The sequence below is a fragment of the Coffea arabica genome, chromosome 8e, assembly GCF_036785885.1.
Source record: "Coffea arabica cultivar ET-39 chromosome 8e, Coffea Arabica ET-39 HiFi, whole genome shotgun sequence".
NCBI lineage: Eukaryota > Viridiplantae > Streptophyta > Magnoliopsida > Gentianales > Rubiaceae > Coffea > Coffea arabica.
In genome coordinates, this window is record NC_092324.1 from 5,693,404 (window position 1) to 5,835,550 (window position 142,147).

At 35.2% G+C, this 142,147-nt stretch overlaps 12 protein-coding genes, 4 long non-coding RNA genes and 2 other non-coding genes across 30 annotated transcripts; 6 read left to right on the top strand and 12 right to left on the bottom strand.

The window, feature by feature from the left end:
• The first annotated feature begins 4,044 nt into the window (after positions 1-4,044).
• Positions 4,045-4,239, top strand: LOC113705140 (U2 spliceosomal RNA). The gene has a single exon (XR_003451789.1). It is a non-coding gene; the product is annotated as a U2 spliceosomal RNA (small nuclear RNA).
• Positions 4,240-6,016: 1,777 nt separating this feature from the next.
• LOC113704443 (hypothetical protein At1g04090) lies at positions 6,017-8,305 on the top strand. The gene is made up of 2 exons (XM_072062024.1): positions 6,017-6,235; positions 6,341-8,305. Exons 1-2 carry the CDS (start codon positions 6,070-6,072, stop codon positions 7,921-7,923), a joined length of 1,749 nt encoding a protein of 582 aa, XP_071918125.1. The 5' UTR covers positions 6,017-6,069; the 3' UTR covers positions 7,924-8,305.
• A 2,998-nt stretch (positions 8,306-11,303) lies between these two features.
• On the bottom strand, positions 11,304-15,832 carry LOC140012935 (uncharacterized). Its single transcript, XR_011819900.1, has 3 exons — positions 15,530-15,832; positions 12,091-15,438; positions 11,304-11,636 (listed from the first exon to the last, which is right to left on the bottom strand). It is a non-coding gene; the product is annotated as an uncharacterized lncRNA (long non-coding RNA).
• Positions 12,397-17,569, top strand: LOC113703233 (uncharacterized). The gene is made up of 5 exons (XM_027224533.2): positions 12,397-12,664; positions 14,433-14,563; positions 15,828-15,950; positions 16,083-16,210; positions 17,099-17,569. Exons 1-5 carry the CDS (start codon positions 12,397-12,399, stop codon positions 17,409-17,411), a joined length of 963 nt encoding a protein of 320 aa, XP_027080334.1. The 3' UTR covers positions 17,412-17,569.
• A 1,680-nt stretch (positions 17,570-19,249) lies between these two features.
• On the bottom strand, positions 19,250-20,434 carry LOC140012934 (uncharacterized). The gene is made up of 2 exons (XR_011819899.1): positions 20,219-20,434; positions 19,250-20,102 (listed from the first exon to the last, which is right to left on the bottom strand). It is a non-coding gene; the product is annotated as an uncharacterized lncRNA (long non-coding RNA).
• A 1,595-nt stretch (positions 20,435-22,029) lies between these two features.
• Positions 22,030-25,332, bottom strand: LOC113703604 (uncharacterized). 2 transcript variants are annotated; one of them, XM_027225029.2, is made up of 6 exons: positions 25,181-25,332; positions 24,576-24,644; positions 24,334-24,483; positions 24,003-24,076; positions 23,782-23,919; positions 22,030-22,183 (listed from the first exon to the last, which is right to left on the bottom strand). In XM_027225029.2, exons 2-5 carry the CDS (start codon positions 24,621-24,623, stop codon positions 23,784-23,786), a joined length of 408 nt encoding a protein of 135 aa, XP_027080830.1. In that variant the 5' UTR covers positions 24,624-24,644; positions 25,181-25,332; the 3' UTR covers positions 22,030-22,183; positions 23,782-23,783. The 2 variants fall into 2 exon arrangements, with proteins under 2 accessions (XP_027080830.1, XP_027080828.1); XM_027225027.2 differs by lacking the exon at positions 22,030-22,183 and adding an exon at positions 22,265-23,563.
• A 1,069-nt stretch (positions 25,333-26,401) lies between these two features.
• On the bottom strand, positions 26,402-34,782 carry LOC113702902 (protein CYCLOPS). Of its 8 annotated transcripts, XM_072061651.1 has the most exons (13): positions 34,604-34,780; positions 34,476-34,529; positions 33,051-34,219; positions 31,997-32,052; positions 31,237-31,374; positions 30,785-30,833; positions 30,648-30,700; positions 29,548-30,242; positions 29,209-29,252; positions 29,063-29,108; positions 27,851-27,899; positions 27,617-27,745; positions 26,402-26,856 (listed from the first exon to the last, which is right to left on the bottom strand). In XM_072061651.1, the coding sequence occupies exons 3-13, from the start codon at positions 33,240-33,242 to the stop codon at positions 26,733-26,735; spliced, it is 1,575 nt and encodes a 524-aa protein (XP_071917752.1). In that variant the 5' UTR covers positions 33,243-34,219; positions 34,476-34,529; positions 34,604-34,780; the 3' UTR covers positions 26,402-26,732. The 8 variants fall into 8 exon arrangements, with proteins under 8 accessions (XP_071917752.1, XP_027079870.1, XP_071917751.1 ...); XM_027224069.2 differs by lacking the exon at positions 34,476-34,529; XM_072061650.1 differs by lacking the exon at positions 34,476-34,529 and having other exon boundaries at positions 34,574-34,780.
• A 4,056-nt stretch (positions 34,783-38,838) lies between these two features.
• Positions 38,839-41,673, bottom strand: LOC113703502 (uncharacterized). Its single transcript, XM_027224882.2, has 2 exons — positions 41,574-41,673; positions 38,839-40,993 (listed from the first exon to the last, which is right to left on the bottom strand). Exons 1-2 carry the CDS (start codon positions 41,632-41,634, stop codon positions 39,042-39,044), a joined length of 2,013 nt encoding a protein of 670 aa, XP_027080683.1. The 5' UTR covers positions 41,635-41,673; the 3' UTR covers positions 38,839-39,041.
• Positions 41,674-43,582: 1,909 nt separating this feature from the next.
• On the bottom strand, positions 43,583-49,478 carry LOC113705063 (ATP-dependent Clp protease proteolytic subunit 4, chloroplastic). Of its 2 annotated transcripts, none has more exons than XM_027226937.2 (3): positions 48,799-49,474; positions 45,903-46,405; positions 43,583-43,942 (listed from the first exon to the last, which is right to left on the bottom strand). In XM_027226937.2, exons 1-2 carry the CDS (start codon positions 49,248-49,250, stop codon positions 45,919-45,921), a joined length of 939 nt encoding a protein of 312 aa, XP_027082738.1. In that variant the 5' UTR covers positions 49,251-49,474; the 3' UTR covers positions 43,583-43,942; positions 45,903-45,918. The 2 variants fall into 2 exon arrangements, with proteins under 2 accessions (XP_027082738.1, XP_027082739.1); XM_027226938.2 differs by having other exon boundaries at positions 43,867-45,651; positions 48,799-49,478.
• A 4,085-nt stretch (positions 49,479-53,563) lies between these two features.
• LOC113703703 (uncharacterized) lies at positions 53,564-54,926 on the top strand. The gene is made up of 2 exons (XR_003451512.2): positions 53,564-54,089; positions 54,450-54,926. It is a non-coding gene; the product is annotated as an uncharacterized lncRNA (long non-coding RNA).
• On the top strand, positions 53,854-54,031 carry LOC113705136 (small nucleolar RNA snoR143). Its single transcript, XR_003451785.1, has one exon. It is a non-coding gene; the product is annotated as a small nucleolar RNA snoR143 (small nucleolar RNA).
• Positions 54,927-55,629: 703 nt separating the features above from the next.
• Positions 55,630-58,769, bottom strand: LOC113703702 (uncharacterized). 3 transcript variants are annotated; one of them, XM_027225154.2, is made up of 2 exons: positions 58,509-58,769; positions 55,630-56,517 (listed from the first exon to the last, which is right to left on the bottom strand). In XM_027225154.2, the coding sequence occupies exons 1-2, from the start codon at positions 58,673-58,675 to the stop codon at positions 55,911-55,913; spliced, it is 774 nt and encodes a 257-aa protein (XP_027080955.1). In that variant the 5' UTR covers positions 58,676-58,769; the 3' UTR covers positions 55,630-55,910. The 3 variants fall into 3 exon arrangements, with proteins under 3 accessions (XP_027080955.1, XP_027080954.1, XP_071917334.1); XM_027225153.2 differs by having other exon boundaries at positions 55,630-56,698; positions 58,509-58,763; XM_072061233.1 differs by having other exon boundaries at positions 55,630-56,522; positions 58,509-58,645.
• Positions 58,770-61,796: 3,027 nt separating this feature from the next.
• Positions 61,797-67,612, top strand: LOC113703034 (anamorsin homolog). The gene is made up of 8 exons (XM_027224245.2): positions 61,797-61,936; positions 63,109-63,253; positions 64,267-64,427; positions 64,551-64,631; positions 64,812-64,971; positions 65,076-65,206; positions 66,333-66,407; positions 67,319-67,612. The coding sequence occupies exons 1-8, from the start codon at positions 61,934-61,936 to the stop codon at positions 67,355-67,357; spliced, it is 795 nt and encodes a 264-aa protein (XP_027080046.1). The 5' UTR covers positions 61,797-61,933; the 3' UTR covers positions 67,358-67,612.
• A 1,883-nt stretch (positions 67,613-69,495) lies between these two features.
• LOC113703507 (uncharacterized) lies at positions 69,496-71,756 on the bottom strand. Its single transcript, XM_027224886.2, has 2 exons — positions 70,903-71,756; positions 69,496-70,736 (listed from the first exon to the last, which is right to left on the bottom strand). Exons 1-2 carry the CDS (start codon positions 71,658-71,660, stop codon positions 69,641-69,643), a joined length of 1,854 nt encoding a protein of 617 aa, XP_027080687.2. The 5' UTR covers positions 71,661-71,756; the 3' UTR covers positions 69,496-69,640.
• Positions 71,757-82,199: 10,443 nt separating this feature from the next.
• On the bottom strand, positions 82,200-85,484 carry LOC113703924 (putative disease resistance protein At4g19050). Its single transcript, XM_072060899.1, has 4 exons — positions 84,653-85,484; positions 84,211-84,535; positions 83,477-84,084; positions 82,200-83,389 (listed from the first exon to the last, which is right to left on the bottom strand). Exons 1-4 carry the CDS (start codon positions 85,482-85,484, stop codon positions 82,365-82,367), a joined length of 2,790 nt encoding a protein of 929 aa, XP_071917000.1. The 3' UTR covers positions 82,200-82,364.
• An 8,861-nt stretch (positions 85,485-94,345) lies between these two features.
• Positions 94,346-96,601, bottom strand: LOC113703925 (uncharacterized). The gene is made up of 2 exons (XM_027225448.2): positions 95,687-96,601; positions 94,346-95,519 (listed from the first exon to the last, which is right to left on the bottom strand). Exons 1-2 carry the CDS (start codon positions 96,463-96,465, stop codon positions 94,442-94,444), a joined length of 1,857 nt encoding a protein of 618 aa, XP_027081249.2. The 5' UTR covers positions 96,466-96,601; the 3' UTR covers positions 94,346-94,441.
• A 6,119-nt stretch (positions 96,602-102,720) lies between these two features.
• LOC113703927 (putative disease resistance protein At4g19050) lies at positions 102,721-109,548 on the bottom strand. 2 transcript variants are annotated; one of them, XM_072061950.1, is made up of 2 exons: positions 108,285-109,548; positions 102,721-107,115 (listed from the first exon to the last, which is right to left on the bottom strand). In XM_072061950.1, exon 2 carries the CDS (start codon positions 107,097-107,099, stop codon positions 102,939-102,941), a length of 4,161 nt encoding a protein of 1,386 aa, XP_071918051.1. In that variant the 5' UTR covers positions 107,100-107,115; positions 108,285-109,548; the 3' UTR covers positions 102,721-102,938. The 2 variants fall into 2 exon arrangements, with proteins under 2 accessions (XP_071918051.1, XP_071918052.1); XM_072061951.1 differs by lacking the exon at positions 108,285-109,548 and having other exon boundaries at positions 102,721-106,334; positions 106,541-106,716.
• Positions 109,549-122,357: 12,809 nt separating this feature from the next.
• LOC113702965 (uncharacterized) lies at positions 122,358-124,563 on the bottom strand. The gene is made up of 2 exons (XR_011820086.1): positions 124,269-124,563; positions 122,358-123,423 (listed from the first exon to the last, which is right to left on the bottom strand). It is a non-coding gene; the product is annotated as an uncharacterized lncRNA (long non-coding RNA).
• Positions 124,564-142,147: the final 17,584 nt, after the last annotated feature.

Below are 142,147 nucleotides of genomic sequence, written 5' to 3' on the forward strand. Positions count from 1 at the left end.
GCTCCATTTGATTTTCATCATTCTATCTTAATGTTGTTTACCTACAAAAAATTACTGTAAATCACGACATTCCTTAACGATATATACAAATATGAGAATTTCTAAAATCAAGAAAGTGAATCATCTTTTACTTTTTTTCCATCGTTTAAGTCACATATCGCTTAATATATGAATTTTTTTAAAATACTTACTTTGATGCATGTCGTTTAGTACTCCCTCCGTCCCAAAATAAGGGACGTTTTTTGGGATTCTAACTTATTATGCATAGTTTAATCAATTTGAATGTGAGACATTTTTTTCCAATTGTGCCCCTTTGACCGATATCAAATCTTAATTGTTGTCTATGGTGATGTGAAAAGAATCTGTGGGTCCATGTAAAATGTAAGCTCTTTTTCATGCTGTTGCCAAGCACGGGCCTATTTATGGCCATCAAAATTTTTGGTGCTGTCCACGCACCTTTTTTTGGATGTCTATTTATTGCTTTTGTGGGTTCCATCATACTTGTTTTTTATTTTATCAATGTCTCTTTTGAGGCTACAAATGGAATGTTAGAGAAAAAAATTGTAGTGTGACTCAAATTTTGGGACATGAAAAAAGGTGAACTATGACAATAACAATGGGACAGTTAGTAGCTAGCAAGAGGTGAGAGATGAAGTAACAGAGACCTTCAACCTTGATCCCTAATTAGCTTGAGGTTAACAATTACACGCCAAGATTTTAGTTCTTTGTCCCATATTACAGTGTCATTACATTCGATGCTCGTCATTTTCTTCAAGACGTGGGAATACTCAGTCAATAATTGAATAAAAATATAGAAAAAAGGCAGCACGGAATAGCAGCCACATATATATATATTTTTTTTGTCAAAATTGAACAAGAATAATTCTAACCTTAAATCCACAGTAATACCAAAAGCCGGTAACTTCTGGTACCATTGAGGAGACTATAACTACACTCACACAGTAATAGCAGCCACATATGGGTACTTTCTTTTTCTTATGGCTCTTAAACATGATCCTTTCATAGATAACGACATTCTTAATTGAAAAAAGAAAAAATTATTGTTATTGCTTATATATGCATCGAAGAGGTCAATCATTTAATATTTATTCCATATTTATAGGCAGAATAATTGATATTTTTTTCATAACAAATACTTATGGGATGGGGCTAAATCCACGTTACCTCAATCTAAATCCACACCCCTAGCATTAAGATGACAATAAAGTCCTTAGGAGATTTATAGAAACTTTTTTCAATACAAAGCTTTTTTTCATATAGCAAGAGATGTTTAAAAAACTAATCACAAATTTTAATTAATCAAAATTGTTTGATACCATCATCTTAGTTATTGATCCGGTGTTTTCTAGAATTATACTTAAATCAACTTTGAAGTACAATGCACCAAAAAGGTAAAAATATTTTTTCTTAACACAATTAAAAAAAAAAATCTCTCATCTCCTTTTACATGATAAAAAGAGATAAAAACATTTTCTTCACCAACTAAGGGAAAAAAAATAAATGCCATCAAAGTGAATTAAAAAAATATTAGAAATTTTAAGATCATTCATAATGGTGTAATTTTAATGCAAATTGGTATCATCTATTTTCACCAAAAAAGACTATTTTTTGATGGAAAAAGTTTCTCCCTATAAATCCTACGGGTTTTTGGGTCAATTTAGTTATAAGTGTATGGATTTAGATTGTGGAGGTGTGGATTTAACCCCACCCATACTTATGTTTGAGTGTTTGTCATTGCACTCTTTTTAGCATTGTGCATAATTAACAACAATCCCCCATATTTCTTGGACAAGCACAGGAATACGATACTCAAAATTGTAAGTGAGAAATTAATTAATTTCACTTAACATGAGTCCCATTTAATTATCCCTTAATATGTGTGGAAAATTTTAAGTGACAAACTTTCACTTGTTCTCCAAAATCTTGGACAACCTTAGTAATACAATACTAAATTTCTCTTTACATCTCTTTTCTTGCTCCCATTCTTACGTAGACACCACATAATCACATCCTAATTGATGCATGTATGCTACTAGAATTTTGTCCGTGCATATATTGCACGAGATAACAATTTAATGGAAATGGGTGATATTATTTTAGTTGCATTTGAGATGTCAATGTATTTTAAAGTATTATGATCAAATGGAGAAATTTTTAAAAATTAAGTAAACAAGTAATTGAAGTGAATATTAATTATCTATTATTGTATAAATTTATTTTACAATGATAAGCAAAGAGGTAATTGTTGTAAATTTAACGACCCCAAACCGAAAAGCGTTTGGTAATTTCATAATATTAAAATATTATATTCAATAAGTCTCATCAAGGCTATAAAATTGTACCCCTAATTCAACCGTTTATCTAGCTCATTTTCTTCAATTTGTTTGATGGTCAATAGCAAATTATATGACGAATCAATATTGGTTATCAATTATCTCCATTTGGCTACTTAATTTCTTCTTTTTTTTTTAGTGAATCGTAATAACTGAAATTAACGAATTTGACCAACCTAACGGTGTTTGGTTACTTATTGCTTTGGTATTAAATGTTAGATCCCAAGTATTTTGACCATAAAGAGGAAAAAGTTGTAAACATAAGTTACAATTTCAAGGCTTACGATACAATGTTGTCATAGAACTTTGTGATGGTCCTTTTAACTTCTTATATGTTCAATGGCTGTACCAAAAGAATTTACAATCACCATTTTATCTCAAATATATTACATTACAAAAAGTATTATAATGTTACTTCAAATAATCTCCTTTCCAACAAAAACATACATATTCCATTATACCAAAAGAATTTTCAATCACCATTTTACCTCAATTATATCATATCAGAAAAAGTATTACAATGGGTCTGTTTGGATTAAGAGGTTTTCAAAAAAAATTTCAAATTTTGGGTCCGTTTGATAACATAAAAAAGTGCTGAAACTGAATCTTTTCAGACATTCAGATATTTTGAGTGTTTGATAAATGAAAATCTATATGCTGAATTTGTTAAGTAGTGCTGAACTTGTGTGTATTTTTTTCAGTACAAGAATTCTAACTGAATGCTTAATTCTGATAAGAATCAATAAAATTACTTCAACTATCTTATCTTATCTACCAAATATATTCTTATTTGTTAATTATACTCAAAATTTTTATCTAATTAAACAACCTGATATTCTCTATCTAATGGTTTTCTATTTCTCTTTTCTCCCTTTTTAATGACTTTCACATCTTCTCCTTACTCCTCATATAATATATTTTATATTTTATATTAATTTGATTTAGAAATAAATATTGTCATTTTCATACCTAACAATTTTAAACTAATTAAATCATAGGTTCTATTTCTTTTTTAAATGAAAAGACATAAGGGCAAAATTGTTAAGTTAAACTTATTAAGCATTCAGTTATAAATATTTATCAAATAGTATAAATAGGTTTAGCATTAAAATTCAGATATTCATATATTTCTTTTCAGTGCTTAAAATTCAGCAAATTAATTATTGTAATATTCAGATTTCAGAATTCAGACTTCAGAATTCAGATTCAGTTTATCAAACGGAATCTTTGTTTTGCTTGTATCATACACATAATTTCCAACCACTTTTTTATTTCATATACATCACATTAAATAAATATTTCAAATAATCTTCAATCCAAACAAACCCATACTTCAAATAATTTTTTCAAATAATCTCCTTTCCAAGCACAAACATACATATTCCATCGTTTAAAAGCGGTATAAAATTTGCCGCATCCTCGGCAGTAGAATCCCAAAAACTTGAGCCTCAATAGAAGATTTTACAATTAATTGCGAAGTAAATCAAACAAATCAAAATGCAAAATTTATACTCGTGAGGAATTTTGGAGTCACGGGACCAATAGGAAGCCATTTAATCTCTTCCCCTTTAAAGCACCGCCAAAAACTTGAGGAGTGTGGATGCAACGTTTTTAATCCCACATCGGCCAACGAGAGGAAGAGTCGGCAATTGCGAGGCTATAAATAATGTAACCCAATACAAAGAAAAGCATACCTTTCTCGGCCTTTTGGCTAAGATCAAGTGTAGTATCTGTTCTTATCAGTTTATATCTGATACGTGGGCCATCGGCCCACACGATATTAACTCAATTTTTTAAAGGGGAGAGCCCAGTTCGGTAGCTTGCTACCGGGGTTCTCGAGCGTCGCCTTGGCGTTGCACTAAAGCCTGGGCCTGGCGTACCCTACCAAGTCTAGTTCAAAACTTGTTTGCGAAGAAGCCCAGCCTAGTGGGCTTGTTTTTGCAACTACAAAATTTAGTTAATCATTTGCAACATTGGAAGGGAAGGTTGCTCCACATTCATCTCAAATTTTGGATATGGTACCCATTTTTTTCCGTTTCAAACTATTTTTTGATATAAGGAAGTAAGAATTCTCTATAAATATATTTGAGTCCTTTAACGTGAAATTTTTTATGGTACCGATAAATATTGCATAAATATATTGTCGGATTTTGTTGTGGCCAATGCTTTGGCTAATTGTTTTGTTGGCTATGCTTTTGCTAATTGTTCTACCCTTAATTGGGCGCATAATACATAATTGTTCAACAAGTTTAAACATATAAATTTTGTATCATTCTATTCAAATTACTTGGGGAGTGCCAAATGCTGCCTTTGATAAGTGCTGTGGACTAATTAGCCATTGGCACTGATCTTATTGCCCCAGCAAAGGAGATGAAATAGGGAAACGTGGGTGAAGAAGTCGGCTCCATTTGATTTTAAGAATTTGCACACAAAGGGAATAACAAGATAGTGTTAATGTTGTTTACCTACAAAAAGTAACTGTAAATCACGACATTCCTCAACGATATATACAAATATGAAATCTTTAAAATCAAGAAAATCTATTATCTTTTAGTTTATTTCTGTCGCTCAAATCATACATCGGTTAATATATGATTTTCCTTAAAATACTTCCTTTGACGCATGTCATTTAGTATATAATATTTCCATGGGTTAGTAGCTAGTAGCTAGCAAGAGGTGAGACATGAAGTAACAGAGACCTTCAACCTTGATCCCTAATTAGCTTGAGGTTAACAATTACACGCCAAGATTTTAGTTCTTTGTCCTATATTTCATCGTGTCATTACTTTCGATGCTCGTCATTTTCTTGAAGACGTGGGAGTAGTTTGGCGTTTCATGTCCTATTGATTATGTTAAATTCTCCACGGAATGTTCTTATTACTGACAAAAACCATGGAAATATCCCCCGAAGATGTTACGCTATCTGTGTCTCATCTGATTAATATTAATTTCTTGAGAAGAAGGCATGTCTGGTTCAAGAATCAAGGGTTGCTAATTACTCGAGCCATGCATCAAACTAAAAGCATATGGTTTGAGCCTTGTGTTTCTTGTCGATCCTTTGAGGGAAGAATATAATTTGTTGTTTGCTACCAGATTCTTACAATCAAGAAGTAGCTAATCTAATTATCTGAGTAACCTATGAAAAAGACTTCTAGCCAAATATGATTAACCATCTATTGGTCACTTATAGTAGCTTGATTCTCACAAGAAAACTTCAAGGACGTCACGAAAATGCAACATCACCAACAGTACTTTAGCATCCTTTCATCAAGTCCTAAAGATGTTTAACTTTTTAAATTGATGTATAAAAGTACTCATTGCTCTTTCTTTCCTCAATTTGTTTTTGTATTGCTCATGAATTGAGCACAAGGGAATCAATTTGGCATATCTCATCCTTCTGGCTCTAAAAGTTTCAAAAATCCTGTCCATTTACTTGCATAAGTAGTTAATTCTGGTGCAAGTTTTTGCTAAAAATGTGAGTTAGAAGAACCAGAACAAAGAATAAACAAATAACAAAATCATGAGTAAGAAGAAAAAGCAGAAAACATTACACTTAAATAGCTTGCAACACTAGGTTATAAGAAACCTTGTGATTGGACCAAAAGATCATAACTTGCACGAGAGTATAAATTCATTTCTTGGTGTGTAGATTTTGTGGAGTGAACTTTGTCTTATATATCAACTTTCTAATGAATTGGCTCCCCATGTTTGCAACATGCATTTTCATTGTCAAGTTTTCGTAATCTTAATTTGTTTTGTAAGCTCTAGTCTTCTGTGCATTCTTCTTGGTCCTCCATTTACCAGACCCGCAATGAAAGAAAGCAATTTGCCAGTACTTTCCACATTTGAATTTCCCTTTCCATTACCAACATGGCCTCCTGGTTAATATCATTCCTTATTCTACCTTAAAATTATTGGATGATATCTTAAGTCATTTCTAACTCATAACCATTGTTGATTTTTCCTTTTTTTGGTGCATAAAATAGGTGGTAGCTTCGCTAGAGGATATATGGACCTAGGAGGACTTCATGTGTACCAAATTACAACTTTCAAGAAAATATGGGCAGTGTACCATGGTGGACTGAAGGACCTTGGAGCTACATTTTACGAGCCTTCAGAAATACCAGAGGGATTTTTCATGCTTGGAAGCTATAGCCAACCTAATGATCAACCTCTTTTCGGCTCATTACTTGTCGGAAAAGATGTCGCTAACGGCACCGGTCAGCCGGAAACTCTAAAAAGCCCTATCGATTACACACTAGTCTGGAGCAGTGAGCTGTCCAAAATCAGGCAAAGTGGCCCTGGTTACATTTGGTATCCAATTCCTCCTGATGGTTATGAAGCTGTAGGTTATGTTGTTACTAGCGCATCAGAGAAGCCTTCCCTGGATAAAATCCGATGTGTTCGGTCTGATTTCACTCATGACTGTGATATTGAGAAATGGATTTGGGGTGAAAGTTCATCAATTAGTGCTGATGGATTCAGTGCATATAGTCTAAGACCAAGTGCTAGAGGGACCCTGGATCAAGGTGTACCTGTTGGTTCATTCATATTCATGAAAAATTGGGATGCAGATGCACTCACATCTGTATCTTGCTTGAAAAACAACAATTTCTCCTTGTTTTCCATTGAATCCACGCCCAATCTAAGGCAAATTCATGCACTATTTCAGACATATGCTCCATTGATATACTTTCATCCCCAAGAAACTTACCTTCCCTCTTCAGTAAATTGGTTTTTTTCCAATGGAGCGTTACTATACACAAAGGGACAAGAATCAACCCCTAGTCCAATCAAATCCCAAGGTGAAAATCTTCCACAAGGTGGTTTAGATGATGGAAGATATTGGCTGGACCTTCCTGCTGATGAAACGTCAAAAGAGAAACTCAAGAGAGGCAATTTTCCAGGCTCTAAGGCATATCTTCATGTGAAATCAATGTTTGGTGGAACATATAGTGACATAGTTATTTGGATTTTCTGCCCATTCAATGGACCTGGGATGCTTAAATTTGGACCTATTGATATTTCACTAAGCAAACTTGGAGAACATGTTGGTGACTGGGAGCACATGACTCTAAGAATCAGCAATTTTAATGGAATGCTGCAAAAAGTTTTTTTCTCCCAACACAGTTCTGGAACATGGATTGATGCATCAATTCTTGAATTTCAAAATGGAAGTAACAAATTTGTGGCCTATTCATCTTTGCATGGCCATGCATTTTATTCAAAGCCAGGTTTGGATTTACAAGGTGCTGCTGGATTTGGAATAAGGAATGATATGGCTAAAAGCAACTTAATTTTGAACACTGGAGATAGGTATGTGATAGTTTCAGCTGATTATCTTAGTCCACCAATTGTGAAGCCACCATGGCTGTACTATGCTAGAGAATGGGGACCAAGAGTGACATACAACCTTGGTCTTTTAGTGAAATTTGTGGAAAATATTTTGATAGGAGTATACAAATCAATTTTTCAAAGTTTGGTTAATTTATTTCCAAATGAACTTTTTGGAGAAGAAGGTCCCATTGGCCCCAAGATGAAAAGGAATTGGAAGAAAGATGAACTTTGAGTTAGATGGCAAAGTGGTAGAAATCTCACTTGGTTCAAGTAAATTCTCAATTGCATCTATGGAGAAAAGAAAGAAACGAATTCAATTGTACAGTCAAAAGACTTCTTTTTTTTTTGGCCCCTTAGATTTTTAGGTCTTTCAGTTTTTTTTTTCATTTATTTAAAGTTTGTTTTGGATGACATACTTAAAAAATTAGTTTTGAAACTCTTAGGGTTGCAAGATGTATATTGCTAGACTTACCACTTATGTCTATACCTTTGTACAGATTTTATTTCGATCAATTTGAATGGAGTACATTCCTAATTTGATCCAATCTCCTTTGGAATACAGATTGTTACAATTAAAGGACTTTATTGACCCCAAGAAACCTTGCTTGTTAGAACATTGAGTTTTTCTTTGGAAAAAATACACTTTCTATCCTCATTGTTTGGGAGTTGGATCAATTAGGTCCCTTATTGTGTCAGCAGAAACACATTTAGTCCGGTAACTTTTGTTTGTTGACCAATTAGGGACAATTGATGCTTAATCACTCCATTTGGATTGAAATTAATGTCTAATCACTTAATTTGGATGGAATAAAATGTGGGGGGAGGGGAGTGGGATAAAATTCATGAGACTCGACCTATTTCAATTTCCTTCTAATTCTTTATAGCCAATCATTTGGCACATTTATCCTTTTTTTTCAAATTTTAATGAATTTTGTGTAATAAATTTTGAGATTCTAATGAATTTTGCCTCTACCAATTCTTTTCACTAATGATACGTCCCCTAGCGTACTTTATTCTATCCAAATTTAGTGATTAAAATGTCAATTTTAGCCCAAATTGAATGATTAAAATATTAGAAGAGGGTTGAATTGAGTGATACGGTAGAAGCGACTGTACGTAGAACGTTTTTTATTCAAAACCTCCTATTTACACAACAAAAAATCTAAAATTCAAAAAAAAAAAGAATGATTAAATGTCAATTATTTCTAATTGATCAAAAAATCAAAACTTTAGGGACTAAATATGTTTTCATTGAAATTACCGGGACTGAATTGATCCCACCCCCAAGCACTGGGGCTGAAAAGTGGACATTTTCCAATCTCTTTTGGGTTGAGACAAAAACCGGATATAAACACTCAAGACGAGCCACAGCTAATTGTCAAAAAGTGGGAATATTAAGAAGACAAATACTTCTATGAATCTGGTCTATATGCTGTCAGCGGTAAACCTTGTAGCTATCAAATATTCAAGCCATCATTGTAATTAGGGGTGAACAAACGGTACAAATTCGGTAATTCGATTAGTTGAATTCGATTATTTGATTTATAAAAATCTAAACCGCTTTCAATTTCGAATTGGTTATAAGCGAATTCATTTCGCAACCGATTTCGAATTCGGAAATGGTAATGAATTCGGCCTATTAAAAAAAAAACTGATGAGATAACCTGTTATGGTCCCGAAGGAAGTGATTGTGTAATTTTTAATTTACAAATTGGGGCTCCTAAATTATAATACATTCATTATGTTCCTCAATGATTTAAAAATTATTACTGATTTGATCCCCAAATTTATTCATAATTTAACACATTACTTATGTTCTAATCATTTTGTGGTTTAATTGGCATTTTTTTGATCACTTATACCTAGAATCCTTAGTCTATGATTTAAGGAACACATAAAAAGTGATTAATTTAAATTAGAATAAACCTTAGACTGTACAAATGATTAGTGATAATTTATGAATTTATAATTTACAATAATTAATAATAAGTAATATTAGTTACAAACTTACAAATTACAATGATTAGTGATAAGTTATATTAGTTACAAACTTATAATTTATTTCAAATCAAAATAAAACTTATTTACTTACACTAATATCTAAATCGTATGTATTCATTTACTTATAATTTATTGTGAAAGTCAATACACTAATACATTGATTTGCAATTCATATGTCTTCACTTACACTGCTTAGTTGTCTTGTTTATATTTAAAACCTTAAGATTAGTGAAAACATGAATGATGTATCAAATTACCAATATCTAAATTCTAATTACTAATTATGTTTATTGTTTAATATTTAATATTATACATATATGTATTAATTATTATCTAATTCTAGTCATGTTACTCATATATAAAATAATATGTATTATAGTTATGTTATATTGTTATGTATTACTATATATTTGTATTATTATAATCATATAACAATTAACAAATACTAAAATAATAGATTGTACATTATTATATATTATTATTATTATAAGTACATGATAATACCATATACTACTATTATTAATAGCATTTACCTATATAATATAATAATATATTAGTAGTATATACTAATACTAAATAGCATTGATCTATATATTATATAATTTTATAAATTAATTTGGTATTCGAATGCAGTAATGCGGTACCCTATTTCATTTTACCAAATTTGAATGCGAAATCGATTATTACCAAATTCTATAATCTCATTACCTATTTCATACCATATTAGAATTCGGTAAATTCGGTACGTACCGAATTTGTACCAAATTACCAAATACCCAATTTCAAATTACCAAATTGAATTTGAATTCGGTTATGAATTCGGTATGTACCGAATTTGCTCACCCCTAACTGTAATATCACATGACACCACATACTAATAACTTGTAAATTTGTATTTATAAGGTCTAAAGAATGAATTACAAAATTAATCATAATAGAAATTACAGTTTGATTAAGGATAATAGAACTTACATTTTGATTAAGGTTAGCCGGAACAAGTTAATGGGTATGATTGGCCCATTTTTTGAGTTTTGTGATTAATTAATTTTTTTTCTAAGAGAATCAATGTTCACCTACCCATATATCTCATATTTTAAATTAAAAATTAAAAAGCTAAAGAAAAATAATAGAACAGAGTCATGAAAAAAATATAAGAAATTTTAGTACTAAAAATTCATTACCATTAACTTGTTAATCATAGTTATAACAATCATGATTGATGAATTTTTATCGTATGAATCCTAAATTTACAATATTTTTCTCTCCTTAAAAATGCCAAAAAATAAATAAATAAAAAAAAAAACACACACACACACACATTTTTGTTTTGCCAGCAACGATACATTATATAACCTACTCTATCCTAATTTAGGGGGAGAGGGAGGCTAAGAAGGCTTGTGTTAGGAGCTAGTGGGTATACAAACCCAACTAGACCAAGGGACTGCTATGGCACTTCTTTTAGATTTTTTTTGTTACAAGTGAAGTTTAAATCCGCACCTACAATCCAATGAGGGATTTAGGTTCCACCCTGGTGGCCACTGAGCTAAGCTCAGTGGGACCAGGGGCAGGAACGGTTTCGTGGCAATTATGTACATTTTACATAGCGCGTAAGTTTGTTTTCACACGACGTAACTTTGTTTGTACAATGTGTAACTTTAGAACAAATTTTTGTGAACCCCACATACATTGTAAAAAATGAAGTACAAGAAGTGATCTGAATCATACAAATTTTTGGGGCCAAATCTTGGCCATGAACCGTCCCTGCCCCGTATCCAAACTCGGTGGTTCACACAGACACACACAGCGGATAAGCTTTGAGAGGAGTTTCAGCAGACTCTCAGTCCAAGTGGATCGTTCTCCCAGACGGCGTCAGTCAACCCTTGACCATTTGTTTCGTTGCCACCCAAGATATTTCTACTTTTCTTCTTTCTAATCTTCAGTTTCCTGTTAAATCACGCCCAAAAAAAAAAAAAAAGATAATCTTCAATTTGGTTCATCCTTTTTTCCTTACTTCTAGTTTGTTTTGTCCAATATGGTGCTTGCATTTAAGAGAACCTAAAATTAAATAATTGATACACAAAATTATATTTAGTATGAGTAGTAGTAGTGGTAGTATTACATTGACTTTTATTTTCTTACTAATAAATAACTAAAAATATTAGAAAATTATGTAATCAAACTCTATGTAAATTACGATTTCATTAGCATTTTTAGAATTTTGAGTAACAAAATCAGATCGATAAAATGACTAAAAATATGTAAGTATTAGAATAAACTATTTTAACAATTTACCTGCTAAAATAGTTTTCTTCTACGTACATATATTTACATGAAAAATGCAGTAAAATAATAGGAAAATGATTTTTAATTCCCCCAAATTTCAGACAAACAAACGTACCTCAAAGTCTCAAACCTTTGACTTCTCCATTAGATATTTTCTCATTTTCCTTTTTCTCAAGAATTATTTCTTTATATTTTGAGCTCTTCTTGACCGCCTCTTCTTGCCTTTGCTGACCGAGACCTGCCTGAAACCCCATAAAAAAGAAATAATAATAATAATAAAATTTTCATAAAGTAAATTCCCACCCAACACTCCGATTTATAAACTCCGATCACCGGAGATATTTCCGGTGGAGATCGGAAACTCTTGAAAATCCTCAATCCCACCACTAATTGACTGCATTTCCACCGCCCCTTTATCCCTATGGACTCCCCAGACATCAAGGAAGAGCTAGAGGAGACTGAGGAGGAGGAGGTGGAGGTGGAGGTGGAGGTGGAGGTGGAAGTGGAGGTGGAGAAGAGAAAAAAGAGTTCTTTGTATATATTTTTTGGTGCTCTTTTCAAAATCCTTTTCACCACTTGGGCAACTTTTTCTGTATCATTTTTTGTGGTTTTTGTAGCTGTTGTTCTGGGCAACCTGTCAATTTGGAACCCCATTTCTGTTCCTTCTCACTGCAAGATCCTGTCCAGTAGTAAGTACTTTCGTTACCCCTTTTCATTCATTTTCTGTGTACTTACAGCTATTCTTATTTTTGGTTGCGGAATTCTACTTCATTTTGTTTTATTTTTGGTTGCTGAATTTTTGTTTGATATGAGGATTTGGCTTACTTTTCAAGAATCCTTCTAAGGAATGGACGTTTTGGTACTGTTTGCTGGGTTGGTTGATGAGATTGAATAATATATGAAAATTTGAGAAAATTGTTTTTTACCATACACTAAGGGTTATCTATGAAATTTCTTATGCCCCAGCTGAGAAAATGTTTGATGGGGTTGATGTTTTGGTGCAAATTGGTGGAAGATTGATGAAAAGTTGGAGTGTGAGTGTATGATCAAGTCGTAGCTGTAAACACAATTTTTTTAAATAAAATTTTTAAGGCATGCTTTAGATTATTTATGGGGGAGAATTTATGCAAGGCAGTGGAAAATATGCAAGTTTGATTAACTAAAAAATAGAATGGATGCCAGTATGCAAGAAGTAATCAGAAGTTTTGGTTGGTGCTGATAGAATGTGAGATTCCTGCTTTTCAAACCTTAGGGTCTCTAGATTTCCTTATAAGATGTTGCGAATCAATAATGCCAGTATTGAGCATAGTTTCAGGCAAGCATATGTTGTCAGTGTTTAGGAATTTGGTGGCTTATGTTTCTTGTAACTGGAAAGGGAAGATGGTGTTTTGAAGTTTTGAATGCTGAAAATGGCACAGAAAATTTGAATCGCTTGCTCAGTTTTGCATGAAAATTGTTTTGCATTCAATTTGTTGAACTGGCTTTATGACTGAAAATTTTGAATTTTGCGTATTGTCTGCTTACTCAGTTTAGTATATAATTCCCTCATTGTCCTTTTTCAGCTGCATTTTTTGTTCTCGATAATTATTTTGAGGAGTCCGTGTGCTGCTGTTGTCAACTATTTATGTTTGTTAAGTCATTCTAGCTGTCAGGTATAACGTTTCGTCACCTTTTATAATTTGGTATCAATGGCCTTTTTCAACTGATGAAAAATGATACAATGCAGAAAAAAAAAGTGGAAATAATCAAATTGGTATACTAATCTATCGGTCTGATCATTTCTTGCTGCCATCAGATAACTTTTTTAGATAATTATCATGGCATTCGCAAGAGCATTAGTAACGCATTGAGAAACAAAGTGAGCTGCGCGAAAGGGAACGAATGGTTAATGTTGAATATATCTGTTTGTCGTTAAATATTTTGTTGGGGGCTCCACTCTGTGAAGCGTTAATGCTCTAAAATCCTGTTCTAACATCGACTAACTTCCCTTGCTGCCTCATTTATATAGACAAGAATAGTCTCATTGCCCAATTTCGCAAAGAAATCTGCCATTTTTTGTCCCCTTCCTCAAGGTGTCTTGAAACCTTTTCATTTGATTGATCAGACAAATGCAAAATTGATATAAAATGTGGTCTTTTTTTGCTTGTATAAGTTTTGCTCGAGGAGTAGATTCCTTGAGCTATCAAGTACTGGTGATGGAAAGGCACATCCTCTACGAAAAAAATAAGGAGCACCAAATTGAAGAAACCTTTTATAGTGATCGCTTGAAGAATCTCATAAATTAATCTCTTTTTGATAAAAAAAAAAAATGCAAGAATTTTGGTGAATGTGCCAAAGGGGATGTCCGTTAGATCCTCTTGTCATCCTTGCGTCTCATACATTTGACATTTCTCGAAGATACTTTCAGGTATCTGTGCATGCTAATGAGGGGCACATGTTGCTTCATTTCTTTTGCAGGTGTGGATCTGAGATCATCCAAAGTCTGTGAGCTAGGATTACTAAATTATAGAGCCAAGCATGTGTTTTATCCTTATGAGAGGAAGAAGTTCCGATGTCGTTATGATTATTATTGGGCATCTGTTTTTGAGGTATGGAAAATTGTGATTAAGTTTCCTATCTGATTTTGGCTTCTTAATATGTGGATCTCTGAGTTAACCTCTTAAGTGGAGCCCATGATAGTTTGATTAAAGACTTTGTCTTAATGAGTTTCACCATTGGCGTAATCCTTTTACTTTCTGGATAGCAAATGGTCTGTTTCAGAGAATTAGCATTTGATACAAGAAATGTAGAACATATAACTTAAGTTTTCTTTCTGCCAAAATATTTTCTAAAAGTGGTGGACAAAGTTATGTACTACTGTAAAGAATGAAATTTTGTTGCTTCTGGAGAGAATAAGGTATAAGTTCGCAACTACATAGATTTAATGATTTACACATTTTATCTTTTATTGGACAAAATTTAGTTGGAAGGTCAATGTATGGTTGTTTTACCAAGTAGTTGTGATTACACTACTTTGATAATTGGAAATAAGAAGTGCATTATAGCTTGACCAATGAGTAAAACTAGTAAAAGCATCTGTGGTTATGTTAGTGATATAGATGTAACTGAAAGAAATGGTACCTATAAGCTAAAGGACAGCATCTAACATAAATCAAGAAAAGTTGTTTTGGAAATCAATCTGCTTTTCTTATTTAGTCAGTAAATAAATTCTTAGATTACTCAATCAAAGTGTCTTAAATAAATGCCTCTAAGCCTTAAAATGCAGAAAGGGACAAAATACTTCTATGACTATGACTAGTTTTTTATCTAGTTAAAGAAAATCTTGCTCTTCCAAATACTTTCAAGTATGATTATTATTGTGAACTTAATATTACCTATTGCAGGCAGAAGAACCACAAATGCACAGTCTTCAACTTGAAGTGCTCAAGCATGTCTTGAAACTGCTTTTTTTTTTCCCTACCAACTTTCAACAAATAAACAAGTTAGAAAATTTAAAATGATTGAATAAGGGTAGTAGAGAAAATAAAAATTAGAATGAGGAAGTTGGTATGTACCTGGGCGTTGCGCTAAATATCATAATTAAGTTAGGAATGAGACTAAGGTCCAATAATTGTCACTGGTGGGATGAAGCATATGGACTGACATGTTACATGTGCAAGGATCTGTTGACAAAAGTTGTCCAGTTTTAGCTTTTAATTCAACATTTTGAAACGAAACAACTTCATGATCATGTACAGTTCATATGTCTGACTTTTTCTTTTTTTCTTTTTGAATGTCTCTTGCATGTACTCTTTTAAGAAAATGTTGGCCCTTTCTGTGATATATTGTAGATTTATATTCTCCAAACAACAGGTTGAATATGTAGATCGGTCAGGCCAGCGGAGAATTGCATTAGCAGAGGCTCCAAATGAAGCCCTTCCATCCAATTGTAGACCGACTTTTGGAGCTGCATGGTTAACCAAAGATAAATTTAAGGTAGAGGTTGAATTTGAAGCTTTCAGCGTGGAAATTTACAACCTTCGACTAATCTCCATTGGATTAATTTACTTTGTCGTTTCAATTTTAATTGTGCATTTCTCTCCATAACATCATTACCTTCTGTTTTAGGTCAATGAAACTTATGATTGCTGGTACACATTGGGGATTTCCAAGGTTGACATACGTCAGGATGGTCTTTTCAATTGCCAGGCAAATCATCCATCCAGTTTTGAGATGCTTAGACGATACTCTATCCTGTGAGTATACTCCTTTAAAATGGTTTCTTGTCTATTCTTCTTTAATCCGCTTCTTATATACATCTAGTCTATTGAAAGAAGATTAGCAAAATCTAGATGGTGATTATTCCTTATTCCACCTGGAAAGAAATGCTTTTAACTATTTGCAGTCTACTGGTTAACTTATGAGCACATAGACCAAAGATAAACTTCATCCACTGTTTCTGCTTTCTGTATGATAATCATTGCAATTTGTTGTCAGACTGGATAAATTTTATTGTTCCAATTCAATCTCACACACACCCTACCTTTTTGTAATCTCAGAAGTTAATATTCCATGTTTTGATCCTCTTTTAGTTTTGCATTGCGCATCAGTTTCTTCAACTAAATCATGACAGTTTGCTTTGTGTTTACCTCTTACTGAGAGACTTCTTTTAGCTGTAAGGATCAATGCTTTACTAATTACTGTTGGCATCCTGTTATGTTGATTTTATGCTAATTGTTGAACTATCTACATAGATTTCTATATGCAACCCTGATATCAATTTTTAATCAGCTTCTTCGTTTCTGTGCCAGCTTTATTCAGCATTTAATGTGAATTTCTTTTGTATCAAATTTTGGAAATTTTAACAATGTCAGTAAGAATGAATTTGGCATTAAAAAATCAACTTGTTTCCAGTCCTTGTGTCAGACAACATTATGTCATATTTAGGTAGAGATCCATCTTTGTCTAAAGTCTGTTGTTCATGGTAGCAAGACCAGGCAATATTCTTCCTAGTCTCTTAGAAAGTCACTTCCTTCCTTATAATTTGTACTTCAGGTTCTTCTTAACTATGCTTTGCTGCAATATATGGTTTTCCTTTATGCATACCTCTCTTACTGTGTTTGAAGTTCATTTTGTTCTGGCAGGTCTATTAGGATACTGAAATCCTGGATTACAAGCAGCAGATCACTTAAGCACTGGAGATTGGATGTTGTGGCTGGAGTTGTGACTGGGTTCTGTACCTCCTTGGTAACTGTTGGCTTGGCTAGAGTTGTCCACCAATTAAAGTCTTCCTTGCACCGTTGCTCTGCGGAAAGGACGCATCTATCTTCATGTGCTGTCTATATCAAGCGAGCTTGCTTCTTCATAGCATATTTCTCCTTTATGGGTTTCTTGGCCTTAATGTATTTAAGAAGAATAGGCCTCCCTCAGATGTCTGGGATGTTTGCTACCTGGTAGCACTTCTTGATTGAGGTTACTTACCACCCCAGCCTCCTGAATTCTGCCAATTTTCACATTGCAGAATGAAGCATAATTATGTAACAGCAATGCACCAATATAGGTTTTGGCAAATGATCTACATATTATAGAATCTTTCTAGTCAGTATGATTGGATAGTTTTCTTGTTTGCCCAAAGTTCATCAAAGTCTATATATTATAGAATCTATCTAGTCAGTCATCAAGCTTACAAACTCTTATATTGTCTGTATAACTTTACAATCATTTGAAGTTAGCCGATTTCAGCAAATACAATCTTGCAGTCTTCCTAGTCATTATCCACAAGAATTTCCAGCATTTCAGTCAGTTTAGATCTGCCATCCTTGGACAGTAATGAGGATAAATATTCAACAGCCTCAGTACCCTGGCTATCTTGATATTTGTTAGAATATGGCTGTATATCTATCTTTTTCTTTATTTGTTAATCCAATTTTAGGTGGGAATCTTGAGTACAAGGCACTTGCATGTTTATTTCTTTGTTGGCTATTTTTCTTTGCCTTTTTGTTTTCATGCTTTTGAGGAAGTGAAAACGTCAACTTCATGTATGAATACACCATGTGAAGCAGGATCCGTTGTGAATAATTTGTAAATGGTTTTGTGTGCTCTTTCAAGTGAAATCAAAGTTTTGTGAGTGAATTCGAATGTCTTTTTTATATTGCTCATAAACTAAATGCATTAATTCTAGCTACTAGTCTCGTGAATATTCCATGTCCCTTCTTTTAAAATAAGAACAAACTCGTAAGAAATTCTAAGTGTCATTTTAACTCTAGAATTTTTTTAGATCCCGCCACCAAATCCTGGCATATTATATGTAAACAACTATGGATTTCAGATTTCACGACAAAGACAACTAATCAAAAAATTAAAGAACCTCAGAATTGAACCAAAGGCTTAAGATAGAACCCCCAGAGCTTTTAGAAGAATGTATGCTAGAGTGCAAAAGATTATCAATCTCTACCATGTCGTTTCATGTTTGATAACTTTTGGCGAGTAGTATAGACTTGATTGTTAAATTATTGCAAATTTATTTCAATACTTTTGTAACTTTGTTTTAACGTTATATTATTTTACGAAAATTCTATGGTCCCTTTGGGTACCATTCCTCTACTTGTATTTCTCACTAAAGATAATAATTTAAATAATAAATATTTAATCTAAGGATCAATAACACTTTTTTCACCGTCCAACGGTGAAATTCACTTCTGAGCATGATACTCAAAAGGTTTCCTTTATTTTATTGTGCATTTTGTGGCTTTAGTCCTTGTTTTATAAATAAATTGGAATTAAATTTACATGATATTTATGAGAGCGAATTGCGCGAAATGTCACTAAACTATTTCAAAGTGCCGGTTCTGGTCACTAAACTTTTTTATTAGCGCGAAATGTCACTGAACTAGTAAATCTATACCGTTTTGATCACTCCGTGTATTTGTGCCGTTAGGAGAGACGGAAAATCACTTTTTAAGGGGTAATTTCGTCTACACAATAGTTAAAAAATTTATGCCCTCATTCTTCTTCACCCACAACCATCCATCACCTACATTGCCACCCACCGCCATCACCTCCACTTCCACTCTCCTTCCTTTCCCTTTTTCTTTCTTCTTCCTCCTCCTCCCTCTTTCACCATTTGTAACAAAGAACACCCTTTATCATTACTTACCTTTCCTTACATTATTTATCATTATTTACCCTTTATCGGTCAAGAGCACGAAACTAACCTTTCATTGGATGATCGATGGACAGTATATGCACAGGACTCACGAAACTAACCCACAAGAAAAACGGCAGCAAAGCAGAAATTCAACTAGACAGGATTATTGCTCTGATGCAGAAAGGTCAAGAGCCAGGACTGAAAAAACGAGGGCGCAAATTACTAACCTCAGTTCTGATTGTCCGCCTATTCAGGAAAGGACCAAGAGGGAAAGGAAACCCAGTGATATTGAAGTAGAACCTTCCGCCACTGCTACCACTCGTGCTGCTGATGGCTTTTCCGGAAGCAACTACCAAATTGACATTCTTGATTACTTTGGGTTTTAATTGAAAAGATAAGCCATTTAAAGGTGACCCACCAAGGAAAGCAGTAGTGTTTGATTCTCCTGAAGATGAATGATTTGGCAATAAAGTGGACTTCGGCGAGGTCAAATTGATGCCTGCCACCATTTTCAAATAAAATTTCCTCCCACGCTCCCACTCCCCAAATTAGTGCCAAATTAGCGTCAGTTCAGGTGAGGCAACGCAAGAGTTGCAAATCTAAATTGTGGCCGGATACAGAGTAAGGAAGGAAAAAGCTTCGGATAACAAACTTGAAAGAGGGCCAGAGGTTTTTCAGCTAAGAAGAAATGGGAAAAACGAACGAAGTAAAAACAAGAAAGCAGAGGAGGAGCTGCGGAGGAATTGGAAAACAGAGGAGGAAGAAAAGAGGTCTAGACGAAGGACGAGAGAAAGAGGGGAAAGAGCATCGGCGCATCTCTTTTGCCGCTGCTGTTCGTTTTTGCGCTCACCGCCACTGAAGCCGCCGCCGCTCGAAGGAAGCCGCCATCACCTCCCCAGAATCCTCCATCACCGTCGTCTGCAAATCTTCAATCGAACAGATGTGGTAAGTCCTCTTTCCCCTTCAACCGAACAAATTCTGTTTTCTCCTCAAGCTTAGACCTATAAGAATCTCAAAACCGAGATTAGCTTATTGTGATTTGTATGTTGATTGTACGCAATTTTGTGTATACATGCTTTCTGTGTTGTTTGGGATTGAATGTCTTTATGTTTCTTACCAATTCTTGGGCTGATTAACTTCAAATTGAACAAAAGAATCGGTGAAATTTCTTATGCTCATTTGGTGTTCGACGAAATGCCTAGCTAAAAGTTCTTATTGAAAGATGCTTTATTTGCAATTTTTTTTCTTTCCTCGTGGAAAAAATCGGTTAAGTTGGTCAATTCGCTTCCTCACGTTTGAGAAATTTTGATGCATTGCTGTCTTCCGTTTTTCCGTCTCTCATGATTATGTAAAAGCTTCAAGGAAAAGGCTGTGCAGACAAATTTGCCCCTCAAAAAGTTGATTTCCATCTCTCCTAACGGCACAAATACACGGAGTGACCAAAACGATATAGATTTACTAGTTCAGTGACATTTCGCGCTAATAAAAAAGTTTAGTGACCAGAACCGGCACTTTGAAATAGTTTAGTGACATTTCGCGCAATTCGCTCTATTTATGATAGCTGTCTAAATTTTTGAGTCGAGATCCTCTGTCTAATATTTTGTGTCCACTTTCGTGTCCAGTGCAAATCTACGTAGTTCCACTTATTATATACTCCCTCCCTTTTTTTATAACTGACGTTTAAGAAATTTGCTCTTAAGTACTTTTATCTGTCGTTTTATTATCCCCATGCAGCATTAATTATTTTTTCACAATTTTACCCTTTTATCTCTCTTTTCCAATACAGGGTTCTTAATTACTACTTTTAGTTAATTTGCATTGCTTTTGGCCTAGTAAAACAGCACCATTTAGTACTCTAGTGAGAGAAAATATGGATGAATTGGACAATTAATGAGGGTACAAAAGGAAAGTAGTGTATAGATTTAAACAATGAAAATCTTTTCTTAATTGATGTGCAAAACCTTAAACGTCAGTTATAAAAAAAGGGAGGGAGTATGCTGATGTGACACATAAAAAAGAAAAGTTGTTTGGCTGCCTTATGCTACTTCTTTTTTCTTTTCTTTTGGATTTCCTTTGTTTACACAACTTTGTTACAATTCCCAAAACCCTATTGCTATCGTATGTTTTAACCCAAAACTTGTTACCACTGTTTTTTGTCTAGAAGACAAAGGAAGTTCTTCAACAAAACAATTTTTTGGGAACCTTATTATTAAGCCAAACAATTTTTTTCCCTTTGTTTTAGCATAAGGCAGCCAAACAACTTTTTTTTTTATGTGTCACATCAACAGATATAACAAGTGAAACTACATAATTTTGCACTGGACAAAAAAGTGAACACAAAATATTAGACAGAGGATCCAGCTCCTAAATTTTTAGACTTTGAATGCACATGTTTTAAGAGATGAGTTGGTTAGATTTCGGTTTAAACACATATAAAACAATTTATATTTTTGAAATTGATATCGACATAAAGGAATTTAAGACCAAAAAAAATTGGTTCGGGAAACACGAAAACAAGAATATGATCATATAGCACTTCTTTCATAATTCAGGCCAAAGAATGACGATATATTAAAGAGTTCTACAAGTAATGTTTGATAACTTATATATTCTATTCTCGTGTTTGATGTAGATCTTTTGAGTTGGAAAGTCGTTTCCCTCGTAAACCTCATTCTAACTTTTTCCTAAAACCTTCATTCCTCACAAAATTCTAAAAAAAAGTTCCGAATAGCCCAAAATCATTGAGGTTAAGTTTATCCTCATACATCTCTTTACACTATTACCAAATATTAGGCAACAATACTTACCTAGTCCAATACTACTTGATAATGATATGATGGGTAGACAACTTTGCTTTCTAACAAAATTCAGAAGTTGGTCAATTAAGCGAGCATATATAGCTTTTGAAAGAAAAATGTGATCATGAGAACATTTTACTATGTTTTGAGGAATTTGAAGGCATATTTCGGAAAGTTACTAAGGTCATTTATAGTTATTCAAATGTGGACTTATCCAACGCGGTAGTAAAACGTCAACCAACTCAAGTCTAGTACCAGTGTCTTTTGAGGGTGCCGCTCGATGCCTGCAGATGGTAAACAAATCCAGATTAAGAGCAGACTTTTTTTCTCGGGAGAAGAATTTGACTGCCCTCCCAACAGAAAATGTTTTAAAACTGCGTCATTACAACTAAGTATGCAAATTAATCTTAAACAATTCTTTGTAATCATGCATTAAGAGAAACACAGTTCAAACAGCATTAACATGTATTATTCTCATATCAACCATTTGAGGATTAATCTTTCCCGGCCGTCATCCAAATATTATACTCGTTTGTGCTATACTTTACTACATCACATATCCCAGCGTCAAACCAAGTGAGTCTAAGCAGAGGACAGCAATCTCCTCTTCTACATGGTCAAGTATTAGCATACAGTTTAAGCATCAATTCAATAATCATCAACAAGGAGACAAATGCAACGATAATGCTGTCTTCCAATCTTTCAATACCATTATCTGGAGCACTTGATCAGTAATTGCAAGTGACCAAAGCACCAGAAGTGAAGAATGCGACTAACCTGTTGGACCTATTAGATACAAAATTCATGATCTTTATTTACTGGAATTCAGAGTAAAAAGTGAAACTGGAACAAAGGCAGCAAGCAGTCAACTCTATCAACTTGATTTCAACGGTGCCAAGGCCGATCAAAAGATGTTCTCAATGGTTATGTCTTTCTAACTTGATGCGTATGCTAATACTGCCTAAAAGTACTTCTATCTGCATTTACACTGGTTTATTGCTTTTTTCCTTGGTAACACATTCAAAGTTCGACACTATCAGTATGCAGATCCTCATGTCTCTATAGCCAAACCCTGGAAATGCAGATCCAATGTCCCCAAACAACCTGGCATAGAATGATGAGACCAGCATCCTAATGATCAAAAATGAAATGAAACTGATACTAAGGGTACCTGTTTATGCCACCTAGCCGCAGCATACAGGTTGAACTTTCGTCACTTTCCAGCTAAAAGATACGCAAAAAATGAACTCATGTGCAGAAGTAAATGTTCAATAACTAAATTTTACCTCAAAAGCACTGTATCTTTTCAGTGACAAGAAGCATCAAGTTCAAATGTTCTGAATTGGCACGTGAAAAAATTTTAGAACTTCAGAGTAGATGTTTAATGTGCCTTAGAAAATGACTGAAGCAAAAGTGGGACATGATCAGTGTCACCACGTGCATTAATAAAATCAAATACCAAGCCTCATGATGTATCTAGATTCTGCTGTCTAAAAACCTATTTGAAACATTCTTCGCTTCTAGATTAAAACCCCAAAACAGAAGATAAGAGTTATTCACGAGTATCAGAAAACAACAAAACAAATTTGCAGAACTTTCATTCTCTGTAGATTCATCAGTTCCACAAGTCAGAATACGCCATTCAATTTTGATACTAACTGCACCTGGTAGAAAGAGGAAAATGACAAGAAGAAACAGTCCCAAATTAACATTCTTCTGTATGTTGATACCAAAACTATTATGTTGCAGCCATAGACCTCAAACAGTTTTAAGTTCTTAATTGTAATTTTGCAGCTCAAAAGATGCTAATGTTAGCAACAAGCTATTAATTTAATCCAATTAATGTGTTCCTATCTGTGGATAAAATGACGCCAGAATTTACCTTCAAGATTGACCGGGAACATTCTGAAGTAGACATCTAGCATTGTGCAAAACAGCATTAGTCTCCTCATTTGAGGCATCAAGCAACTGTAGTTCCTGAATCTCCTCCTCCCACTTAGCCATCTGTTCCTTGTGGATTCTGTAGACAAACATGCTTCAAGAAAAAAAATTTTGCTACAACCTGATCTTGAAAGCCTAACACCTATTTTTTAAATGACTCACAGAAATAATCTTTTTTCAAATTCTTTACTAAGATCCTCCAGCATTGACTTCCCTGATTCCAGCAGCTCAGACACCTTCATCAAGTAAAAACGAAATTCAGCACAGAATTTATATTCAAACAAACTGAAACCAAGGCCAGCATAATCACTTGCAATCAAGGAAGGTTTATCTTTCAAACTTTCACTTCTAGAATTACATAATGCCTAAGCGAATAGGACTGTTTTCCTTTATATATTTTTCTGGCTCTTTTGAATTTTGGACTCCCCGCATTTTACTTTGCTCCTCAACTGATTTTTTTTTTTCATGAAAAGACAGGGTAGAGCAAAGCTACCAGCTGAGTAAAGCGATTAATCTTCTCATGAATGTGAGCAATCTCCACCAGCATTTGCTCAGAGCCAACAATGGTGTTGCCCTCACCCTCAGTGTCTTCCCCTGAAGCCCTCACAATTGCATTACTATCATCCGCAGCCACGCTATCCATCTGTTTGATTTAGTTACAGAAACAAAGTTATCGTTTAACTATAACGTTATCAGCATTTTACAGATCAGAATGCCAAAGGTACAGAATCATACTGAAGGTTTCATGCGCTTCACCGTCTCACTGTACTCTCCAGTTTCCATTTCACCTTGTAGTTGCAAATACTGCAGAAATTTATTAACCACTGAGAACCAATCCTTATATCACGATCACTCGATCAAATCAGGCACAAATAAATTCCTCCGCTATTTTCCAATCTTACCAGTTTTTTTCTCGTAATGTAGCAGAAGATGAATATCAACCAGGAAAACTGAACAGAAAAGGAATGGAACAAACATATAAAGCAAACACATGGCCAGAAAAAAATTTTCAGAAAATTTCGCTCGCGATCACAACATCGATACTCTAGTATCAAAATATAGCGGATCAGGCATTACTACGTCAAATTCTTTGTCAAATTTCAGCGATTCTCAATAATATTGACAAGCGAGAATGTATAAAATTCATCAAAACAAAAAAAAAAACTAAATTTATTGGGGAAAAAGGGAGGCAGATTGCTATCAGTTTATAATTAACGAAGAAAAGTCTAATTAATCAATGAAATGAGGTCGGATTAATCGAAGCAAATTAGCCCTGTCTGCTCATACATGCAGAAACAACGATTACGCTACCGAAATTCGAAAATGGAGAATCAACGTACCTTCAAAGATAGAGCTGCAGCAGAAATTTCGAAGTTCGATTGTTCGAATCTGGATTCAGTTTAAATCTGTACGGAAAACGGAGAAGAAAACAGAACCTTCCGGAATAGTAAAATTTGCAACTGAGAAACGAATGGATTTTGCAGCAGAGATTTTAAAAGGAAAATGAATTTTAAGGGCGGGAACTGAGAAAGGTAGCTGGGAGTTTCTTTGTGAAATTACCATCTACTCCTCTGCAGTTTAGACCCTTTTTTTTGGGTAGAAACAATTTTCTTTTCTTGGAAAGTGTTGAAATGTATTTTTTTTTTTTATCGCAATTTTCAAGCTACACATAGAAATTTTGTTTATGTAAGCAGTATCTTATCCTTTTTCAATGTTGTTGGTGCGTTTAATAAAATTGAAGTTTGAAAATTAAAGTTTGAAATCTGAAATATGAATCCATTAAATTATTGAATTATTAAGTTGAATTATCAAAATGTACTAAGTGAATAGATTATCACTTACTTTTGGAAACAAATTTTACCTAGAAAATTCAGTGTCATTTAATTAATTCATATGTCAAATTTTTAATTATCAAACACATCTAAACATATTAAAATCTGAATCCATTAAGTTTAAGTGGTGAATGAATTTTTCATTTTTTTCAATTTTTTTAAGAATTAGATAGTTATACAATTCAATCTAATCAAGTAAACTACTGGGAGATGTATACCCTGTGGATGTGCAACTTTTTTTTTTCCACAATAAAAGGGTAAGATTTTATTTTTTTTTGTAACATCAAAGGTAGAAGCTATTAGAAATTTGATTTGCACAAAAAAAAAAGTGGAAGTTATTGGAAGTTAAAATAAAAGAAGTTATAGAATGTTGTTAAAATTGAATAAGTATTATTAGTTTCTTTGCAGTGGTTATATGTATAAATTTCTTACTTATTTGAAGGTAAAACTACAATAACAAATAAAATGACATGAGATCTCAGTTACATGGCAACTTCAAAACAATATGACGTTATTTGCTCATAAAGTTTTAATTGTCAGTCCTACATTATTTTGACCTTGTTTCAAAGAGGAGAAAGTATTAGAGTGATCAAGTAGTATCAAGAATGATAATAGCACAAAAGATTTATCTTTTGCTGTCTTTCTTTCTTTTTCTCTATTAGAAAAATTCAACTACGAACAAGAAAAGTCTACAAGTTTCACCTCGTTTTGTCTTTTCAATCTTCTGACTTGAAAGGAAGACAAATTGCATTCTAGAGAACAGGCTCATAAGTGTCCCTTGAGCAGGTAACAGTTTACAATGCATCTTAGCTCTTTGATATAGAAACTATCCAAAATTTCTATGTACGCTGAGCTAAGTGAACTTGCAAAAAACTGCCATTTGGGACTAGCTAAGTGAACTTGGCATGTTCCATGACACAAGGACTGAGTATAACAAATCTGGAGAATGCTTTTCCTAGTAAATATTGATAAGGTGCATTTGCTCAAAAAGGGTTCAAGATGAAGATAAATCTTCAACAATGTTTAAGGTTGATTGGGGGGCACGAGACTAAAGAAAGTGTTACATCTTGGCTGTTTCAGAAATGATACGCTCAATTTCTTCAAGAAGCCGCTCTTTTTCTTTTGCCAAATCCTCATTCTGCTTCTGAAGCTCTTCTATCTGCTTGGTTTGCTCAGAGTCCTTCCTGAAAATTACCAGATTACTTTGTTAAATCTTGAGAATTTGGTTTCTGGACTATCTCGAAAAGATAAGTTGATCTGATATCAGGACTGCAAGAACAAATGAAATGGAAACAACGCAACTAAGCACAAGTTTGAGCAGATTGTGTTTAGAACTGATAGACTGCTGTACATGCTGTTCTAAAACAATCCTACATTCCTAGAGCTGCAGCAAACTTGTGGTTTGTGAGATAGACTGCTTGAAATACATCAGACACCAGATAGTCCAAAGTGGTACTACGCACGAGAGCAGCCTTCCTGACAGAAGATATATTTAGCTGAGGCCTATTAGGGATCAGTGGACTGTTAGATGCAGAACTGTTATGAGAACACCTGTTTGCTCTAGCAAACATACACCAAAAAGGTAAAGAGAAGACTTCCAGTCGAACAATATTTTGCTCATGCTGTGCTTTATCTTTTGCAACCAATAATCCTCATTCTTCTTGATATTATATGTGACTTTAGATAAATGATGTGCACAAATTGTGAGTTTTCAAAGGCAGACAAGAAGATTCTGCCTCTAGCAAAGTTGAGGCTGGGGTTTAATCTACTTCCATATCCCTATGTCCCCAAAAAAAAGGATGATAATAATAATAATAATAATAAAAGGGTAAGCACGTAGGGTGATATAATCAAGAATAGTGGAAAGTTTCTTTATAATCAGTAAACAACCTGCAATCCGGCAAGTCTAGTTTAACATATCAAGGACAAGGAGATGACAATTACCTGTTCATGAAAGACAAGTTGAGTTTCAGTGAGCGCACTTCCTTCTCAAGGTTTTCACATCTCTTCAAAATGGATTGCATATCAGAAGGAACTGCAGGTGTCAAATTTCTTTCCTTCGCTTCTGCCATTCTACATCACGCATAGGAGATTTCTTAGAAAGAAGTTTATCTATCTATTAAACTGCCTTGACAGCAGATAAGAACATGCTGGAGAACATCAAAGGCAGATACATACTTTCGAGACCTCTCCACCCTGCGCTTCTTAGTGGGATCTCCTTGTTCCACTGTAAAACACATTCTGATCAGAAGTGCTGAAATCATTGCACACTTTTTACAGCACACAATTAGACATTCAATCATTTTTCATTTATAAAAGAGCTAGTGTTTGTACAGAAATTAGAACTTGTAGCAACATCAAATGATGGAGTTTGAATGAAGATCCTTTTTGGCCAATCAAAGTCGGGCCCACCCATAGAAGTCAAAAACCACAAAAAAAAAAAAAGGAAAAGCAAAGATGAAAACAGTCAATTAACAACAGGAAGCATATTTCATCCTACTAGTTGAACTGAATATTCCCCAAGTTCATATCACTTCCTTAGCTTAATTTGCAAGATCACTTCATTATTACATCATTATTCTGAAAGGCGTTTATACAAGGAAGGACGAAGTTGAGGAACATCAGTAGAACATCTAGGCACACCTTTCTCACAACAGCAAACTGCAACAAAATTTCCACCAATAATCCTTAACCTCCAAATAGAAAACCAAGATCACAGAAAGACTGATCAATGGAGGACGAGCAGGGAAAAGAAAACACGAAATGCACTTGTTTCTGTTTCATTTCAAGCTTTGGCATATCCAGCACAGCAAGACTTCTCTTCTACTTAAAAGAACAATGGTATAATCCTATTATAAGCACCCAGCTTTCTTAATCATATGGCTGTCAAAAATTAGGAGGGTCTTGCAAGAATTCAATCACTGAAACACCATTGCCACCATACGGTCTCTGCCTTTTGACATAATATCCCACTATAGGATGTGTTGGCAAGAGTCCCTCTACCCTACCATATGCCTCTTAAATTCACTAGTATGGACCTGAATTGGGTACATGAGAGCATCTATGCAGTGAACCAAAGCACATTCAAAAACTGGCTCTAAAGAATTATGCTTTAATGCCCTTTATCACTGATTCATGCACTTTAATCTATTGCCAATTAAATGAGCTAGAATTTAGATTGATGCTTATTTGTAGAAAATATGAATAAGGTTCTATTGTGTTCTGCTGAAAAAACCAACTAACCACTACCTTCCAATGGCCATTATAACCCTCACCTCAGCAACATGCATATGATAAAATCCCTTTCTCTTTTTCCAAGTGATCATAGACAACTTAACAAGGCACCTAAATGCCAAGGATGCTTCATAAGTACAAGATAAGCTCAATTACCTGAACCAGCTGATGTTACAGATCCATATCGAACTAAGCCTTCTTTCTGGTAATAATGCACACACAAATTACAGTATTTGATTAGAAAGTTGTACCTTACCTAGTTTACTTTTGAAAGTTCACTGAATTACATAGTTTTAAAATACCTTTTTATCATCTTTCAAGTTATTGTACATACGCTCTCTGACATCTGTCAACCAAGAGCACAATGAATACATTAATCATTTTTTTCTTAGCTTTAGGGAAATTATGAGTTTTGTCATGATGAAATTGAAATCTAATCTTAGTGAAATGGAACACTCAATAACAAAACTATAAGAACAGCATCTGACGAAAACCTTTGCATAAGCTCATCATAACAAGAAATGCAGAGTCACTTTTACATAGCTGACAAATGATAAACCATTCAAGAGCTTCACATTTAGTTGCTTAACTGAATCATGCCAATTAAACTGTGACTTTAGTTGGAAATAGTTCTGTCATACCTTTAATTCTAGAACCATATTCTGAACTCCTTGCATAATCCACATGCTTCCTAGAGCTCTCACAGACAGTAGGAGCTTGACCTGAGGTACTAGGTCCATCACATACTTCAAAACCGGTTGAAACTACAGGTGCAGCAGCAGAGGATTCACTTTGGGAAGGTTCTCGAGATACTGTACTCATCTGAATAACATTTGTGTGAGGAATCATGCCTTCGAGGCCAAAACCAAAAGACCCTTCAACTGTTTGCATAATTCCAGCCTCTGTAATTTGAACTACAGATAAGTCATGGAAAGTTCCTTGCATCTCATGTGCCTGATTTCTTTCTTGATTCAGGACTGTGTTACCTAAGACTTCTTCAGAACCATAACATCCAAAAGAACTGTCATCAACAGCTTCTTTCTCAACCGAGTTACCAAGTTTCTTACGCTCCAGTGTACCCTTGAGCATGGTCACAACAGAAGAAATGTTGTCTACATTCCCCCCTTGTGGAGTGTTGAAATTAGAGGAAGATGAGTTGGATGGAGACATAAATGTATTCACTTGATTCGGCATCTCACCCATTGACACGTTGTTGAATCCATTTGGATTTGTATAGTATTGTTTGAAGTTGTTAATGCCATTCTCTGATATATTAGACATGGTCTCCATAGCAACTGATGTCTGTGAAGTTTGCAGGGCAGCATACCTCTTCCTACTCCAAAAGAGAAAACGACAAGTTTTACTCAATATGATCTAAAATATAATTCTAGGTACACTATCTTGAACATTATTAGTTCATAACTCTAGAAAACAACAATCTCTGCAGAAATAATACAAGTCATCCATGCATGCTTGTTTAATAACTTGCAGGAACACAACATTAAACTTATTGACTCCCAATGTCCTGTAATGAGTTAAGACGTGGCAAGTTACAGTAAAGCACCAGAAGCAACAGCCATCTAGTTCTCCTGTTTGCTTGGAAATTATTAACTATGAATCTGGTTAGAGTGGGGATTGATACCAGTTATAGTGCGGCTTTCCAACTAGGCTGTGGTACTTCATCCCCTCAGAAAACTAAACAGAATGTACTTAAACTAATGATGAAGCATAAACATGTTACCTCAATTCTGAGGAACGACTTCTCGTCATAGGTTGGCAACTATGAAACCAAGCCTGCATGTGATGTGTAACGCATAAGATTGTTTCAGAAATTATAATTGGATTTTGTGCTTCTGCAGTTTATTCATAGACTCAAACCTTAGCCAGAAACAAATCGCTCGCTTGCACTTCTTTTTCAACTGCATTCCTGAAAAAGTTTATGCAGAAGTCAGACCCTGGACTACTGTACCAGCAGAGGAGATTTGACAAAATAAGAAGGCAAATATCTGAATAATCATTTTGGAACAGAAGGTTAAATGATTAAACACCTCGTTAGCCAGTGAAGAATTGTGAATGTTAATCAAGAAGGATGCCATCTCATATTGGATTGATGAAGAGGGCACGAAAAAGTTTTTATTTGAAAGTAGATGTATGCTAATGAAACTGACAGCAATGCAATAAAGTTCAATTCTTTCCAGGATTTAAAAATTTAAGCAGGAAAAGTGGAAGAGATCATACTTTTTTAAGTAATATGCATGTCAAAGGAAAAAATGAAGTTAAAGATGCTGTCAGATGAATCAAAGATATAACAGTACACATGACTACAGTACCTGACTGGATGTTGGTTGAGTTCATTCAAATTTTCGCCTGCATTGAAAGTATTCTGTGGGAACAAGATCTCATCGCTTCTTTTTTTTGGAAACACTCCTTCATGTTGGTTTGACAAATTGGATGCTTCAGCAGAGATCCTAAATTATTGCATAAGCATTTTGTATCCATGTAATTAAAATTATACAAGGGAAGATGAAAGCAAGTGTACAACTTTCAGGATACTTAATCGATGTTCCTATCATTTTATGAAAAAGCAAACTGCATTGGTATTCTGCTAAGCAGGATATAAGACATGCAAGTAGCAGTCCCAGCAATAAACCCCATTTATCCAGAAAAGCCAAAAAGTTCCAACAAATGCTCAAGTTCAAGCATTTTAAATGTCACATAATTGGTGTAAAAAAGTATTCTACATCGATTAATTCTATGGATCTTTAGATGACTGTACAGATGCTCACTTCTTACTAAAAACATGAATATCCAATTCCAAGGTGATGACATGTTTCCAAAGTAGAAAGACAAACAGCTAGTTGTTTATCTTCTAACTTTTCCCCGTTTCAAACACGAAAAGTCATTGCTGTGATTCATGAAACAAGTTATGCAGTTTTAGATGTTCATTTAAATGGATCCTACTATCTATCCTTCACTTATACGAATCAGCTAGAACTGGAAAAGCAGAATCAGACTCCACTACAACACCATAATAAGAGAAGTATTTGTGTCAATCTTCTTATATGAGTTTTAACAATTCGTTAGACTAACCTCCTTGATGCCTTTCGAGTACGATGTGCAATGCCAGCAGGACTGCAGCCATTGTTCTGCAAGAAAATGAATATCAATTAGGATAGAAACTCACAGAACCTGCAAAAGTTCAAAATAACATGCAACGCCTTGAAGCAAATAGGATAAACACAAATTTTGGTGCCATAGGGGTAAACATCTGAATCTTTCTCAAGAGACTTAAGTGAAGCAGAGTCATCAATTACAGCCTTTTTCTTGGTAAGTAGAATAGGGAATCAAAGAATAAATGTATATTTCAAACACATGCTTGTCAAACATAAGCTGAAATTTCAGTCTCTACATGTTCATCTGTTGGTTACAGTTATAAGATTTATTTAATGATCAAACGTAATAAAGAGCTACATCAACATACTGTGATTGAAAAAATTTGTCAAGTAGTCTCATGGTTTTAAATTAAATAGCTTCTGTTGCTTATCATGGTACTTATCTTTCCCAAACAAACCCTACATACCAGGTATTAGTATTCATTTTCAATTCTAAGATAATAATGCAACATCACAATGATGTCTTGACAAAGACAAGCCTGACGCTTATAGTTCCCTGGATAACATGTTACAGCTGAATCGCACAGCTAGTACAAGTTGGCAATTTTAGTTTGAGACTCAAGACCTTTCCTCTTTTTCCTTTAGAACTACTATAAGTCAAACATACCATTGAAGTACCATACCTCTAGCCAACTTGACCAAACTGTTATGATGGTAGTACTAAAGTTGGATTAAGACTAGAAATCATCATCCAAACACTTGATGCTTCTCCATGCCTTTTGCATATGCAGACACTCTACTCATAGTCGCATATAAAACGATGAGAGACCAAAATGTTCAGAGACTAAAAGTACTGGGAATAAAGGATACTTGAGCACGAGATTGAAGCAAACAACATTAAACCAATATATCTGTATCTTCATTCATATAAATACCCAAAAACTCTAAATCAAAATTGAGACCCTAACATATTTCAGAACTCTATCACGTATGATATGCAAAATTTGCAAAAAAGATTATGTAATTCTTGCCTCTCCATTTGTGAGCCAACTCTTAAAGAGTTCCTCGCTATCTGCTCTGAAGTTCTGAGATAGATTCTTAAAGCCCAACATCTCCATGGTTGGAATTGGCATCCCTAGTGAGCTCTCCATCATGGTTTTAATAAACAGTTCTTCACTTGTGTTTCTGTATAACTCTGAGTATGCTCTTCCCTCCATCTCCATCGACTATTTTCCTACTTCACTCCTTTATATATCCAGAGAATGAACCAAATTCTTTAGCTCCTAATCACTAAGGCCTGGTCTCATCTATCTATCAAGCTTTCACTATCTCCCTCTTTCACCTACCAGTAACTTAAATCTCCTTCTATGGGAAAGAAGTGGAAGAAAAAGCAAAGCAGAAAATCCTTTCTAGGGAAGTAACTCTCTATCAAAAATTTGTATAACTCCACCACTTCAATCAGTGATCAGAGAAACACCTTTATTATGATGTCAGTGAACAACAATCACAAGGCTCAATTGTCTAATTGACTAAAACTGAGTTTTGGAACACGGTATCCCGAGAGAATGATTCAAACTCAATTGCAAGAGAAATCAATTATGTAAATAAATTAACAAGAAAGAACCAAAATCATTTGCAAGTCTCAATTTGCAGTCTACTTTATAGGTCACAGTGAGGCCTGTTACCAAGCCTAAGGAATGCAAGAAGCTAAGAACTAAAAGCCTAACTACTCTAACATAATTGACATAAAAAGCTTCAAGACTAATACTTATGACTTGACAAGAATAGATCATCACCATTAAATTATATTAATGTCACTTTCAATTGGCTCCTCTTCTTCAGTTAAATTGACAGACTAATATATGTGAGAAAATCGGCAAATACATAATGGGCTCAGTAAACTGATAAAAAATCATAAAATGACTAGGCATCATTCTGATCAAGATTCCATTTACACATATTTGTCTTCTCCTTGTGTGAAAAGTAATAGGGATACCTTAATGCTGTAACAATCTTCACTTCTGCTTGTTAAACTCGGCGAAAATCTTCACTTTCAAATATCCATTCTACCCTGCTCAGAGCATCTGATCTAAGGTTCACCATTCACACTAAGTTGACCATTTTGCGGGCTATTCCTTTCCAAAATTCAAACTTCCGATTCCCATAGTTGTTTTTTTCCCTTATCAACTCTCACGAATCACTTAAAAAAAAAAAAAAAACTCTCATGAATCACTAAAAGTTAAATCTCAACTCCACCTTTTTTTTTTCTCCATATTTCAATTTCAACCCTTATTAGCCTGAGAAACAAATACTAAAATTTCTCCTTATTACATGTCCATTTTTTTTTTTTTCAAGATTGTCTATTAGGCACGAAGTTAAGTTATATACATCCAAAAGCAAGTACTCAAACATTTGTTCAACAATAATTCATTCAGAAAAATTTTCTGTACACGTACTATTTCTTTGTGGCTGATGTGGGCTTGGATCAAATTGGATTAAAACAAGAAAATCTGCAAATTATGAACTTAAACATTATTGAATAGAAGAAAATCACTAGATTTCAGATGCATCTGACCAGCTCTACCTCTGCATGCTCCGTTTAAACACAAGGAAGCCGTTAGAATGGCGTTTTCAATCGACAGTAACATCACGCAATCAACCGTCCTTCAGTACAAGATTAGTGACAGGAAAAGCTTTTGCAGTTAACGACCCCGTTTTTATAGTCCAGTTTCGATTTTACCCGTTTAGATTTTTTTTATCTGCACTTAACCCCTTTTTGGAGGTAATAGACAAATAAATCATTAAACTTATTATGTTACTTACGCAGCATAATATTTTGCCTTTTTGCATTTCTATTTTTCTTTCTTTTTCTTCCTTCTTTCCTTTTCTTTCCTTTTTAATGAACTCACACTATGTAAATTACCCCCTTAGCAACAAATAAATCAAAATTACGTCATTGGTTCTGACTTTCACCTTCCTTCTATGCTTGTTAGTAGTGATGGATGCAATAAATTAAAAAAAAATAAAAAAAGAACCGATCGAGTGTCGCATGGAAACAAAAAAGAAGTGTAAAACTAGAATGGAAAATAGTTTGGATCAAGTGGAAAACTAGAATGGAAAATAGCAATCCAAACGCTTGATTGTGCTAGTGAAATATGAGTTACTTAATTAATAGTTATTGGATCTTAAGGAAACAAAAAAGAATTAAAACATGATGTTTATGAAGGAGAAATAGCAATATAATAAAAAGTGGGACAAAGAATGACACAGGGTGTGGGACAGAAGATCCGTTGCGCCAATAATGTTGGTTTGTCCATGAGAACCGCCCAACTTTGTTTTATCTCTAAATCACTAAGAAAACTAGAATGGAAAATAGTTTGGATTGGTCATTTTTTGAAAAATAAGTTTTTCAACTATAATGTTACAGTAATACACAAACAAAAATAATATCAAAAACATCAAAAATAATTTCAAAAATACCAAAAACACAAAAAAAAAAAAGCAACCTCAAAAACATTAAAAACAAATTCAAAAACACCAAAAACATAAAAAAAAAAAAAAAACCTTAAAAAACACCAAAAATACAAAAAATAACCTCATCTACAGTAAAAAAGTTTTTCAACTACATTGCTACAGTAAAATATTTTAAAAATACCCCAAAAAATAGCTAATTCAAACAGAGCAGGAAGAAGATCTAATGATGTATGGGTTTCCAAATTTTAGCATGAAAAAGATCTAATGATGTATGAGTTTTTTGTATTCAAGGTATGGCCTGTTCATCTTTTCCACCAATTAGAAAGATAGAAAGAAAGGAAGGAACAAACAAGCAAGAATACAAATATGATAATATATATGTGCTATCAAGACCTTTTGGCCATAGTTCCTCAGTCCTATGCACCTAATCCACCACAAACATCATGCAGTAGATGTTAACATCATCCCACAAAGAATATATCAACGTGGAAAAGAAAAAGAAAAGAAAGGAGCCACGATGAAACTATATTTTTCTTTAAATTTTTCTACATCTCTTTTTTTTTAAGGTTATCTCTTTTCACTTATAGTAACACCCGTCTTTTTATCGATATAGCAAAAAATAATAATTTGATAAAAAAAAACACCAATACGCATATAGGATAACAATTTATGTTAAAATCCTAGTTCATGGTTTTCAGAATATTACCTAGAAAATACCAGTAGAATACCAAACTTTGTATATAACAAAAAATTATGATCTGATAGACATAATGATACATATAATAGGATACTAAGTGATGCTAAACTAGAGGATACTACAAGAACAGGAAAATTTAAGTTGCAAATGCCAAAATTTTAATAAGTTGTCCAAAATATCAATATTGTATCCAAAAGGTCAAATATCAATTGAAGCATACAACATATTGTTGGACAAAATGAACATGGCATAGTGCTATATATATATATATGTGTGTGTATATATATATATAAAATAAATGGAATCATTGTAGTCTTTTAACATAAGCACTGTGTTATTGACTCCATTCATATTCACCAAGTAGGCATCAAGTAAAATCACAACAGGCCTTGCATTAAGCCTTCAAGATACACTTGTTTACATACACACACCAAAAAAAAAAAAGCAGGCTCTGTGTTAGTAAAAAATCCAAATACTGTTGTCAAATTCCTTTTGACTTTGGCATACAATACTCGAGAAAAATTAGTTTTAGAGTAAAAAAAATTAAGAATAATATATGTTACTAGATTAAATATTATCCTCAACCGGCAAAAAGCAATTAAATTTTTGCTGATTTTGCACCTCACATATACTGACTGCCTTTCTGAATTGGGATGCCGGCTAAGTTTCAAGTATATTGGCCAAAAATAGTAGAACAATTCTCAACTGAAAGTGCAGAAGCTCCACTAGTATGAGTATGACAGCCAAAAATGCCTGCTTTCCACACATACTTTCATCATCAATGATGCAAGTTGGAATTGGACTCACCACAAGATTTGAAAGAAGAAGCTTAATCTGACTTAAAATATAATTTGTTTCTTTGTCTGTGTAAAAGAAACCAACAATTCTTGATGAAATTGTTTTAGTATTCGGATGATGACAGCTTCTAACATTTCTGTAGCAGGCGTGTTGACTGGGTAGCTACTACTCTCAGAAGAAATAAAAAGTTTCAATGATTGGTCAGTTTCAAGTATTCTAATTCACACTTGCTGAACTTGTATAATCTTCTTAGGATCGAAAAAAGAGGAGATTCAGTGAGGAAATATGAGGATTAAGAAAATAAGTCTGTAAAATTCAATGAACTTGCTTTCTTGCAGCTCTGAACTTCCCTATAAAATTCAATGAAAGGCAACTGAAATTAGCAGAAAAGGTGCTGAGTATCATTAAATTCAAGCTAGCAACACGAAAAGGTCAAACTTAATCAATTGGTAGCATCTTTCTGCAAAAATATGAAGGGGGCTGCTGCTGCTTTCATGTAAAATTGCAGTTCTATCCAGTACCTCTGATGGCTTCTAAAAAATTTTCTTTTAAGTTCATACACAAATAAATATCAGTGGCCACTAAGTTTCCGACTGCAATTTCTACAGAAACCCATAGGATTCTTGATTGAAGTAAATCCGGTCAGACATATCTGATATCACTTGCATTTTTTCAATATTTTCAAGGTAACAAAGTCCAGCACTTGCTAATAAAAAAAAAAAAAAAAGAAGAAGGCAAAAAGTGTTCGTTTAACTCTTTCCCAGATGACTGAGAAAGTCCAATGCTGTAATTGTCAGCATGATGAATCAAGAAGATAGAATTGAAAAGAATGCATATTTAAAGATTTCGACCATAGAAAAGGTTCAAATCAGAATCATGTACTGATCAGTTGAAAGGCACTGCCTAACAAATCAAAGAAACCAAAAGGTTATTGCTTACGACAACAAGAAATATAAAAGAAGAAAGAAGATTCCTCAGCCCAATGACAAAAAGTAATGCTTCTCTTGTTTTTTGTGGTGTAATTGTTTAATAAGGGGTCTGCTCTTGCACATCCAAAACAAACCCCCCCCCCCCCCCCCCCCCCCCCCCCCCCCAACAACAACAAAAAAAAAAAACAGGAGAGTGAATGTAAGCCCCTGTAGACGTTAAACAGGAGTAGGTCCATCCCACCATTTAAATTATCTCAGATGACCAGCAATCTCAGTCTAGCAAATAATTGAGAATCAAGAGGATAGAACAATGAAAGGCTCTCCTTGATTGTCAGATATAACAGAAACACAGATTACTCTGCGATTAAATGTATTTCCTCATTATTCAGAAATCATTTTTATTTGAGAACTGCTGAAGTTGATAAGGAAACTAGATGGAGACATGAAATCAGACTCGCAAAATCTCAGGAAGAAATTTGATGCAGACAATATTAATTTGATTGTACCAGGATGCGAAAGAAATGTTGTTCCGCGTCCCCTGCTAAATTGCATCAAATAATAATTACAGAGTAAAAAGAATATCAATAGCATAACTATGTACCTGCATATACTATCCATAAAGAAAATTCAAAAGATTGATACTGTATTTAAAAGTTACCTCATCTGTAATCCACAATGTTACAATCCGTACTTATGACTTCAAAAATGAAAGAGGGAAAGCTAAACAAAATGCAGGTTTTGTCCTTTTTTAAAAAGAAATGCAGGTGAAAAAAATGTATACACCAACATTGCCCAATGCAAATAACAACCCTAAGGGCAATATATAGGACTAGAAACTCCATTTAGGAACTACTAAAAGAGTCAAAGTTGATCTAGCTACAGCCATATTGCCATAAGCAAGTATATAGTGCAACATACTAATTGGTGTAAATTTATCAGATATGATGTAGCCAATGTCTGTGGCAAATTAACCAAAATTATCCAAAAGTAAACCTTTCTGTAATGCTGTACCATACTACAACCACAAAATCTGTACACGTGACGGGTATTCAGTACATATCATACATAGCAACATAAACATACATTTACAATTTACCATCACAAGTGACAAAAAAATAGACTTTTTACAACATTCCAGTAAGACGATAACTCCTGTTTAACTCCTGAAGTGGAACACATGTACTTCTTCCGAGAAGATTTTCAAGCTGAAATTCTTTGAGTGTCATGTTTATGACACTATCTGGCTCAATCCCATCACCAAGCATGCGGTTAGACAAGCATAGGGCTTCCACTAACCTACCAACTTTGCAGTAACCACGAATCAAAATCCCATATGCTACTACATCAGGCACTAAACCATTGCTAAGAGCAGAAGAAAAGGTTTTAGATGCTTCTTGCACAAGTCCTCTTCTACAAAGACCATCAATTAGGATGCTATAACTCAGAATATTTGGAGAGACATTGCTCCCAAGCATTTTTCCATATAACTTGAAAGCATCTTCCATGCGAAAAGATTTAAAAAGGCCATCTAGCAAAGAACTGTAAGTAACCACATTAGGTGCAGGACCTGTTTCCAGCATGGCAGAGAATAATGACATGGCATTATCCAATCTTCCTTCTTTACAAAATGCATGAATTAGAATAGTAAGGGTAATTGAGTTGAATCTAATTTGTCTGAGTTTCAGCTCTTCAAAAAGTTGAATGGCCTCATCCAACATTTTCATTGAGCAGTACCCATAAATTACAGTGTTATATGTTACAATGTCTGGTTCTGGCCCACAACAAGAAACCTGCCTGAAGAGCTCCAGTGCATTTCTCAACCTGCCTTCATTGAAAAATGCATGAATAAGAACATTGTAGATGGCTATATCTGGATTTACTCCATTTTTGACCATCAGGGAGAAAACCTGTAAGCCAGCAGTCAGATTGTTATGCTTGCAAAGTCCATCAATTAAAGTACAATATGACACTACATCTGGAGAGAAACCCATTTTCAGCATCTTGAAAAGAAAGAGTAACATCAGATGCACTTTTCCTCGTTGAGAGATACTTTTGCTAAGTGTCGTATGAGTCACAATATCAGGGGTTACACCATAAGAATCCATTTGGCTATATAGGTTAGCCACCTTCTTTACTTGATTCAGTCTACACCAACCATCAAGTAAGGTGTTAAACAAATATATGTTGGGAGTTAAACCAGTCTTTACTGCTTGGTAGAATAATCTTGTAGCATCATCCAACAGTCCTTGTTTGCTAAGACCATTCACTAGCACACTATAAACTCTGACATCAGGAAGAAGGCCGCTCCTTAATATATGTCTATACAAGTTAATACCACCTTTCAAATTCCCAGCCTTGCAGAGGCCATCCAATAGACTACTATAAACTAGAAGAGATGGCTCAACACTATTTGTTAGCATCTGACCTAAAACACTAAAAGCCTCGTGCAAGTGTCCAATTTGACACATGCCATTTACAAGTATGCCATAGGTAACCAGGGTGGGGCAGATCCCTTCCTTTAACATTTTTTTGAACACTAAAATCCCCCTTTCTACATCTCCATCTCGAACACAAGCATCAATAATGGAACTAAAAATTACCACATCCAATTTAACTCCTTTTCCCAATGCAGTAGAGAGAAGCTGATGTCCCTCTTCGAATTTCCCTACCTTGAATAGTCCATCAATCAAAATACTATACACAATTAGGTCAGGTTCTATACCCCTCCCTATCATCAAAACATAAAGCTTAAATGCCTCTTCCAATCTTTGCTCTTTACAATACCCATTAATTAATGTGGTAAACGTCACCACATTGGGTCTTGGACCTACATCTAGTAATAACAAAAGCAACTTGTTAGCAACTTCAATAGAACTATAACCACAACAAATACTCTTCAAAACCTTGTTACAATATACAATATCAGGTTTAGAACCTCTCTCAATCATTTTCCGGTGAAACTCTAAACCAATGCTAGCCTCTCCATTCTTGAAAAAACCATTCATCACAAAGCCATACATATCAAAGCACCTCTTTGGCTCTCCCTTGGACCTGTTTTCCATTTCTTTGTACACATCTAGAATAAGATCCAAACGCCTCAAATCAATCAAAGAACTCAACATTTTCAACAATGCATAATGTGAAACTGAAACCCCCATTTTACACAATCGAAAAAACAACTCAACAGACAGACTGATCCTCCCAATTCTGCAATAACCATCAACCAAGAAGCTATAAACAGTACTTCTATCAGCACCATAAACCTTAAACCCTTCATCGAAAACAGCCAAACAATCAAATTCCCCAAACTTTTCAGCCATTTTAGCAAAAACCCATCTAGCATCATCGAACATACGCTTACTCAGCAATAAATGACAGAGCATAGAATGACACTTACGTGTGTGATTAAGCCCAAGAAAATTCTCAGACCACTTAAAAAATCTAATTGCTGAAGTGGGTTTTGACCGAAACTCATGAATAACTGATTCAAGGTGGCAAGACTGTATTTTGGATGACACTACAGGGTCAATTAATTTAGGGTTTTCTTGGTGAAATGCAGTTGCAATCCGAGAAATTAGTGATTTTGGCAATGAGGAATTTGAGAATGAGTGTGCAAAGATGAATCTTGAAATGGATTTAGGTGAAAAGGATAGTACCTTGGATAAGAATACCATGGAATTTGCAGTTTCTGATAGCAAAGTGGAAGCTTTTTGCCATTTATTCGATGGGTTTCTGTTTGCTGCTTTGCATTTCAAGTGTGGGTTTTTGGGAGGGTTTTGGAGGGTTTATGTATGAAAGCTTGGTTTTGGTGTTCTTACCATTTGGGTCCCTGAAGTTTAAAGTTAACTCAGATTTTGCCTAGTAATGGTCTGGATAATGTGGATTAAGTCCTTCAGGTTAAAAATAGTGGGAACTGTTGCTCTGTTGTGCAAGCTTCGCAAGGAACATACTTGAGCCTTTTTTTAGATTAGCTATTTTTTAGGGTATTTTTAAAAAATTCTACTATAGCAGAATTTTTAGAGTATATTTTGAAATATTTTTAGAAAATACTTTAAAATATTTAAGAGTAGTAGAGTTTTTAAAATATATTTTGGGATATTTTTTAAACATTAAAAAAATTTAAATTACTTTTCAGAATACCTTTGAAAGTACTTTTTAAAAATTTTTATAGTATTTGAAAAACTTTTACAAAAAAGTAATCTAAATTTAAGATATTTTTGAAATGACTATAATTATTAGTGAGAATGATAACTACAATTTAAGGTCTCAATTACAATGTCTATAATCATTCAAAGTTTAAGGTCTCAATAAAAATGTCTATAATCATCCGTAGAATCCTAATTTGATCATTTGCTATGGTATACTTGTGTCATTGCAAAATGGTAGATACAAGCTGCAATCTGGATAATGTGGTAGACAGACTGGGACAACTGGACTTGAAGTGAATTGTTGAAATTAATCCACAGATAACTTGGACAAATTGTCGTATGGATGTGCGATTTCCCCAAGTAACGAACAGCCGAGGAGCATTTGAGTGGCTGTTTCATCAGATGGACTTTCCATCCCTCGTGGCTTCACAATCCATAGCTAAGGACCATCGCATTGGCTCTTCCTTGTACAAGCTTTGCTGTAAATGAAGAACTGTGGTCACAAAATGACGTTTCCCAACACTCTTGTACCCCAAAACAATGTTGCCAACTTCTTGAAATTGAACCTTCAACCAATGAGTCTAGAGTTGCATATGATTCAAACTGGTTACAAGTAATTCAAATCAAAACTTGACTTAAACTCGATCAACATTAAGATCGAACTGACTAAGTTGAGTTCAAACTCGAAATAAAAAATACACATCTCGTTAATTCACGAGTTGGTTCGATTATATATATTAATAGTAAAATTACATATATATTTTTAATATTTTATTATTCGTTAAAAAAATTACTATTTTACTTATTTTTTAAAAATAAAATAATTATTTTTTATTTTTTTAAAGCTCGAGCGCAACTGGCTCGAATTTGAAGTTGAAGTCGAACTCGAATTCAAACTTTACATTGAAAACTCATCAAATTCGAACTCAATCTTGATAAAATTAAGTCAAGATTCAGCTTAATTAAGCTAAAACTCGATTCGACTCGTTTGCAACCCAAACCCTCAGATTTTCAAAAGTAAACTCTTCAACCGTGTTTAGAAAGTGAACTCTTGGACTGTGTTTAGCACGTAGCTTGCTTTTAACCTGGAGAGAATTCTAACAGTGGACTCTCCTAGCCACTGGACAAACCCAAGGGGTTAGATTACTTTGACATTCAAAAGAAAAAAATTCAAACATGGCTGGCTTGATTCAGATTTCCAAGTGCAAAACATATAAATTCATCTGTATCATACGTTCGTCTGAACTATATAGAACTATTGGTATCCTATATCCGTGAAAGGTAAGAGATTTTGTATTTCTTTGAAACATTCTTTTTTTTTTTAAGTATAAGTTGGAGGACTCGAACCCGACACCTCTCGCTTGCTAAAATCATTCTAGGTTGATTTTGCATGGCACAAGCTCAGTCGACATTTTCTTTCGTTAGACTTTTGCTCTCCTCCATAAGTAATCTACCAACATTGCATCTACAGAAAACGAGATCACATTCGCTTCACAAAAAATGTTACTGGATAAGTATTTAATATCAAGCACAAACTTACTTTATAATTAGCCATTAAAGCAATGTTCTTCCCCTTCTAATGTGTTAGGCAGCCCAGCAAATATCACTTTCAGCTACTGAATAAAATTTTTACTACAAGATCTGTGGACTGGAAACCTTCATTACAGAACATTGAAAAGGAGGTGTTGGGCAATGGAGTAAATCCAGCAGAAATCCCAGAGGCTGTGCGAAGATTGTCTGGCCTTCACCGATGGTCATGTTATTACCAAGCTATAAGCCAGAACATCTTCTAAGCTGCTAATTTCTACAATTGATGGAGAATAAAATGTTGATAGGTCTCCAGTTTCAGCAATCCAAAGGTAAGGACTGGCCATGACCTGTAGAAGTCAATGGAAAAACATCCAGGCATGAGTCTCCAAAATAATGCGTAGACCACAAAATGGAAGTCTTAGAATCCCTCCCAACAAAGAAGCAACTTTCGCTTGCCCTGGTACCTGTTATCTTTAGCTTCATGACAGCACAACCAAGTTTGTTATGTCAAAGACCTTGATTACATACTCTTAAAAGTTGTTCAAACACCTCCTACCAATACCTTGCCTGAACAAAGGCTAGCTATCAATCTTAGCATCTTTTTTATCTAAACAATCAGTTGACAAACTGAAAAAAGATTGTTGAAAGATCTCATTAGTACAATAAGTCTGACATCCTATTAGACAAGAAGTAATCTTACAACCAATGGAAGAATTGAAGCCAGTCACCAAATCTAGGTCCATCACATTAATCTTTTCTCTTCTTTACAAGTTTAGGAATGATGTATAAATAATAGATAAGGGTGAAGATTATGTGGATCTCCAAGGTTCTATACAAGCACAAAACAGGAGGCCAAGAGCAGGAAAAGAACATATACAGCATAATAAACATCTTACAACTAGAATGGTCAAAATTTAGGGTGCGTTTGACAAAAATGAAGTCTAAAAACTAAAATCTGAAATCTGAATCCATTAAATTAGTGAATTTTTAAGTGCTAAATCTGATACATTTTGGTGTATATCGCATTAAGTAATAAGTGAATAGCTTATCACTTATTTTTGGGAGCAAGTTCTACCTAGAAAATTCAGTGCCACTTAATTAATTCAGATGTTCAATTTTTTTTATTATCAAACGCGTCTAAACATGCTAAAATCTGGAATCCATTAAGTTTAAGTACTGAATTGGGTTATCAAATAGGGCCTTAGTTTGGTCCCAAAATTTTATTGCTAATGATATTCTGCATTGAAGGGTTGTAACGCCTATCTTTTGAAGAGCCTTAACAGAATAAATGCATGACTTCAGGTGGGGATACCCAAATCAAAGGGCAATTCAAATGTAACTGAACATTATTAAACGCAAAAGAGGGAAGGGATAAACTGTACATTGATCTGTGTTTAGGTGATCCAGACAAGCAGTTATTATTCAGAGACATTTTAAGAGCTTCTGTACTTTGCTTTTGCTTTCTCCACTTTCTGTTTTAGGCACTTAGCAAGTAGAGCATGTGACTAAAAAATCCTCTCACATGACAGAGGTATGGACTGTTATACGCATAACTGAAGAGCACCTTATTTGATATGTCAAAATGGTTACTCTAAATGTACGTGGATGGATCATAGTACCATTCACCAGAATTATACTTGCTTAAGCTAAAGAGGCATACTGAGAATTTCTAAAACCTAAAGGTTACTAATATAAATGAAAATTATTCCAAATAGGGTACAAACTAAACATGCTTACCGAAGGACAACCAACCCCCATCTGGGGCTACTCTGTAATCATTAAACCACATAGGACTATCCCTTTCAGCTAATAAAAATAAAACCCCTCCAATATAAATTGAGATTCTGAAAGTGTTTTATCTAAAAAGCAATCGTAGCAGTGAGCTTCTCCACCTTCTTTCTCCAGTTGGCACAACAATCAATTTTCTTACGACATTATCCATACACGAAAAGATGTCATCACTCCAGCTTTGAAGTTTGAACCTTCCAATCATCTATGGCATTTATCTTGCCATTTCATCAAACATTTGTTTTTGCAGCCAAAGTTTAGGAATTTTCTGTAGACAAAAAACATCCTTGACATCCCTCGCTTGTGTATTTAGTCAAATGGCTAAAGTCAAAGCAAATATAAATTTGGCATTTAGTTCTGAGCCTAAACTGCTTTAAAAGCCAAAAGCAAAATCTTCAATTCTGATAGTTTATCACAAAGTGAAAACGCCACATGCAACCCAAAGTGCTTCCTTCCCGAGAATACAAATCTAGGTCACTAACCAAGCACAGAAAAGGGAAAGGTTAAATTATCACATACCAGTAAAGTTGAGCAACTAATATATTTCATCATCAGGAATGTCGGGCGTCAAAAACTTTTTAGGGTCTTTGCTGATCTCCTCATAATTGAATGTCGAAGCTTTAACCCTTTCAGGAACAGGTACAAGAGGAATGATGCTGTCTCTATCAATAACTCCATCAATAATTCCAAATTCAACCGCTTCAATGGGGGAGAGATACCGGTCCCTATCAATATCCTTTTCAACTTGTTCGATTGTTCGACCAGTAAAATCAGATACAATCTTTATGACATTATTCTTGTTATGCATGATTTCTCGGGCTTGAATTTCAACATCTATTGCTTGCCCACTTGCACCTCCAAGGGGTTGATGGATCATAATTCGTGTATTGGGCATAGCCAAGCGCTTACCTTTGGTGCCACCACCAAGGATTAAGGAAGCTGTTGAAGCTGCAATGCCTATTGCAATTGTGGAAACGTCAGCTCTCACAAGTCGCACGACATCAAAGATAGCCATTGTAGCACTGCCAAGGATAAGAAATAAAAGTGAGCAACTAAAAATATTACCAATGTAACTCAACATCTAATTAAGATATGTGTGTGCGCGTGTGTGCATATGTATGTATGTATGTATGAGATGTGCATAAAGCTGAATCATTGCTTGATCATACTTGGAACCTGCAAGCTGTTTCATCATTGAGTTAAATTTACAAAAACTAGTCTTTGAGCTTGTTTTCATCCTCAAACCATAGTCAATACCCCCTGGTTCACCAATTGGGAGTTGTACATATTCTGGATAATCAAACTAACAAAAACGTGGGAAAGCCAAAGATTTGAGGCTCCGGAATTTTCTTTTTCTCTTTGCTTTCATTTTAGAAGAAAACTTCTGATTTATTCTTCTTCACTTTACAGTTACCACTGTCACTATCAGAAACATGTGTTTTAAGCTCTTCGAATTACAGTTAATCTTGACAATGTAAAATATTTTTCTACATTCTCTTTTATTAAAGTATCAAAACAGCATCCAGGAAGTGAAATTCCTGCACAAGCCGTTGCTCCCAACGAGATGGATGAAGGCACCAGATAATAGCCATTCCCTGACAGAAGTTTGGTTTCTATAACTTCTTTGTTTAAATCTGAAATAGATGTATCTTGAGAGCCACCAGGTCAAATAAGGTCAAAGCAGAATTTGTGCCACAAATAGATGCATATTAGGTATTTTAATTGAGTAAAATCAAAACTGCACCTATTCAGATACAGCAATAGATCTTTAATTTTTCCACCCCGCGGTGTACAATTATTTCAGTAGCATCTATGTAAGTTATTCAGGAACATTGTTCACCTTTTGGTCTAAAAGCATGGCAGAAGCCAAAATATTTGTGCTTCTAAGTAAAAGCTATACATGACTTGGAACCATTGCATTCTCCTAAAATGGAAATCATGGTTACACAACATCACGTTATTAACAGAACAAAGAATCATATTAGATAATTGATTGGTGAAAAGGATACACAAAGAAGTTCCTTAAGATCAAAATTTTCCAACTTAACCTAGGCCATATGGCAATATCCAATGTCTTAATTTTGTGATGCTTGCTAGGATGTGGTGGCATCCCAAAGTGCCAATTATCAGACCCACTCCACAATCCAGATCCTCAACAACGCCAACTTCATGAACCAAGTGCTGGTGTGCTAAAAACTATCTCTTAGTACCATACATCTACAGATGCAACATTATGCCTCTACACAGCACCTAATTACAGCAAAAGTAAATCTCAATTTTAACTTCGAGAGAAGAAAAGGAGGGAAACACTCTTCTTCACTAGCTTTTCAAGCTTATGTTGCTTTACCAAATGAATTGTGACAAGGGTGGTTTGTGCACCTACTGACAATGACACTGTGTTTCTACATATCAACTCAAGGGGGATGGTGTTCTATCATTCATTAGCAATAGAAAAGAGTAAAGCATCAAATCAATAGCTAGTTCCTTCAACTTACCATTTATTTAGTTTTCTCATACATCCTTTTTTCAATTGCTGGATTTTTCCTCTTTCCCAGATATATCTAACTCCTTAAAAATTCTGGGACAAAGAGGTCAGAGTAATTTCTCCACATCAACCCAAAGGATAAGCTCCATTCATTTTGTATTCCCGATTATATTCTTTATGCCACTAAATTAGAAAATAGAAAACTTCCCACATAGCAACTCTACACAAGGCTACTACAAGAAGTAAACAAGCGCAGGATGCAGCACATTTCTCGTCAATATAAATTAGAAGCAACATACTTATGCTACCAACTCATAAAACTAAAACTTCTCACGTGGTGAACCATAACCCATATTAACCACAAATATGAGCTTAATTTTGACTTATTCTGCATGATCACAGTATCAGTATACCTATAGCGAAATCTTCATGCTGTATACTGATTTTTCAGAGGCATGCCTCCTCCCTTCTTAGTGTATATAGGGTAAGCATAAACTTCCCATTTACCATTTTTTGACTTCTGATCTCTCTACCCATTAACAAATAAACAACTCTATTCTACCAATTTCTAACAAATATATAAGTGTGCTAAAATATCCAAAGGCGTACTGCAAATGTGATAAACTTCCAATTTGTAAAACTTCCAACAGTAGCCAAAGTTTAAGCGCCGTATTTGCACTAGCCCAGTATTCAGTTTCACAAAATAACTATCAAATTGTACAACTTAATAATTACACAAACATACGAACACACAAACCCAACCCCCCCCCCCATTCCTCCCACTTCCACTGGCACACCAGAAGAAGATAATTCATATTTTCAATTCAAGAATCTAATCAAATCCAATCCTCTGAACCTTCCGGCACCAAAGTTGATCAATTTCACTAAGATATCACATTAAAATAGAAAAAAAGCTTCATAAACAAATACCTGAGAGAGCCACCAGGTGAATTAATGAAAAGCCTAATATCTCTAGTATGGTCTTGAGCATCCAACAACAGCAGCTGGCTAATAATAGCATCAGCAACAAGATCATCAATATTACTCCCCAAAAACACTATCCTCTCCTTGAACAAAAGCCCCATTGCATCAGCCTCAGCCCCCCTCATTGCAGTGGCCGGAGTCTGAGGCGCGACAGCCGTCCACAACTCACTATCATCTGGGCTCGTCTGCAAATCGTTGACACTCAAGCTAAGTGAGTGGGCCAATGAAGCTTTCGACACGTTTCTTGAAATGGGTTGGCGGAAATTCAGAGAAGATTTCACAGGCCAGATAAGGGGCTTGTGAGGAAGTGAACAAGATAGGGAGGGTGGAAAGTGTTTGTGAAAAGGCCTGAGAGAAGGGTAGGAGGAAAGCGGAGTTGAAAGAGAGATGGACTCCATAGTCTTTGAAGAATTGAAGTTTGAAGCAAAGGTTTTGGGGACAAAGAAAGAGGTTTTGACCTTCCCCGGTAAAAGATGGCTTTGAGGGCTGGATGAGGCACACCGGAGGAAGGAGGGATGAGGCTACTTATGTTCCTAGTTATTAATACTAGTGGTAGAATTTGCTAATCCTGGATTGGATTATTGGAAACTTTGGGTTCATTTGGGAGTTGAGGATTTGGACGGAAAAGAGAGGGAAAGAAGAGAAAGTTTTTGATTTTCTTTTGTTTGTGTGTTTTTTAGTGAGAGAGAAAAGAAAGAAAATGGAAGGATGATAGTGGGTAAAATTTTTCCTCTCAAATTGAAAAAAAAGTTGGAGGAAGCTTGTGAAAATTTTTTAAAATATTTATTTTATCCTTAAAAATATTTTAAACAAATATTTAATAACTTTCATATTTAAAATCATTCCACTAATTCTCAAAACTTTCAAATGACATAACAATCCCTTTTCTCTTTTTTTTTCTCATAACTTAACGTTTGGATTAGCTGTTTTTTGGGGTGTTTTTGAAAAACTTTGCTGAAGCAGAGTTTTTAGAGTATATTTTAAAATATTTTTAGAAAATATTTTGAAATATTTTTTATTGGCACTTTATTATGAGATATTTGGTAAAATTTTAAAAAAATTTAAACTAATTTTTAGATTATCTTTTAGAATACTTTGTTGTAACTTTTATTATATTTAAAAAACTAGTTTTTGAAAAACACTCCAATCCAAACAGAGTCATGTAAAGAAGCTTTTCCGAACCTACTGTTTTACTCACAATATGCTACCAAAAAAGAAGGCTTCTTCTATATTAGGGTTGATTCAAGAAACCTCCCTTGAAATTCTCCTAATACCACCTAGTGCTCTCCAAATTTCACAGATGATGTGACGAAATGTCCCAGTCAGAGGGATTCAAATGACGATGCTGCCTCAATTGCTTTTATATCAGTTAAAGAAACCATATGATTATGTGTAAATTAGTATTAGAAACAGTTTAACAAAATAAATGTAGAAGGATAAAAAAAAGAAAAGAAAAAAATTATTTTAAAGAAACTTCAAAGAAACATGAATATTGGAATGAAATTAACAAGAAAGAAACTTCTTTATAGAACTAAGACAAAGACTAGGACATTAATTTTTTGTCTTGTCGAAAAAAGTTTTAGTTTAATGTATAAAAGTTAAGGGCATTTATATGTAATAAAAGTATAAGGTGTGGATTTAGCCCTCCCCTTCTAAAATTATTGCTTTATATTATTTTCAACGGTCTATTGTTAGTTATTTTATATGTACACATTAAATAGAGAATAACTATTTTAGAAGTAGTTTGAAAGTACTAACTCATCAAAATATAGGCTATTAATGTAGCTAACTCATCAAGACATCTTAGCATACTTATCAAGACATCTTAGCATAAAAACATTTATCAACCACAAAATATGCAATTTGAATCACAACCATTTGGTTTAAAAAAGCATTTGATTTGAGTCCTAACTACTTGATTGGAAAAAAGTAAACTCCTGTGCAATACTAACATCTTGCCACATGGACTAACTCTCTACTTTGCAACTCTAAACTTGTACCTATTTTCCACTTTGTATTTTAAATTTTAATTTTAAACACTTTCCACTTTCCAATTTTCAACTTGGACACTTTGCGCCCTAAACACTCAAATTTACCATATTTATATTCAATCAATGACAACTTTAGTAAAATTAACAGCACAGAGGACCCTACAATTCAATGATATTTTGCTAAAAGTGGTCAAAATGAGCCAAAGTATCGCATTTAAAACAAAACGATACATTTTCATAAATTTCACCATTTAATATTTTGGATCATATAAATTAATGAGAATGTACTGAAAGCACTTAAAAAGAGCCAAGGAATTGCAATAAGATCAAAACAATATATGAATTGTTATTAATTTGCACCATCATTTATCTCGTTAATTTTTGTGATGTTGTCCTTGATTGTTCTTAAATGGGACAAACTTGAAAATTTAAGGTATAAAGTGTCTAAAATTAAGAGTTTAAAATGCAAAATTTTTAAAAGTAAAATTTAAAGTACAAAGTAAGAAAGTAATGCAAGTTTGCAGGCATAAAATGGAATAAGTACTTGCCATTTTATAATGGTATTTCCAAGCATAATTGAACTAACAATTTCCAAGCATAATTGAACAAACATATTTATAATGGTATTTGCCGTATTGGTATACAGTATACACACAATTACGGTCCCAAGCTGATTCAAATGCAATGCAGTTACCAACAAAAAAAAAAATGCAGTGCAGTGCAGTTAAGCAACTATGGAGGAAAAACAATCCACTTTTCATCCTTAAATTTTGAGTTAGGGACATATTTCATCCCCAAACTTTTAGGCGCACCACATTTAGTACATGAATTAATTATTTTGGGTCACATTTAGTCCAAAAATAGTAAAATATTCAATTTGGATAGAGAAAACTGATGTGACCGTTGATTTTGACCGAGAAATTGTTTTTACTTAACGGGCACGTGCCAAACATGTGACTTTCTCTATCCAAATTAAGCAATTTACCGTTTTTGGATTAAGTGTGACAAAAAATAATTAATTCATGTACTAAATATAATACGTCTAAAAGTTTAGAGATGAAATGCGTCCCTAACATAAAGTTTATGAACGAAAAGGGAATTTTTCCCGAAGAGCTCTATGGTAATGTGGTTGATTTTTGGTCCACTCCACTGCTCAGCGATAAACCGTAGAAGTAACCCAAGACTCCTACCCCTCGTTTGAGCCCGGGAATACCTAGAGTGAAAAGGCTTTTCCACCTAAAATGCTTTTTCACCCAGAATGGTGGGGAAAAAATTTTATTATTTCAAAATCTGGTGGACAAGTTAGAATGAAATGTTCACTCAATTTTTAATGTTTGGCATAATCAATATTCAAATGTCAAAATAGAATATACTAAATACAAATTAGACTTGATTGCCCTAGATTAGTTTATAGGATGTAATATGTCATATCAAATTTTTTATTTGTTCTATAATAGCATTTGTCTATTTATGTGAAATTTTAATATTTTTATTTAAAAAATGAATGAGGATTGATGTCAAAATTCTTCAATTGTAATACTTGATTCATTTTAATAAATGGTTTTTTAGCAATATAATTAGCAACATAAAATATAAATTGCCTGATGTACGAAATTATAATTTATTTTTAATCTATTTTCAATTTTGATAAGATTCAAAAAAAAAAATTCTTGCACAAATTTTCAAAAGTCAAATAATAAAGTATCTTAAAATATTTGTTATCTAGTATAAAAGAAAAAATTATTTTAAATATAAGAAAAACTAATTATTATGAAAAATCACATTCAAATATTAATTGAACTTATACATAACCTCAAATATCATGATATAGTGTAAAAATTTATAAGGATAAATTTGACATCCTACTATTCAAGCATTCTAGAAGGTGGAAAGTGATTTTTCCAAGCTTTTTTTAGAAATGGAATTCTAAAAAAAAATTTAGAATGATCATTTCATAGAGAAAAGATTTTTTCACTTAATTTTTTTTTTTTATCGGACCCGACTAATCCTCCTGCGGTTCAAGAGGAAAGGCCCCTTCCCCTTGAACACGTTAACCCTGGGACTCGAACCCTGGTGGGGGATATGGACAACGTACCCTGAGGAGGGGCAGTGACCAACCGAGCTACTCAGGTGGGCTTCACTTAAATGAACCATACCAAACACTAAGGATTTTTTCGCTTAAATGAACCATACCAAACGCTGAAATGAAATGGATAAGTTGAAAAGGCCTTTCCTTTCTAAGCCAATTCTACATACCAAACGAGCATAGTAGTTCCTATTGTATATGATGATAATTTCGGGTAAAATGTACTAGTTTTCTTGCTAACAAATTGGTGATTTCCTTGAATGCCTCTTTGCTTTTTTTGGCATTTTGAGATTGATCAACAACATACAAATTTTAAATATAATTTATTTATTTTCATAATAACAAACGTCTATGCATGACACAAAAGCCTATGCAATACATTTGACACTTGAAAAGAATATCAAACCAATTCTATGCAATAGATTACATAGAATTTATTCAATCATCAACATCAACATCAACATTAAATAATATATATATAGATTTTCAACACTAGAAAGGAAAGAAAGAAATGTTGGGATATTCAAAAGAGTTTTTGACAGATGCACCATATTCTGCTCCCCAAAACCAAGCTTCAATGACAAGGCCCAGGCCCAGGCCCAGGCAACATCTATATCTCCACCCTTATCCCGACCCTTTTTCGCTAGGGTTTTATCGAGAACCTATTTCACTTCTTCTTCCCTCCGCTGCTCAAAACAAATTTCTCAATTCAATTCAATCTCAATGCCCACCAAATCTCTGCGAAAAAAATGTCAAATGAAGATCGAAATCTCATTGCCGGAGCCCATTTGGCTACTGTGGAAGCAAAGCGACGTCGTCAAACCGGTTGTTACTTGCTTTCCCAGTTGCAAAATTGCGCTTCGGCCAAGTTTCAGAAAGTGCCTTTAATTAAGTTTTTTTAATAATTTGTAAAATCTTGCATATTTGCACTCATAATTATCGTGGGCTTTGCTGAATTTGAAATAGTAAGGCTTTTGATCCAAGAGTGCATAAAGGAAATGCTGAGTTAACTCGGCGGCGGCCAGACAACCGCTGAGATGGATCCACAGATGAATGCCCCCTTTTCCATACGGCATTTATCTACTAAATCCATCTTACATTATTCTATTTTATTTCCTTTCAACTTCTGATTTTTCGTTAAGTGTAGTAAAAGTTAGCAGGTAGAATTTTTATTTTAATTTTATTTCATTTTACATTTTTTTTTTCGTTTTTGAATGGCTAATTGATTATTAATGCTTTGAATCTATTGATTAGATCTTGGTATTAAGCTATCTGTCAAGACATAGATGTTAAAAGTTGTGGTCTTGTAGCAATTTATTATATTACTTGACAAATTGTATCAGTTGTTTTGTTTATATTTGCGGGAATTTGTACTCTGCATTGTTATGTTAAATTCCCAAAGCAATCACCATTATGCCCTTGACTGCTAGCATTTAACTGGAGGGCATCTATGAAGATATGGAAACCCCAAATGTGTTGAGGGTAGAATATTGTTGTAACTGTTTATGGTTATCCTGCAGGTTTGTTCCTGGGCAAGTTCAGAATCATGATTAGGCGAGGTGGGGATTGTGTAGTTTAACATAATCAGTAAACGCTGCGATTGATTTGATGTACTGTTGGATACCTGAAATGTGCACACAGTGAAAATCTTGCTGCATGATAAATCTGCACCGTGAAAGTGTGTGGTGTGGGTATGCAGCTGTTTTTCGTCTATTGTATTTCTTCGAACAACTGGGCAAGTGGCAGGTTTAAGTTCTGAATCCGTTCAGCACTTGGCGTAAAGGAACAAGTACTTCAGTGAAGTAATCTTCCTGGCTGATCACTGCAATATTATGTTAATTGAGTTTACTAAGGAGCTTAGTGACTGTGTATAATAGGTGCTGTATTTGTCAGTGTGTACTGCACCAATGATTAAATTCATACAGAATAGTTGAGATCTTATGTATTTGTTGGCAGTTGGTTTGAGAGCTGATAAATGGGCTTCTTACCGATGAGAATTCTGCTGTGACATTTGTGCCTTGCCATATTGTACTCGGATACTTCCAACATATGAACTTCGTTGCACTATTTAAGTGCCAGAAGCAATACGTTGGATGTGTAGCAGTTTGTTAAAATTGTCATGCTGAGTTTTAAATTGCCATTTTTTAGGTTGAGGTTTATGTGAAATACAAAGTGATCAAACCCTCGTAGGACAATGGCGCTGGAGCTTCAGCGTATGCTTAAAAGGGAAATAGGGGATCAGCTTTTACACTCTACATTGCAAATTATTGGCAGATTATAAAACAATACAAGTAATGGGGCATCTAGTTGCTGATTGTGACCATTGTCTCCATTATTCCGCCAAAATGGTACCAATGTGTCTTCTGGAGCTTTAGCATTCCTATTGTCCAGAAATGCTCTGGCCGCAGGTGTATTCTTTCCATGAAGAACTAACTAGCTCCCCTGAAACGTGCGCATGTCTGCACCAAGAAATTACTATGAAGCAGAGTATCGCTTGATGAGATTGTCTATATAAAGTATAAACAAAGGAAATATCTTAAGCCATTTATGTGTTGCAAATTCAGATTTGGAAAACCAACATGTTCTAGACACCTCCTTGATGCAGGCATGCAGTATGATTGCTCAGAATGGTGCAGCAAAGGAACTGGAATTAAAAGATATAGATAAAAGAGGCTGAGCCCCACTGACGAAGAAACTGCATGGCCCTAATTCCTCCCTTGAAGGTTCTACTTAGAATGGATAAACAAAGGTTAGAATGTTGCTAATCTGGTTACGCGCTAATAGGCTTACATCCTTTGAAAAACTAGCAGAGTTTCCGAATGCTAAATGTCATCAATTTTAAACTACTGATTCAAATTTTACAAAATGAAATGAAGCAGCACAGCTAACATAATACATCAGATTCTTGTGTTAGAAAACCAGTGAACTAGCCAGCAATTTTCCTCATAGGTTACACCAATCAACGATGCAGCTAAACTGAGTTATTCGTCATCTTCTTGGGTGTCATCAGCAGCTAGCAGATGATTAAGAGCAACTTTTGGCTTTTTGGTCTGTGGCAAGATATCCTTGGCAGCATCTTCATCGCTCTTCCTCTTGAAGGATTCATCTCTCTCATCATCAGGTTCTTCACCTGTGTCAGGAACTTCTATTTCAGCAGTCCCTGCATTCTCCTGTAAAGAAGAATTTGGTCGACCTTCTGAAAATTTTCCTTTACCATTCAAGACCTCCTTGCTGGATGTGGTTTGACACTGAACCAAGAATGCGCGAATTTCTTCACTGCCAGCCAAATCAACTGGAGTTTTCCCAGCTTTGTTCTTTGCATCAATATTTGCACCTTTTTTAATCAAGTACTTGACAAGTTCCAAATGTGAACCTTGGACAGCATAATGCAGGGCAGTCATTCCTTTGCGATTGTATGACTTGATGGGGACTCCGGAGTTAACGAGAATCCTCACAACTTCAGTGTGACCCTTCTGAGCAGCAAAATGAACGGCACCCATATCATCCATTGCAGCAGCTCCAACATCAGCCTTTTTGCAGAGATATTCCACTATCTTTGTTTGCCCAGACCAAGCCGCTAGATGAAGTCTAAACTCAATGTTCCTCAAGGAATACACAGACAGAAAAGTCACAGTATCCACATGTAGTGCTGAGAAATGATGTAAATAGCTGAAAGGCAGTGTTTGTTCCCTGTTTCTCGTATATATTAATCCCAAAAAAAAAGGCTCGAATGGTATTCCTCTTGATATCTCTGGATGAGCATCACTGACTGATATTATCATTTAAGATCACATTCTTAAAAAATGTTGCAGATAAAGCATAAAGCTCTGTAATAAAAATTAAACGAGCCTCAACACGTTGATTCTGTGGACAAGGAAAGGTTATTATAATTCTCAACTTCTGTAACTTTGTTTTCTGAAAAATTCTTCATCCTCCACCCCACGCACCGATTGATAATGTCAGTATTGTCAGGAGCCTTCAAGTAAACTTGCATGAAACTTCTAGTTACTATAGTTTAAAACTTTATGTCCTGATTTTTCAAAATTTCAGTCAAGTGTGATCTTTTGTTCTCGGCGAAAACACGTGCTTCTGGCAGCTTGCAAATACCAAAATATCAAACAGGAAAATAAGCACATCAACTTTTGGAAATCCTTTTGATATGTGAACAGAACTAAACTGAAATACTGAGTCAGGCCCAATTCAATAAAATTACTTAAAATCAAAAACCAAAGAAGAGGATTTCTAGGATGCTCTATTTTCTGGAAAACTACTTATCTGCAGTACAGATTAAAGAGGAATGAAGAAAGCAAGCATGCTTGAATGAAAGAGGCTCAACTATACTTTTTTTCTCTCACGCTACTAGGTTTCAAAAGAACAGGTGATGACTTTGCAATCATTATCATCTAATTATACCCAAAGAAAATGGGAATGGAAAACACAATCTTATACTGCATAGGATAGCCTCTGTAGAAGACATCTGAAACCAACTTGTTGTAGAGTCTAACACAACAAACCACATATATTAGTGCTTAGCTTATTGCTTGATCAATTAAATATCAAGTTAGCTTCCTGGATTGTGCCAAAACTAAAAATAATACCCTAAACTGGAATCATTTAATATTGCTGAAACATTCAGTGGAGTCAAATAAAATTCTTAATTTGGTAAAATCATAAGCCTCACAGGAGAACATGAAGATAAATAATTTCACACAAAAGAAAGAAACTTGATGTTTCTAAATGTCCTGGTTGGATTTCTCAACATACATCAATCTGATATCCAATCTGCTCTTGAAATATATTTGGCAGCGACAGTTATGGACAGGAACACTATCATCTCATCAGACGGGGAAGAAAACATTAAGGTTGCAACATGGAATTAGTGCTAAAACAAAATCAGAAGTAAGCCTTTGATGTTTGAATCATCAAGACAATTTTACAAATGGCAATCAATGCAGACTGAAATTCACAACCCAAACAATTCTAAATCTTCTGGGGTCCTGAAGCATCAGCTATTAGAGGTTTTGTCCCCCTAAATTTTCATCACATTGATAGGTCACCGAGGAAACATCAAACCAAACCGTGTTAGCATACTGGCAAATAAACAAAGAATTTGAACTTGCATCACACTAATTCAAGCCCTAGTTCTCCGTTCAATCACCTTTCCTCAGACAAAAAACCAACTCCCTCATTCCAATCCATCACATACCAAACTGGGATTACACTATCTAATGTATGTTCTTCATTCTTAATTTTGCTAATTTCAAATACTCATGTCAAATTCCATAGCTTAACAGCTGACATCAAAACCTAAAACTTCATGCTCCACCAAAAAGGCTATTCAGTAAAACCCAATTATCGCGCAACTTACTAGGGGAAACGAAAAAAAAAACAACCAAACCAAATTAAACCAACCTTTACTAATGATTCTAAGAAAAACCCACTTCAATTTTGCCAAGAAACAAATTGCAAAACAAATGATACAGAAAAGAAACATCCAACTTCATAAAACTAAACAAAAAAGCCATAGAAAACAACAGAAAACGTAAATGGAGTTTTAAGGAGAAGGAAGAGGAGGATACGGGGTGCGGGAGTGCTTGTCTCTGGAATTGATGGCAAGAGGATTGGTGCTGCATATTCCCTGAACAGCCTCCAGGTCCCCCGATCGAGCTGCTCCGTGTAATTCCTCATCTGCAGTGTTATTTGTAGTTGATGTTGCTGGTCTTGATGGTTTCTTCGGCTTTCCCATGCTCTTCGTCTTCTTCAGCCAAAAAAATTCACAAAAAACCTGCAAATTTCTGAGCAACAGAACTTGCAAGAAAATGTAAAGATCGGCTTCTCTGCAATTTTGAGCCGTTTGGTTTACTATTTAATACACTGGTTAAGTGTAGGTTGGCTGGGCCGGGCCTGTGCATTTTTAAAATTTGTCCAATTGTTGGATCACTTGGATGGGAAATGGGTCCATTACTGTTCTTTTTTTTTTTTTTTTGGGGAATTCCTTTTGTTTACCGATTAGTAATTTATCTTTGACTATCCTTTTAACAAAAGTTATCTCAATTGCTTATTTCTGTTAATTTTGAACGAAATTTTTTTAAGGGAAAAAAAACGCTTGAACAATCTTACAAGCCAATGTGTTATTAACTCCAAATCTTTGTTTGGTTTCTATTTACTGAATATTCTGGGGGCAAGTCATCAATTTTATTAAACAATATCTACTTTCATGACATTTACAATTTATATTGAGAAATATAGTTCTTAAGGAGATATGTCTAAGCATTAATCTTGTTTATATTGATAGTATAAATCACTAGTGTATATATATATATATCAATAGTATATATATTGATAGTATATGGGCTGATGGCCACCACAAAAAACTTTAAGTTTTGGTGGGTGGGCAGTCAAAGATTCAAACTTTGCCTCCCATAATTAGCCACAATATGTGGTTTCCTCAAATTCATTTGAGTGCGTAGTGCACTCTTTTTGTCTGATGATGGTTCAGTCTCCGTTGGCTCCCCTATAGATCTAGTTGAGCTTCCCCTAGAGTAAGAGTAGAGTAGATAAATGATGAATGATAATATATATATATATATATATATATATATATATATATATATATATATATATATATATATATATATATATATATACTGCCACGTTGATTGTTTGACAACTAATCTGAATTTATAATTAGCCCAGTAGTAGTAAGATGTCATGTATGAAGTGGCAAACGGATAGATTTCGGTTCACAAACAAAGATCCATTAGAATTCTCGAAACTAGATCGGATTCTTACTTTGGCCTGTCCAACTTGCAAGAGGAGTGGGTTTGGTCTAGCCAATATATTGCAGACGGGTCCTCTGTCCATCATATTTGTCCATTTTTTTCTATTCAAGGCAAAACTATGTAGTTCCACTCATTAATACCGCTGATATGACGTATAACATTGAATGCATATTTAGGAGGTGTTTGGTAAATGGGTTTCAATTCAATAATATTCTAATTGTACCCATAGTCTTCTACTTTGGAATTAGTAAGTGAAACTACGTAATTTTGCATTGGATAGAAAAAATGGACAGATATAGTGGACAGAGGACCCCGTAGATTGAATGGCCAAATTTGGCTACACTTAATCACCACATGTTGAAGAAAAATAAAAAATTGTCAACAAAAATATGGATTAATATTCTATACATTAATAGTGTATATACTTATACTATTAATGCATGATATATAATCCGAATTTAAATTTAAAATCTAAATTCTATATATCTATCATACATCCAACTGTGATAGTATATACATTGTCAATGTATATAAGATTTACTCTAAAAATATTTTGGAAGACATGGTCATAAGAAATTTGTTCATCTTAGACTAGTCAACGGTGGGTGAAAGAGCTTATTCTACCATTTAAATTTCTAAATAAGATTAACATTGATTTGATTAAGACATGCTATTTCTCAGAATGGGGAGAGAGAAGGAAAAGACGTCGTTACTTGTCACGCTTTCTTTTAGGTATTTCCCAGTAGCAAATGTGTTTTTGGAGATTAGGGACCTCCTAGTTCAAGCTAAATTAAATTAGATGTGATTAATAAGGAGATAGTTATTAAAATTACAACTATGTAATATTAAAATAAAATGTTCCTTTTACCCACTTTATTTTTGAAAGCACAAAATAGTTTGTTTTCCCATATAGTGAACATAATCATCCTAATTTGAATGTAAATTTGTTGTGCATGTCAAGAGGGAAATGACAACTAACAAATGTATAAATTTTGGTTCACAAAGAAAGATCCACTAGATTTCTCCGAACTCAATCTAATCCCATCCCTCCAACCAGTCAAATGGGTTTTGTTTGGTGGCCAATTTACTGATACAATAGCTTGAATCACCAAACTCGACTAAATTTAATGACTTTATTTTGAAAAAAGAATTATCAATACTTCAAAAAACATGATCAAAAGAAATTTGTTGACCTTAGACTAATTAATAGGTGGGCCAAAAAAGCCTAATATATCATTTAATCTTTTAAATAAGTTTAAAATTAATATTTATATACAAATTTTATACTTTCATACTTAAGGCAAATTAATATTTACATACAAATTTTATACTTTCATACTTGAGGCAAATTATATAAAGTATTAAAAATGAATTTTATTCAAATGGAATATTATGTTTCATTAGTTCCACCTTAAATCATATAATCGGGATGAGGAGTGAAATTCTGGATTCGGGACCTCCCATTTATACCTTTCACCAAAAAGCGAGATAACTTGGGGGTTAGTACACTTCTAGTAGCAGGGTTTCTCAGGGTATTCTAGTCCCGCATCGGGGTTGGGGGTTGGGTTAGTTGGGTAGATAAGTCCCTGGGACTGCCTCAAGAGTTGCCGGCTTTTGAGGTTAGTTCTGGGATTAGGTTTATTTAATCAGCAAAAGTCAATTGACAAAACTGATAAAAGACGAAGTACCTTTCTGAGATAACTTGGGGGTTAGTACACTTCTAGTAGCAGGGTTTCTCAGGGTATTCTAGTCCCACATCGGGGTTGGGGGTTGGGTTAGTTGGGTAGATAAGTCCCTGGGACTGACTCAAGAGTTGCTGGCTTTTGAGGTTAGTTCTGGGATTAGGTTTGTTTAATCAGTAAAAGTCAATTGACAAAACTGATAAAAAACCAAAAAGCGGTTTGGTCTGATCTGATAATTTTAAGTTGGTTCAACCGTCAAGAACCGATACGTAGTGCACTCCATTTTTTTTTTTCTCTTCCTATGGTCCAATCCAGGATTCCACGTCTCACCAGTAGTATTAAAATTAAATTAGGAAAACAGCGGCAAGTTTTGGTGAAGTCGGCAAACGCCTGGTATTTAAAGAGGAGCACCCAGCGAGAACAAGAAAATAGAAGTCGGCTACCAAACACCAAAACTGAAAATTCTCTGTCCCAATAGGAAAAAGGCAAAACTACGGTTCGGAAATTCTTCAAGTTCTCGGCTTGTTTCGATCCACTGCTATGGTAAGTCCCGGTTAAACCTTTCGCTTTGTGAATAGTTTTATGGTGAAATATTATGATTTTGTTTTGATTTGATTTTTTTTGTTGTCTGTACTTTTGTAAACCTCTCTTGAAATGTTAAATGTTAGCGTTTTGAGCTCTACATACAAATAAGTATCTTTATTTATGTGGGTTTTAAGGTGTAACCTGTATTGCTATATTATCAAGAATTTTGCGTTTTATTTTCCTCTTTTTTTTTTTTTAGTTAGGATTGTCATTTAGGTTTAATCTAATACATCCGTGCTGGGTTTTTACTTTGGAGAACACAGAAAGTAATGGCAATAGAATTTTGGTCGATTCGGGATTGGGACCCCTTTTTTTTTTGGGGTGAAAAATGGGCTTTTATTAGGTTGTATTTACAAAAAAAAAAAAATTGTCAACTTTTAACTAGGTTGTGAATTTCTTTTCCTGCATAAGAAGGCATTGTTGGACGGGTTTAGGGAGTAATTTGATTTTCATCTATTTCTTTGTCTGTTTCATTTTGATCTGATAGGAGAAAGAATTGGGTTCGGGGGCTTCAATTATCTTGGTCGTTCTGTTTATGCATTTCCTTTGTTGTGCCTTTCTTTAAAGCCTCTTATGGTTTTCCCATGCATCTTTTCTTAGGAAATTGTTTTATTGTCATTTTCTCGAGTTTTTGGTTCTGCGAATATGGTCAGTTTTCTATGGCTGCATTTAGGTTCTGGAACTTGAGATTTCTTGTGGGGAAGAAAGTAAATGTAAGGGAAAGCATTTTTCTTGGCTATGATTTTAAGGAATAGGATATTGCCTTAAATAAGGAATGCCTGAATCTGGAAATTCGAGTTAGTTGAATTTTTGAATGACAATACCTAACCTAAAATTTGATTAATGTGTGGAATCATGTAATGGAAATAATTTCTTTCCTTTTGTCGTTCCCTTTCTCTTTGTAAAATCAATGAAAATGGTAAAGATATGGTTGAATGTGTATAGTACCTTATGGAATTCTGTCTGTTTCTTCTTTAGAAGTTTAAACATCAGAGTCAGAAGATGGGTTTAAAGTCTGAAAGCTTGAGATTGTTTTCCAATGGTATTAATGTTGGTACGTCTTTGTTTGAGTGTAATACTGGGTTTGAAGTGTCAGTTGTGACCTTTAAATTTGATCAATTTTTTCACAGGAGACATCAGCTCATGAAAATATACTAGCTCTTACAGAGCAAGTGGTCCTGCAGTTTGGTGAAGTTTCGAATGCATTAAGGATGGTGAATAAAGAAGGGATTATTCAAAATGATCCTCTAATCATCACTCAAGCTTCATTGCAGAGTAATTTATTTCTCTTTTGCATCTAGTATTTACATATCTGGTTGGTACTATTTAGTTGTATTTGTTCTTTGGTAACTTCCAATTCTAATACTCTGCTACCTCTATACAGCAGATGATGCATATCACCTCTCATGTAGTATACCTAGTGATTTAGACTATATTCATTCTTTATCGATTCCACTAAATTAGTTAGTTTCACTGACGCTTGGTGTTGCTTGAACTTGCTCACTGATGGTTGTGCAACCTAGTTGACTGCTGCTGATGCTTTTTTCTTGTTCCCCTCCCTGTTTTAAGAATATTTATGTACTGCAATATTTTTTTGGGATTGTTGGTTAGGTAATACACTGTGTTCTCTATTTTTTTTTCTGCACTCTATTTATAGCTTTGTGTAGGTTTGCCATTTTGAGAAATGCTATGTATTTCCTTGTGACTACGCTCTAGTGGTGGCACCTTTTGAGTGTATGGGTGCAGAGTGTTCTGAGCTGGAAGTTTTGGCAGTCTATTTATACAATTTAGGCAAGGCTTCCAGCAAGAAACTTGTTGTCCTAAGTGGGCATCTGATTGTTATGGATGATGGTGGGGAGTTGGGATGCCATGTAATCATAAGATGGCATCTTCTAAACACAGTGACATTTTGTTTTCTATTCAAAAACCAACCGGTAAAATAAAATTTGGGTGTAGAGAAGTGAGTATGTTGTACAGGTTTTTTTTTTATTTTGTTTTTTATGCTCATGTTAGAAGAGATTGTCTTTGATGCAGTTGCTAATTCCATAGTGATATTGTTATTCCAATCCGATGTCACGTGGTAACTTAAATCTTTGACATTGGGCTATCAGTAATTTGTTGCCAATAGTTACCTTTCCAGTTCTTCTGGGCCCTATCTGGAATTATTTAACTGATAGTTCATTGTCTTGGGTTCTGGTTATCTAGCATTTACCACCTAGAACCAAAGCTATCACTCTTGAAGTTGCACCTGCTATCTGCTTGGTCTATTTACTTTTTATGTATAACAGGTTCTGTGCCAGTTGAATCTTCATCTATCGATGTTGTTGTGGTCATCAGCAAGTCATCTGAGTTTCCAAATGATGCATTGTTTCTGGAGATCTCAAGGATTTTAAAGCCTGGTGGAACAGTGCTGGTGCACCTGACTTCCCAATCTACTCCCTTGCAAGAGGTAAGCTACCCATTGGTTCCAATTTTCACTCAGTTGATTATACTTCTTGACTGTTCATTCATCTTTTGCAAATTCTGAATTAGTAAATGATTGCTCATGATTATTTTTCTGGGAGTGTTGCAGACAAAGTCTTCCCTTGAGCGCAAGTTATTGTTGACAGGACTTTTGGATGTAAAATCATCTGAAGCTGGTCAGTCTATTGGGGTTAGTGTCCTTGTACTGTTTTGATTTATTCTCTCCCCCCCTTTTTGTCCTTTTCCATCTTCGCTCCTCTCCCTGCAACTTCTTCGCAGAATGATTCTGGTGCCCAATGGCTTTGTTTGCAAGCTTTTGCCTTCTGCTGTGTAAGTTGTGCATCTGAGGTTTTGTAACACTCTTGAACAGATTTCGGGCAAAAAGTCTTCTTGGAAGATTGGTTCATCCTTCTCTCTAAAGAAACAAACAAAAAGTTTACCTGCAGTCCAGATTGATGATGATACGGACTTGATAGATGAGGACACCCTACTAAGTGAAGAGGATTTGAAGAAACCACAGCTGCCTGTGGGTAAGACAGCTTTATTCTAGCTGTGGCATTTCTGACGTAGCTTCTGAAATGTTTTATCCATGTTGCTGATATTACACTGAGCTGCCAAAAATTTCATGCTGTAGGTGATTGTGAAGTTGGAAAAACTAGGAAAGCCTGCAAAAATTGCACTTGTGGGCGGGCTGAAGTGGAAGAGAAAGTGAAGTTGGGACTTAGTATGGACCAGCTGAACAATCCTCAGTCTGCCTGTGGCAATGTATGTACTTATTGTTTAATTTGAGCAATTGCAACTGATTTTAGTTGACCTTTCTTGAGAACATCATTGTCAAAGTGAAGGTCCTGCATCTTAAGCCTGGTGGTCTATTTAACTTACTTCTGTATTATTGCAATTTAACATGATTGTTAGAACGGAAGAGCATTCTGCTTGCGTAGAAGAGTAGTTGTTTAGGCTTATCTTCTTGATGCTTCTTCAAATACTTGGAGAACCAATTCCTCAGTTAGTAGGTGAAGAATGTTATTCTTTGTCAATAATGGAATTCGTGGATTTTGGACTGCATTAAAATTATGCGAAACTCCTTAAATGGAACATTTGAAAAGATATATATACATCTTTCTCCTACATAAAGTTTTTTCTCATGTACCTCATTTTCTCGTCAAATTAGATGATCCAAAAACGTTTCCCAGCTTAATGTTAGCTATTCTACTTTTCAAGTCCTAAATATTCACTGCAACCATGTAAGTAAAAGGCAATGGTCAGGAAGATGTAGCTAGCAGCTTAAATTGAGAGGAACTGTTTATGGAATTAATTAAGTTAGTGAATAATATGGTTAGTTTGAGTTATTTTCATGCCTTACAAAATTTTGTTCATAGAAATATGACTTGTTAGATACTTGCAAAGAGGAAAGCTGAAAATTTGAGTGAATATTGAATTGTTTCTGAGGATGTTGCAACAGTATTCTCTGTGGCTAGAAGACTTTCTTTGCCATTCCTACACTGAAATAACACTTTCCATGAGGTCTTCTTATTATATTTTCTTGGGTGTATTCGTTACATTTGGTGGACTTCTATCTAATTGGTAGCAGTTCATATGGTCCTTCTCATTGTGTATTGGAACTTAAGATCATGCTAAGATATTCAATGAGTTTTGTTGTATTGCTTAACATTTAGAATTGTTTCTTGTGCTTTTATTTGTTTCAATGGTAGTTCAAATCATTTCTAGGAACACCTTAATAGAACTTAAATTTATATGTGTCAACCATGTAGTTAAGTTGCAGGTGTAGTTCTTTTTGCTTCTTTAATAGATTTTTTGCCTTTTGACTATAATATAATTGTGTGTGTTGATCATTGTGTTTTAATGCAATACCAACCTGGTCATGATGCAGTGTGGTCTAGGTGATGCTTTCCGCTGCAGTACATGTCCCTACAAGGGTCTTCCTCCATTCAAGATGGGTGAAAAGGTAAATATTCAACTGTCAGTTACATGTGTTTGGGTATGCCTCCTTTTGTTTGCCAGTGTTACTTTCTTCCTGGAGTTAATTCATCCTCAACTTTTAAAGTCTAGGAATTTTTTATCCTATATTAAGTTATTGATGTTTTTTTGGATTCACTATTGTACTCTTTGCCTGCTTACCAGCTTTTCTGTGTTGTACTATCTTTTTGCTGTTAGAGCTTAGAAAAGTATGTGTGTGAATTCTCCAACTTTTCTTAAGACGTTCACTGTTTTTCTCATAGTTATTTATTTGCTGAACAGTTTATTACACTGAATTTTGAAATTGAAAAAGAATCCATAGAATACCTGTTCATAAGAATTGAGAAGCACCGCCGTTCCTCAAATCTTCAAAAATCTCGGACAATTACTTATTCTTTTCTCCTTTGCTTTTCAAATATTCCTTCTGCTAATGCTGTGTGTGTTCATGGTTCACCAACATGATCTCCTACACTTTATGTACATGAAAGCTTTTATAAGTAAAGTTTCAAATTTTACATTCTTTTCATGATAGTTTCTTTGGTGTGTCAAAAACCAATACTTTGGTGCTATGGAGTTTTTGCAGAAGAGGTCCAAAGCGTGGTAAGTTGGTCCTGGAGGTTTTTTGGTTTTGGGGGGGGGGGGGGGGGGGTACGCCCCATGCATTGGGGGTACGCCTGAGGATGCCTCTATCTCCCTCTGCTCCCCAGGGGCGTTTTTCCTGTTCCTCACACTAGGGCGCACACCTCTGATAACACTTTTAGTACAATACTGGAATTATCTTTTACATGAGCATTAGCTTTTCTTAAGATGTTAAGATGTTTTTTGGCTGGCAGAAAATCAATATAACTTCCCAATGCGTGAGAAAAAGAAGTGGATACTTACTGGGGTGTTTTTTGGCAGGTTACTTTATCTCAGAACTTTCTTGCAGCTGACATTTAAATGTCAAGAAATTGAGGCTGGACATCATGTTGCTACGGCGCATCTTTCCAATGCTTAGATGGTGATCGCTCTGCGCTTAACTTTTGTTGAGGCTAATTTTTGTATATGTTGTTGAAACGATAGAGAGAGATTAAGCCTTGGGGTGGTGATATATTCATAGTTCTGGTGATGCGACATTTTGCTAGAAAACCCAAAGAATACTTCTACCAGAGTACCTTTTAAGTTTTTTTAATAATATTCTTTGGCTTCATTTAATTCTGCAATTGTTTCGAATTCTTTGGCATTGACATCTTTGTAATCTGCTTGGGCTTGAAGAAATTGAAAAAAATTATTTCTTCTGAGTTTGCTAACATAAATTAACATTCTATTAGTTAAAATTCGCTAATGTGGTGCATAGATATTAGAGGTCTTAGATTGAAATGCCACTGAATGTGAGTATGTTCTACTTGTATGTTATTTTTGAATTATTAGATGTAACTGATGTTATTAGGGGTGCAAATGAACGAGTCAAGTGGAGCTAAGGCTGTGGATTACTCAAACTTAAGCTAAAATATTTGAGCTCTCAAATTCAAATGTGACTAGATCTGGTTCAATTGAATTCAACCAAGTTTAAGTAATATAGATTAATGTTTTATATAATTTTAGGCAAGGGTTATAATCAACATTTCACACATTAAAAAATATCTTACATATATAAAGTGTGATGAGCTTTTGAGTACAATTTTTTCCATCCCTCTTCTTGCTTTTAGGGCAAAATCCTTGACGAGCTCTCGAGCCTAGCATATAGAGTTTGAGCTTGAACTTGTTGACATATTCAAGCTTTACGAATTTGGCTCATATGTGGTCAATGCGAGTTAGAGTTTGAATTTTAATTGCACAACTTGGTGAGTAGCTTGATTGAACTCGATTCTCTTTTAATTGCGATGTTGTTGAGTTATAATTCGCATATGTACTGATCCGATCAATGGGCTTAATTATAATCATCTATGAAGAGGAATAAAAATAGTGTGACATGAGAAATATATATTTCCTCATTTTCCTATCAAAGATTAATTATACTCAGTCTATTAATGTTTGTGATCCATAATTGTTCTTTTTTTTTTTCCTTTCAGATGACGTGTGGCTACAAGCATTAAATTGTTGCTTGAAAAAATAATCTTAGGTTTTGTTGGCTAAAATCATTTATGCAAGTGATAAATTACTTGAAACTATCATTAAACAGAACAAGTAATATTTTGTGAAATCACCCAAATCAAATAACATGAATTAATCCTTATTGTTTCTTTTTTTCTTTGAGATGACATGCGGCTACAAGCATTAGCCTGTTGCTTCAAAAAATAAGCTCAGGTTGTTGGCTAAAATATTATCAAAGTGATAAAATACTTGAAACTATGATTAGTCGGAATATTCAGTGTAGACAAGTATGAATGAAAAATCTCCAATAGTCTCCTACTCTTCCAAAATCTCCAATTTTCGCCTAAGGTAAATGATGCTGCCTTTATTCCAATATTATTTCACAGCAATTTTTGTAAAGATGACAAAAATACTCCTTTCAATTTCAAGTCTAAGTTACAAATCAACTAGAGAAGGATAACTTTGACATTAAAAAAAAAAACTTTGACATAACAATATAAAATCTGGAAGTTGAACCTCCAGCAACACTCCTCTTTGATGCATTGTTGAAATTTGAAATTTAGCTAGTAGAAATGGCAATGGAGGAATTTGAAAGTGGGGAAGTTGTCTCTCTTTGGGAAAATTTGTAATGTTAATTCCATAATGCAAGTATAGAGATTTGTTTCAAATTAACTTCAATTCTAAGCATGTAAATGCTATATCTATATTTATCTATATATAAAAAGAAAAACGAAGAAACAAAAGGAAAAAGAACAGCAATCCTTCAAAGAATAATCAAACTCTTAAAAAGTTTATCCCTTATAGACATTTCATTTGAACTTTTTAATCATGTTAAAAAACAAAATCATTTATCTCTACCTTTCATTCTTATTGTATTTTAGTAAATATTGAGTGGCTTGGATAGGAAAGGAAGATGGGGATATCATAAATCTTTTACAATATTAAAAGATTAGGAGAGTGCAATTACCAATTATTGGCGGATTAAAACGAGATCTGTTGCATAAATTACAGACCAACAAAAGACAACACCAAAAAACTAGTGTCATCTGCAAGTTGACTAATTACTTTATTTGAACTTCCAAGCAATTCATAAGTATTATAAATGAAAAATCAGATATAGAGACTTGTAGTTCGTGCGATTCTTCATCATCACTCATTAATGGTTACAACAGGCAATTTCCTTTCGAAAGCACAATCTGGGCATAGGTAAAATGTGCACGATTCGCATTCGAAAGCCTCTTCCCAATCCAACCTCTTGTTGTCGCAGCTCCCACAAAAGGATTTGTATTTTGCTTCGGGAACATGAGTGAGAGGATGAGAATGATTATTCACATTTAGGGAGCGTCCAAATTTCACACGTCTGAACAAATTAACTTGAGGAATGCAACAAGGATGCAATGAGTAGTCGCATTCACGGCAGTGATACATCCAACAATTTGGGTTGATTTCTTTTTCGCAGAGCACACAGTAGAATTCCTCGGGATGCTCGAAATACGGAGGATATATCAGGAGAAGTGGGTGCTTATCCCATCTCTGTGTGGTTGTAGGAGGCAGCAGAGCACAGTCATAGCACACATAGCAGTGGCAATCCTCACAAGCAAACCCAAAACCATCTCCACGTGTATAGCCGCATGCCGTGCAATGTATGGGATCTGAACTTTGAAATTGAGTCAGAAGGTGCTTCTTGTGACCATCGTGTTTGACACTACTCGTCATCATGCTAGCACTCGCACACTTTATACAAATACGTAGTCCACAAGGCTCGCATTTATAATAGTTAGCATTGGTCTGCCAGTGACATGCCTCGCATCTAAAAAGACCAGCTGCATTCCGATAATACATACATGAGAATGGGTGCTGGGGATGCTTTGGAATGTGCAATTCAGGGGGGAGGTTAGAACAAGTTAAATGGACAAAGTAGCCACACTCAACACAAGCGTAGTAATGAAGATCATCAGATGAGCAAATAGGTTCAATGCACACGTCACATACTAACAATAATGATTTTGCTTCTTCCTGATCGTCACTATTAGTACTCTTTCTCTCATCTAAGTTTTGTACTTTCTCTGAAAGAACAAGCGGATGCTTCCTGTGTTGTGAATCCATAAATATCTTTTCTGGAATATTCGATTTGCCCGAGTCATTGCTGCTACTGATCTCATCTTTCTTGAGAAGAAAACGGGCGATCAATTCTTGAGCCGCATTACTGGATGGTAGTTTCACCACATTTTGATCTTGTTCTTCTCTAACAACCCATAAGATAAGAAATTCAGAGGATAGAATGCCAAAAATATTTCGTCATGATTATGGTAAAAGGGCAAAAAACTAAATTTTTGGAGGCGTTAAAAAAAAGAGCTAAAGAATCAACCATTGCGTTAACAATAGCAAGCAAAACAAAGAAAAGCTCTTACGAGATAGGATATTCAATATCTTCACTTAGCTGCCCTTCATCCTCTTGAGAGATCACAACGCATGTAACATGGACGAAGTATCTGCAAGGACCGCAATAATAGACCCAATCACTCGGATGTACCTTTTTCCAACAAACAAAGCATTGTTGTCGAAAACTGCGGAAGCCAGGCGGAAGAGAATAAGCCAGTAGGAGTGAGTGATTATGATCCTTGTGCTTCACAGTTGATGATAGCAGTGCGCATTTTTTGTGGATCCAAAATGGACAAACAGTACACAGATAGGATGAATCTTTGACATCCTCACGGCAAGCATTACAGTAGAAAGTAGCTGGTCTCTGCTCTCGAAGAGGGTGGTCATGACAATCGAGCTTAATTTCCCGCTGATCCAATATAGCACACGACACATCGAGATCAAATTTGCACAAGGAACAGTGGTAGGTGAAATACTTCCAACCACCTTGGCCACACGCATTGCAAGAACAACCACCCGAGAAATAAGTTGGATTCCTAAGGAGGACTAAGTCATGCTGGGAATGCATCGGGTGCCTAATTTGTCGAGGAAGCTCCGCACATCTTTTGTGGAGAAAGAAATCACAGCGGAAGCAGCAGTATGCTGTGGAGTCCGAGATTTGCTCCTGACACCCATAACAGACTGCTGACTTTTGATCAATGCTACCGTCATCGTTTTCCTTCTGCAATTCACACAGGATCAGAGGGTGTTCCTCATGACTGAAATGCTCAAGTTGTTTTTCTTCCATTTCTCTGATAACTGTCAGGATCTTGAGTCTGGTATGGTTCTTCGCCCGTCCCTCTCCAGCCGTGATGATCTTGTGCGCTTGCTTGGCATCTTCTCAAATGAGATGACAGAAAGTTCAACCGATGAATTCACACTAAATGAGGACGACAAACTCCTTATCTTTGAACTGCTTGAATGGGAAATTGACTTTGACCTTTAGACATTGTTGATTTTGAGTCAATTATTCTAAATATGTCTAAAATTCGAAAACTGGGGAATCAAATTTATTTTGGTTGAAACATTATAGATCAGTTTAACACATGAGTAAAACATTAGGATTAAAACTATATTTTTCCTGATGATCAAATCTTGCAAGTGAACTGGCGCAAAAAACTCACGGTTGGCAAGCACGCCGCAGCACCATGTCTATCTCTAGCCTACATGTGCAAATGAGTATTTTGCAAGAGATTGTGTGTTAATCGCAAAAATCGCCAAATTCAGAAATTAATGAATACAAAAAGCCTGTAAAACATCATATTAGAATAAATTGCAGAATAGAAATTTTCGAAAAAGATAAATAAAGAGAACGTTAAAGAGATGTACAAGTTAGTGGCGTAGCCCAAAAATCTTGGCATTCGGGCAACATTTTATTAAACTATGTTCTTTAAGGCAAATTTTTTTTTTATTGTTTTTATATCTCATTTAGTTTTCTTTGTAAAAAAATTTCAACTCCAACTGCATTTCCCATTTTCGAGTCGTTCACAATTTCTACTTCATTTCTTGAGTTGTTCAGTTTGTAATTTCCTTGTTAGGTTAGCGCATTTTTCTCCCCCCTCCCTCTCTCTCTCTCTTAGTAAGGGAGGGTGAAACTTAAGAAGTGGGGAGGAGGAAGGGAAATTAAAATTTAAGATTCTATGGTTTTAAATCCCACACTTAGCCATTAGACTAATACGGTCAAACAACAAAACATATTATATCTAACTTCCAATTCGACAAAACTATGTTGAAAGTTGACACGGTATATTTTTTATGAATATTTCTATCACTCGTTGTGTGTTTTCTTGAAAGGGATAATTTTGGAAACCTCTCCTGATAGGGTGTTAATTATTAGTAATTTTATTATTAATTTCTCCTTTGTCCTTGCCAAATATTGTTTTATTTAGTAATATTTACTTATATTTGGTATTTGGAATTAATTTCAGGGAATGAAGCAGAAAATTATCAAAAAAGAGGGACTTGCTCCATAAGTGGGAAACTTAAGAAGAAAGTCCCATGGACTTGGCCCACAAGAGGAGACGGATTGCCTTGGTCTTTGCTCCTGGCTGACTAGTAGCCGCGGACCAAGAGTCCTAAAACATCAACGGAGCTTTCTTCTTGTATTTCTTTTTGCTTCCCAATTTCGGTGGGGACCACGAGAGGAGAAAAGGTTTTTTGGCCTTTAAGAGAAGTAACGTACAGAGATGGAAAACAAGAAGCAATTCGGCAGGACCCACCTTGTGATTTGGTTTTCTCTCAATTCGGCAGAGTTTCCTTCTTGGACTTTGACTCTCAATTCAGCGGGATCCACGTACTAGGAGAGGCATTAGTCCTCTTTGGCTTTAAAAACAAGTACGCGGATGGAGATCAAGGGATGAATACTTTTTATCTTTAGTTCTTATCGAAGCCTTAGGATAGTTTTTAGTTTTTTCGTTTCTTTCTTGGCTCTTTTGATGGCCTGGACCTCAGTGGAATTACTTGAAGATTTTTTCATGAGGCGTGGCTAAATTTGTCTAGTCAAGAACAACGGAAGATTTGGTTCTACTAAATTTGTGAGATCGAATTAGTTTTTATTTATTTCCATTATTCACTGGTATTTGTCTATCTTCTGCTTTATGTTCATATGGTTGTTTTATTATTCGATTATTCAGGGCCCGGATTCTAGATTAATTCAATAACCTGAAGCCAATTAGGATAGTTAAATCCGTAATTGTTTAATTATTCTAAACCGGTGGCAACTGGCATGATTGGATTTGTGTCAGGGGGATAGACGTGCTAACTTAAAGAGACCCTCGTAGCGTGTTGATTGGTTAGAATTAGGCTCTTCTAATTATTCATGCAATTAGGGAATTGAACTTCTATGGTCGTACCTAGGGTTATTTCCTGATTAGAGAAATAGTCAACGGTCGTACCTTGGCTATCGACAAATTGAGGAAGAGTTGGTTGTTTATCGCGTGTATGACAACTATAACTAATTTATCAGATAGTAACTGGAATAATCCTTGCATCTGTGATCGAATTAAGTGAACCATCTCCGAAGTTGTCTCTTGGCTAGAGTTCGTCCATTATTATTTTTATTGTGATAATTAGTTATTTGAGTTGTAGTTATTTTATTTTAATTAATTTATTCTAAGTAATTTAGTTACTCTCATTTTCAAAACCCCCCATATCTGGAACTTGAGAAGAAATTAAATTATCCCCAGTCCCTGTGGATTCGACCCTGCTTACCGCTATATACAGAATTTGTATTTTATTTAAGCAGGTATTTATTATTGCACAGGTTCGGCACCTGTCAATTTTTGGCGCCGTTGCCGGGGACTGGTGCCAGATTAATTTGTTTCTTTTTGAGTTCATTTTTTTTATTATTTATTTTTCTCTTATTTTTTTTATATAGTTTATGGCTTCTAACACTCCGTATTTTGGTGATAGACTGGATTTTGTTTCCGAGAAAGGCGATGAGACTAGTTTTTTTTCTAAGTTTGCACATGCAGAGGCAGTAAACTCTATTAGAAAAAGAATGGCTGCTGCAACTTGTAAAATTTGTTACGCCAGGGATCATTCAACCAGTATGTGCCCCGAATATCAAGATAATCTGAGTGTCCCACTCAATAATTATGGAGATTTTTCACCCTGGTCTCAAACGTGGTATAACCCTAATCCATACGGGTATGATCAAGGAGGGTGGGATAACTCCAATTATAATTATACAACGGGACCAATGAATTTTCAGCAGTATGAGTCTCAAGAATCGTCATCTATGTCAGGTATGTCTCTTGAAGAGATAGTTGAACCAATAACTACTAATACATACCAATTCCAACAGGAGATACAAATGAGGAATGAGATGATGAAGGATGCAATGAATTATCTGGCAGATCAACTATGTCTATTGACATCCAGAATAAATCGATTGGTTTCTCAAAGTGAAGAATTGCCCTCACAAACTATTATCGACCATGAGAAAGATGAGAGTGCAATTATCCTGACGAATGACATAGTGCTGCGAGAATCTCAAGAAGAAGGATCTAAAAATGCAGTTGAAAAGGAAATTGAAGTGCAAGACATGAGACCCCAACGTCAAATGGTTCAAGTGAATGAATCCAGTGAACAATCTCCAAATGCGGTGACATCTCCTCTATTCCTTGATCAATATTTTCCTGACTCTTATTCTTTAATTCCTGTTAGTGAGATTGATTTTATTATACCAGAAAACTTTGAGTTTCATGCCAGGAATAAGTTAGGAGTCATGATGGCAAAATATTTCGAACCAATAAGTGTTCGTGATGGAGGAGTGAGTGAAGATTTAATATCATCACTTGTTTGTTTGGCGCCATCTACTAATCCATGGAAGACCGTAGCTCGGGTGGTCAAGAATTACTCCATTTACGAGGGCTATCAGGATTACATAGAAGATGAAGCACTGAAGCGAGCTACACAATTTTATCCTCCATGAATAAACAGGACAATGTCTAGCCGAAGACACTAAAGAAAGGCGCTGCTTGGGAGGCAACCCAAGGCTTTTGTTTTAATTTTCTTATGTTTTTTGGAGTTTTTGTTAAGTGTTAGTTGCATTTAGTGATTTGTTGCTTGGTGGCAGGAAAGTGGCAGTTAAACGTGCCCACGCCAGGTGGTCACGCCTGAGGGAAAGAAATTTTCGTCCAGGATCTGCGGACTCTATAGCAGTTAGACGTGCCCACGCCAGGTGGTCACGCCTGAGGGAAAGAAATTTTCGTTCAGGATCTGCGGACTCTATAGCAGTTAGACGTGCCCACGCCTAAGACTGGGTTTCTTTAAAAAAAAAAAAAATTAAAAATTTCGCATTGAGAAAATTCAAAACTTCAAAGAGCATTTTTTTTTCTTTTCTCTTTCATTTTCTTCAAAAATTCAGATTTTGAAAATTTAAATTCGGAAAAAATTTTGAAAAAAACCTTGAAAAAAGAAAAAAAAAACCCAAAAACTATTTTTTTTTTCTTTTTTCTTTCTTTCTTTCCTTTCTTTCTTTCTTTCTTCCTCTTCTTCCCCGCTGCCCCTGCTTTCCCCTTTTTCTTCTTTTCCTCCTCTTCATCACCCAAGGCGCGCCGCTACCAGCACCAAGTCACGCCCCACCTGCGCGCCGCCGACACCATCTCCCCGCGCATTTCTTCTTCTCCAGCCGCGATCCGCGGTCGCCAGCTCCAGCCGCCGTCCGTCGCGATCCACCCCGCGCGTGCAGCTCACAGCCCGCAGCCTCCGCTCTCCGCCAGCTCCCCACGGCGCTGCTACCCCTGGGCTTACGCCACCACCAGCTCACCCAAGGCGCTCCGCCCTTCTTTTCTCCCGCCGTGAACTCAGCCTCCGCCGCACCCCCCGCTCCAGCTCAGCCTCACCTCGCGGCCAGGAGCCCCCTCGCGCACCACCAGGCGCGACAACCCCACCCACGAGCTTTTCTGTCGTGCGGCTGTCACCACCTGTCCTATTTAGACAGGTGGAGGTATTGTGAATTCTGCCCCAATTAGTTTCACTCTCTGAAATTTGTGGTTGGATTTCTTGATTGATAAAAGAAGGTGATAATTTGGGCATTTTCTAGGGTCAATTTTGGACAGAATTGGGTTTAATTGCTATCTGTGGGGGTGTCTTCTGCTATTTATTGAATTGTTGGCCTTTTGATTACTTTTTCCCTGCGACTTACCAGTGGTACTGGTTGAGATCTTTTGCCTATCGTTGTGGCTTATATTTGAAGATATTTGCTTATTTTGCAGTTTCAGTTCTTGTGGTTGAGTTGCTGCCGTTGAATTTAATTCTTTCCTATCTGTGCACCAGTGGTACTGGTTGCGGTGTTGCTTACAATTCTTAAATTTTCTCGAATTCTAATCGGTAGTTGTTGGAATTGCTTGTTTGCTGGGATTCTTAAAATTCTTAAGGCTTGGTATCTTGAAGTGGGTACTTGAATGTCCACTTGGTGACATTTGTTGAGTTTCACTTGCTCCAATTGGTTGAATTCATTGCTCTGTTGGGGTCCCTACTGGTATCACTTGACTTTTGCTTTGTTAGTTTCTGTATCGTGCCCCTTGACCTTATTTTGACTGAATTGGAGACCCAGTGCATATTCATTCAATTTGCTATGTTGTTAGGGTACTTTTCTAGCCTTTGGGGTGCCTCAGTCGTGTATTGTATTAATTGGGTTGGCCATGTGGTTCCCTCCTTTCCTGTGTATACACCAGTGGTACTGGTTGTGCTAATTTGTTTACAATTTCTTATTTCGATATGATTGAGCATCTGTGACTGAGTATCCTTCGATCTTGTTGCTTTGTTGGGATCGTTTTTGGTGTCAATTGAGTATCATTTGGTACTTTTTGCCTGGAGTCTATTGAGCTGCCTTTGGTTGGGGTTTATTGCATTTAATTGGTGCATTGGATGGCTCCTGTGCCATTTCCGTTGCTTATTGAAGTAGGTTGCCTCTATTTGCCTTGTGTGGGAGTATTTTGTCCTTTTCATTTCAATTGCTAAATTCATTGGAGCACTTGTTGCGATTTCGGGATGCATTGTTATTGCATTTGGCTAGGCAGGGGACCATCCAGGGGTTAACGACTGGGTCCAACTCCGAATGCAAGTTGAGCGACTAGAGACTCGAATGACCCACAGTGACGTCGACTTGCATAACATGGTGCAGAATTCGGCAGCACTCCGCCCGACCCACCCTTGTTCTGACAACTTCAGGGAAGTATCGTTGCCCTTCTCCTTCCTTTTGCTATTAGTTTATCACATTGAGGGCAATGTGCGAATTAGGTGTGGGGGGGGGATCAGTTTGGGTCATTTAGTTTATCACATTCAGGGAAGTATCCTTTGTTTTTAGTTTGATATTGATCTCCTTTTCATTTATTTCTTTTATTAGTGGTCAGTCCTTAAATGAATACCAAGTTTTGATGCTGGAGTGTTGTCTCTAATTATGCTATTGCCAAGTTTTAGTAATAAAAATGTATCAAGTTGATGTGGTTGAGTTCAGGAACATCTCTTTGGTGAATATCAATAATTGCTTAACTTTTTTTTAATTTTTGGTTAACTTTTCTAGGCATAGGGAATGATTGTTGGCATTTTTCATGTGAATTGGTCCAGTTATTAATTTTAGTTCTCCATGTCTGGAAATTTGAGGTTGGCTGCTGTTATTATTGTGTTGCTTTTAGACATCGTGCTATATGGTTGTAAATAAGAGTTGACTGTACTCCGCTAGTGGTTACTACTGAGTAACCGGGGATCTTCACCTAAAGTGTCGATTCTCGCGTCAAAAAGTAGTAATTGCTATGAGTACGTGGTCACGTGGCGATAGAAGCTGAGTAACCGGGCTCCTTCATCTGGCCAATGTTAGAGTTCGCGTCAAAAGGCTCAAATGGCTAGCGACTAAGTCTTTTGTTACTATTGAAGAAAGAAGATTCAAAAAAAAAAAAAAAGAGAGAAAAGTAGAAAAAAAATGAAGGTTGTGTTAGTGTGTAATAAAAGTCAACTTGCCGAATTATGGATTTAATGTTGAGATTTTGGTTAATAGTTGGACCATTTGCTGATAAATGTTATGCGTCATTCCTTTTTCTTAGATTAGTTAACCTGAAATTGGAGGAGTTTGTGGTTTAAAAGCTAACCGGAGTGATGTTTCTTGGATCTTGACCATTGATGCTTGATTATTTTTCTTGGTATCTTGGCAATTTGGTAGATAGAGCAATGACCATTATCAAATTTTGGTGTCTGTATACTTTTCTCATGCTTGAGGGCAAGCATGATTCAGGTGTGGGGGGAATTGATAGGGTGTTAATTATTAGTAATTTTATTATTAATTTCTCCTTTGTCCTTGCCAAATATTGTTTTATTTAGTAATATTTACTTATATTTGGTATTTGGAATTAATTTCAGGGAATGAAGCAGAAAATTACCAAAAAGGAGGGACTTGCTCCATAAGTGGGAAACTTAAGAAGAAAGTCCCATGGACTTGGCCCACAAGAGGAGACGGATTGCCTTGGTCTTTGCTCCTGGCTGACTAGTAGCCGCGGACCAAGAGTCCTAAAACATCAACGGAGCTTTCTTCTTGTATTTCTTTTTGCTTCCCAATTTCGGTGGGGACCACGAGAGGAGAAAAGGTTTTTTGGCCTTTAAGAGAAGTAACGTACAGAGATGGGAAACAAGAAGCAATTCGGCAGGACCCACCTTGTGATTTGGTTTTCTCTCAATTCGGCAGAGTTTCCTTCTTGGACTTTGACTCTCAATTCAGCGGGATCCACGTACTAGGAGAGGCATTAGTCCTCTTTGGCTTTAAAAACAAGTACGCGGATGGAGATCAAGGGAGGAATACTTTTTATCTTTAGTTCTTATCGAAGCCTTAGGATAGTTTTTAGTTTTTTCGTTTCTTTCTTGGCTCTTTTGATGGCCTGGACCTCAGTGGAATTACTTGAAGATTTTCTCATGAGGCGTGGCTAAATTTGTCTAGTCAAGAACAACGGAAGATTTGGTTCTACTAAATTTGTGAGATCGAATTAGTTTTTATTTATTTCCATTATTCACTGGTATTTGTCTATCTTCTGCTTTATGTTCATATGGTTGTTTTATTATTCGATTATTCAGGGCCCGGATTCTAGATTAATTCAATAACCTGAAGCCAATTAGGATAGTTAAATCCGTAATTGTTTAATTATTCTAAACCGGTGGCAACTGGCATGATTGGATTTGTGTCAGGGGGATAGACGGGCTAACTTAAAGAGACCCTCGTAGCGTGTTGATTGGTTAGAATTAGGCTCTTCTAATTATTCATGCAATTAGGGAATTGAACTTCTATGGTCGTACCTAGGATTATTTCCTGATTAGAGAAATAGTCAACGGTCGTACCTTGGCTATCGACAAATTGAGGAAGAGTTGGTTGTTTATCGCGTGTATGACAACTATAACTAATTTATCAGATAGTAACTGGAATAATCCTTGCATCTGTGATCGAATTAAGTGAACCATCTCCGAAGTTGTCTCTTGGCTAGAGTTCGTCCATTATTATTTTTATTGTGATAATTAGTTATTTGAGTTGTAGTTATTTTATTTTAATTAATTTATTCTAAGTAATTTAGTTACTCTCATTTTCAAAACCCCTCATATCTGGAACTTGAGAAGAAATTAAATTATCCCCAGTCCCTGTGGATTCGACCCTGCTTACCGCTATATACAGAATTTGTATTTTATTTAAGCAGGTATTTATTATTGCACAGGTTCGGCACCTGTCATCTCCTCAGGTTTCTAACTACGTCATTGGCCTTCCTCCGGGTTTTGAAAATTATACTAACATCCCTTTAACAGGATGTTAATTATCTTATAACATTTTACTCCAACCGGCAAATTGTTTTAATTATTTGTCATTGATTATCCATGACAACAAGTTTGATCCCATGATATATGTGATTTGATCCCAGATGGTAATCAACGAATTCTTGTATTTTTCTTTAATGTGTGGGCTAGTATTAGATTAATTAGATAATATAATAGATGAGGGGCAATGATGAAATCACGTTATCTTCTCTCTCCTAATATCATTGTTTAATTGCTGGTTGGACATAGATGTTACAATACAATAATCCTTAATGGAGGTTAATGTAATTTTTGAAACCTAAAAAAAGGCCACTGAAATAGTCGCAAACCTTAGTAGAGGTTTCTGAAATTATCCCTTCTTAAAAATATATTGCTACTAAGACAAAACCTCATTGTTGAGTTATTGTTTCAATCAATCAAAAACAATTACCAAAGTGCATGACAAAAGCAGAAACAAGAAGATAATGTATGCCGACTCTCTGTAGCTGATGAGCCAATGTGTAGTTTACATAGTCCAAGTAAAACCAGTAGTAAATAGTGTCAGTAGCTGTAATTTGGTCAAAATTTTTTTATTTACGTCACAAATATAATTTCTAATATATATATTTTTTATCTTTCCAATCACTTTTTTTATTTCACATACATCATATCACAAAAAGTGTTACAATAATTATTTCAAATAATATTTCAAATAATCTCCGATCCACACACTCGCATTGTTAAATCTACTTTAGTGAGGGCAAAATGTAGAATTTGCCACTATTTTTTTAAATTTTCATAAGTCCATACGCTACTATATACACAACGGGTATGGAGGCAGTGGGGACAAAGTGTCGTTGAAGGTATGAAGTATAAGCAAATTTCTTGTCCAGGTTGAGAGCCATGTGGTTGAGAGATATGACTCACTAGGCAGATGATCAAAGGCGTATGAAGTATGAGCAATCGATTGCCTGAGGAAGATGGAGGAACTATTACAAATAAAGAGTAGGAACTGTTACAAATTGGTAATTAGTTTATTGAGTATTATAAATAAATATTTAAAACTAATGATGGGTGCAAAATATGGTGTAAATTGATAATTTAGTTTGTAAAAATGAATTTAAATGAGTTTACAAAAAAGTTAAAATAAATGGGTTATAAATGGGTAATTGGATTATCCAATTCAATTTTTGACTCATCTATTTACACCCATATAATTAAATGGATTAAATAAGTTGATTCACATATATCCATTACTCATTTTAATCAATCCAAATCCGTCCAAGTTATCCATTTTGACACCCCTAAACAACAGGTAGATGCAGTAGCCCAATATTTACTGTATAGTCAGGCTTAGATACAATACATATTAGATCTAAAATTTTTAAATTTTGGTTGTTAGATTTGAGATTTCTCGTGTCTATCTCATCAGCACTCACTTTAATATTTGATTCCTCGTGTCTATCTCATTAGCACTCACTTTAATATTTGGGTTTAAATCAGTTCATTAGCAGATTTGAAAAAAAAAAAAAAAAAGAAGCAAGCCTGTCGGTTGGAAACTTGAATATATAATCTCAGCGGATAGATTTTTTTTTTCCTGTTGTGGGAGTCTGGCGGATAGATTTGATGCAAGAGCAAATTCAAGGGCCGGAGAAGTCAAGCATTCAACGGAAGTAGACAAAAAGTGAAAAAAGTAGTTGCCTTTTATAAAGTGGCATTATATTCATTAAAGTCACGAGTCCTGCAATAATTAAATGTCTGCTGTTCTTCACACGCACTTGGACAACTTTTCCCTTCTTTAACATTCCAACAACCTCTTTTGTATCTTTTATCTGACTTTTCGCAGCCGGAAGGGGTTCCGATTTCAATCAAATTTTCATTTTACTCTTGATTAAAAAGAGACAACTTTAGGATTGAAAGAGAGAATCTCGCGATGATTCGATTCTGGCCCAATAACTTTTTGAGCAAAAATTACGGATTCAGTGGGGACCATCACAAGCGATATTCCAGATCCATCAGATGATCAAAGGCGTGTGAAGTATGAGCAATCGATTGCCTAAGGAAGATGGAGGAACTATTACAAATGAAGAATAGGAGCAAATATTGAAGAGAAAACAGAGTAAACGGAGACGCTAGGAATGGGCATTCATAGCTGGTTTTGGCCGTTTTGGAAGGTGAGAACTTAATGTTGCAGAAAACTGTAACTCTTTATTAAACAGAGAACCAAGTCTTCTGCTCCATTTTGCACCTCAATAGGATGAACAGAGATAAGTAAATGATTTGAGGTAGTATCCAATAAAGAAGGATTGCTGCCCAGGAATTCAACAAATAGTGAATCATTATACGATATTAAAGCTCTGCCAGTATTTGATACCATTCCATCAACAATCGAAAATGACCAATGTAATTCACTCGGCTTTTGGTGCCAGCCAGTTACCTTGTTGCTATCAGCAGCTTGAATATTTTTCTTTTTACTGGGCAAAGCAAGACCCTGCAGCTGAGTCAAATTTGAGATTCCACAAGGGAGATTTTCTACTCGAGATATGTGAAGCATCTCGAGGTTTTCAAAGTCTTCCAAGCTTGGACAGTCATTAAGCAAAAGAGTGCGCAGGTTGCTCAAATTGCCTAAGAATGGCAATTGCGTTATTGCTGTTTGTGAAAGATCAAGAGTCTCAAGGTTGTGATGTACTTCTAAGGGGGGAAGAGCCTCTAGTTGTTGACAGGCCCTTAAAAACAGATGCTTAAGGCCTTTGAGATTTGATAAGCTGGGTAGCTGTTCAAGTAAGGTCTCAGAGAGGTTTAGATGCTGAAGTTTACTCATATGCTCAATGAAATCAACTCTTTCAATTGATATAACACCACTCAAATTTAGCTCCTCAAGATTTGACAGGGAGTTGAGGTCTGGTAAGCGTTCAATCTCAGCATTGGAGAGGATAAGTCGCCGAAGGCGAGGTAGATGCTGAAAAGATACATCTTCTATCATGGTCAAAGCTTGGCAGTTCGATAGATCAAGCTCTTCCAGCTTTCTCGAAGCCAAGCTCGGCAACTTCTCCAGATTCAGACAACCTGAAAGTAACAGCTGATGGAGGTTTTTGAGAGGAGAAAGGCATGGCAGATCTTTGACTTTTGTTTTTGACAGGTTGAGAACTCGAAGTTTTTCTAAACAATCAAAGAACTTTGCTTCGATTTTGACAAGATTACAGGCACCTGAAAAGTCAAGTATCTCAAGCTCTTTGGGAGATTCAACACAGTTCATGTATTTTATCTCAGAACAGCAACTCAAATAAAACTCACAAGGTTTGCTGATGTTAAAAGGTACCCAAGGAATCGCAGTTCCAGATAAGTCAAGGATCTTCAGACTGCTATTACTTTCAAACGACTTGTCCTGGAAATCCATTATCGCTGACCATGAAATATCAAGAACTTGCAGATTAGTTAGAGACCGAATGCTGGGCAGTCTATCCATGTTGCGACAACTACTAACTGATAGATGAGTAAGCTCCTTGGTTTCATGAAGAATAGGCAAAGATTTGATCTTGGTGTTTGAAAGATTTAACGTTTGAAGTTTCGACAATGATTTCAAGTTCTTTTCTGGAAAAGTTGGCAAGGAGGCAGCACCGGAAAGATCAACAACCATAAGTTTTTGACACTTCTTCAGACTCTTCAACTCTGTCAAATGAGACAAGCCCTTTAGAATAAGCCAGCGGAGTTCTGTAAGGTCATAAAAAGATTTAGGCAAGACTTTAATCTGAAGGTCAGAGAAGTGGAGGGCACGAAGTTGGGTCATTTGCTGAAAAAAGTTATCTGGTACACTTTCTATCAAGCAAGAACCAGATACTTCAAGGACAGTTATTGTCGTTAACTCTGCAATTTCATCAATCTTTTCTAAGAAATCACAGCCCCTGAACACAAGAACGTTTAGTTTTTTCAAGTAGCAGAAGCAACGAGGCAATGATATGATTCTGAGGCTGAAAAGACCCAGAATTTGCAGCTCCTAATTGTTCAGTAGGAGACTATTCAGATCTTGCCCTCTGAGACCACTCCCGTCAAGTAAAAGTACTTTTAATGGCTGCACTTTTTTATGATTGACAAGTGTTCTGATCTCACCATCCATCAAAGTGACTTTTCCAATACCATGCCAATAATTACTATTCACAAGAACATTAGCCAACCCCAGATTAGCGATTCCACCATATCCCTGACGATGATAGTTAATAAGTACAGTTCCGCTGACCATTTGGAGGAAATCATCACTTATTTCTTTCAGCATTTGACAGTGCATAAGCTGCATCAAAACGCGGTGCCCCACCTCATAAGCCTCCTCAAGACTGTTAAAAGGACTAAGATATCCTTCTAGTATCCAGTATGATATCAACTCACAGTAGTGAACAGATCCATGGTCACAGAAGAAATGGCTGCGCTGCTAAGAAAAGTCAACTAAAATATGATCTGACACCCTTTCATATCCACTTGAGAGCAACAGGGTGTAATTGTAGTCATCACCACCCCATGCTTCTTCCAAAGCCTGTTGCAGATCCTGCACTTTGGAATCTTGTTTATGGTAACTTAGTAGGTTTGCAAGCAAGGCTACTTCTCCAGGTGTAAGACCTTCTTTTTTATCAATGAAGTTTTTAACTAAAATTTCAACACCTGAAATTTCAAAAACTTTTGCCACAGCTCCTTGCTTTAACAAAGAAATTGACATTTCTGGAGTTAGACGCATCATCCCAATCACTTTCTTATCCCCCTGAGTTTGGTGCCTCGTATCTTCATTCCTAGAAGTTATTAGCACCTTAAGTTTTTGCTGTCCATCTCTATCAGCAACTTCTATTGACGGCTGGCAGGCATTCTGCCGGATAAACTGAAGGACTTCTTCTAAGTCTCGATCCCCTTCTTTCATTTTGTTTCCTTCATCATCCAAAATTACAAGTATCCCTCGAAGAACATTACTAGCTGAAAGTTTTTTCTGCACCTTTCCTTTCAAGTCATCCAAGGTTTCCTCCTTACCATTGTCATTCCGTACCTGCTCGATATCATCAATTTCCAGCTCCGCAGAAGTCGAAAGTAGAGACAACTGATGAGCAATATGCTCATAGAGAGACAGCTCATCATGCCTAACACTCAAAGAAATCCAAAGCATAATGTCAACTACTTTCATTTTGACTGCCAGCAGACCAACTTTTCTTGCCATCCATGTTTTCCCACTTCCTGATTTTCCAGAAAGAGCAATTGCTGACACATGTTTTTCCTTGAGAAGTTCAAGAATTTCTTTTGCCTGCAGTTCCACACTATTCTGGTCCATTGCCAATGTGCCACTCCAAAAAGAAATTGCAATACTATTAAAATCAAAACTGGCTATGGCATGAACTTTTGTTAGGAATGAAGCATAAAAATTATCACAATGCGTGACCAACTGGTACCGTAATTTGTCCACCAAATACTTGAAAACATGCAAACATATATGCGCACATCAACATAAAGTATGAGTTCATTAGCTTATAAATGTGATCTTGCTTTTTCTTTATGGGCACATGTGCCTTTCTGTTAGCCATTGATCTATTATGGATATGCCCACCATCAATTCCTCAACAACGTCATGGGTCTTGCTACCTCAACCTTGCCCAGAGACATAACAACTGTGCACCGTCTAGTTATAGCTTCAAATGAATGCCAGATCTCTATCTATTATCCATTTCTAATAGAAAATAAAAGTTTTTCTAAGAAAATTGTTATAGGATAACAGATGATGCAAAGTGGTGAGAAACGCATCAACTGCTTAAACACAAGAAGGTTAAAATGTAAAGGCTAAAACTAGTGATGAAAAACAATGCAAAGAGGACATTTCCACAAGCTCATGGATTCTGGATACAACTGTCCAAATATCTAAACCAAGCGACTTCATGGCTCTAAGGAAAGTAATGCAGGAGATGCAAACAAGTGCTACAAGAAGATCTACACGGTTAATAATAAATTCTACAGTTGAAATTGCCATCATTGACAACTAAAAGTTCATGATCCCAGAATATAACAGCACTCTCTGAAGATCAAGACCGATAAATGTGACCAATATCGACTGCATCTACAACAATGCGTTGGATCGAGATTAAATGAAGATTGAGACGAGTAACGGCCATCTTTTCCCACATTTAGCAGTCGGACAAACTAATCCAGACCACTCTTCCTCCAATTGAACCTTTCACACTGACACGGTCAAAACACACATAAGTTCCAGTTAAAATTTTCTCAGCTTAAATCTTTACTGATTTTCATAAGTTTCACAGGAAATTTTACGTTTGAACCAAATTAATCTCCCACCAGGTTTTCAATATAACAAGATTCTCAGCTACGGGGTAAAGGACGCTATATTTTATTTTCCATTAAAGAGTAACTTCTTCCAGTTAAATTTTCACACCTTTTAGGATCATACTCCAGAATCAGTTATTTTCCACCCAAAATCACGATAGTTATTCAAAGCCAAAAAGATCCTTCTGTATACAGACAACAATTAACAGCATAGTTACATATTATATAGAAAACTCTGAACTTTCTGCAAAAGGGCATGCATAAAACAGCTAAACTAAACCATTTCAAGACAAACCTGGAAATGGTTTCTTGATTACCTGCTACTGCTTGCTGTCCGTTGTTTGATGGATGTCTGAGAAACTAGAACAGAGCTTCAACAAAGAAAAATGTTCTGCTCTGTTTTGGCACGCTTGAGTTGACAAGACTAGGATTGGTATTATTAATAATAAAATAAATTTTTTCTCTTTTCTTTTCAATTGGGCCCAATGTCCTTTCATCAATACTTTTGGCAGTTTGCAGCTAATCGTTAGAAATGCTTTTTCATACTTGTGCCAATTATTTTTTGAGTATTCGGGAGGAAAGGGTAGGGAAGGCACGAAGCAATCACAAGGGAAAATTTTCAAATTATGATATTTTTTTTGTAAAAAAAAGAGTTTTCAAATAGTGATAATTTTACAATATGGATCAATTTTTCTAAATCATGTATTTATTGGATGCTATTTTGTGAAAAATCAATATCTAGATGAATTAAAAAAAGGATTTTGTAAATTTGTTATTTACATAAACACATTCACTAAATATGGTTTTCACCCCCTCGAGAGAGTTTGAAAAACATCACCGTTTGATTTCTTTTAATAAATTCTACTATTTTGGAATTCAGTCCAATCACTAGAGAACAATGTTCAAAGTCTAAAATAATTATATTTTATCACACATAATTTATATATAATTTTGTAATAAAAATATGCACTAATGGTACATTTAGAATTTATTCTATTCATACATTTCACAAAGACTCTACGTATTTATTAGCATGCCAAAATTATGTGTCGTGATTTTAGCCTTTAATTTTAATCTTATATCTCGTTAGCCACTTACGGCCACCAACTTAAGGCAGTAGCCCTTCCTTTTATTCCTCGGGTTCTTACTAGATACTAAAATGTTACTTTATCGCCAATGTTGCAAGACAACTTTTAGCAAATATTGCAAGAATGCACTGTTGCTAAAATCTTCTTGGTAAATAAATTTACTGGTAAAATCTTCAATTTCTAATTGCGATTATTAGAGTCCCCCACTTTTATTTTACGATGGTGGGCATCTTGCGCATTTTTGTTCAAGATTTTATTACTGGTCCAAAGGACTAGCCTAAACTACATGTTTTCTAACATTAGTTAAGAATAAAGTAAAAAGACTTTCAAGAAAATTGTCCCTTTTTTCATCATTCACGCAGTTGTTAATCGCACCCGGGCTTCCGAGAAACTTTTCTGCCCTTTTTTCATCTTGCTTTTTTTTTTTTTTTTTTGGTTCTATTAGATTACACATGCTATATATTAACACTTTCCTATCATATTTTCCTATCATATTTGATTGCCTAATTGGGTGGCAGTTAATAAGGTCGTCCTTGCTGGTCGCCCTTGCTTGTCGTCCATTTAATTCGTAGTCAGACCGTGCTAAAGTTGTTCAATGAGTTTTGTACAGCCTAGCATTCATTACTAGAATTTATTTATTGCTTTATATGGCTACACGTAACATGTTCGAATCGAACGGTTCGTGCGCCACTCAAGTTAAAACTTGACTCGAGTTCGAACTAGTCAAATCAAATTTAAACTTAAAATATTAAGCTCATTAGTTTGTAAGTATATGTATATTTTTTTATTTTAATAATAAAATTACATATATATCTATTTTTAATTATTTATTAAGAAAAAAAATATTATTTTATTTATTTTTTAAAAAATAAAATAATTTTTTTTTGAGTTCGAGTTCAACTCGAATTTGAGTCAAGTTCAAGCTCGAACTTTAGATTGACATCTTTTTGAGTTTAAACTCGAATTCAAACTAATAAAATTAAGTCAAAACTCGGCTTTAATTAGGTTAAAATTCGATTTGATTCGATTCGTTTGCAGCCTTAGTTTTGATGCATTCCTTATTAAAAAAAAACAAGGAAGAAGAGGAAGACGATGTTTACACATTTTTCAAATATTTTTTTATTTCATATACATCACATAAAAAATACTATAATATTTTTTAAAAAGATTATTTCAAATAATCTACTATTCAATCACGCTCAAAGTTCTACCTAACCCCTTCTCTGCATTGTTTTGCAGCCATTTTTTATATTTCAAGTGCCCTTTCTAATGACAAAAAAAAAAAAGAAAAAAAAGTGCACTTTCCCTTTATTTGTCACCTTCATTCATCTCTCCTTTTTTTTTTTGTTATGCTAGTGACATTTAGTTGACGCAAACAAATGACTACATGTACAAAAATCTTTAATTTTACTACTTAAAAAAAAATACCGAGAACTTGGAATACGCACAGATAACAACCTAAAATATATTAGTAAAGTACATTTTTTTTGTTCATTGTCGATAAAAATGTATTACATGGCTTTAAAGATGATAATTTGTTTTGATCAAAATTTAATAAATTAATGGAATAATGATTGATTTATTTTGAAAAATCAATCCCAAAATGCAATAAATCAATTATACGTGCTTATTTTGATACATTAATTTATATTATTTATGCAATTATTATGATGGTAACATTTTTAGTGATGTAAAGAATTTGTATTCATCAACTTGAAAAGTTGGTGATTTTTACGTGTAATGACAAAATTCTAAAAATTACCAACAAATAATTACAAGTACATGATAAGGAAGAGATTGTTGGGACGGAAGAGTTTTTTATTTTTTATTTTTCGGTTATTTAAGTCTGCTTAAGACTATTGTTGGGATGGATGGGTTTTCTTTGAGCCTTGTTGCAATCTTTTTTTGTTTAAGTTTTCTTGCGAATGCAACTACTTTCCCTTTTCCTTTTTTAATTTTCAGTTTCCTTTCATGGAAGTTTCAAACATATTTTTTTTTCAACAACGATAATAATTTGTATAACCTATTCTAACCTAATCTAAAGAGAGGAGTTGGGGAAAGCTACACATAATGACTTGTGGGAGCCAAGGATTGAACCGACCCTTGACCTCCCACCTCCACCAAGACTTAAAGAGATCTTGATGACCAACATCCCAAGAGGCTGTTGGAATAGTAGTCCCTGTCCTAAATCTTTCCAATTCTCTCATTACACGAATTTATAGGAGCCAACTCGCGTCTCTTCCTTCCTCCTTATGCAACATTGCAATTCCTTTATTTTTTTCCCCTAGGAGTTTATTGATATTTCCTTTTCCTATGTTAAATACATAAGACATGCATTGTATATTGAGAGGTGTATGCAATCTGATGTCACTTCTACAGATTTAAATTAGATTACGAATCACTAAAACATTAGAGTAAATTAGATTGAAAAAAAAAAAGAATCACTAAAACATACGAACTACATGTAAAAAGAAACACTAATAATAAAATTCTTCAAAATGTACATATTATTTTATGTATTAAAAAGATACATGAATAATAAAATTCGTATTCATTTACAAAGAAAATAAAAAGAGAATATTCACAAAAAAGGAAAAATTTTCATAAAAAAGTAGCAATCCAAACAAAGTCTAAACTTCCAAAATTAGATCCTTACATATTAGTGACAATGTTCTTTTTTAAACAGTTAAAATTAGTACAATTAGCAAGGGTTAATTTTCTAGTTTGTTTAAAATGGTAACTCCTTTTTCAAATATTACAATTTAAATGGTTAAATAGTTTTTCTTCAAGGTAGCAAGTCAAGTCTTTTCAATTCAAGGATTTTGAGTGGTGAAAAATACAATCATACGAATATGGCTAAGCTTAGGCTCTCTTTTTGCTTTTTTGTGAGGGGGGGGGGGGGTTGGGACTAACTTTGTTCTATGGATTTAGAAGTAAATTTTTCGAAAGGAGAGGTCCAAAATTTCTTGTAATCTTAATTAATCAACCTAAAATTTTAGGTCGATGAAGGAAAATGGATGTATGTATTATAATTTGGTCTCAAAAGCTATTTTCAACCATTTCGACGTTTTCATGAGTATAATTTCTTGTTTGTGTTTGTTTTGATCACGATTAATTGTACGGACAAATACTTTTTTTTTTTTTTTCTGGCCAATTTGATGAATGCAATTTCTTTTTGTCAGTAAATGTGTAAAGATGTGTATTAACCATTATTGGATTGAAGTAAAATGGTAAATCGACATGGACCCAGTTCTTGAGTCAGATCAAGTGAGACTTATTATTGAGACAACCCTAAGTAAATCATATTACTTATTTAAAGCAAACTCGATTCTTATTTATTCTTTTTGTAAAACAAAGGGTAGATGCAGTAGCCCAATCTTTACTGTACAATCACGCGGAGAGGCTTAGATACAATACATATTAGATCTAAAATTTTAAAATTTGGTCATTAGATTTGAGATTTCTCGTGTCTATCTCATTGGCACTCACCTTAACATTTGGGTTTAAATCAATTCATCAGCAGATTTGAGAAAAAAGCAAGCGGTTCGGTTGAAAACTTGAATATATAATCTCGTGAGCTATGGACGTAAGCCTCTAGAAAAGACCAAGGATCGACATTACCAAATTTCCAGAAAAATAAAGATAAAGTGCCATTATTATTTTCTTCCTGAAATATTAGACTGCAAGCCTCTAAAGAAAGCAACCAAATGGCAACTTACCAGAATCTTATACAAAGCAAAATGCAAAAAATGTTGTTAGTTTTCATTTCAACAGCAAAAAAGCTAGGTATATCAAACTAAAATGCAACGAAGCTGTTTCCCCAATTACAACCTTTGTTTATCATCGACATAGCAGTATACCAAGACCAATTGCACTTAACTGCATTTCTTTTTTCGTTAAGAATATGAAGAGTCGGATCAAGGAATCTATTCAACTAAAACCACATGGTGCTTCAACTAGCTTCCTTTAAAATATTGAAAGGAAATGGAAAAAAATACAAAGAAAAAAAATGCAGGGTGTCCATCAGTATATGTGCACATAGCATGGGTTAGGAGCAAAACAAATTCACGCACAAAAATATCTTTGAATTACGTTACAACCAATATAAGTATCTATTTTTCTTTACATATTTATTCTGTTTAGAGTGAAGGAGTTTCTGTATGATATATTAGATTTTTTTTTTTTATATGTGACCTTCACTATGAAATTTAATGACTATAAAATTACTCCACTCATTAGTTCTTTTCTATGATTGTTAAAGATATATAAGTAATACAATACTGAAGCTTTAATTTGCAAAATGAATTACTAGTATATTGCAACAAATTTGCTGCTAGATCAAAATTTGACAAGCTACTTTTTAAGACGGCTTTGCTCCACTTCATTGACAGTTTTGATCTTTTTTGTATTGTCTTGCGGATAGATTCGATGCCAAAGCAAATTCAATTATTCAAGACTCGATAAGTTATTCATATAATAGTTGGGGACAAAAAGTGGCCTTTGTGAGTGGCGGACAGAAGTGGAAAAACTGGTTGCCTTTGATAAAGTGGCTTTAAATTCATCCGAAGTCTGGAGTCTTGCAGCAAATATCCACCGTCCTTTATTGCTCAATTATTTTCACATCCAACTGGACAACATTCCCCTGATTCAGCATTCTAACAACTTTTTTTTGCATCTTTTTTAGACCTTTCTCAGTATGAAGAGATTCAATTTCATTTTTCTTTTCAAGAACAGACCTTGAGACAACTTTAGAGTTGAACTGGACACATATCATGCCTTGGGGTAGCTTGTTTAGGCAAATTATTCATATTTCTGTTCTTGAGATTTGACATTTAATTTAGGATTGATCTTATATATGCCGACAGTATATAAACTATCAGTTTTGGATGCATGACAACTAATTTAAACTTAAAATTTAAAATCAAAATTTAAACTTAAAATGAAAAATCTCCAATAGTCTCTTACTCTTCCAAAATCTCCAATTTTCTGCTAAGGTAAATGATACTGCCTTTATTCCAATATTATTTCACAGCAATTTTTGTAAAGATGACAAAAATACTCCTTTCAATTTCAAGTCTAAGTTACACATTAACTAGAGAAGGATAACTTGGACATTAAATAATAAAAAAAAACTTTCACATAACAATATAAAATCTGGAAGTTGAACCTCCAGCAATGGGGGCAGCAACACTCCTCTTTGATGCATTGTTGAATTTTGAAATTTAGCTAGTAGAAATGGCAATGGAGCAATTGATAGCGGCGAAGTTGTCTTTGTTTTGGGAATTAGTTGGAATTGGGGAAGTTGTCTCTCTTTGGGAAAATTTGTATTGTTAATTTCACAATATAAGTATAGAGATTTGTTTCAATTAAGTTCAATTCTAAGCATGTAAATGCTATATCTATATTTATTTATATATAAAAAGAAAAACGAAGAAACAAAAGAAAAAAGAACAGCAATCCTTCAAAGAATAATGAAACTCTTAGAAGTTCTATACCTTGTTAATAATTGCATTCTCGTGCTTGAAATAACATTTCACTTGAATTTTTTTATCATATAAAAAGAAAAATTAATTATCTCTACCTTTCATTTTAATTGTATTTTACTAAAAAATGAGTGGTTTTGATAGGAATGGAAGATGAGGATCTGATAAATCTTTTACAATATTAAAAGATTAGGAGAGTGCAATTACCAATTATTGAGGTATTAAAACGAGATCTGTTGCATAAATTACGAAAATAATAGATTAACAAAAGACAACACCAAAAAACTATGTGATCTGCAAGTTGACTAATTACTTTATTTGAACTTCCAAGTAATTCATAAATATATTACTGCTAAAGAAAGAAAGTAGTTTTGGGCCCTTTTTCTCTTCTCCTCTTTTTCAGCTAATAAAAATATAGCTAAAGAATTTACACGTGGAGCATTTTGCCATAATGAGCTAAAAAAAAAGGTACAACTTCTAAGTCACACAGAATTGAGCAAGATGATTTAGGCCTTATTTAATAACTCGATTCAACACTTAAATTTAATGGATTCAGATCTTAATATATTGAAATGCGTTTGAAAATGAAAAATTAAACGTCTGAATTAATTGAGTAGTACTGAATTTCGTAGGCAAAATTTGCTCTTAAAAATAAGTAATAAGTTATTCACTTATCATTTAAAGTAATAAACACTCAAAATGTATCAGATTTAGAACTTAACAATTCAATAATTTAATAGATTTGGATTTCAATTATATCACACACACCATTAGATTAGATTATGATACGAAACGCAATTAGAACCACAAAAAATAAAAAAGGAGAAGCAATTAGAACATACAACTGCTGTATAAACACATTATTGGATGCTCACCTAATACGTACGTAGTCGTATAGATGAGGGGACGTGCATGCATAAAGCCATATAAACGCATTGGCCAAAAGCGTAGGGCCAACCTAATAAAAGGCAGAACCAAATCCTAAATTGGAAGTCGATGGTCCTGGATGCTCCCTCGTTCCAGTGTCCCCGAAAACGAGGGCAGGGCTTTAAATCTCATGCGTGCTTCATTATGTGGATAACTGTCAAATAATTTAATGGATATGGACACAATTGGTTGGGATTTTTTTCACTCTCTCTTCCAAGGTCCTTTCATCCATGTCCACCATCGTCTCCCCCTACCCTTATTCTGCTTCTGTATTTTTAGAAAGCGTGGTCTATGTTTTCACTCTTGTTATATTCTCGAAGCTTTATTGTAACCTCCCAAAGTCAGTCAAGGACACAAAAATGGTCCAGTAGAATGTGTATCTTATCTTCGATATATATATATATATATACATATATATTCTTGGCAAAAATTTTGCCAGTTACAAAAACACGAGAGTGTCATTCTTCATAATCAGTCAATTCCCTTTCGTAAGCACAATCTGGACAGAGATAAAATCTGCACGAATCACACTCGAAAGCCTCTTCCCAATCCAACCTCCTGTTGTTGCAGCTCCCACAAAAGGATTTGTATTTTGCTTCGGGAACATGGGTGAGAGGATGAGAATGATTATTCACATTTAGGAAGCGTCCATATTTCACACGTCCAATTTGGGGAATGCACAATGGATGCAATGAGTAGTCGCATTCACGGCAGTGATACATCCAATGATTTGGGTTGATTTCTTTTTCGCAGAGCACACAGTAGAATTCCTCAGGATGCTCGAAATACGGAGGATATATCAGGAGAAGTGGGTGCTTGTCCCATCTCTGTGTGGTCGTAGGAGGCAGCAGAGCACAGTTATAGCCCACGTAGAAATGGCAATCCTCACAAGCAAACCCAAAACCACCTCCATATGTATAGCCGCCGCAGGCCGTGCAACGTATGCGATCTGAACTTTGAAGTTGAGCCAAGAGGTGCTTCTTGTGACCATCGTGTTTGACGCTACTCGTGATCATGCTAGCACTCGCACACTTGATACAAATGCTTAGTTCACAAGGTTTGCAATTATAATAGTTAGCATTGGTCCACCGGTAACATGCCTGGCATGTAAAATGACCAACTGCACTCGGATTATGCATCAATGAGAATGGGTGCTGGGGATGCTGTGGGATGTGCAATTTAGGAGGGAGGTTAGAACAAGTTAAATGGACAACGTAACCACACTCGGCACAAGCATAGTAGTGGGGATCATCAGATGAGCAAATAGGTTCAATGCACACGTCACATACTAATAATGCTTTTGCTTCTTCCTGATCGTCACTAGTAGTACTCTCTATCTCATCTAAGTTTTGTACTTTCTCTAAAAGAACAAGCGGATGCTTCCTGTGCGATATCAAAAATATCTCTTCTGGAATATTCGATTTGACTGAGTCATTACTGTTACTGATCTCATCCTCCTTGAGAAGAAAACGGGCGATCAATTCTTGAGCTGTGTTATTGGATGGTAGTTTCACCACATTTTGAACTTGTTCTCCTCTAACAACCCACAAGACAAGAAACTCAGAGGATAGAATGCCAAAATTATTTCATCATGATTATGGTAAAAGGGCAAAAAACTAAATTTTTGGCGGCGGGAAAAAAAAAAAGCTAAAGAATCAACCATTGCGTTAACAATAGCAAGCAAGACAAAGAAAAGCTCTTACGAGATAGGATATTCAATATCTTCACGTAGCTGCTCTTCATCCTTTTGAGAGATCACAACACATGTAATGTGGACGAAGTATCTGCAAGGACCGCAATAATAGACCCAATCACGCAGACGTACCTTTTTCCAACAAACAGAGCATTGTTGTGGAAATTTGCGGTGGTCAGACGGAAGAGAATATGCCAGTTGGAGTGAGTGATTATGATCCTTGTGCTTCACTTTTGTTGGCCGCAAGGCACATTTTTTGTGGATCCAAAATTGACAAGTAGGACACAAATAGGACGAATCTTCATCAACCTTACCGCAAGCATCACACAAGAAAGAAGCAGGTTTTTCTAGTTGTATAAGACGGTGGTGATGACAATCGAGCTCAATTTCCCGCTGCTCCAAAATTTCCGGCTGATCCAAAATAGCACACGACACATCGAGATCAAATTCGCACAAGGAACAGTGGTAGGTGAAAAACTTCCAATCATCTTGGCCACACGCATCACAGATACAACTACGAGAATAATAAGGTGGCTTCCCAAGGAGGACTAAGTCATGCTGAGAATGCATCGGATGCCTAATTTGTCGAGGAAGCTCCGCACATCTTTTGTGAAGAAAGAAATGACAAGCAAAGCAACAGTACGCTGCAGGATCCAAGATTTGCTCCTGACACCCATAACAGACTACAAACTTTCGATCAATACTACCGTCGTCGTTTTCCTTCCGCAACTCACTCAGGATGAGAGGGTGTTCCTCATGACTGAAATGGTTAAGTTGTTTTTCTTCCATATGTCTAATAACTATTAGGATCTTGTGTCTGGTATGGTTATTGAAAGACTTTGAAATTAGAGGGCAAAATAAGAAGCAGAAAAGAATGATTGGTGGTGAATGTGTCCTACCACATAAAATGACAACTTTTTTATAACCAGAATACACAAGAAACATATGATTCCATACATTCTTTTTGGTTCCTTTTGGTTAATTTACGCTGCCTTTGTTTATTCTTTTCTTTAATTGCTTTTGGCATAATTTCATTCCATTGAAATCATCTCAAGTTAAATTTTAAACATAAAATTGATCATTTTACATTTACCTTGTCAAAATATTTTGTACAAAGATACCAATCGAGCTGGAAAATTTCCCAGCTTTCAGAATTACACTCTAGAATTTGGAAAGTCAACTTAAGTGCCTCAAGCACTATAGTTTGAGTTTTGATCTAAATTATGTCAAAATCACAAATTGAGTATGTGACCAAAAATGAATTTTCGGACAAAATGGTGTATTTTACAGGTGTGATGGTGTATTTATCATTTCAAAAGCGAGGAACTAATGTACAAAAGTTCAAGTTTGCACAATAGATCTTCAAACCGCACCAAAATTTTACTTTGTCCATTGAACCTTTTTTTTTTTCCCCAAAAGTATCATTTTAAAAGTAAGGAACTTAAAAAGGTTAAAAACCTGAAACCGCACCAAAATTTTACTTTGTCAATTTCACCCATTTACTTTCAAATGTTTTTTCTTTTCGGTCATTCCTTTCATTCATCATGTGTAATTAAATGTCCCCTGTACAACATTACCGTGAGTATATTTATGTATTTGAATTTCAGTGGATAAAATGACATAAAAAGAAAATTACACAAAATTCAGTAGCTGAAATAAAACTTTGAAATGATTTGGTGACAGGAAATTTTTTGAAAAAATGTGCTGGCATTGGGCAAGGAGGGATTATGCTCCAAGATGGTGTGCGAATCTAGCTCAATTGTATAATTGCTTCTGTCAAAGATGATACAAGCAAACTGACTAAATGACCAAAAAGTGCATAATTTGAAATTTAATGGATAAATTCACGGGTAAACATATTCATTGGGCGGGCAAAACAAAATTCTGAAATAACTTGGTGTCTACAAATACGATTGAATTGGTTCCTTAGTCTTCACTTAGTCCAAGTTCATATTCAAAGGCAACTTATTATTCTTTACCTAAAGGTAGCAAAATAACAATCCTGAAATAATCAATTTATGTTTGTTGGTACTTTGATTGACTTGATTACAAAAGCAAGGTATGATTCCATGCGTTCCTCTTGTCTCTTTTGGCTATTCTACATTGCCTTTATTTACTCTTTTCTCTACGGTATTCTAGCATTCTAGCCAAACTTCCTTTACTTGTTTAAATTTGTATATTCTCTTTTTGACTTTAGGTTCTTCATGTAACTTGTTGGGAAAAGAGAATATGATTGAAAAAAATTTTATTGGACGAAAAAAAAGTGAGAATTTTTTAAAACAATTAGACTTGCAAGAGTTATAGTGCAAATTGTATAGAATCTATAAGGTACCAAGAAGAAATAGTGAAAGATGATTTTTTATTGCTTGAAAAAAATAAGCTAAATGAATGTGGAGAGCGATATCTAATAAGGCAAATTTGGAGTAGTAGTGTAGTGAAAATCGTGAAATCTTCCACCGCAGGAACTAGGGCGCTTTTTAATTGAGGAATTAAAAATTAGACCAATCAAGAAAACAAGGTTCATATTATGCATTGTATTTCTTACTTGATTTTATTTGTTATGTCTTTGAAAGTTTGTGATGTTAAAAGAAATAAATCATTTGAAATGGGAAAATCGTGCTAGTTACATTTAATTACTTTTGTACTTTTTTAGTTCCCTATTCTTAAGATCAAGCATTTTGGTTCCTCATGTTTGACATTTTTTTGTGGCATATTTTTCATCTCTCAATTTTAAAATAAAAAATTTGATCTGTCACATATCCACAGTGCACCATTTTTGCTTTGAAACTAATTATTAATCACATGTTTTCACTTGAAATGACTAAAAGAAATGTGTCAACATATTGAGATTATATGTATAAAATTGGAAAATAGTCACAAAATTTACTAGTTTTGCAATTTAAAGATAAAACTATTCCTTAGTTTGTGTGCTTCAGATTTAGATAAAAAAAATAATAGTACTCAAAAAATCAAAAATAATTTACAATGTTCCTAAATTTCAACCAAAATATTTTAACAATGAGGGAAAAATATTTTATTATGTTGATAGTATACAAAATAATATTTTGTATGTTGAAATCTCCTCAAGTCAAAATTTGGATGTGAGACTGAGCATTTTACTTTTATCTAGTTCAAATATCTTGCAAAGAAAAAAACAATCAAGCGTGAAAATTTCCTAGCTTTTAGAATTACACTCAAGAATTTGAAAAATGAACATCGGTACTTCAAGTGCTACTTGTTGAGCTTTGATTCAAATTACGTCAAACATTTTAGAATTGTTATCAAAACTGGATTTTGGGACAAAATGCTGGATTTTGGACATATGATGGACCAAATTATTATTTTAAGAGTAAGAGACGTAAAAAGGTACAAAACAAAGTGAAAAACGTAGGGACCAAAACGTATCATTTCAAAAGCAAGAAAATAAAGTACAAAGTTCACGTATGTGCTTGAGGTCCGCAAAGTGTTTATAAATTTTAGGACAAATTATATTTTACCCCCTATGATTTAGTACTTTTTTACATAACCCCTCCATAGTTTCAAAAGTTATACATAACCCACTTATGGTTTGAATTAAAGTGTTAAAATAACGGAAATAGTCATTCCTAACAGAACTTTTGAAAATATCAAAATTACCCTTATAAATACATGACACACTAACCCCGCATGGTTTTTATATTTTACTATATAATCCCCTTATGGTTTAATGTTTTACCATATAACCCCTTATGGTTTTCAAAATATATACATAATCCCCCTTGGTTAATAAATAATTTTCAACTTTACATAAGGGTAGTTTTGACATTTTAGATGACTCCGTTACGAATGATCATTTTCGTCACTTTGACACTTTAACCCAAACCATAAGAAGGTTATATATAGTTTTTGAAATCATAAGGGGAATTGTGTAAAAAAATACTAAACCACAGGGGGGTAAATTAGAGTTTGCCCTAAATTTTACGTTGTCCATTGAATTTTTTTTTTTTTGTTGAAGATGTCAATTTCTTCCATTGACTTGTAACTAATGTTCTTTGTATTGGTCATTCTCTTCATTTATGCTACCTAACTACATGTCACACGTATACCATCATCCAAGGACAAATTTTCCATTTTCTAGAAATCATGGAATATATTTAGAAGTTCAGCGGATGAAATGACACAAAAACAAAAAGACATAAGGTCCAATTGGTAAAATAAAACTTTGAAATGATGGTGTGATATGGATTTTTTTGGGAAATAGACCGGCTTTGGGCAAGAAAGGATTATGCTCCTAAGTGATGGTGTGCATCTCATTAGTATTTACTCCTGTTAAAGATGATATAGGCTAACTGACAAGCTGACCAAATTAATAGTGCATGTTTTGAAACTTAATGGATGAATCGACACAAACAAGTTCAATGGATAAAACAAAATTTTGAAATAATTGGAGACTACGAATACAATTAGTTTCGCTTTCTCAGCCATCATTTTTTCAAGATTCATATGCAAAGGTAGTTTGTTATTCTTTACTTGAAGGTAGCAAAATGACGATTTTGAAATAACCAATTTATGTTTGATGCTACCTTCTTTCCTATGGTACCAAGCAACATATGATTTCATTTGTTCTTTTGTCTCTCTTGCCTGATTTGCATTGCCTTTGTCTAATCTTTTTCTCTATGGTATTCCAAGCATACTATTAGTGCAATTTAAAGACAAAATTATGGGTGAAACTACCTTAGCTTGCATGCTATCGATTTAGAAAAATTAACTATAAAATCTAAAACAATTTATAATGCTCCTAAATTTCACCCAAAGTATGTTAACAGAAGAAATTTTTTTTAATGTTAACGAGAAAAAAATCTTTTGTAAGCTGAGACCACCTCAAGTCAAATGTTAAACATAAAGCTTAGCATTTCACTTCTACCTAGTTAAAATATTCTCTAAAAATTTTCTATTCGAACTCAAATTTTTTTGACATTTAAGAATTACATACCAGAATTTTGATAGTCAGGTACCTCAACTACTAGGTAGTTTTTGTGCTTTGATTCAAATTATGTCAAAATTACAGTTTCATGGACGTCACTAAAAATTAGTTTTGGGTAAAATGATGTATTTTAAACATGTGAGTGTGATGGACCAAACCCATGTTTTATAAGAGATTTAAATGGGGACAAAATCTTAAATATAGGGACCAAAATACATCATCTCAATTGTGAGGGAGTAAAGTACAAAGTTCAAGTTAGTTAAAAAGATTGGCAAACTTTTCTAAAATATTTATTTTGTGCACTGCACTGTTCTTTTTCTTTTTTTCTTTTTTTTTTAATGAAATGTCAATTTCACTCATTGACCTTTATATGTTTTTTGTATTAATGCTCATTCCCTACATCCATCTTATCTAACTAAATATCACATGTATACCATTATGCATGGAAAATTTTGACAATTTTCAAATTCCCTAGAGCACGTTTAGATGTTCAGTGGTGAAATGACATAAAAGGAGATCAGTCAGAGGAAATAAACTTGGAGGAATTCTTTGAGAAATGAGCTGGCTTGGGCTAGGAGGGATTGTGCTTCTAGATGGCGGTAGATATCTCATTTGTAATTATGCCTATTGAAGATGACACGGACAAACTATCAAAATGACAAACTAGTGCACATTTTGAAATTGAATGGATGGATCGAATCATACACAAGTTCATTGGACAAACAAAATTTTGACATAATTTGAAGATTACAAATTCAATTGATTTGGCTTTCCTAGTTTTTTCGTCATCTACATTCATACGCAAAGATAGCTTGTTATTCTTTACTTAAAATTAAAGGTAGCAAAATTACAACTTTAGAATAACCAATTTATGCTTGGTACTGCTTTCTTTAACCAAAGTACACAAGCAACATATGATTCCAGGCATTCTTTTTGCCTCTTTAAGCTAATTTAGGTTGCCTTTATTTATTCTTTTCTTTGTCTTATTCCAACCAAATTTCCTTTGCTTGTTTATATTTGTTTATTCTTTCTTTACTCTAGTTTCTTTGTATGACTTGCTAGAAAAAAAAAAAAGAATATGATTGGAGACATTTCTATTGGATGAGAAAAAAGTAAGAATTTTAGCCAATAATTAGCCTAGCAAGAGTTATTGCACTAATAGTACAAAATCTACAGGGTACCAAGAAGTGGTGAAAGACAATTTTTTAACCGTTTGCATAAATAAAGATAAATAAATCAGGAATGATCTAATAAAGACAAATTTGTAATTGTTTGGAATTTGAAATCTATTGTGTTACTCGAATGTAAGGTGTTTGGACCCTTCACCCCATTGGTTTAAGCTTAATACCGATGGCAGTTCTAGAGGGAATTCGAGAATTAGAAGTGGAGGAAATATGTTAAGGAATCCGGATGGAATTTTGTTAGCTTTTTCTACCAGGTTGGGTTACCTGTCAAGTTTACAAGTTGAATTCCAAGCTTTGATTCACGGTCTGCAAGTTTGTTTTCAAATGTGAATCTCAAAGATTGAAATTGAGCTGGATTCCAATGTTCTAATGCTAATGATCTCCGATAAGTGTGGATTTGCATGGTACTTGATCAAAGTTTTGCTATTTTCTTAGAGAAGGGAATTCTGCACCAGATTTAATGGCAAGTTGGTCATATGGGTGTTGTAGTGCTGTAGTGATTTAACCTCTATCTAACGGAAGAAATCAAATTTTACCAGTCAAAAGACAAGGCTCATATCGAGTATTTTATTTCTTACTTGATTTTATTAGTTATGTAAATTGAAAGTTTGTGATGTTAAAAGAAATAAAGCATTTGAAATTAGAAAATCATGCAAGTTACATTTAATTCGTTTTACACCTTCTTAGTTTTTTGTTCTTCAGCTTTTCAAATAATAAGTTTGATCTCTCACATATTTAAAATGTACCATTTTCATTTCGAAACTTATTTTCTGTCGCATTTTCACTTGAAACAGCGAAAAGAAACGTGCCAGCATATTTTGATTATATGCGTAAAATAACAATATAGTCAAAAAATTACTGTTAATGCAATTTAAAGATTAAATTATTATAGTGAAAAGCACTCAAAAACTCTAAAATAATTTACAATGCTCCAAAATTTCACCAAAAATGTGTTAATAGCAAACAAAGAAATCTAGTTTGGGACAATTCCTGCCCATGTTAATAGCAAACAAAGCAATCTGGTTTGGAACAGCTTGTTCCATGTTAAGAATACATTCCTCTACCATTCACAGTGCAGCTAACAAATCCTGCGATGTGGTTAAAGAGCTGGCCAATCATGACACCGGGAGAGCTAGTTTGGGACAGTCCCTGATAATGTACTTCTGCAGAGGTGGCAATCTGGCTCCAATGCTGACCAGCTTTGGTAAACCCCAAAGATGAACCGTATGTAAGCTTTGCAGTATGAAATTTTCAGATGTCATGCCAACAAATATAGCTTCCAAGTTGTCACAGAATCTGACCTTGAGGACCTCCAGGTTTTCTGGCATATAACTAACATGTAAAAGCACAGAACAATCTCCAATTTTCAAAGATCTCAACAAGGGTGATTCAATCCCAATTCTTGTCAGCTTTGGTAATCCCCACAGGTGAACTTCAGCTAGATGAGGCAATTTGCAGTTGTCTGGTGTCAATCCTTCAAGCAAATTGCCCAACTCACTACAATTTCTGACTTTAAGGACCTCAAGTTTTTCTGGTACATGAAGTGAAGATAGCATGTGTCCAAGCATCGGACACTCGCCTACTTCTAAACTTTGTAGAGACGGCATTATGCACCCAATGCTTTTCAGTTTTGGTAGTTCCCACAAACGCAATGTTCGTAAGTTTGGCAATTTATGCTCTTCTACATCATCTCCAAACAAAGCCACCAAATTCTCACAAAATCTGACATGAAGAATTTCAAGCATCTGCAGCAGGTGGGATGAAAAGAAAACACTCGACAGCTTTGGGCAACAATCTAGATACAAGCACTTCAGATTCTGAAAGCTCCCCAACCGCAGGTTTTCACTGTACATGCTCCTTAAACTCGATGCATTTGAAATCCATAAAATCTCAAGTTCTATCCCCCGTTCGCTACTGTCTACTAAGTCATTCGTCTCTATAACGAACTCCATATTTTCACATCCCTCAATCCAACAACCTTTCAACGTCTTGATGTTGCCAGCACCTAAATCAGAAAATGATTTGAAAAACAAACTATCAAACAAGAATATATACTCAGCATTATGAAGTACAGCCTCAATGCCCTCGGAAAAAGCACTCAGATGATGAATCTCCACTAACTGCCCTTGAGATTTAGAGCAATGCCTAGTTAATAGATAGACATCTCTAAAAACCAATTCATCCTTGTGGAAGAGCATGTCCCCTGCACCATTTGCCACTTCAGAAGGATGAACAAAGAGATGGAAATGATTTGAGGTTGAGTCCAATACAGAAGGATTGCTGTCCAGAAATTCAAGAAATAGTGAACCGTTATAAGAAAGTAAAGATCTGCTAGTGTTTGGTACCGTTCGATCCACAATGGAGAAGGACCAAAGTGATGCACTAGGCTTTTGCGTCCAGCTAGTTACCTCATTAGTGTCAGCTGCTTGGATGTCTTCCTTCATACTGGGTAAAGCAAGATGTTGCAGCTGTGTCAATCTTGGGATTCCACAAGGGAGATTTTCAACTCCAGACATGCCAAGCAGCTTGTGGTTTTTAAAGTTTTCCAATTTTGAACAGTCTCTGAGCAACAGTTTATGCAGGTTACTCAAACTTCCTACAAACGGCAGTTGCCTCAGTGCTGTTTGAGAAAGATCAAGAGTCTTAAGGTTGTGAAGTACTTCCAAGAGAGGGAGAACCTCTAATTGTCCACAGCCCCTCAAAAACAGATGCTTAAGGCTTTTGAGATTCGTTAAGGCCGGTAGCTCTTTAAGCAAGGTCTCGGAGAGGTTTAGAACCTGAAGTTTGCTCATGTGCTCTATGAAATCAGCTCCGGTAAATGATTTAACACCACTCAAATTTAGCTCCTCAAGATTTGAGAGGGAGTTGAGTTCTGGTAAGTGTACAATCTTTGTTTGAGAGAGGACAAGCCGACGAAGGCGAGGTAGATGCTCAAAAGATTTATCTTCTATCATTGTCATTGCCTTACAGTCAGATAGATCAAGCTCTTCCAGTTTGCTTGAAGCCAACCTTGGCAACTTCTCCAGATTCAGACAACATGAAAGTAACAGCTGACGGAGGTTGTGGAGAGTAGAAAGGGATGGTAGATCTTTGACTTTTGTTCCTGACAGGTTGAGAACTCGGAGATTTTCTAAACATTCAAAGAACTTTCCTTCAATTTTTACAAGATTACTGGCACCTGAAAAATCAAGTATCTCTAGTTCTTCGGAAGATTCAACACAATTCATGTATTTTATCTCAGAGCAATTTTTCAAATAGAACTCACGAGGTTTACCGATGTTAAAAGGTAATGAAGGAATAGCAGTTCCAGATAAATCAAGGATCTTCAGACTTGTATTATTTTGAAATGACTTGTCCTGGAACTCCACTATGGTTGACCATGAAAGATCAAGAACTTGCAGATTAGTTAGAGACCGAATGCTGGGCACTCTATCCATGTTGCTACAACCGCTAACTGATAGATGAGTAAGCTCTCCAGTTTCATGAAAAATAGGCAAAGATTTGATCTTGGAGTTTGAAAGATTTAATGTTTGAAGTTTCGGCAATGATTTCAAGTTCTTTTCTGGAAAAGTTGGCAAGGAGGCAGCACCAGAAAGATCAATAACCATAAGGTTTTGACACTCTTTCAGGCTCTGCAACTTTGTTAAATGAGAAAACCTTTTTAGAATGAGCCAGCTGAGTTCTGTAAGGTGATAAAAAGAATCAGGCATGACTTCAATCTGAAAGTCGGAGAAGTGGAGGCTACGAAGTTTCTTCAGGTGCTGAAAAAAGTTTTTTGGCATACTTTTCACCAAGCCAGAACCAGATACTTCAAGGACAGTTAATGTCATTAGTTCTCGAATGTCATCGATCTTTTCTAAGAAATCACAGTCCCTGAGCACAAGAACATTCAGTTTTTTGAAGTTGTTGAAAGAATGAGGTAAGGATACAATTTCGAGACTGAAAAGACCTAGAATTTGCAGCTCCCGATTGCTGAGTAAGAGATTATTTGGGTTTTCCCTGCTGAGACAGTTGCCATCTAGTAAAAGTGTTAATGATTGCTGCACTCTTTTATAACTGCCAAGTGTTCTGATCATACCATCCACCTTTGTGAGTTTTCCAATACCCTGCCAATCATTACTTTTAACAAGCACATTAGCCAACCCCAGATTAGCTGTTCCTCCATAACCACGACGATGACGATAAGAAACATCTCCAGTTACTCTCACCATGTGGACGAAATCATCATTCACTTCTTTCAACATTTGACAGTCCATGAGGTGCATCAAAATGCGGTGCCCCTCCTTATAAGCCTCCTCAAGACTATTAACAGGACCAAGATATCCTTCCAGTATCCAGTATGATATCAACTCACTGTAGTGAACAGATACATTATCACGGAAAAAATGGCTGCCCTGCCAAGAAAAGTCAACTAAAATACCATCTGACACCTTTTCATATCCACTTAAGAGCAGCTGGGTGCAGTTGTAGTTATCACCATACCATGCTTCTTCCAAAGTGTGTTCCAGACCCTGCAGTTCAGAAACTTGTTGATGGTAACTTAATAGTTTTGCTAGCAAGGATACTTCACCAGGTGCAAGATCTGTTTTTCTATTGATGAACTTTGCAACTACACTTTCTACACATGGAATTTCAAAAAGTTTTGCCATAGCTCCTTGCTTTAACAACAAAATTGACATTTCTGGAGTTAGAGGCATCATTTCAACCACTTCCTTACCTCCCTGGGTTTGGTGCCTTCCATCTTCATTTCTAGAAGTTATCAACACCTTAAGTTTTTGCTGTCCATCTCCATCAGCAGCTGTTGTTGAATGGTTCTGGGAATTCTGCTGGATATAGTGAAGGACTTGTTCTAAGCCGCCATCCCCTTCCCTCATTTTGTTTCCTTCATCATCCAAAATTACAAGAACCCCCTGAAGAACATTATCAGTTGAAAGTCTTGCACGTACCTTTTCTTTCAAGCTCTCCAAGGTTTCCTCCTTACCAACATTATTCTCTACCTCCTGGATATCATAGTTTTCCAGCTCCACAGAAGTGGAAAGTAGAGATAACTGATGAGCAATATGCTCATAAAGAGACGTCTCATCATGCCTAATACTCAGAGAAATCCAAAGTGTAATGTCAATTACTTTCTTTTTGACTGCCAGCAGACCAACTTTTCTTGCCATCCATGTTTTCCCACTTCCTGATTTCCCAGAAAGAACAATTGTTGACACATGTTTTTCCTTGAGAAGTTCAAGAATTCTTTCTGCCTGCAGTTCCACACTATTCTGGTCCATTGCCGCTGCAAGACCCCTGTTTGGTGGTATAAATGATTACTCATTTTAGAAAGAAAGAAAGTAATTGTAATACTATAGCATGAATTTGAAATCTGCTCAGGAATGCAACAATAATATTATCACCATCAGATCAAGTGCCTGACCAATTCATACATACCCATAATATTTGTCCACCCAATACTTTGTAACATGCTAACATTTATGTGCACATTAACATAAAGTACATACCTATTAGCTCATGAGTGTGTGTACATGAACAAAAATCAAATGCCAAGTTTTTATTTCCCCCCTTTATTTATCTGCACATGCACCTATTGGTTATCCATCGATCAGGTATAGATATTCCCCAGTTCCTTATAAAAGTCATGGATCATGCCCCTAATCAACTTCTTAAACAGAGGAAGATTATATTGTAAAAGATAAAACTACTGATGACAAAGCAAAGCAATGAATACTTTTCCACTAGCTCATGGATTCCGGATACAATTGTTAGCATAGCTCAAGCAAGTGACTTCAAGGCTCTAGGGAAAGTGGTGCAGGAGATACGAATAAGTACCACAACAAAAACTAAACTAATTCTTGTTTCAAATGACCACTATTGCCTATGTTTTAATAATGCATTAATTTAAGATTAAAGAAAGGTTACATGATTAATGGCCATCTTTTCCAACATTAGTAATCCAATAAACTAATCCAGACCACTCTCCCTCCAATAAAAACTTTCAGATAGTCAAAACAGAGAAGTTCCAATTAAATATCCTTATTCAAATCTTTACTGATGCTCATAAGTAGGATCTTTGATTTTTTTTTTTTAGCCAAATTATCCTCCTATATAACAGCATTCTCGGCTACAGGGCTAAAAGGCACTAAATTTCATTATCCAAACTGAATCGTAACTTCCTGTAATTGAAGTTACAGCTTTAGCGATCAGATTTTACATACAATTATTTCTGACCAAAATTTATGTATTTCATGCATGTTGACGAGATCCCTTTTGTATTAGTGATGATTTCTTCTTGTTTTGAAACGTATATTCAACAATTAACCGCATAATTTTGCTACACAAAATATACTACAATACTCTAAACTTCGGCAAAAGGGCACGCATACAACAGCTTAGTTGAACGATTTTAGCTGACATGAAAGTGAAATAACAAAGAAAGATCAAGAAAATTAAATACAAACCTGGGAATCTCTGTCTTCAGTTTCCAATTACCTGCTGCTTGTTGCTCTGTGCTTGGTAGAATGATTTAGAGACTAAAAGAGTGCTTCTACGAAGAAAAAGTTTTGTTTTTTTTTTTTTTTGGGTTTGGGCGCGGAATATTCCAATATAATCAGATTTAACTAAATGCCTCATTGCTACAGCTGTTACTTTAATAAAGGAAAAGAGCGGAGAAGGAAAAAAGGACTTGACAGTGCAGACCATACCATCCCCAAGGGACACCAAGCGCCTTTAACTTCAAGAAAGGAAGATTATGAATTTGGGGCATAGTATAATTCCTCAGCTGAAGCTAACTTAGGGCAAGGAATATTCTAATATAATCAGATTTAACTAAATTCCTTAGTAGACAAGAATGTGATTGCTAGAGTTGTCACTTTAATAAAGGAAAAGAGCAGAAAAAGGAAAAAATGACTTGACGATGCAAAGCATATGATCCCCAAGGACCCTCAACTACGAGTGTAAATTAATCAAACTACTTGACTTAAGTTTATGAGTAGGTCAGTCAAAGGTTTTACTTGAACTCGGTGTCGATCGAGTTCGAGTTGAGTTTGAACTACTTCATAATAAGTTTGTTTGGATACCTCAATTATTTCAAATAATATTTCGCTTGCATCATAAACACATTTTCCAACCCATCTTTTTATATTTCTAACCACCTTTTTATCTCACATATATCACATCACAAAAAGTGTTATAGTAATTATTTCAAATAATACACTGTCCAAACACTCCCATGTAATCAAGTTGAGTTTGAGTAAAAAAAAGTCAAAACTCAAATACTTATCAAGCCAAATAGTATATTTATAATATAGTTTATAATTATTTATTATAAAAACTATAAAATTTACTAGAAAATAAAATTTAAAAACTCGATTAGACTCGATCAAACTCGAGCAAACCAAACTTAAACTTAAACTTAATTTTAAATATTTTTACTTGAGTGAAATGTACTACTCGAATTTAACTCGACTCACTAGCAACTCTCCCATCACCCCCTTTGAATTCAAGAAAGGAAGATTATGACTTTGGGACATACTCCTCACCTGAAGCTAACTTTGGATCCTCTGTCCGCTCTTCTTCTTTTTGAAATGGGCCATTGATCAACAGCTTTGGCAGTTGGAGGCTTGGAGCTAATGGTTAGAAGAGTTTTGGGAAAATTTTGGATGTAACCGTATCAATAATGCAAAACAGTGAAAGTTTTGGGAAGAGTTTTTATGTAAATGCGAAATTGAAAACAATTTATACTAATAAAAGAACATCTGATACTTTGTGAAATGCCTTAATTATCTATTGTCTGGTCACTCAATGATAGAACCCATTAATGCCACGTCAGCTAAGATGAAATGTTACGTGTCACTTTTACATAAGGAAATGAGACCAACCTATTGACATGGCATCTGACGTGGAATGACATGTGGTAGTATGGGAGACCACCGATTACATTGCAGTCATGATTTTAAGACAAAATTCTTCACATGAGTTTTAAACCATGACCTTTGTTTAAAAGAATGTGAGCAAAACTAAATTAAGTCAAAAAATAATAACGGGATTGAGTGAAATCTAATTTTCCTTTTCCTAATTCATTAAATTTAAAATTTTAAAATTTACACAAAGGAAAGTTTTTTTTTTTTTTTTTTTTACCGTCTCATTTCTTGTCATACTCAACTGTCAAGTACAAGATTCAAACTTTGAATATAATAGTGAAAAAGACTTTAAGCACCCTTTTCTTACCATTGTACTAACCTCAATAGTTTAACATTAAGGATTATTTTCTTTTTCTACTTTAAAGAATGCAAAGATTTCTTAACAAGAGCAAGTTGACACAAGTGATACATGTACAAAACAAGAAATTCAAATTTGAAGACATTATCTATCACCCATCTAATTATATGTATAAAAAGAAATATTTACACTGTTAGTGCAAGCAAAACTAGTCATAAACTAATAGTTTGATTCATAGATATTAAAAGAATAAGTTACACAACAAATTGTTGTCGAGCTTTGATTCTACTACTATGTTAGCCATGACTTCTGTTTTCTTATTTAATTTTCCAATAAGAGAGAGGGATGAGATTTAAAAAATAGGGAAGGAAAAAGTAGGATTTAAATTCAAAACTTTTCAGATCTGATGGCGTTAAAACCCAAGATGCAATTCAATTGGTTGAGGAGGGAGGAGCAGAGGGAGAGTGAGGAAATGAAAAAGAGGGAAAGGTGAGATGGCAGCGGCGGCGTGCAATTGAGGTGGGAGGGTGGTGGCAGAGGAGGGAGATAGGCGGGTATTTTTGGGTATTTTGGAATGTCTATTTTAAAATTTTTTGTGATTTTTAGAGATTAAATTGTTAAAAAATTTGCACAATAAAAACACCCCAAAAAACTGGGGTGTCGAATGGAGCCAATATTTATTCTTGGTCATTGTTTTGGACATCTTTTAAAACATTTTATATTGCTTTTTCTATTGCACAATGTACTATAACCATGTGTATACTTCATAGTTCATTAATGATTAATTGATAACTGAATTGGGGGACTACTGTCACTTTAAAACATGGTGGGTTAAGAAGTACAAAAAAAAAAAAGAAAAAAAAAGAAGGCAGCTTTGGTCACGTATGCAATGACTCATTATAGGTACAAAACGATCAATATTATTGAGTCTAATTAATTGACTAAACTGCAAAATTGACAACAAATCAGCATAAAAAAATGTAGAACGAAAGAAACAAGCCTAGGGATGATATTTCAATCTTATAACATTAATGATCCTTCAATTTTTGTCTTTTGGGAGCGCTAAACTATTCAATCTTGCTCCTTTTCGTCTCTGGGGGACTGCTAAACTATTCAATCTTGCTCAAGAAATAACCAAACTAGTCTTTTGTTTAACAAGGAAATTTCTTATGGGTCTTTGCTGTCTATTATCAACTACGTCCAAGAGCAGGCGCTCACGACCCATCAATACACAAAAATTCTTCTGCTAAAAACGTCACTTGAAAATGGTGAAGATGATAAAATTGTATAAAATTGAGCAATTGTGCAATAATCACCTGGCGTAACACGTTTGGGAGAAGAAATTCAATATGGAGATTAGTAGTAATAACGTGACCGTCTTTAAATAAAAAATAACAACTGGAATTCGATTTTTTGTGAATTCAATATCTATGAATGCCTTACCCCATAGCTCCCCAATGATTGATCATACATGTTAGATTAATCCACAAATAACACATGATTTGGTATTTTCTTCCTTCCAATCTTTTGCTTCTCAACTCTTAAAAAATTGAAAGTACAATTGAAACAAAACTATCCAACTTAAGAACATTAACGACAAGACCATCTCAATGCTATCTCTTATGTATCTTAAGGATACGATTGTTTTTAGCTTTTGATCTTTATTATGTATTTAATTGATAGGTTGCAATTCTATCATTTATTTTATTATTAATTTTCCTTATTACCTGACCTGATGTGGATTAATTGTTAGATTCTACTCACTTTACGTAATTTGCATTTATTTCAGGGAGTAGAACGAAAATACCACAACCAATACCAATTTGACGGTCATCAAAAAAGAGTTCAGGTAGCAGGCATTTAGGAGTATTTTTGGAATATCAAGACATGACCCTCTCTAGTAATTCGCGGAAGACAGCATAAAAGAAGAAAAATGAACGCAGGGCTGGGCGTTCTTTCCCTTGGGGGCTAGAGCCGCCGCACAGAGCCAGGCGTTAGAATAGGCATTAGATAGGAATTGGGGGAGCAGAGGATTTGTCCTCCTGGAGCTTTTGCTCTTTGACTTTTCTTTTGTGAGCTTAGGGGTAGCTTCAATTCACGCATGTGAGGAGAACATTGGAGCCTTTGACTTTTCCTTTCATCTTTAGTTGCTTTTCTTTTTTTTTTCGGTAAGAGTAGACAAGGGATGAGTTAAATCCTTTTGTCTAGTCAATGAACAACGGAGACTTTGATTCGCCTAAAGATTGTGAAATCGATTTAATTTTATCTTTTTCTTTTATTTATTGGTATTCGCATATTCTTTGATTTCAGTACTTATGGTTATTTAATTAATTGATTGTCTTGGATCCGGATAATTAGTTAATTTGGTAATCTATTATCAATTAGGGCATTAAATTCGTAATTGTTTAATTACTTTGATATAGTGACAACTAACATGATTGGATTTGTGTCAGGAGAATACGCGGGCTAACCTAAAATAACCCTGGTAGTGTGTTATTTGGTTAGAATATGACTCCTCTTAACGTAAGGCAATTGGGGAATTAAATTTTACGGGCATACCCAGGATTATTTTCCAATTAGAGCAGTGATTAACGGGCGTACTTTAATCACCGACACAGTAAGGAGAGGTTGACTCTCATCACTTATTTGACAGTTATAACCTATTTATTAGTGAATAATTGGAATTGGCTTTGCATCGATGATCAATTAGGTGAACCATTGTTGAAGTTATTTCTTGGCTAGAGTCTTAGTTATCATTCACTTGATTTTAGTAACTTGTTATTTAATTTTTAATAGTTTTTTAGATTTTATTTGAATTTCTTTGATTGTCATCTTCTGCACAAAAACACCCATTTGTTACTGTGGATTTGAAAAGAAACAGTTACTCCAAGTCCCTATGGATTCGAAAAGAAACAGTTACTCCAAGTCCCTGTGGATTCGATCCTGCTTACCACTATTTACAAAAATTAACTTTAGTTGAGCAGGTTTTTATTATTGCACAGGCTGACAATCTGTCAATTTTGGCGCCGTTGCCGGGGACTGGTGCCAAATTAATTTGTTTCTTTTTGAATTCATCTTATTTTTTATTTTTATTTATTTTTCTCTTATTTTTTATATAGTTTATGGCTGCTAACATTTCGTATTTTGATGATAGACTGGACTTTATTCCTGAATGGAGTTATGAGACTCGTGTTTTTCCTAATGATCAATGGGGTGTTACAAATTGTGAAACTTATTTTGTCTCAGGTTATTCAACCGATACATGCCCCGCATTTCAAGATAATAGTGCTCCAATTGATACTTTCGGAGATTTTTCACCTCGATTTCAAACGTGGTATGACCCTTACTCAAACAGGTATGATCAAGGATGGTGAGATAATTCCAATTTTAATTATGCGACCGGCCTAATGGATTTTCAACAGCAAGAGTCTCAAAAATCATCATCCGTGTCAGGTATGTCTTTTGAAAAAATGATTGAATTACTAGCTGCTAATACATATCGAACTCAGCAAGAAACACAAGCAATGGCGGATCAAGTGCAACTATTGATATCCGGAATGGCAGATCAAATACATCTATTGATATCCAGGATAACGCGATTAGCTTCTCACATGTGTGACGAATTGCCTTCACAGACCAATATCAACCTTGAAGAAGATGAGAGTATAATTATCCGGCCAAATAACATGGAACTGCAAGAGTTTCAAGGAAACGAATTTAAAGATGCAGTTGAAAAGGAAGTTGATGTGCAAAAAATGAGCCCTCAATATCAACTCGTTCAAGTGAACAATTTCCAAATGCGGTGACATCTCCTCCATTCCTTAATCAATATTCTCCTGACTCTTATTCTTTAATTCCTGTTAGTGAAATTGACTTTATTATACCAGAAAATTTTGAATTTTATAACAGGAATAAATTAAGAGTAACGATGGCAAGATATCTTGGACTAATAGATGCACGTGAGGGAGGAGTGAATGGAGAATGCAAGTTATCGTTGACTTGTTTGGCGCCATTTACTAGTCCATGGAAACCCGTAGCTCGTGTGCCCAAAGATTACTCTATTTACGAGGGCTATCAGGACTATATAGAGGATAAAGCATTAAAACAAGCCACAAGATTTTATCCTCCATGAACAAAACATGATAATATCTAGCCAAAAACATTAAAGAAAGGCGCTCATTGGGAGGCAACCCAATTTTCTTTAGTTATTTTTTCATTTTTGTTCGTTAGTTTAAATATATTTTTCCTTAGATTTGACTGATTTTTTGTTTCAATTTTCTTTTTTGATGATTCATAGGCATCCATCTGATATGACACTCCCGCGTCAACTGGGCGCATGGCACAATGAGATTTTCTGGTGCTTAGTAAAAAGGCTTTCGATCCCCTTGACGTGTCCGCATCAAGTCCCATGAAGAGCTCATGGTCAGAGAGCGCTCTTGTCCTCATGACGTGCCCGTGTCAAGTCACACGGAGAGTTCCTCATTCCGTGCCTTCTTGACGTGCCCGCGTCATATTCATGGAAAAGGTAAATATTCAAAAGAACCCAAAACGGTTATTGATTTTCTGTTAATCTCTAATTTTTAATTTTGAAAATAAGTTTTGCAATAATAATATTCAAAAAAATTTTTAAAAAAAATTAAATTTTTTTTTAAAATAATAATAATGAAGATTAATTAATTAATTAAAAAAAATCTCTCTTTCCGTAAAAACACAAAAAAAAAACTATTTTGTTTTTTTTTCTCTTTTCTTTTTTTCTTTTTCTCTTTTTTTTTTCTTTTTTTTTCTTTCTTTCTTTCTTTCTTCTCCGTTGCTTCTTCCTCCTGTTCGACCAAAACTCCTTGCATCGCACGCCGCTGCCTCCCCTCGCCGTGCACCATCCTCTCTTCCACAGCACGCCGCGGCCCAACATCGCGACCGCGCGCCGCCTTTCTTTCTCCCTCCGAATCTCTCTCTCTGCATCGAAGCTCCAGCCCTCCACATCGCTCTCTTCGCTTGCCACTCCTGCTCCGCAGCGTGGGCCACCGCTGCTGAAGCTCGCATGCAGTCGCGTCTCACGCCTAAGCAGAGAGTCGCCGCCGTCCCTGTGGGCCATGAAGCCGCGGCCAACCAACTCCCTGATATCCCTCGTCCCCCCCGCATACGCCAAAAGCCGACGCCGCCTTCTCTTTCCTCCTACTTTGCACGCCACCACCAGCCCCGCCCCTCCCATCTCTCTCTCTCTCTCTCTCCTCGCGGCTCTCACTCTGCCTGCAGCCCATGGACGGCCATCTCGCCACCTTACCCAGCCGAAGCCATCTCTTTCCCTCTCCCTAGCCGCACCACTGCCCAATGCTAGCCGAAACCACCATTCTGCCGACGTGGAGGTATTCCAATTAACAAAGTGGAGGTACTATCCTACTGTATTTTCCATTGATTTGCACCGTTAAGTGCATTATTGAGGGACATTCGCCTCGTTTATTTCATTGGTTCGTAGACAGCCTCTACCTGCTTTGTTTGGTTAAATTGCACAGTAATTGGTTTCTGTTGTTTGTGTTGCCACAAAGTTACTTGAGAGTTCATTGCAAAGCTAATTCAACAAAATCAATTTACTAAAAAAATGGCAATTTATAAAATTCTACCCAAAGGATCAACTGCTCAGACACGATCCAATTAATTGATCATCGATACAAAGATATTTCATTCATTCATTGCTAGATTGGTTATAGCTATCAACAAGTTCTGACAACTAGTTCTTCCTTACTTTTTCGACAGTCAAGGTACGACCGTTGACTGCTTCCCTAACCAGTTGACTGCTTCCCTAACCAGAAAACAACCCTAGGTACGACCGTAGGAATTTAATTATCCAGTTGCATTAAAACTAGAAGAACCCAACCCTAATCAATAAACACGCTAAGAGGGTTTATTTAAACTAAATATTGCGCTTCCCCAACATAAAGTCAATTATGGTGGTCGCCACTAGTTGTCAACTGAACGAACAATTACAGATTCAATTCAATTAACGTGGCAGTAGGCTATTAGATTAAATCAAATATCTGGCCGTTGATACTCAATTAATAAAATAACCATAAACAATTAATCCAGAAAATGTACGAATAGTAACGAATTGGAAGAAATAACGAAAGTTCGGTTAGATTTCACAAATATTATGGACCACGCTTTCGCGTTAACCTTTGGGTAGAGGAGTAACCTAGTCGCTCCTCATCATATCCATCTCGTGTGATTTAATCGAAACCATTCAATTAATTGCCGAAAAATTGGGAAAGATGAAGCAAGAAGGAAAACAAACAAAAGGGCTTGACTATCTCTTGGTCTCTGTGTTCGTACTGAAGCAAGAAAGTAAAAGTAAAGCACTGGAGAAAGTCGGCTGCCAAAGAACAAGAGCCAAGCCTCCAGTAAGAAATTGTCTAATAGGAAAAGACAAAAGCTAATCTATGAAGCTCGCGTGAATCTGGCTTTTACTCCTGTTCACAGCCGAAAAGCAAAACACAACGTTTGACCAATTGGGAAGAGAAACTAAGCTAATGTATATATTAGACGTAAATCTGGCTTTCTAATTACTGCCCAAAAGAAAGCAAACGTCTGACCCAAAAGAAAAAAAGATACTAAAAGCTAATCTCCTCGCTAAGCCGTGAATTTGGCTTTTTTTCTTATTTGTAGCGCCGCCAGTAGAAAACACTGCAGAGCAAGGCTTTGTCTTTTTTTGGGTTTTAATCCCATGCCTTTGGTCTACGTGGACCTAGTTTCCTAGTTGGCTCTAATGCTACCAAGCCCGCGGGTCCGGCTTTTAGGTGAGTCTCTTCAGTTTCTGGCGTGGGCACGCCCTGAAATAAAGGGTCTTCTAAAAATTTGCCTCAAAAGATTATTTTTAGCGCCAACCACCTATAATTCATACAAATATCAAATATAAGTAAAATCTCAATTCTTAGCATCATGAGTAGCCAAAATTAGGACAAAATAACAGTGCAAAATGTGCCCAATAATTACTCTATCACCGCACTGGTTGTGTTAATTTGCCCTGTTAGGAGTTGGTTTGCTTGTTGGGGTCTTCGGTGACGGTGATTTGCTTGTTCATATCGGTGCCATTCAATTTCTTTGTGGGGTTCTTCTGCCAATTGACTACGTGTGGATTTGTGTGGGATGTTTCTTGAGCCAATACCTAGACACATTGCCTACTAGTCGATATTGCTATTGCTAATTTTCTGAACTTCTATTGCTGAATTTAGTATATTATTGAGGCAATTCTTATGGTTTGACTGGTGGGGGCATTTGCTGAAATTTTAGAGTGCATTTGTTGATATTGTGGATGGCCCAAGTTCACTTGTTGACTGACTGAATTGGGTAGTCCCTATGCTTATTGACGTGACTTTGCTAGTTTCTAGTTGTTGATAATAGTTTCTGGTTGTTGGTTTTGGAGTGCAACTGTTGCTTTGTTGACCATATTCGGGCTTGGGTGGCCCGTGTTTGCTTTTGCATTTGACTATTGAATTGGGGAACACCAGTGACTATGGATTTGCATTTGTTGGTTGCTATCTTTGTTGGATATTTTGTTTTTTTGTGTTTGGGGTGATAATTGGCGCAAATGGCGAGTGGCGCCACTTACAAGCACAGGTTCACAATATAGATGAGCGAATGACGAACATTACCCGCCAAGTGGCAAGGATGTCTCAGAACCTGGTCTCGTACCTGCACCACGTTGGTTTCCCTCCGCAGCTGCCAAATACCTATTAGCCATTCGAGAGGGAAGTTTCGTTGTCCTCTTCGCTTTAATTGCTTATTTCCTCCATTGAGGACAATATAGGATCTAGGTATGGGGGGAGAGACAGCTGTGCTAATTTTTCTAGTTTTTAGTTTTCAGATGTTCTTCTTTTATTTTTAGTTTGTTATTTGTCTAGTCTTCATTTACTTTCTTTTTTTTAATGAATACCAAAGTTTGATGTTGGATTGTTGACTCTAATTCTGCTGTTGCCAAGTTTTAATAATAAAAGTGTATCAAGTTAATGTGGTTGAGTCCGAGAACATCTCTTTGGTGAATATCGGTGATTATTTTACTCTTATAATTTTTGGTTAACTTTCCTAGGCATAGGGAATGATTGTTGGTATTTTCATGTGAATTGGTCCGGTTATTAATTTTAGTTCTCCATGTTTGAAAATGAGGCTAGCTAATGCAAATTTTCTTTTAGTTTTTGTGTTATATTGAGTTTTTGTATTATTTAACTGAGAATAAGAGTTGATTGTACTTCGCTAGTCTTTACTATCGAGTAACCGGGGATCTTCACCAAAAGTGTCGATTCTCGTGTCAAAAAGTAGTAATTGCTATGAGTACGTGATCACGTGGCGATAGAAACTGAGTAATCGGGCTCTTTCATCTGACAAATGTCAGAATTCGTGTCAAAAGGTTTCAATGGCTAGATACTAAGTCCTGTGTTATTATTGAAAAAAAAAGGAAAAAAATAGAAAACATGAAAAAAAAAGTGAAGGTTGTGTTAGTGTATAATAAAAGTCAGCTTGCCGATTTATGAATTTAATGTTGAGATTTTGGTTAATAGTTGGACCATTTGCTGTTAAATGTTGTGCACCATTCCCTTTTCTTAGATTAGTTAACTTGGAATTGAAGGAGTTTGTGGTTTAGAATCTAACCGGGGTGATGTTTTTTGGATTTTGATAACTAGTACTTGATATATGTTTTCTCTTGGTATCTTGGCAATATGGTAGATAGAGCAATAACCACTGACAAATATAGGTGTTTGTTTACTGTTCTTATGCTTGAGGACAAGCATGGTTTAGATGTGGGAGGGAATTGATAGGTTGCAATTCTATCATTCATTTTATTATTAATTTCCCCTATTACCTGACCTGATGTGGATTAATTGTTAGATTCTACTCATTTTTCATAATTTGCATTTATTTCAGGGAATAGAACGAAAATACCACAACCAATGCCAATTTGACAGTCTCCAGTCACGGCGTTGTCCTTTATCTCCTGGTCTATGTTGACGACATCATTATCACCGGCGACAACTCTCGGGCTGTGCAAACCTTTATTGAGCAGCTGTCTCACCGGTTCTCCCTCAAGGACCTTGGTCCCTTGTCATACTTCCTAGGTGTTGAAGTTCTCTCTCACTCAGGTGGTCTCTTCCTTAGTCAACGCAAATATATTACTGATCTCCTTCATCGCACCAAGATGACTGAAGCAAAGCCTGCCTCTACGCCTTTGGCAACACATCCGCCTCTCACTCTACACTCTGGAACCGTTCTAACTGATCCCGCTGAGTATCGCAAGGCCGTTGGTAGTCTTCAATATCTCTCACTCACTCGACCTAACATCGCTTATACGGTGAACAAGCTCTCTCAATTTCTGCACCGCCCGACAACTGATCATTGGACTGCCCTTAAACGCCTTCTTCGGTATTTATGTGGCACCTTGGACCATGGCATCACCCTTCGTTGTGCCTCCCCTCTAGCATTACATGGCTTCTCTGATGCTGATTGGCGGGTGACAAAGATGACTTCACCTCTACAAGTGCCTACATTATTTATCTCGGTCATAATCCTATTTCTTGGAGCTCCAAGAAGCAACGGACTGTGGCTCGCTCCTCCACTGAGGCAGAATACCGATCAGTGGCCTCCGCTGCTGCCGAACTTCGTTGGATTTGCTCTCTTCTTAGCGAACTTGGTGTCACTCTTCCGTACCAACCAGTCATTTATTGTGATAATATTGGTGCCACGACTCTGTGCTCCAATCCGGTCTTTCACTCATGCATGAAACATGTGGCCATTGACTATCATTTCATTCAAGACCAAGTTCAAAATGGTCTGCTGCGTGTGTCCCACGTCTCTGCCTCTGATCAACTCGCCGATGTTCTCACCAAACCCCTTGTTCGCTCTCAATTTGATTCCATGAAGCTCAAGATAGGACTTGCCTCACCGCCGTCCATCTTGCGGGGGCATGATAAGAATCCTCATCCTCCACAAACTAATACTAGATAGAAGGTAGAACTCTAGCTGCTGATTACATATAGAACTCTGTCTAGTGTAGGTTCCTATCTCTGGTGTAACTCTCCCACCTTTGTGCTGCCATACGTGTATATATATTGGGTTACAATGAATGAGATACAATATATAAAATTGCTCCAGCCAATGCCTCTCTGTTTCAGCTTCTTTAGCAGCATCTTTAACAGATGCTGAAAGAGTCACATTTTACAATCAAGGGGATAGCATTTACTAATCAATTGAGAGTATGTGTTTCTTATTCCTTGCTCGTTCTTCACTAAGATGCAAAGCCACATTTTTATTAGTGTATTTTGAATTTGATTTATTGTTGTTGTTGTTTTTTTAATGCTCTTTAGAATGGAGTATGGGGATTGATGTTGGATATGTATGATTTCGAGGATGACATCTGGCTTTGCCACTCGTTTCGTGGCCAGTGTTACAACTTCACCGCTTTTGTAACTCTACCAATCATACTCTCTGTTCATGATTTGACTGGTTTAATTTGGTTGTTGAACATGTATATCTTGTGATAAGATTATATGCATTTCTCTTAGGAGCCTGCAATTGACACATTAAAGGAAGTGGAAGCATTCTTGAATGCAAAGTGCAAACCCAACCGAGATTGTTACCATCATAATTGAGGACTATGTTCATGTCCCCAAAGGCTTGACAAAGTTATTTGCCAGTGCTGGCTTGGACAAATATTGTTTCCCTCTTTCTAAGATGCCCAAGAATGTCAAGGACTGGCCGACTGTTACTGCTAATTTTCACTTCTGATCTCTCCAAGGAAGAAACTGAAGGAATTGCTTATCAGTGGAATCACGTGTTGTAGTTGTAGGACCGTTGTTCACTGTAAAATGTGGTTTGTATTTCAATTTATGCATCAGCAATTTACTAATTCGTAATGGTTTCAGCCGGAGATCTGGGAGTGGTGCCTGGTTCATGCCCAAACAGGAAGGAATCAAAGCCACTCAACTCGAACAATTCATCCCTTTTTCTCCAAAATTACTTCCCCACAATTCCAGACCAAGATCAGGCTTGTAAAGAGAATTCGGTTCCCCTGATTGACATGGTTAACACCTGTTACAAAGTAGCAGGCAACATCATACCAAATTTTTTGGCCGTCAATTTTTATTTCAACGAAAATCTTGATCCTGATAGAGAACTAAGAATTGGGACTGGAGCATTTGCAACGTAGTGATGGGGGAGGTGTATTTGATGCTGTGGACAGGATGAATGGCCAAACATTATGTGGATGCACTACTGTAACTGCCTGGCAGGTTTGTCAATATATTTTTTGCAGAAGGTCTTGATTTTGCAACGATAAAAGTAAAATTTTCAGGGAAAACACAACTACACTCATTTAGGACTCTGGTTTGATTATCAGACTGCAATATCAACTGTATTTATTATTGGGCTGTGACACATATTAGGAGATTTATATTGTCTCATGATAAACACTTCACAGAACAGATAGTTGACTTGTACTGATTCAAAATGACTTTGCCAGAGTTTAAAACCATGGTTTTGATTTGTTTCAGCATCTTTTATTGCTGATAGAGGAAAATTACAACAAGGGATTATCTATTTTCCTGTTCAATTAGCTGCTAATATAGCATCTGCTATTGCACTTGCTCTAAAACTCTTAACTCTCAAAGATCTAAAAGATCAAAACCTTGTAGGCAGGGGGATCTTATGGAAGTTGCAAGAGTACTCCTACATCTAATACAACTCTAGCTACCATCTGTCCTGTTGCAAGTTTCCTCAGGCTAGCGCAGTCAACAGGAACTGCTGCAACTATCAAGTTTTCCAGTGTTACGGCAACGTTCTTGTATGCCATGGCCATCCTGTTTTTGCTATTTTAAAAACTGGATATGTTTTAAGAGAATATTTGCAAGAACTGAGAAGTCACCTAACAAGGACTTGAACAGAACTGCTCAGAGGAACCCAAAGAATATCAGCTGATCGAAAACTCTGTTAGTCCTCAACATGTATTCATTTTAGGCTTTTCCCACGCAATATTCTTGTTTTGGGTCACAAGGATTTGCTCAAGTATTTATCTACTTAATTTGTTTAAATGCTTCAATTAATAGAATAATAGTAATAAACAGATGAGTTTCCATTCTCTGTCTGACGCTGCTTGATAAGATAACTTTGAATAGAATAAAGATGATCATGAATTCACGTGTTCCATTATCAAGTTGCTGAACTGCTCAATGTTTAATGGTTTCCAATTGCTGTATGAAAATTGAGTGATTCATCAACAAGGCCTGTATATCTCAACTCATTTATTTACACGAGATGAACAAGTCCAGCACCCAAAATGAATCAAGTTTCCCCAAAGAGAAACATAAATCAGTATTGGACCAAAAAATCTTTGCGTCATATTGCATATAAACCTCAATTAGACAGTGTTCTATGTAGTTTCAAGTAAGTACTTAAGGATTTAGAACTTCCCTTTTGCAAGCACAATCTGCACAAAGACAATAGCTGCACTCTGTGCACTGAAAAGCCTCTTCCCCACCATCAAAACTATTATCACAGCCATAGCAGATTGCATCGTCATATGCCTCAGGAATATGGGTGAGAGGATGAGAGTGCTCATCTACATACAAGGCACGCCCAAACTTGGTATTTTGATGAATCTGGGGAATGCACCAAGGATGAAACGATTCGTCGTATTCGTGACAGTGGTACATCCATTCATTGGGATTCATTTGGAGGTCACGGATCCCACAGCAAAATTCATCTGGATGCTCAACAAAAGGAGGATAAGTTAACACGAGCATATGCTCGTCCCATTTCTGTTTGGTTGTAGGCGGCATCAGGGCACACTCGCAGTCCAAATAAAAATGGCAATCTTCACAACCAAATCCAAAACTACCTCTTGCAAAGCCACAGGCATTGCACGTTATCCGATTTGTGTTTTCAACCAGAGTTAAGAGATGCTTATGAGAATTGCGCAAAACAGCTGATGTCAAGCTCGCACTCACGCACTCTGATGTAGAATTTACAGGATTTGCATTCATAGTAGAGACAATCTCCCTCCTTTAGACAGGCATGACACCTAAAGTAGCCAGCAACAGCCAATACTGTCATTGGTGTAAGCGAATGCTCGGGATGTTTTGGGGTTTGTAGTTCATCAGGAAATTGATAGTATTGCTTCTTCATGATCAGCAGCAGCAGCACTCTTAATCTCATGTTTGGTTTGCATCATCTTGGATGGAACAAGTGGGTGATTGTGCGTAGATACTAGTAATGCTGAGACTACTAGTAATGCTGCACCGAAGAAGAGAAAGTTTGATCAAGTTTTGAGCTGCATCATTGGAGGGCAGTTTGACCAAATTTCTGCCTGGATGTCCCAAATCTGATTGTCCTTCTCTAGCAAACCTACAAGAAAAGAAAATTTAAAAATAATGATATGATGCCACTTTTATCTTTTTAGGGAAAAGGGCCACCAACTAAAAGAAAAAAAGAAAAAAGAACATATAACATAATGAATAAATAGATAAACCCCCTTTAACCCCCTTATTCTTTTGATTACATCACATTATTAACCCCCTTTAACTTCCAATGTGATTCAAGTGCCCTTCATTTGGTGATTTTCTGCCATTTATGTCAACTAAACTAGTACCAAAAAACTAATCTAGAATGTGCTGCCAAAAAAATGAAATTTGAAATTAACATCTTTATTAACTTTTTTTCATTAAAAAATCTCGCAAAAAAAAGTGCACTTATTTCTATAGCTGTTAGAGGTAATCAACCTTAAATAGGGGGAAGTCAGTATAGGTAAATTTGACCTGGGGGCTAACATCGGTAACAAAGACCAGTTCAGATAAACTTATTGATGAATAATTGACTGTTAGATTCATCATATTTTAAAGTTAAAGAGGGGTTAAATATTGCAATTTGAAATAATAATGGGGCAAAATTGAAATTTAGAGATCTTCTAGGGCCGCTTACTATATATTACCCCAATGGCCCAGCAAAAAAGGAGGTGAAAAAAATGATAGTGAATACTAGTAAGAAGTAAGAACACAACAAATTAAATTACCAAAAACATAAAACCGAATCAATAATGAAGACTCAATCAATGTTGCCTCACCAATCTTGAGAAGCACACGATATATCGAGATCAAATTTGCACAAGGAACAATTGTAGGTGAAAAACTTCCAACCTTTTTGGCCAAAAGCATGACATGTACAACTACCAGAAGAATAAGGTGGCTCCCTACCGAGGACTAATGGATGCTTGGGATGCATCGGATGAGTAATCTGCAAAGGAATTTCGCACATGGTTTGTGGAGAAAGAAATTGCAGCTGAAGCAACAATATGCCGTAGCAGATTTCTACTTTCTTATTATCTCCATCACCATTATCATTGTTTTTCTGCAATTCAATCATGATCAGAGGGTGCTCATCATGACTGAAATGTTGAATTCCCTCTTCCTCCATATACTTGAATCTTTGGAGTAATTTTGTACTTGTGGTATGTTATCTTCTTGAAAGATTTGATGGAAGAATTCAGACAAGAACCAGACAAGGGGAATCAAAATCTTTGAATTAGCAGTTAGCCGTACGTAGAGTCAACGGATAAATATCAGCATAAAAATTTGTGGGCAGTATTGACTCATTCTTCGAATAATCCGTCTGCCACATCTAAGCTTGACGCAGTAGACGTTCAACACAAGGTGGATTACTTTGTCTTGAACTGCTTCAAAACTGAAATTAATTGATCTCATATATACAGCTGTTTATGAATTAATTACATGAAATGTAACTTGACAGGAAAAGAAAACATTATTCTAGTTAGAGTACTTAATCTGGATTGAAAATTTATTATATACAATTGGGATATCATATTACTAAGTATTAATGCATCTACTAGGATTATTCTCAATAGTCACAGTATGATTATAAATTGATTGAACGTACGCTTTGTTTTAAATTGATTGAATGCGTCCAACTTGGAGGCTGCGGGGAAAATGCTTTTCATTCTTGTATTTAAATATAGATAGTGTAATCATTTGGCAATCATAATGATATTTGACAAAAAAATTTCCAAGCAAAGTATGGGACTTAAGAATCGAAGGAGACAGAGAAATTTGAATTTAAAATCTCTAATTCTTGGAATAATTACAATGATATTTAGGCCCTCAACATTCCCTTTTCTTTTTTAATCTAAAAGAATGACGTAAGCACTTGCATGAATAATATTGCCCATCTGTATCTTAATCCTTTTTCCTTGTAATGGTGAAATATCTGTAATGTTTTTAATTTGTGGGCTTACAAGTTAGGCATTTAATTGACTTATTCTTAATGGTGAAATATTTGTAAATTTTTTTAATTTGTGGGCATACAAATTAGGATGTTAATTGACTAATTCTCCGCATAATCCGTCACTAGATAATACTAGATCTAATTTACCAAAAAAAAGAGAGATAATAATACATCTAAGCTTGGTGAATTTTCAACACTACTTGTATTACTATTTTGTGAACTGCTCTAATACTCAAATTTGATCTTTATACAACTGCATTTACTGTAATTTGATAGGTAAAGAACAAAATTGTTTTAGCCATACTTCTTCTGCATATAGTTTAACTGCATTACCTGTAATTTGACAGGTAAAGAACAAAATTGTTCTTGCCATACTTCTTAGTTGGGATTGAAAAAATTATTGGTCTTAATTAGGCTATCATATTCTACTGGGATTATTGTCAATAACCACCGCATAAGATTACATATTGATGAACAGATTTTTTTTTTTAGTAGTGTAAGTTATAGGACACGAACCCAATACCTCTCACTTACACTTTAATAGTGTAAGTTGAAGGATTCGAATCCGAAACCTCTCACGTATACTGGATTCTCACGACTCAAGCCATCCTTGCCTCTTGAAAGATAGTATAAGCTTTTGGAATTTTACCCTTAGTTGCACCTTACCCCTCTCACCTCAATAAATAGGCACTTTGCTCCCCAACTTTATGTTTTATGACAAAAGTGCCCCATCCATATTAATTATTGCTTTATTTTTTCTCCTTTTTTTCCCTTTTTCTACTTGCTTTTTTCTTTATATTTTTAATTTGTCTCCTTTCTCTCATGTGATTGACTACCTTTTTACTTTGTTAGTATTATCCATATATTAATTTTAATTGTCTTAAACTTTTTTTTATTTATTTCTATCTTTTTACTTTTTGTTATTGGAAGTAATAATTATCATAAAGTCTATGCTACAACACAATATATGATAGCTATGCGCATACACTATTTCATATATTACTTAAATCAATAAATCTAACATTTTTAAGAAATTAATTTTTAATAACAATAATAACAAATTTAAATTGTAATAATATAGTGGTTAATCAACTATACATCAATAAATAAAAATGTTACTTACTTTATTTTTTGGGATATATTTTTAAGTATTAAGTAATTTAAAATTCTAGTTTGCTAATATTTTTTTAAATAGTCAAATTGTCAGTAATATACACTTTTTGATTAGTGATAATTTGAGAAATCTCCCTTGAGATTTTTCCAACAATTGCAGAGAGCTTCCCTAAAGTCTTAAAAAATTACACCTACCTCCCTTACTTTTAAGGTTTATGTAACAATATAGACCCAATAGCCTATACTTTTTAACAAATATCCTAAAATGCCATTCTTCTAGAAAACAAGACAAAACAAAACAAGCTTCAAATATTTAACTTCTTGCACGTGTCATACTCAGTAGTAAGGCGAACAGAGTCCAGCTACTCTAATTCATCTCAAAATCCATTACTTACTAATTTTTGTCTAATGCAACTTGCTATCACCACTACGAATGTTAAACCAAGAAATGCCCCCATGTCCCTAAGAACATAATTCATCATTGTTCTAACACTCTTAGAAAAAAAGACAAAATTTTACCTTTATAGTAAAACCACAATCAATAAGTAGAAATAAAAGAGACAACCAATGAGTTTTTTAATTGTGAGACTTTTTTGCCTAACAAACATAATAGCTATTTCTTTATCTTCCAACGCTCAATTTCATTTTTTTTCCCTATATCACCTCGACCTTTTCCATCTTCCCTTAGTTTGACAATAAAAATCCACAATCTGCACCTTGCTAATTTGGTAACTTCAATTGGCTAACATTTGTAAAGAGTAAAAATATTGAAAAAAAAGGTCTAAAATTTTTATAGTAAAAAAGAGACAGGAAGAAAAAAAAATACATATAAATTTTAGAAATGGTAAAAAATTGATAGTGGTGTGGTTGGTAACAATGTAGCGCAATATTTGGTAAGAGATAGAAGTAGTTGTAGGAGGAAAATGGGAGAAGTGTATGAAAGAGTGAGGAAGAGAGGAAGAGATAAAAATTAGAAAATGGATGGAGATTGTTCTTTAAGATTAGAAAATAACAAATAGAATAATAAGTATTTTTTAGTTTTAAATGCCCCTTTATGAATTAAGTATTAAGTGGAAGGCATTTTAGTCATTTGATTGGACCAAAGAAGGTCTATGAAATTATTGAAACCTAAGGGGAGTTAATCAGTGAAATTGTTGAAAACCTCAAGGGGGGTTTTTGAAATTATCCCTTTTGATTATGATAGGCATATATTAATTTTTTTGATGCTATACAGTTTGTCTTGAATTTTCTGATAGTGTAAATAAATAAACAAGAATGAAATTATAAATAAAAAATATAATAAACATACAAATTAATAATATTAATACGAAAGTGAATCAAAATAGTGACATAAGAGAAGTGAAACAATTAAAAGAAGAAAAAATACAAATAATAAAATAATAAGGGCAGTTTTGTCTTAAAATATTAAATAGGGGTGAAATGCTTATTAAATAAAAAAAATAAATGCACTTTTCTTATTAAATAGAAGGCGAAATGCTTATTTAATGAGTTCAGGAGGGCAAAATGCAACAAAGGATAAAGTTCACAAGGGTTTAATGCATTTAATCGTAACATTTTGACATTGCATTCCATTTCTTTTTTTTTATGGCCAAAAAAGAATGACTTAAGCACTTGCTTACAGAGTTAGGTTACAACATTGCCCTTCTAGATCGTAATCCTTTTGTCTTGTAATGGCGAAAATAACTTCAAACTTGTTCCTAGGAACTGATGGACAAATTACCATTTTATCTAATTTTGTGAAGATACTAAAATTATTAAGCAAATGAAAAAAAAATTTGATTACGTTAAAATGTTAGTAATATCAAGAATTTGTTGAAATTAAGTAAGAACTATAAATAGTGAATGCATTCTTATTAACTTGAAGCAAGAAAACAGAATGCAGCATTTATTCATGAAAGACATTAATCTGTACAAGATGATTAGCCTAAACAAAGACTTACCTTCAAGGAAAAGTACCTAAAGATTTTCCCCTTAAGTGAAACATAAAGCAAAGCTTATTATGAATGAATTTTGAGTAGCACATGCCCTTAAACTGTTGGAGAAGAGTACACGAACAACTTCTGATTTTCAAGCTAACCACTTTGAATTTGTCAGCTACTAAAAAGTTCTGTAGGACTGAGGCGCGTAGAACATTCTCTTTAAGACGATACGCACCCCTCCGGTATTTTTTTAAACCGATGCAAAAAAAATCTAGCGCGCCGCCTCCAGGATACAACAACCCAACTTTGTAGTCGTTGCTTCCCTTTGATCTGCACAACCAAGAGAAGCAGAAGCTTCCAATGTCTTTCTTTGCCCAAAGAAAACAGAATGAGAGAACAAGAAATGAGTGTAAGGAAAATAGTATTTAGAATGATCTTTTGTTGAGAGAAATGTGTATTAAAATTTCCAAAGAACTTCACTATTTATAGGCTACAAAAACCTTTAGAAAAATGGTTGAAAGTCCAATGTATAACGGTTTTTTTCATATTAAATTGTAGTTAATTGGTAGAATTTGTAACCTAAAAATTGATTCACATTTGAATGGCTTATAAAGACTCAATAATTCTTCAATTGACCAAATAATTCATTTGTAACTCTTATTCAAATAATTGTACAATAACTCCATTCAAAATGCATTGTAACTTCCAAAATTATAATTCCTATAACTCCCAAATAAATTCTATTATAACTTCTTGTAAAGATTTGGTCAAGAAACAATTAAGATTTTATTAAAATACACCAACATTTCCCCACTTATTTTAATAAAATCTGAAAGAGATAAAAGGAAATTTGGACAAAGTGAGAACATCATGTATAGTGAAAGTGGCATTGCCTTGAAACCATCATTTAGTGTTTCCATAATCCTCATATTAGAGTCAAAGTAGACTAAAGCCTTGAAACTAAGACTACTTAAAGATATGTAAGATTATATCACACACATGATATTCAAGATATTAATTAACAAAATTCTTAAACCAGCACATTACGGCCTTGTGCTTTATCCCAGATTCATGAGTGCTTTAGAAAATTAGCCAAATTCTCATAGGAAGTGGCTTTTACTTCCATACTCATATAGGCGAGTCTATCAAGAATACCCCTATGTCTAAGGCATCCCACCCATAAAAGGGCTATAGAACTTATTAAAAGATTTATATCAAATCTTAACCTTTTTTTCATCATAGAATCCCTTCCCATGCTTTACACCTTAGGAAGGGATTTAATAATTTTATAATCTATGCATGCTTTTCACCCAAACCATTCTATGATCCGTTTGTCCCTGATCTAGTTCTTGGGATTTCCAATCTCTATGTAGTTGTATCCTTACAGATGATTCCAATTTAAAACTTTTTAGGCTCAAGTCCTATTCCCTTTGATGTTTGGAAATTTTGTTCTCTAGCTAGAGCTTTCGTTAATGGATCAGCGAGATATTCTTTTGATCTCACATGGTCTATATTATAGCACCATCACATAAATATAATCTCATGGTACTGTGTTTTTTTCTAACAGCTCTAGACTTTCCATTATAATATTTGTTATGTACTCTACCAATTACAGTAGTACTATCATAATATAAAAGTATAGGTGGTACTAGTTTATCCCAAATGAGAATTTCAAATAATAAATCTCTTAACCAACTGTCCTCTTCACCGGCAGAAGTTAAAGCTATAAGCTCTGCTTCCATAGTAGATTTAGCAATAATGTGTTGTTTTCTAGATCTTCAACACACAACTACACCACCTAAGATAAAAATATAGCCAGTGGTAGATAATGAGTCACCAGATTGAGAATTCCAATCTACATCACCAAACCCTTCTAGAACAGCAGGGTAATTTTTATAAAGTAAACCATAATTTATAGTACCTTTAAGGTATTTCATAACATGAGTAATAGCATTCCAATGATCATAACTAGGTTTACTTGTAAATCTACTCAAAATATTTACAGCATATATAAGTAATATCTAGTCGAGTACAATCAGTGGCATATCTCAAGCTTCCAATTATGCTTGCATATTCATGCTGATTTAACACAAATGCATCATTCTTAGTTTGATATAAATGCACACTAGAATCAAAAGAGAGGAAACTGGTTTCCAATCATAATATTTATATTTTTTAAGTATTTTTTTCAATATAATGTGCTTGATCTAACATAATTCCTCTAGGGTTTCTAGTAATTTTCATACCAAGTATTACATTAGCTTCACCTAGATCTTTCATATCAAAATTATGTTTTAGTAACCCCTTGGTATTTTCAATAATATTCAAACCAGTCCCAAAAATTAAAAGATCATCAACATACAAGTATAGAATAACATGAGTATCTGCAATCGATTTATAGTAAATATATTTATCACTCTCATTTATTTTAAAATTATTTGATATCATGCTCCTATCAAATTTTTCATGTCACTGTTTAGGAGCTTGTTTTAAACCATAAAAGATTTTGTTAACTTACAAACTTTGTTTTCATGAACAGGTTGTACAAAACCTTGTGGTTGATCCATATATATTTGTTCTTCTAAATCTCCATTCAAAAAAACTGTTTTTACATCCATTTAATGAATTTTAAGATTATGAATGGTAGCAATAGCTATAAGCAATCTTATTGATGTAATCTTGTTCCTGGTGAATAAGTATCAAAAAAAGTCTACATTTTCTTTTTGCTTAAACTCTTTAGCTACAAGTCTTGCTTTATATTTATCTATTGTACCATCTGATTTTAATTTTCTTCTAAGTGCCAAATTGCATCCAATAGTTTACAACTAGTAGGTAAATCAACTAACTTCCAAGTTTTGTTCGATAATAAGGATTCCATCTCTTCATTTATAGCTTCTTTCCAAAAAGTAGAACAGGTGAGTTTAAGGCTTCTTCTATAGTTTTTGAATCACCATCTACATTGTAAACTAAATAATCTAGTCCAAAGTTTTTTTCTAATCTAGCTCTTTTGCTTCTTCTCAAATTTGCATTAGTTCCAAAAAATTTTTAAATGTGTAGAGCTAGTTTCACTTTCATTTATTCTTTTTTCCTCTTCACCCCTACTGTTTCTTAATTTAAATGGAAACTTATCTTCATGAAAAATTGCATCAAGTGATTCTATTATAATGTTACTTTCTATGTCATAAAATCTATAAGCTTTATTGGTTAAGGCATATCCAACAAATGCACACTTTTAGTTCTAACTCCTAATTTAGGAATTTTTGGATCAAGTAATCTAACATATACCAAACAACCCCACACACGAAAATAGTTTAAATTTGGTTTTCTTTTATTCCATAATTCATAAGGTGTTAAAAGAGTTTGTTTTCTAGGCACTATATTCATTATGTAATTAGCTGTCAAAACTGCTTCTCCCCAAAAATTCTTTGGCGCATTTGCATTCACCATTATTGCATTTATTAAATTTATTAAAGTTCTATTTTTACGTTCTACTACATCATTAGATGCAGGTAAATAAGGCGGCGTAGTTTCAAGAACAATTCCTAAAGATTTAATGTAATCAATTAGTCCCAAAGTTTCATATTCATTTCCTCAATCACTTCTAAACTTTTAATTTTGCTTGTCAAAATGATTTTCAATTTCTTGTACATATGCTACAAGTTTTTCATGTGTTTCACTATTATGTTTCACAAGATATACATAAGTGATAAGTGTTTATTATATGTAATTTTTAGTAGGTTTTTAGACTCATTTTAGGTCTAATTTAGGATTTTGAAGACGTAACTTGCTCCTTAAACTTCTAAATTTTGTGAACTTCATTTGAGCAACCTAATGTGCAAAAATTGGTTATATTTGAAGGAATTATCAACATCAAATCAAGTCAGACATATTTTGACACTATTTGAGTTTGATTCAATATAACATTGGAAAGGAAGCTACTTATTCAAGTCAATCACTCTTGGAGTAAGGCATGAATACAATTGAGGGCATCGTGTTCTAACCTTTAGAATTGAATTGGAGCAGAAATGAAGCAAGGAAACGATTAAAAAGAAGAATACGCGACCTTCAATACACGACTTGAAGTTGCGTATTGACAAGTCGTGTATTGTAGCCTGATTTCTACAACTTACTCTACCACTTGCTCTGTTTCCACACTGTTTTTCAGTTTAATTTCTGAACAGAATTTCAGCTGCACATGCTCAAGAGTCCTAAAGGAAGATAAAAGAAGTTTTATGTCTTGTCTTAACCCACTTTTTGACTCTCTTAACAAGATACATGTAAGAATCATTAGACAAGAGAGAGAGAGGGAGACATTAGAATTAGTTCTCATTAGATGTTAGCATTAGAGCTTAGTTTTAGTTTTTCTTGTTCTTTCTAACAAGAACTTGCAAGAACAATTAGAGTCTTCATTGTATCACTCACTTTTGTTGAAGAAATTGAAAATCATTGGGAGTTTTTTCATCACATTTGCTAAGTTTTCTTTATCTATCTTTTTACTTGTGACACAATATGTGTTTATGCTATGAAGCTATGTTCTCTTTTGTGATATTTCATATGAGTAGTTAAACTCCTAGATCTAGGGAGTAGCTAAAACTTATGACTAGTTGATATGAGTTGAATATGAATTACACTTTTTACATCTTGTATTAACTTGTCTATTTATGCATACTTTATCACTTGTTGTTACTTGATCACCAATAGCAAGTTATTAGTTGTTATTATTCAATAAAAGTTGGTAATAATGATGGAACAACATAAATAGGACTTAAGTAGTTGACTCATGAGAATAGAGATACACTTAAGTGGATTAACCGTGTTTCATGAAGGAAACAATAGTAGATCTAGTTATTCACCATGAAAATAGGAAAAACTAGTCTAGTTTAGGCCATTTCATCATGAGAATGAGATTTGGTAATATTGGAAATAAATCCCTAATTAAACAAGAGTTGTAACAAGAGGTAAATCTATTCATTTGTATCTTTTATGCCATAAGTGAAATCTACATCCCTAGACTCAAGTATTTAGTGAATTTTCTCCATTGTTACTTTGCAAGTTATCTAGTTAAGATTAGTTAGATACGAGTAATTACAATTTCTCTTACTTTAATTGATTATTAGTCTAAATAATAGAGTAAGTACGGTCTTAATACTTGTAAAGTTGCTCCCTGTAGGATCAACCTAATATATGGCATAAACTACTAATTGACCTGTATACTTACAGTCAAAATGGGTGTATTGGATTTAAACTTGTACACATAAAAAAATCCGTCAAGTTTTTTGCGCCGTTGCCGAGGAGCGGCAATATTAGGACCAAGTAAGCTTTATTAATATAGACACTTTCTTTTAATTTTAGTTAAAACTTTTGTCTGGTATTTGTATAGATTTTTCAGTCACTTTTTGGTATAAAATTACTAATTTTGTTATTTTCTTTTTGTTTGTAGTGTATGCACCAAACTTTAAAGATAGTTGCACCTTTTGATCCAGAAATTGAAAATTGTGACGACCCCACCGCACCCAGAGGCGTACCAAAGGGCTTAGCGAACCGTCTGCCTAGCTCACACCAGAACTCGAAAACGCAAAGTAATAAAAACTATATAAACCGAAAGAGTACTATTCACAATATATACATTGGCAAAAGAGTTCTATTTACACCCTCAAAAGTAGATATCCAGACCACTACATCACCTTATGATAATGACCAAAATCAGAAAGTAGACCCGAAAAAGGGTCCTTACACGGATCACTATAACAAGAAGAACCAGCTTACTTGTCCGGTTATTACAAACTAAACCTAGCTATACTAGTGACAGTGTCAAAGCGTCTCCCGCGTCGGCCCCTATTAAGAAAAACAAAGGGAAAGGGGTAAGCTATAAGCTTAGTATATAAACAGGGGTACAAACGTAAATGGCACATTAAGACGAACAATTACGTCACAAAGATGCCAAGTCAAAAGCAAAAGAAATAACAACACAAGTTAAGGATACAGGTTGGCTCCAAAGCCAAGTCATTTGCCACGTGTGACCTCTTGTCGACACTCCATCAACCACAAATAAGGGTCCGTAAAACTCCACTTGTACTCCCACCGTACGCCTTATCACCCTCACTCGCCAATCAACCGCACAAAATGGCTCGAGCAATCAAAACGAAATCAAACTTGGTTCACAAACGTGGTGACCTTAAGACTAGGTTGGACTGACTTCGAGTAAGCCCCGGCCGGCACGAATAGTCCGTCTAGGTCTTGAGATCGGGCACCAAACTCATCATATTTCATAACTCACAAAAGTCACCCCGAGCGACAAGCTCAAGGGGTTCAGTCCCAAAACAATTCATATACACAAGTCATATATAAATACAGGTGCAAATTAGGGATTAGGTCGAGTGTGATAAAGTACACCCTCGCCTAAGTACCCTTTCATCCACATTAAAGCACATAAGCGATTTATACATACAAGCGGCCCAAATACTTACGTAAAGAACAAGTATAGTAAAAGTGCGAAAATCAAGTCGCGTGCGACAGCTAATAGGTCCCACTGGCTCCGCCTAGCCTGCTACCGTCTGCAATAGAAGGTTGTACCACATTATTCCACAAACGGCTACTAAAATGTATAAACCAAGCAAAATGACAAAACGGACACGCGCGCGCGCGGAAACGTCGAACGGAAACGGAAACAGAAACGGCCGTCACAAACGGAAACGGCAGATTTGCCACCCCAAACCGTTTTGACCATAAGTTAGGCTATGAATGTTGGATTAAGGTGTATAAGACACCGTTTCGAAACTAAAAGAACGAGTCACAAATTTCATGAAGACATCAAGAGCTAAAATAGACCTCTTCATCATCAACATAGACAAAAACAATAGCCACCAGAAACTGTCTTAGGCAATTCAAACAGTTTAGAGTGTTTGGATCGTTTTGTATGCTACCAAGGTCCAAACGCTCTGAAATTTAGCAGTTAGACAGATCACCCAAAACTCTAAAACTTTCATGAAGGCCCTTCAACCCAGATCTCAATGGAACTAGCGTTAAAATGCACGAAACAGTCTCAGCAGTTTATGTTTAGGTTGTCGGGCAGGCCCTGTTTGAACGACCATAACTCAGGACTTGTAGATCCGAATCAAGAAGTTCCAAAAGCGTTGGAAAGCTCAATTATAAGGCTATAACTTTTGTGTTTTGGCCAAAAGCTGAGTCAGCACGGATCCCCAATGAAAAACGGAACCAAAGCTGTAGGATCGCACTGTCCTGTTTTTCTCTTTTCTGGGTTAGTTAATTTCCGCGGCGCAAACGCGTGGTCCAAATGCAAGCATCACATGCAAGTTTTCTAACCATTTCCACATCAATACAACACACATATACCATCTCCTAATTGTTCTATAGGAAACCCGAAATTCCTTCCCCAACTTAACCTCAAAACCTAGCAAACACTAACCATATTCTATGCTCTAACCTTACAAGCCCTAACTAACTTTGTCTATCCATATACCAATCAAACCCTAACTATTTAAGCCCTAGCTAAGCCAACCTAACTCCCTTTAAACTAGGGTTTCATGAACAAATTGGAATTTGCTAAGAACCAACCATACAAGTGTGATTAAATTCCATTAGCAAGCCAAGTAACCACCCAAACCAACTTAAGGAATCATGAAGCAAGGAACCCTAACTTCTCCTAGTTTTAGCCAAAATTCATGCAACAAAATACCACCAAAATAAACCATTAAACTACTCTACAATCACCATGTATACCATAAGACTTCACAACCATAACAAGAACATCACTTTCATGGCTTCAAGACTCAATCACCAAAATTTAACTTTCAAGTGAGATGTTTTACCTCCAACCAAGCTTTGCAAGTGATGGAATCACAACAATCAAGTGCCAAGGCTGTTTCCCTAAGCTCCAAGATCAAGATGAATGGCTAGAAGTAGATGAACTTGGAAGAAATCTCTCTCCTTTCTTGCTCAAGGCTCTCGGCCCTCTTTCTCTCTCTCCCTTTGATGTTTGTTTGCTTAATGACTTATGTTTATCTTGTATTTCCTATGATACAATATAAGTCAAAGCCCATAGAAGATATTTTCACCTCAACCAATCACACAAAAGCTTGCATTTTGCTTCTTAGCCCTTACAACTTCACTTTATCTTTCTTACTCTCTTGCCCACAAACATATGGAAGTCTTTCAATTAACTCCATAGGATACATACTTAATCTAGTTTAAAACACTTAATCCCACTTAATCGCTTCACTAATCACCCTCCTATCTTAACCACCCATTCTTAATCATACCTTATCCTACATATAAGCAACTAAACAACAACCTTTTTGACATTAGCAAAATTAGAGGTTTTAAACACAACTTAGGGTTTCTAATTTATTAGAACACTAGAGGTTTTACTAGTTTAGGGTTTTCTAACTTTTTGAACCTACTTAACCTTTGTAAAATAAATCAAATCCTATACTTACCTATACAAAAACATACATTAGTATGCCTAATATTAACTCCAGCATGAACTTGTGATTAATACGAAAACTAGGATTTTAGCAATAACCCAAATTAGGATTTTCTAAATATTTAGAACAAAATAACAGTTAAAGGATTACCACCAATCCTAAAACCACATTTTGCAGCAAAAATGACGCTAATATTCTTTAATTCACATAGTATCCAAATAAAGGACTAACTGGGGTCTCGCAAAAATGACATTGCGTTGACAAAGAAGGCGTACACCAAAACAAGAAGAAGAAGAGGTTTAACAACAAATAGAGAGAATCGCTATAGAGCTACCTTTTGAAGAAGAAATGGTGAAAAACGAAGCAAATAGGTGAGCTCGTAAAGATTTTGCTCTACTGGGGACACAAGGATCTCAAACAAGTATAACAAGACCAACGGTAAATGCTAACACTTTTAATATTAAACTATCATTAATTCAAATAATTCAACAATCTCAAGTAGGACGTAATGTCATAGAGGATCCAAATGCACACTTAGTCACATTTTTGGAGATATGTGATACAATCAAAATGAATGGAGTTAGTGAGGATTCTATAAGGTTAAGGTTATTCCCATTTTCATTGAAGGATAAGGCTAAAATTGGGTTACATTCTCATGCTCCTAATACTTTCACTACTTGGGATGATTTATCAAGGGTATTTTTGAATAAATACTTCCCACGGGGTAAAATGGTTAAGTTTAGAATAAATATAACTAGTTTTAGTCAACTTAATGAGGAGGGGCTCAAGGCTGTTCAAACTTCTAGTGCTCAAGTCCTGCAAATACCCAATGGTCCAATTACAAGAGCGCGTGCTAGGAGAATTCAAGAATCACTTCAAGCTCTTGTGTGCACGATTCAAGAACGAGTTGGTGATGACTTGATGACCATTGAAGGATTACATAATGGAGAAACTACTCTATACACTTTCCTTCAAATGGAAGAACCAAGTGAAGACTAGTTCATCGAGTACTAGTTTGCTAATTAGGGTTTTAGTTTCCATTATTAGTTGTTTGTTAGCATTAATAATTTCGGTCAATTTCCACTTCACTTTGGCCGAATTTAGAGTCTTAATTTTAGTCCATTAGTAGTTAGATATTTTCACCCTTAATGAAGGGCAAGGTCGTCCATTGGACATGCTAGGGTTTGAGTCCTGTAAGGCTATATATAGCCTAGGTTTTCATTCATTAAAGACAATTCAGATTTTATAAGATATATGTGAGTTATTTCACTCTCTCTTGCCTCAAGAGTATTTCCTTTGAATACTTGAGAATCGATCTCAAGCTGTTCATCGAACTTATCAATCAAGTAGTCTCCTTGATTGTGGCGTTCTTCTATCTATACTTTTGGTTCACTAAATTTGCTAGTCGTGGGTTAAGGAATCTCCTTAGTTCGTGGCTCGTGATTCTAGAAGGGTCAAAGTTCCGCCAATCATCCCAACTTGGTGTTCGTCTAGATCCGTCTCACATCAGTTGGTATCCAGAGCTAGTCGACGACATCAAGTATATCCCGTTGAGTTTGTTCGTAAGCTTTCTAGTCAATTTTATTTTGCAATTCTGGTCGTGTCTTCCTTTGTGTCAAGTCAAAAAAAAAAAAAAAAAAATTTCTGTCCGCCTTTGTTTGTTCTTGTTGCGTAGCTCTTTGTTTTCTTTTGCTTCGCGTCCACTTCGTGCATTACTTGTTGTGTGATTCTGTCTTGAACCCTGCCTTCAAGTGTAACCGAGTTGTGTGCCTTGCATATTCTGTTTGGATAAAAAAAAAAAAAAAAACATTGCGACGGCTAGGGTTTCACTTGCAACTAGGGTTTCCTTGGGCGCAAGTTTCTTGCCAAATCTGTCCAAACTTTAGTTTATTCCACCAAGTTGTTTTCATTAATTTCCTAAACTGATTTTTGTGGTTAAACTTGTTTGGGGTTGGAATCTTGAAGAGGAACTACAATAATCTAGGGATTCTTGAGTTTCTTGAGACTAATCTTGAAGTCTTAAAATTTTGATACATGTTTTGATAGTTATTGGAGGATTGAATGAGAACATTGGAGTGACATTAAATTCTGAAATTTTACCCAGGAACAGCCGAGTAATTGTGTGTTCTTAGAGTCAAAAAAAAAAAAAAAGGGGCATTCGGGTGACAAACCACAAAGGAGGAAGCCACACTTTTATTTGCCAATTCTGTCTTGTTGCAATTGTTCCAACAAACCAGAAAATTACATCAAGAAAAGCATACTCAAAAGTTTTGACCAACCTCCTCTTGAAAATCTTGCACACCTTGGGTCTTGATCACTTGTATCACCCGTTGAGATTTTTGAGGAACTTGATCATCTTGGTTCTTGAATATTTGCACCTCCCTACGTATAAACAGTTTCTTGTACGTCCTTGCATCCATACGGGGCTTTCTTGGCTTAGGAGTAAACCTCTTGGGAGTTTCTTCAGCAGGCCGCTTGGGGTATTCTTGGGTGACGTTGCTTGTGTCATCTTGTGAAGCCATTGTTTAGCACCAAGCGTCAAAACTGTCCTTGTGTGGAGCAAAGAGGGAAGGGCCGAATTGTTGTTCTTGAGGGAGAGTAAGGGACGAAAATTTTGAGGGGGTTTAAGAAGAGATAACTCTGGAAAATTTTGGGGTTAGGAAGCTACCAAATCTGGAAAAATTTTTAGGAAATTCCAGCCGACTTTGGAAGGTTTAAAAGGAGCAGAAATCTGGAAATTTTTTAGCTACCAAATTCTGTCTTGCAGCCGACTTTGGGAGGTTTCAAAAGAGAAGGAAATCTGGAATTTTTTTTGGGAACAATTCTGATTTGTTATAGCCGACTTTAGGAAGGTTTTCGGAGAGGGAATCTGGAAAAATTTTGGTAATAATTCTGTTTGGTTAGCCGACTTTAAGGAAATTTCCAAATAAGTCCAACACCTAACTTGTTTCCAAAAAAATCAATTGGGCAATTAAGTAAAGCACTTGGGAACTCCATCATCGTACTTGGACTTTCTTTTTCTTTGTACATCAATTCTTTCCTCTTCCATTCCTTATTCATTACTTGAGCTTTCCATTTCTACTTTTTGTTTTCTTGTTCCTTTGATACAATTGGGAGCTATTTTGATTAAAGTTTGATTGAACTTCCTTGAGAAAATTTCTGATTTCTTCAAAGGAAACAAACAAGTGGTTTGAGAAGTGAATTGGTGAGAGCATTAGAGTGCCATACACACTTGAGTGAAAACACGAGAGGAGTGAAACACTTAAGGGAGCAAGTGAGGCACTTTCTACTAACAATTTGTCAAGTTTTGCAGGTTTCACCATGTCTCAGGAACATGAAATTACCATTGCTCAGTTATCACTTAAAATGGATAATATGTGGAAGGAAATGCAGAGGAGATTTGACCAAAGGTTGGAAACAATCCATGAGCAAATTGATCAACTAAGTTCGTCTAGGGCTTCTTCTAGGAAATCTAGGGGCAAATCCACCCTGGGGGAATCTAGTGACTCTAATGCCGATTCGGAACATGAGGCATACGAACAACGAAGACCAAAGCGAAACATAAGAGCAATCGGTGATGCCATCAAGGGGATTAAGATGAAGATTCCTCCTTTCCAAGGCAAATCTGATCCGGATACATACCTTGAATGGGAAAGTCGAGTGGAGCTAGTATTCGATTGTAATGACTACACCGATGCACAAAAATTGAGACTTGCCGAGTAGAATTCACCGACTATGCCATAGTTTGGTGGGAACAAGTGGTTACAAGCAGGAAAAGGTGTGGAGAACCACCTATAACCACTTGGACTGAGCTCAAGAGACTGATGAAGAAGCGATTTGTACCAAGTCACTACCATAGAGACTTGTACCAAAAACTTCAAACCTTGACACAAGGTCAACGCTCAGTTGAGGACTACTACAAGGACATGGAAATCTCTATGTTGAGAGCTGATATTCAAGAGGACAGAGAGGCTACAATGGCAAGATTTCTCAATGGTCTGAGGGCCGAAATAGCCGATCAACTGGAGCTTCAATACTATGTGGAGATAGAAGATATGGTGGAGAAGGCTATCAAGATTGAGCAAAGGCTCAAAAGGAGGGGTACAACCCGAAATTATAACCCTCATCCACAACCATTTACTCGACCATTCCAGCCTAGAAGGGAAGAGAGAGGTTCGAATACTTGGACCACTCCAAAGCCGAAGCAAGATCAAGGGTCAAGCTCGCGGCCACATTTTACTAAAACCGACTCCAAGGTTGTTTCAAAACCAACAATTGAAACTTCAAAACCTAGGAATCGTGACACCAAATGTTGGAGGTGTCAAGGAGTTGGGCACATTGCAAGCCAATGTCCAAACCCAAGGACCATGCTTGTCCTACCAAATGGAGACATTGTCACTGATGATGAAGAGGAGGATTACAAGGACGTGCCTCCCTTGGTTGAAGAGGAAGATGAGATAGAGGAAGTTTCAACTCAAGACAAAGTTGGATTGGTAGCAAGGAGAGCACTAGCTACTCAAGCTAGTAAAGATGAGCTTCAACGTGACAACATCTTTTACACTAGGTGCCATGTCACCACCAAGGTATGCAGCTTGGTGATTGACCCCGGAAGTTGCACTAATGTTGCTAGTGCATTGATGGTGGAGAAACTAAACTTGCCAACTAGTGAGCACCCCCGTCCCTACAAGCTTCAGTGGTTAAACAACAGTGGAGAGGTACGTGTTCTTAAACAAGTTTTGGTTACTTTTCGCATTGGTAGGTATGAAGATGATGTCATGTGTGATGTAGTACCAATGCAAGCTGCACATATACTCTTAGGGCGTCCTTGGCAATTTGACAAAAGAGTCACTTTTGATGGTTTCTTGAACAAATACTCTTTCATGCATAATTGTAAAAAGATTACACTTGCACCTCTCACACCCCAACAAGTGCATGAGGATCAAGTTAGTCTACAAAAAGAGTATGACTTGCATGTTACCACCAAGAAGGACAACGCCAAAGCTAAGAGATTAGTATTGGCCGACCCTTCTTCAAGCAAGTTGGATCACTCTCATTCGGCCTTAGAGCCCACACAGGAGAGAAAACCCAGCATGCTTGCCAAAGTGAAAGATGTGAGACAGGCCTTGCATTCTAATCAGGTTTTATTTATTCTATTTGGCAAGGAATCCTTACTCACTAATGCTCTTGATGCTTATTTGCCTAGTGTTATTACTAACCTCTTACAAGAGTATCAAGACATCTTTCCTGAGGATATACCTAATGGATTGCCTCCATTAAGGGGAATTGAACATTAAATTGATTTCATTCCCGGATCTTCCCTTCCAAACAAGGCACCAT

Excerpts from the sequence above, each read along its gene's own strand:
- LOC113704443 (XM_072062024.1), top strand. The coding sequence starts at position 6,070 with ATGCATTTTCATTGTCAAGTTTTCGTAATCTTAATTTGTTTTGTAAGC. Across the intron at positions 6,236-6,340 it reads ATTACCAACATGGCCTCCTG|GTGGTAGCTTCGCTAGAGGA; the intron begins GTTAATATCATT and ends TGCATAAAATAG.
- LOC113703233 (XM_027224533.2), top strand. The coding sequence starts at position 12,397 with ATGGACTCCCCAGACATCAAGGAAGAGCTAGAGGAGACTGAGGAGGAG. Across the intron at positions 15,951-16,082 it reads TAACCAAAGATAAATTTAAG|GTCAATGAAACTTATGATTG; the intron begins GTAGAGGTTGAA and ends CTTCTGTTTTAG. Across the intron at positions 16,211-17,098 it reads CTTAGACGATACTCTATCCT|GTCTATTAGGATACTGAAAT; the intron begins GTGAGTATACTC and ends TTGTTCTGGCAG.
- LOC113703604 (XM_027225029.2), bottom strand. The coding sequence starts at position 24,623 with ATGGAAACTGGAGAGTACAGTGAGACGGTGAAGCGCATGAAACCTTCA. Across the intron at positions 24,484-24,575 it reads TGAAGCGCATGAAACCTTCA|ATGGATAGCGTGGCTGCGGA; the intron begins GTATGATTCTGT and ends TAAATCAAACAG. Across the intron at positions 23,920-24,002 it reads TTTGAAAAAAGATTATTTCT|AATCCACAAGGAACAGATGG; the intron begins GTGAGTCATTTA and ends GTTTGTCTACAG.
- LOC113702902 (XM_027224069.2), bottom strand. The coding sequence starts at position 33,242 with ATGGAGATGGAGGGAAGAGCATACTCAGAGTTATACAGAAACACAAGT. Across the intron at positions 30,834-31,236 it reads CTCAACCAACATCCAGTCAG|GAATGCAGTTGAAAAAGAAG; the intron begins GTACTGTAGTCA and ends AAACTTTTTCAG. Across the intron at positions 27,900-29,062 it reads TGTAACATCAGCTGGTTCAG|TGGAACAAGGAGATCCCACT; the intron begins GTAATTGAGCTT and ends TGTGTTTTACAG.
- LOC113703502 (XM_027224882.2), bottom strand. The coding sequence starts at position 41,634 with ATGGCAAAAAGCTTCCACTTTGCTATCAGAAACTGCAAATTCCATGGT. Across the intron at positions 40,994-41,573 it reads CCATGGTATTCTTATCCAAG|ATGTGTACAAAGAAATGGAA; the intron begins GTACTATCCTTT and ends ATCTTATTCTAG.
- LOC113705063 (XM_027226937.2), bottom strand. The coding sequence starts at position 49,250 with ATGGAGTCCATCTCTCTTTCAACTCCGCTTTCCTCCTACCCTTCTCTC. Across the intron at positions 46,406-48,798 it reads TCACCTGGTGGCTCTCTCAG|TGCTACAATGGCTATCTTTG; the intron begins GTATTTGTTTAT and ends TATCCTTGGCAG.
- LOC113703702 (XM_027225153.2), bottom strand. The coding sequence starts at position 58,617 with ATGAGGAATTACACGGAGCAGCTCGATCGGGGGACCTGGAGGCTGTTC. Across the intron at positions 56,699-58,508 it reads GACAAGCACTCCCGCACCCC|TCAGTGATGCTCATCCAGAG; the intron begins GTATCCTCCTCT and ends TGATAATATCAG.
- LOC113703034 (XM_027224245.2), top strand. Across the intron at positions 63,254-64,266 it reads CACTCAAGCTTCATTGCAGA|GTTCTGTGCCAGTTGAATCT; the intron begins GTAATTTATTTC and ends TATGTATAACAG. Across the intron at positions 66,408-67,318 it reads CATTCAAGATGGGTGAAAAG|GTTACTTTATCTCAGAACTT; the intron begins GTAAATATTCAA and ends GTTTTTTGGCAG.
- LOC113703507 (XM_027224886.2), bottom strand. The coding sequence starts at position 71,660 with ATGGAAGAAAAACAACTTGAGCATTTCAGTCATGAGGAACACCCTCTG. Across the intron at positions 70,737-70,902 it reads GATATTGAATATCCTATCTC|AGAAGAACAAGATCAAAATG; the intron begins GTAAGAGCTTTT and ends ATGGGTTGTTAG.
- LOC113703924 (XM_072060899.1), bottom strand. The coding sequence starts at position 85,484 with ATGGACCAGAATAGTGTGGAACTGCAGGCAAAAGAAATTCTTGAACTT. Across the intron at positions 84,085-84,210 it reads GACGGGAGTGGTCTCAGAGG|GGGCTGTGATTTCTTAGAAA; the intron begins GCAAGATCTGAA and ends TCTTGTGTTCAG. Across the intron at positions 83,390-83,476 it reads TTTTAACATCAGCAAACCTT|GTGCCTGTAATCTTGTCAAA; the intron begins GTGAGTTTTATT and ends TTGACTTTTCAG.
- LOC113703925 (XM_027225448.2), bottom strand. The coding sequence starts at position 96,465 with ATGGAAGAAAAACAACTTAACCATTTCAGTCATGAGGAACACCCTCTC. Across the intron at positions 95,520-95,686 it reads GATATTGAATATCCTATCTC|AGGAGAACAAGTTCAAAATG; the intron begins GTAAGAGCTTTT and ends GTGGGTTGTTAG.
- LOC113703927 (XM_072061950.1), bottom strand. The coding sequence starts at position 107,099 with ATGGACCAGAATAGTGTGGAACTGCAGGCAGAAAGAATTCTTGAACTT.